The sequence below is a fragment of the Tenrec ecaudatus genome, chromosome 1, assembly GCF_050624435.1.
Source record: "Tenrec ecaudatus isolate mTenEca1 chromosome 1, mTenEca1.hap1, whole genome shotgun sequence".
NCBI classification, from domain to species: Eukaryota; Metazoa; Chordata; class Mammalia; order Afrosoricida; family Tenrecidae; genus Tenrec; species Tenrec ecaudatus.
The window spans coordinates 62,767,123-62,911,301 of NC_134530.1; positions in this window are offsets into that span (position 1 = coordinate 62,767,123).

The following is a 144,179-nucleotide window of genomic DNA, read 5'->3' on the forward strand; positions in this document are numbered from 1 at the left end:
TGGCCCTCTCCTGATAACCTGTCCAAAGTAAATGAGACAAAGGCCCACTGTCACTTCTATGGAACATTCTGGTTGCACTTTCTCCAATCAGCTTTGTTCAGTCTCTCAAAAGTCCATAGAGTACTTAATATACTTTGCCAACAACTCAAAGGCGTCCGTTCTTTGATCAGGTTGAATAAGTGTCACTAGAACTTCTAGACTAAGAAGGAATAGTCTCTCCACTTCTGAGGGAGTATCCGGTGAAAAATCTTATGAATAGCAATGGCAAAACATTGGCAGATAGGGTGCCTGGAGATGAGACTCTCAGATCAAAAGGTGCCAAAACACAGATGAGGAAGAGCTGCCTTCTCAAAATAGAGTTGACCATAACGATATGGATAGAGTAGAGCTTTGGGGCCTGTGTTCATCTGGGTTGACTAGAGAAACAAATCCAGAGACACCCATATGTATGTAAGAGAGAGCTTTGTATCAAAGAGCAATTGTATATTGAGGAAACATCCCAGCCCAGTCCAGATAAAGTCTGATACTAATTAATAAATTCCTCATTACACTCACACAGCACAGGCAAGGATGTCGAGTGCAGGAAGGTTCCAGGCTGGTGGGTGCAAAGTTGTGTGGCTCCAATGACTGTGGAAGCCTCTCAGCGCTGGTGCGGTCTCCATGTGGCTCCTCCAGGTCTGAATGTGTCTCTTCAACAGAATGGTGAAGCCGAGAGAGTGTGGCCTATCTCCGGGGAGAAAGAAAGGAAGTTCCCAGAATCCTTATGAGAAGGCCATGCCCACAAGGAGGCATCATCAGGCTGTGATGCCCATTCTAAAGAAAGGTGACCCAACCCACTGCACAAGTTCTAGAACAGTATCAATATCACATGGAAGTAAGCTTCTACTGAAGGTCATTCAACAACAGTTGCAGCAGTGCATCTACAGAGAGCTGTCAGAAATGCGGAAATATCAGGAAGCTATTTCGCTCTGTCTTATCGGCTATACAAAGGCATTCTACTGTGTGGATTATAACCAAATATAGATAGCATTGAAAAGAATGGGAATTTCAGAACACTTTGTTACGCCCATTCAGAACCTGTACACGGGCCAAAAGACAGTGCTTTGAACAGAACAAGGGAATAGTGCATAGTTGAAAATTAGGAAAAGGGTACTTTAAGGTTATATCCTGTCACCATATTTATTCGATCATATATTGATCAAATAATGTGAGGTGCTGGGCTATATAAAGAAGAACTCAGCATCAGAATTGGCGGAAGGATTATTAGCAATCTGCAGGATGCAGATGATACAACCTGGCTTGCTGAAAGTAAAGAGAACTTGAAGCATGTGCAAACAAAGAACAAGGATCGCAGTCTTCAATATGGATTGCAATTAAATGTAAAGAAAACAAAAGTTCTCACAACGGAGCCAGTAAGCAATACCATAAAGAACAGAAAAGATTAAAGTTGTCAAGGATTTCATGTTACTTGGATCCGCAATCAATGTCTATGGAAAGAGAAGTCAAGAAATCAAATCATGAATTGCACTGGACAAATCTGCTGCACACGACCTCCTTTAAGTGTTGAAGAGCAAGGATGTCACTTCAAAGACTAAGGCGTGTCCTACCCCAGCCATGTTATTTTCAATAGCCTCATATGCATGTGAAAATCGGATATGAACTAAGGAAGACTGAAGAAGAATTGATGCATTTGAATTGTGGTGGTGGCAAAGAATATTGAAAGAACCATCGGCTGCCAGAAGAGCAAATGAGTCTGTGTTGGAAGAAATACCCCTGGAATGAAGCAAGGATGGTGGGACTTCATCTCACATACTTCGGACACGTTATCAGGAGAGACTCGTCCCAGGAAATAGACATCATGCTAGGTAGAGTAGCAGGGCAGCCCCCCCCCCCAAAAAATAAAACAAACAACCTTCAGACTGGATGGATTCACACAGTGGCTGCTCCAAAGTGCTCAGACGTAACCATCGTGAAGGTGGCTCAGAACTAAGCAACGTTTTGTTGGGCTAGCCAGAGGGTCACTAGTAGTAACAATCTACTCGGTGGCACCTAACAAAAACAAGGGTCACGGGATAGCGTCGCTGGTGGTTGACAGATCTTCATGAAAGCAGAGAATAACAGAAAGATGTTTACTTGTGCTTTATTGACTATGCCAAGGCATCTAATTGTGTGGATCATAACAAACTATGACTAACCTTGAGAGGGATAAGAATTCCAGAATACTTCATTGGGCTTATGAGAAACTTGTGCATGGATCAAGTGGCAGGTGTGCAAACAGAACAAAGGAACATTGACTGCATGGTTTACAATCAGGAAAGGTGTGCTCGGAGTTGTATCCTTCACCAGTCTTATTCCATCGGTATGCTGAGAAGAATAAAGAAGCTGAATTACATGAAGAAGAATGTATCATCATCATCGGGATTAGAGGAAGGCTTATTAACAACCTGTGATATGCAGATGACCCAACCTTGCTTGCTGAAAGTGAGGTGGCCTCGAAACCCTTGCTCATGGAGATCAAGGACTACAACTCTCAGTGAGGATTGCAACTGAATGTCAAGAAGACCAAGTTCCTCACAACTGAACCAACAGGCATCATCATGATTAATAGAGGAAAGGTTGACGTTGTCAAGGATTTCATTTAGTTTGGCTCCACAGTGCTCACAGCGGATCCACAGTTCAGCAGTCAAAAGATCAACAGACAAGTTGTATTAGGGAGATCTGCTGCACGAGACCTCTTTAGAGTATTTTAAAGAAAGGATTTAACCTTGAGGTCTAAGGCACATCATATTTGAATTGCCTCCCATGCACGTAAAAGTTGACTATTGACTAAGGAAGACCAAAAAGAATTGGTGCATTTGAATTGTGGTGCTGGAGAAGAAAATTTTAAGTATCATGGACTGCTAAAAGGACAAACCAATCTGTCTTATAAGGAGTATGGCTGTAATGCTTCTGAGATGTAAGAAAAGCGACATTTCGTATTATGTACTTTGGACATTTTGTCAGGAGAGACCAGTGCCTGGAGAAGGATTATGCTTGGCAAAACAGAGGGGGTTGGAAAACGAGGAAGACTGTCAAGGACATGAGTTGGCACAGTGGCTGCAACATGGGCTCAGGCACAGGAACAACTGTGAGGAAGGTGCAGGACCGGGCAGCGCCTCGTTCTGCTGTGTGTAGGGTACTAGGGTGGGAACCAACTCAATGGCACTTAGCAACATCACGGACAAGTTTCCTCGGGGGTTGGTTGTGGAGCTAAAGAAGACGAAATCCTTCACGATTTCAGTCTTTCTTCCATTTATCTAGATGCTTTCTCTTGGTTCTGTGTTGAAGAGTTTTGCTCTCCTTACGTTGAGCTATAATGCATGCCAAGATCGTCTTTGATTCTCATCAATAAGTGCTTTGAGTCCTCGTCGCTTTCAGCAAGCAAGGTCATATCAGCTACATATCCCAGGTTGTTAATGAGTCTTCCTCCAACCCCGATGTGGATTCTTAGTACAGCCCAACCTCTCCGATTATTTATTCATAACTTGTTCAGAGTGAATCAGTATGGTGAGAGGATCCAGTCTGAGTGCTTCAGCAATGCCTTTAGAGCAACTTCGACTTTTGCATCCAGTACCATCCGCTCTCGGTCATCTGCTGCCTCCTGGAATGGTGGCATGCAGACCTGCGGATCTGCATAGTCTTTCCATCATCTTCTGGTGCTTCCTGCACAGTATTAATAAGTGAGGTAATAATGGGGTTGTTTACTTACCTATAGTGAGAGTGAGTACTTTACATTTATCCCACCATATCAAGGATTCCGTGTCTAAATATTGCTGACCGCTCTCTCTCCCAATCCCATGGTATCTTCCTACAGAATCAAGTCTCTTTTCAGATTTACAATCCCTAACAAGCATAAAGATGTGGTGAACCTATGTGAACAATTTCACAACAGATTAGAAAATCAGTAGGCGTAAGCCAGTGCTTACTTTGTTTATTGGGTAATACAATCCTTTTCCTGGATTATTCTATTTTTTTTACCCCTAGAATCCTTCAATATTGCAATTTGAAACTAAGTGAGCTTTTTTTCCCCTTACAGTTCTTTCTGCCTGAGAAATTCCAAGTGTGTTCTTCCCTTTTGGCTCTGACTCCGGCTCTGGGCACATCGCCTTATGATAACGTGTCCTTGAACCTCTCATTGAAATGTCCTCTTTGGTACTTCATCATGTATATTTACCTTCAGCTTTAGTACTTACTCTATGTTCAAGAGCAAGTTTCAGATTGCTCTTACTAATGCAATTGGGGATCCCGTAGAACAGCGGTTCTCAACCTGTGGGTCACAACCCCTTTGGGGGTCAAATGAGCCTTTCAAAGGGGTCACCCAATTCATAACAGTAGCAAAATTACAGTTATGATGTAGTAATGAAAATAATTGTATGGTTGGGGGGAGTCGCCACAATACGAGGAACTGTATTAAAGGGTCATAACTCTAGGAAGGTCGTTAACCACTGTCTTAGAACAAAGGAGCATGTTTGCAACTTCCTTCCTTATTACCTGCACCCCGCTTCACCTTTTGCTATTTGGGATTTCTTTCAGTTCACAACAAAGTCACCTGTGTAGATTAAATGAGTAAATAAACCAACAAATATGATTAGATTTCACCCAAGTCCATTGGTGAGTCTAGGCAAATTCACACAGAGAAATCTCAGCAGTTGATTTTGATGTAACTGCCAAGTTAGGAACCTCTTCCCTAGCAGTTGATGAGGCTCAGAAATAGAGACAAGAGAGAAATAAAAAAGAAAGATTCCTAAAATAACTAGCCTGAAAATACTCTTAATCTTTATGTGCTCCCAATTTTATTTCATCCCAGATCCTTGATCAAATAAGTACAAGATCTGCTTCCTTTCTTGTCCCTCAACCACCTATTCTCCACAGAGCTCTGAGGGATCTTTTGAAGACATGAATCAGAGTGTGGTATGGCCCTGCTTAGCCCACCCAAATGGATTCCATCACAATTAGGAGAAAAAAATATCACTTCCCATGACCTGCAGTGCCCCCACTGAACTGGCCCCTGCCTGTCTCTTCAAGTTCATCAGACACCGCTCCCTCCCTTTCTCATGACATTCCAGCCACACCAGCCTGGCTACTCCAGGAACCTGCCATTCGTTCCTTCTTTCACGGACCACTTAACTGGAGCATTTCACTTGAAAGGTTCTGCCCCCAGTTCTTCACACGGTTGGCTCTTTCCTGTCAATCTGCTACCAGCTCCGATGTCGCCTTCTCAAACAGACCCCCCTTGACCTACCAAAGTAGCAAGCTCTCTACAATAGCAAGACCCTGTTCCACTGCCTTCTACGTCACTAGTCCGTCCCTGAAATTATGTTATTCATTTAAACTATAAACCTATCTACTACTACCTGCCTCCCACGGATTCAAATGGCAAGCTCCAGGAGACCAGTGCACTTATGTCTCATTCCTAGGGTTATATGCCTAGCAGATAGTAGAGACCCAATAACATGCTTGCTGAGCGAATCATTTCTTATTGGCTACTATGATCGACTTTAAAACAATTCACTCAGTAATACTTTCAGGAACTTGCAGCAACAAGTGGAACCATTTCATATTTAAATTGCAAAGGAAAAAGAAATGTAATTTTGCTATTTTCAAAGATTATACTTTGTTAGCCAATATTTCTAAGTAGAAGTCCTAATGATGTTACACTTTAATTATAGACAAAGTTTAACTATAATTAGCACATCAATTATATGCAAAGGAAATTGCCAATATCTCTGAATATATTTTGTTCCTTTAAGCAGGTAAAACATCTCTCTAACCGGCACTTTTGTTTATAGGACGATTTGTTTATCAATGTCTTAATTCATAAACAGTAGAAAAAGAAATACCAGTCTTGCACCAGCTGAATTAGCAAGCATCCTAAATCACAGGAAAGCCATTCATTTAGTGGTGGAATATCGCTGAGCATATGACAAGTGTAGGATAAATTAGCCACGAGCCTGAATTGTACTTGGGAAACACAGAGCAGTTCTGAGCCCGTTGTCTTATTCTTGAAAACATCTCGCACCTTCTTTGGATATTGTCGGTATTGTTGCGATTGACTTCTTCGACCACAGACTAAAGGGGCATCTTTTGCACACAAAGCACAAAGTTCAGAACAAGGCAGGAGGGAGCAGAGCAGGTGGAACGGGAATGGGTGAACCCAGAGAAAAGCGCTGCTCCTTAAGGAGATTCTCACTACAATGCGTGAAACACAGCAGGTGTACATAGTTGAATGCAAAATGAAAGTGCTCTATAAACTTTCACCTCCATGACAATTAAACAAACAAAACCATCAAAATGTTGTTGGCTGACCAGGGCTCAAGTAGAAAGCAAAAATTTTGAGAATGATGATGGCAACAAATGTATAAATGTGCTTGACACAGTGGCTGGATGGATGGATGGATTGTGATAAGAGCCGTAAGAGCCCCCAATAAAATGATTTTTTTTTTTTAATGTTGGTTGAGCCAGAGGATGTCCCTAATCCGGCTCCCTCCATGACTGGGGTCATTTGACTTTTATGGCCCGACAATGTCGGTCTGAATTTCTGGTTAAGGCCCAAGCCCAGCCTCTGAGTCTTTACTTCCCCTTTAATTCCTTCACTTGATGTTCAAGCTCTCGGCTCTTTGGGAGCAGGCTGGTCTGGTGAGGAAGGACCATGCTGAAGGAGAACTCACCACCCAAGCAGGAGCAGGCCTGGCGGATCTGATTTGTAAATGATGGAGGAAGTCTGAGGGTGAGATTCCCCAGGGGGCCTCCCTGTCTGGGAAGCGGCAAAGCCCAAACAGAACCGGGAGAGGTGCTTCTGGATGCGTGCACCTCTGCAGACTCAGAGGACTGAGAGGTATTTAGAGTGAACCGGAACTAACCTGCAACATCAGGTGCATTCTGCCTTCAAAAATAGCTGCCAGTTAGAAAGGGTTATTTACATATTGATTTCATGCTAACTTTGTAATGGAGCGTGCTGCCTGCCTGCCTGAGACCTAACAACTGTCATCATCATTTTTTCTAAAAATACAGCCAGAGAAAAACACTCGGTGAACCTTGCACCGGAACATGGCTCAGAAAGGCCCCGGGTCTCAGACTTGCTTGGCAGGCCACCATCCAGGGCGAGGACACGGCAGAGTGGGCATTTCTCCGCCAGAGCTGGGTCCCTGCTCTCCAAGCGGCCAGAGACTCCGTTGCTTTTTGTCTTGCCCTCTGAGGAGGGGCGAGGCCTGGAGGGACAGAGCAGCCCCGTGGAGACTCCGCTGGCCCCTTCTCCAAAATCAAAGATGAGGCCATGGGCGCAGGGGGCCGCCCACGCCCCTGAGCCAGCCTGGGTGCATCCCCACCCAGCCGCCTCCTAGCAGCCAGCTCCCAGCCTTCCTCCCGAACCCCCCAGGTTCGTCTCTGCGGATCCCACCGAGCAGATTCCTGGCAGGTTTGTCTCCGCTCTCCGGTACGGTATTAGCAATTTAAATGCCTCTTTGCCAGGCCTGATGGAGCGGATTCGGTTGTGATCCTGGGCATATGGATGGCATATTTGCTGCAAGCTAGGTGAGACGCGTCCCAGAAGGATGCTCGCCAGCCCCGCCGCCTCCTTCCGCACCCGCTCCCGGGGCGGGCGTGTGAGCAGAGAAAGCCGCGCAGCCAGCGGTAATTGCCGTCCACTTTGTTTGGAGCGGGCCCCACTGCTGGGGACAAATCTTTCATTCATGAAGACGAGCTTGTTAGGCCAACTCCGGACTCCAAAGCCACTTAATTAAATGGTGGGAAGTTGCTGGGTCCCGGTGGGAAATTTGCACACAAAGGGGCTGCATCCGAGGGGGCTCCTCCACAAAGCGCTGGCCGCCTCACTCCAAGGCCCGGTCCCGTCCGCCCCGACGCACCCCTGCGCTCAGCGCCCCCTCATTAGAGGGCGTTTGTTAGGGAATGCTTTCCCAGAGATGCGCTGGCGGCCTGCAATCAAGGGCGGCAAGTGCAGGCTGAGAGCCCTCCACGGCCTGATTGCTGAAAGAAGGCCCAAAAGTAAAGAGTGTAAACAGGTGCTTTGAAAAGGCCTCTTTTGAACAATTGTGTAAACATTCCAAGCACTGTTTGAAAACTTTCACAGTGGAACTGTCAGATCGGAGCATTCTTGTCTAATTGCACGGCCACAATGGTTGTTCTGCACGCTTGTCCCAGCTTCCCTCCCAGCTCGGCCAGAGGGGGACGGGGAGCTTCCGATCAAGAAGTCACAGAAGACCTGGTCCGCAGGGTCAACAGCACCTCTGTGCCTCCTTGGCTTCCACAAGAATCCCCTAGGATCAGGGTGGGGTGGCTGGGGGCTCTGCGTGGGTCCATGTGACCGCCCCATAGAGTATTCTAAACTGTAGCCTTGACTCAATCTCACGTGCTTTGGCGTGGTGGCGGAGAGATCAGTCCTGGCAAGGGACATCGTGCCTGGTAAAGTGGGGAAAAGGAATTCACAGCCATCAAGTCAATGTTGACTCACAGCGACCCTAGAGGACGGGATAGAAGAGGCCCAGTAGTTTTCTGAGACTAACTGTGGGCGGGAGCAGAAAGCCTTGTTCTCGCTCAGAGCTTGCTGGTGGTCTGCGCTGTTGAACTTTGGGGTAAAAGCCCGAGCCCTGCCAGGGAATGTCGCAGTGAACTGCAGCAGTGGGCTCAAACATAAGGACAGTGGCTAGGATGGCACAGGCCTGGCAGTGTTTTGTTCTATTGTTGGAACCGAGCGACAACAGTCATTGGAGAAGCGGGTTGGCAGGCCTTTCTCTCCTGAAGTCAAGGGATGGGGTCAAACCACCAACCTTTAGGTTAGCAGCCTAACGTTAACTGTGGCCTCGGGGCTCCTAGGAGCAGGTGAGCTGTGTTCTTTCTTCTGACTGGATCTCTCCAGGACCGAATTGATCATCCTGGATACAAGATACTCGCTAGATTCCAAGAGACGCTTCTGGGTCATTTAAGCTTTGTGTCAACGCACCACATGATCATTCTGAATGCCAAGCACAATTCCTGACCACATTCCCTTCACTGAGGTAAGTCAGGCTTTCTGCTTGCCTTTCCCTCTCCTGTAGACTCCAGTCTAGTCCCCTAGAGCTTCTTCCTCTTTTTCCAGGCTGCTCAAATCCTCATGCTTCACTGAGGTATCAGCCTGATGACGTTACTAGGAGCCGGAAGGGTTTAGCCACATAGACAAACTTCTACGCAATTTCATACTTGGTGGGGACACACAGGCTTTGGCTGACTTTTCATGTAAATTCTTCTCTGAATCAGCATAGGCAGGCAGTCTCCAGGCATTCTCTCTGGACACATTCAGTATATCACCAGCCAGTCTATCTGAGAATAATAAAAGTTATACATTATCAAGGGTTCATGAGGGAGAGAGGCAGGGGGAGGGAGGGAGGAAAATGAGGAGCCGATCCCAAGGGCTCAAGCAGAAAGCAAATGTTTTGAGAATGATGATGGTAACAAATGTACAAATATGCTTGACACAATGGATGTGTGTATGGATTGTGATAAAGAGTTGTATGAGCCCCCAATAAAATTATTTTTAAAACAACAAAAAAGCTTGTACTCCTGGGGTTCATGGGTAGGACATAGTTGGTTTGGGGAGTTGACTTTTTAAATGCTGTTCTTTAAAATCCCGGAGGAGGGTGCAGGGGGCACCTAAATGCTCGACCACAGGAAGTGGCATATCAACAAGACCAAATCTTACAACTATAATAGGAAGGTCTTGTAGAGATGTGGAAAATGGTTCAGGTAATGCAGTGGAGAAAGGCAGGCCCCGAAACCATAGGTACACGCTGTTGGCAAGTAGATGACAAGATGCCTGCGTGCGGCACAAGGTGAAAAGGGACTAGGCTAGAGTCTTTTTTTTTTCAGTGAAAGAAACCAAACTTCTTCTGGGGAGTGGGAATACCAGCATGTTTTACTTCCCAAGCCGACCTTTCATGTTGTCGCATTGTGTTGTCAAGGCAGGGTTTGGGAGTCTGGGAAGCATCCGTGTACATACAAGGTTGAACATAAAAGGCCACCCCAGTAACCTGCAGAGAGATGCACACGGCAGCCTGCAGCAGTGTGCATCCTTAGCAAGGATGTGGATCAGAGCTTCAGAGTAAATTCCTCGGGTCTAAAGAAGGAGCTAAGGCTTGCCTGCTTGCTGGGTCCCCAGGAGGCAGGCACGGAATCACAACTACAAGATAAATCAGAAATGTGCTTGGGAGAAATGGCGGTGTTCAACAGGGTCCGTTGCAGAACAGGGCCTGGGAGAAAAATCACCTCTCTCTAGTTCGGGGAGGTGCCCAGGCACAGTAAGGGCTCAGAGAGTGTCTGAATGTGTCTATTCCAGACCCACTGCCACCGCATCCATTCGATCTCACAGCCACCCTAGGACAGAGTACAACCACCCCACTGGATTTCCAAGGCAGTAAATCGTTTCAGAAGCAGGCTGGGGCATCCTTTTCCTGGAGTGGCTGGTGGGTTCGAACCACTGGCCTTTCTGATAAACGTCTGGCCAACACACTTCCAGGACTCCTTGCCTAGTTCATCCCGCCAAACCCACTACCATCAAGTCGATGCTAATTCATGGCAGCCCGGTAGAAGGCTTCCATGGCTATAAATCTTTATGGGAAGAGATAGTTTCAATGTGCTCCCGAGGAGCAGATGGTAGGTTTTAACCAACCACCTTGGAGTTCACAGTCGAATGCCAACAAGACACCTATCTCATAAGTATATGTAATGTGGCTAAAATTAGGACTGAGTACATGTACTTTGCCAGAACTTATGGTATGCTGGGCATCCAAACTCTTACAATTCAACGAGGAAGCAACATTTAAAAAAAAAATAGCAACAAATCAGTTCATTCTAGAAGAGGGAGTCAAGCAATTTGATGGAGAAAGAAAAATCTTTTCAACAAGCAATGTTGAAAAATGGGATGTCCACATGCAAAAAAAAAAAAAAGAATTTGGATCCCTGCTTCACATCGTATTATCAAAAGTTAACTCAAAATGGATCAGAGGCCTAAGTGTAAGAACTAAAATATTTTGAACTATTAGAAGAAAACATAGGTGGAAAGTTTCGTGACCTTTGGATAGACAATAGTTTCTTATATATAACCCCTAACGCACAATATGGAACCTTAGAGAGCCGGAAGCAGGTGGACTACCTTGTTTTTTCTGGGTCTTGCGATTTCCCACCGTTGACAGTTTTACCACCTTTCTATCATTTAATTTAGTGTAAAATCATTTTGTTTTCCCTCTGTGACTGGTTTCTACCTCACACAGCTCCCAGTTTTCACAGGTTGTCTATTATATCCATACCGGGTGATATTCCTTAATCCTGAAAAATGAATGAAGTACTCATACATGTTACAACAGGGATGCATCTTGAAAATGCCAGGCAACCGGAATAAACTCATCACAAAATACCACATATGATTCTACTTATGTGAAATGTCAGAATAGGTAGAGCCATAGAAACTGAAAGTAGATTCGCAGTTGCTAGGGTCTAGGGCAGTGGCCCTTTCATACAGTTCCTCGTGTGGTGACCTCCAACCTTAAAATTATTTTCGTTGCTACTTCATCACTGTCTTTTTGCTGCTGTTATGAATTGGGCGACCCCTGTGAAAGGGTCGTTCAACCCCCAAAGGGGTCTCAACCAACAGGTTGAGAACTGCTGGTCTAGGTAGAAAAAGGAATGGAGAGTTACTGATATGGGTTTCTTTTGAGGGTAATGAAAATGTTCTAGAATTAGGTAATAGTGATATTTGTATAACTGTGTGAATAGACTGATACCACTATACAATTTTGAAATATATCTTTTTTGGTATGTAAATGATATATCATATTTAATGCATGCGAAAAGTTCTACAAATTCATGATAGGTTTTGTGTGAATTTGACTGGACCACGAGTCTCAGGGGGTTGTCAATTAACAGCTATTAATCCTCCATGATGTGACCTAGTACAATGTAATCCACACCATAAGGGAATCTTCGGTAAGCAGCCAATCTGTTGCAACAATGATAGGGTGGGATGTGACACTCTTACTCAGGTCACAGCCCTAATGCAGCTGAAAGGGAATTTCCTTGGGAGTTTGGCCTGCTTCCAATATAAGTGGACATTGTGGAAACACTTGCTTTCTGAGCTGGGAGGCAAAGGACATTTATGGAGGTCTAGATAAAGACATGTACATATGCAAATATATTTATATATGAGGATGGAGAAATAGATCTATGTGCCTATATTTATAGGTTTAGTATTAAGGTAGCAGAAGGACATTGGGCCTCCACTCAAGTACTCCCTCAATGCAAGAATACTTTCTTCTACTAAATTGACATTCTATTATGCTCACCCTCTTGACACAACCGCTGAAGACAAAGAGGGTGAATAAGCAAATGTGAAGAAAGCTGATGGTGCCCGGCTATCAAAAGATACAGCGTCTGGGGTCTTAAAGGCTTGAAGATAAACAGGCGGCCATCTAGCTCAGAAGCAACAAAGCCGACATGGAAGAACCCACCAGCCTGTGTGATCACAAAGTGCCGAAGGTATCAGTTATCAGGCATCAAAGAACAAAAATCATATCATTGGTGCACACCTCCATGATACGATCACTGAGGACTAACGGGTGCATAAGCAAATGTGGTGAAGGAAGCTGATGGTGCTCAGTTATCAAAAGGTATAGTGTCTGGGGTCTTAAAGGCTTGAAGGTAAACAAGGGGCCATCTAGCTGAGAAGCAACACAGCCCACATGGAAGAAGCACACCGGCCTGTGCGATCACGAGGAGTTGAAGAGATCAGGAATAAGGCATCATCAGAACAAAAAAATATTGCCATAGTGAATGAAGGGGAAAGTGAAGAGTGGAGACTCAAAGCCCATTTGTTGGCCACTGGAGATCCCCTTGTAGAGGGGTCTAGGGAAGGAGACGAGTCAGTCAAGGTGTGATGTACCACCAATGAAAAATACAACTTTCCTCTAGTTTCTAAATGTTTCCTCCCCTCCCCACCCCACCCCCCACTATCATGATCCGAATTCTACCTTGCATGTCTGGCTAGACCAGAGGATGTACACTGGTACAGATAGGAACTGGAAACACAGGGAATCCAGAGTGGATGATACCTTCAGGACCAGGCGTGTGAGTGGCGATACTGGGAGGGTAGAGGGAGAGTGGGTTGGAAAGGGGGAACTGATTACAAGGATCTACATGTGACCTCCTCCCTGGGGAACGGAAAACAGAAAAGTGGGTGAAGGGAGACGTCAGACAGGGCAAGATATGACAAAATAATAATTTATAAATTATCAAGGGCTAATGAAGGAGGGGAGAGCGGGAAGGGAGGGGAAGTATGAGGGCCTGATGCTAAGGGCTTAAGTGGAAAGCAAATGTTTTGAGAATGATGAGGGCAATGAATGTACAGATGTACTTTATGCAATTGATGTATGTATGGATTGTGATAAGAGTTGTATGAGCCCCTAATAAAATGATTAAAACAAACAAAGAAAAAAACTTGCTTTCTTTCTGTTGGGTCTACATCCTACATCTAGTTCATGGGTCTTTGGTTCTTGGACTTGAGCCAATAACTTGCCATATTGTCTGCATATCCTGGGAGTTGTCAGTGGCCTGCCATTGGACCCTGCATTCATTTGCCCCTTCAGCCACCAGCCTGTGATCTTCTACCAATCTTGGAGCCATCAGTCCCAGCAACTACTTGAATCAGAAGAAACTTCCAGCCCAAACCATCTAACTCACAGACTTAGAACCTGCCTGGACTTGGACTTGCCTGCTTCTGCAACCAATGTGGGCCATTTTTAAATATTTCTATAAGTATACACGAGGCAAAACACTAAGGGTGCGCAATAGCACAGGGAGCAGGGAAAGGAAGTCCCAAGGGAATACCAAAAATAGACCTTGGGGCCAGGGAGTGACCCCCATGAGACTCGACTGGAAAACACTCCTAAAGGCCAACAAACAGACCTGGAACTATTTACAGGCTTTTCCTTTTTTTGTCATTGGTTTTTGTTGTTGTTTTGTTTATTTGTTTTGCTCTGTCTTGGTTTTTTGTGCATATCTAGATAAGATAGGCCTATCTAGATAAGATAGGTGGAACAAACAATCTGGAGGAGAAAACAACGGACCAAGGGGTCCAGGGGGACATGGGAGAGGAGGAGACGGGGGGCGGGGGGGGCAGGGAAAGAAGTGGCTGTTAACAAACCCAAGGACAAGGGAACAGCAAGTGATCCAAAATCGGTGGTGAGGAGGGTGTAGGAGGCCTGGTAGGGCTTGATCAATGGCAATATAACTGAGAGGAATTACTGAAACCCAAATAAAAGCTGAGCATGATAGTGGGACAAGAGGAAAGTAAAGGGAAATAGAGGGAAAAACTAGGAGGCAAAGAGCATTTAGAGAGATCGAAATATAGGCATGTACATATGTAAATATATTTGTATATGATGATGGGAAATAGATCTATGTGCATATATTTAAAGATTTAGTATTAAGGTAGCTGATGGACACTAGGACTCCACTGATGTACTCCCTCAATGCAAGAACACTTTGTTCTATTAAACTGGCATTCCATGATGCTTCCCTTCCCAATAGGATCACTGAAGACCAAGCAGGTGCATAAGCAAATGTGGTGAAGAAAGCTGATGGCACCCAGCTATCCAAAGATATGGTGTCTGGGGTCTTAAAGGTTAGAAGATAAACCAGCAGCCATCTAGCTTGGAAGCAACAAAGCCCACATGGAAAACGCACACCAGCCTGTGTGATCACAAGGTGTCGATGGTATCAGGTATCAGGCATCAAAGAACAAAAAATCATATCATTGTGAGTGAGGGGGAGTGCTCATCTTTAGGCAATTGGACATCCCCTCACAGAAGGGTCATTGGGAGGAGACCAGTCAGTCAGGGTGCAGTATAGCACTAATTAAACATACAACTTTCCTCTAGTTCTTCAATGCTTCCTTCCCGCCCCTCGACCCCCACTATCATGATCTCCATTCTACCTTATAAATCCAGCTAGATCAGAGGATGTACACTGGTACAGATAAGACTGGAAACACAGGGAATCCAGGACAGATAAACCTCTCAGGACTAATAATGAGAGTAGCGATACCAGGAGGGTAAGGGGAAGGTGGGGTCGAGAGGGGAACCGGTCACAAGGATCTACATATAACCCCCTCCCTAAGGGGCGGACAAAAGAGGAATGGGTGAAGAGAGATGTTGGACAGTGTAAGACATGACAAAATAATAATAATTTATAAATTATCAAGGTTTAATGGGGGAGGGATACGGGAAGGAAGGGGGAAAATGAGGAACTGATACCAAGGGCTTAAGTAGAAAGAAAATGTTTTGAAAATTATGATGGCAACATATGTACAAATGTGCTTGACATGATGGATATATATATATGAATTGTGATGACAGCACCCAATAAATCGATTTTAAAAAGAAAAGAAGCTGGATTTGCTTATATATGTATACTTATAGAAATTTCTATCTAGGGAACTGTGCTAGTTACATAATCTGTTGTCAATTTGAGACTTAAGAGTGAAGGGGTGGAGTTTAGCCTGTCAATCAGGTTGCACTTTGATGACCTCATTTGGAGGCGTGAGATAAATAGCTCGCTGGAGGCAGGAGACAGACTCACTCCCTGCAAGACATGCTTGCTGACAAAACACATGGAGTTATGCTAGAGCCCTGGAGCTGGAGGAGCCACGTGGAGACCCCTGCCAGTGCTTAGATGCCTCTACTGTCACTGGATCCACAAGACTTTCCACCCACTGGCCTGATATCTTCCTGCACACATTGCATGTGTTTCATGAGTGATGAGGATTTTATAGATCGGTATTGGACATATGGTCTAATATTGGACTTATGGACTTGATCTGGACTGGGCTGGAATGTTTTCTTAATATTCAATTGCTCTTGTATATAAAGCTCTTTCTCATACACATATGAGTCTCCCTGGATTTGTTCCTCTAGTCTACCCAGACTAACACAGGAACCCAACCTAAGACAAAATTATAAACATTTCACACAATACAGCTTCTGGAGCAAGAGCAGGAAGTCCTAGGTGTTACATGGAACCCCACATGCCTATGGTCTCTAGTTTCTGAAGCTTCTCTTTCTTCTTGCCAGTAGTTCACCAAGATGAGCTGTGGCTAGTCCCAGGCTTAAGGAACATATTTAGGGGTTCAGTGTGTCTCTTCTTTTGCAGATATGGGTCACATGAGCACTAGATCTTCTGAGTCTCTAAAATGGGAATTTCAAGGGATTGCAGATCAAGTGACCTGGAAATCCATTGCACACTGGCTTTCCAAAAGTATTGAGTCAGAAGTACAGGACTTGGGCCACAATTCCCAAAGCAAGGCACATGACTTCACACTTATCCTGAGCCAAGATCTCAAATTTCTTTTGTCAGCTAGGGATTATGAGAGCTTCTTCCTCTCAATCTGGCCATCAGAGAGGGCAGCGCCCCTAGACACCAAGCACGAAATACTGGAAGAGGTTGACCCTTTGTTTCCCAGGACAGGTCTGCTAAAGTGACTGGCTTTGGCCAAAGGAGCTGGACCTGAGTTTCAGACTGCTTCCAGGCTATGGGTTCTCCCATGTCCCACCGCACTACTGGATCCTACCTCAGCCTTGCAGCCGATTCGCTGTGTGAGGGTGTTGCTGTGCTTGCACCGGAATTCAATCCAGGTTTTAAATCACTCCATCCACAGGTCAATCTGGGCTGACCTCAGTGGTTGGTACTCGGTGATCAGAGCATAGTCTGGGTTTCAGATTATCCCAACAGTAAAGTAATCTCTCCTGAGTTATCAGAGTCTATGACAGGGCCTTAAGCTCTCTCTGACCTCACCTCCTACCATTTTCCCTTTTCCTCCTTCCACTGGCCATACTGGCCTCCCATTGGTCCCATCCTACTTCAGGTTCAGGATCTTTGCACGTGTTCTTGCTTCTTATGAGGGGCGATCCCAGGGCTGGCATGGGGCTTCATTGTGTTGTTCGCTCAAATGTAACCTCCTCACAGAACTCTTCCCAGATCGTGCTGTATGTTCATTCTTTGGACTCGGCTGTTAATCTGAAGGTTTGTGGCTTGAACGCACCAAGCGGTGCCACGGAAGAAAGGCCTGGAGCTTCTATTAGGATTATGGCCAAGGAAATTCGATAGAGCAGTTGGACTTTGTAACACCTGGGGTCACTAGCAGTCAGAATCAATTCAATAGCAGCAGGTACGGTTTGGGGCATCTGCTGTCCCATATCCTGCTTCATTTTTCCCGTCTCTGTGCAGCCCCTCCAGAATGGAAGCTCCACGAGGACTAGACTTTGCTCAATGATGCATTGCTAGCACTGAAAAGAACACGTGGAACCTAGCTGACACTTGGGACATATCTGTGGAATGAACAGATAACTATTTTATCTTATTTGAATCCCGTAGCAGCCTTGTGAAAAAGCCAAAATGATGGGAAAGTTAAGCCATAATGACAGTAAATGACTTGACAAAGTGAGTCAGGGTGATCTCAGGGTTCTCTTCACAACCCAAAGCCACCCTTTCTACTCTGTGGAATAAAGACATCCTCTGTGATGGCTTATGGCAGAGCAGCAGAGTGAGGGGCGCCACGCCAGGCAATAGGGCAGGAGAGGCCAGGAGCTAGGATGACGGAGCTCAGAGCTCTCTTGGCATCTTGCACCTATCTAGGAGGCTCTGAGCATACTTTCCATCAACAGCCAAGCCCTCAACTACAGGCTGTTGTGGATATACCTGGGACCCTGCTATACCTTGATGGTTGTTAAATACATCAAAGAGAAGGAGTCTCCCAAAAGTCCTGGCCACGAAGGTAGGACACGCAAGTTCTAGTCTTATGCAGTCCCGCCTCCGTGCTTACAGCAATACGGCGAGACTGCCTGGCCTATCTCAGCAAGATGATGAAACGCAGGTGAAACGTGCTTTGTAAATGATCGTGTTGCACAAACGAGAGGCCCTGCTTTCATCTGGAGAGATGTGGTAGAAAGGGTTTGGGGTTCTTAATTACTGCCGGAGGCCCAGTTCTTGTCATTATAGCTACCATCTGTCTGTCAATTTGTCATAACGTGAGGCTTTCAAATGCCTATGATGCTGGTACTTATGCCACTAGGATTTCAAAAACCAGCAGGGTCAACCATGTTGGACAGGTTTCAGTGGAACTTCCAGACTAAGACAGAGTAGGAAGAAAGGCTGGTGATCAACTCTGAAAATCAGTCAACGGAAGCCGTATGAAACACAGACCATGGTCTGATGCAGTGTTGGAAGACAGCTCCCTCTGGGTTGGAGGGCACTACACAACAGCTACAGTAGACTCCAGCATACCAGTGATCACGGAGATGGCACAGGACCAGGCAGTCGTTGTTCTGTCACAGATGCAGTCACCATGACAACTGAGCCATCCAACAGGAATTAACACCATCCTTTAGAAACAATGATGGGAACTCCTAATACCTCTGAGCCTCTATTCCCTCAGCCATTAACCGGGACTGAAAGACCTCACCTCACAGAAATACTTTAGCAACTTGAGCATTGTCCACTGAAGATAAATCTGATGCGTGATAGTCTGGTGTACTCTGTGCGCATGACCAATCTAGGACATGACAATGGGAGAGAAGGAAATTGAACAACCAAGATTGAAAACACTCATTGTGCCTCTGTGTTCTTATCTATACAGGAGGCATAATCGTCAAATCCTTTGCATTGGGTTGTTGCAGAATGCAATGCATACGAAGGACTTAGACTCCTGCCTGGCGCCTGGCAAGCTCTCAGTAGAGGCAAGCTATTAACATTGTGGCTATTGACTGTGCAATGCAGTAAAGTGTTTAATTTGGGTCTTCTAGCCATCACCTTTGTTACACCCACCAAATGACCTTTTTTCTGATGGGTTTAGGTACTTCGGTATGAAGGGTGTGTGTAAGAGGAGACAGTGTTCGGATTATATAACTCAGCTGGGAGTGATTGTTAACAGGATAAGTCATAATTGCCATTCTGCTGGGTATAAAATGAGCCATCTCAGCAGCAGCAGCAGCAGCAGGAGGAGGAGAAGGAGGAGGAGGAGGAGGAGGAAGCGGAAGAGGAGGAGAAGGGATTTCACTACCAGAAAAGAAAAGTCAGGAGTGGAGTGGGTGAGTCCTTTAGACATTGTGCAGTGAGCCTCCTGCATCTAGAAGACAGCTGTGACAACCGAGGAGCGACAGAGCAGTGCCAGCTGCAGAACCAAGATCCAGATCATGAGACAAAGCAGTGAACTTTCCCGTCCACAAAACAAGTGAAGCAGAGTGCTTTGGGGAAGGAATCTGCCTTGTGGAGTGGGTTGCCTTTGGGCACTTCATCGGGAGAGCTGGATTTGCTGACCCATGGAGCTCAAGCTGAATGCCTTTAGGTTGAGGCTTGTAGAGGAATGGCATGCCCTTTGAACATTTATTGGCAAGCCTAAAGAGCTTTGTAATATTGCTCAAGCTGAGCAGGGGCCAGGCCAGGAGACTGAGGGCCAGCGAGAGGACTGCCGACTGGTACAGCAGAGAAGAAACCGTCTTGAATGACAATTGTGTCCTGAGCATTTCCCATCTCAATTGTAACCTATTAACTTCCTTAACAAAGCCTATGATCATGAGCATTGTCTGGGAGTTCTATGTGGCCATTGCCACGAATGGCTGAACTCACCCGCAGAGAGAAGTGGCATGCCGTGAAGACATAGGTGGTTGTAGGAGAAAGATGACCAAAGGATGGGGCATTTCTGGCCTCTGCCTTGTGACAATCAGCCTCGGAGGCTATAGGAGGTCAGATGTGGCAGCTACCCCAATTTCCTCAACTGTTAATGTCATGTAATGTCATGTATCAGCTGCTGCTGCTAGGCACCGGCAAGTCAATTCCAACTCAAAACAGCCCGTGTGACAGAACTGCCCCTTGGCTGCAATTTGTATGTGAGAAGATCTTGGGGTCTTTCTCCCACAGAGCCACCGGGTAGGTTTGAAATGCTGACATGTCTGTTAGCAGTGGAGCACTTGCCTGTGCCAGCAGAGCTCCTTGGATCAGCACTCCATCCTGTAAAAAACGAAAGAGCAACTATGAAGGGTTGGCACACAGACTGCTGCTAGGACTATGTCAATTGCCCATTCTACTTCCCTCTTCTGAGGTCTGTTTGGGGGAACAATTCACTTGACATAAGCTGGCAAGGCTCACTTCTTGCAAGACATCCCCAAGGAGAAGTCACATAGAGATACTCTGATGCAGTCCTGGGTGCTGAAGCAGCCATGTGGAGACCCCTGCCAGTGCTGAGATGCTTATGCATTCACTGATTTGGCTTTCCTCCTTCAGTTGGTGTCATAGTGTGTGTTTTGTGAGATGGAGGAGGACTTTGTGGATTGGTGTCGGACATATGGGTTAATGTTTGACTTGTGGATTTGGGCAGCACTGGGTTGGGATGTTTTCTTGATATGCACTTAACCTCTATATAAAACTCTCTCTTACACACATGAGTTTCTGTGAATATTTTTCTCTAAAGTACCCAGACTATCACAAATATATAAAAATCAAATTGACTACATCTGCGGGAAGAGATGAAGGAAAACTTTAATATCAGCAGCTACAACCAGGTCAGGGGCCCACTGTGGGACAATGATCAATTGTTCATCTGTAAGTTCAGGTTGAAGTTGAAGAAAATTAAAGCAAGTCCATGAGAACCAAAATACGTCCTTGAGTACATCTCACCTGAATTTTGAGAACTTCTCAGGAGCAGATTTGATGGATTAAACACTAATGAAAGAAGACCTGATGAACTGTGGAATGACATCATGCACATCATACATGAAGAAAGTAAAGGGTCATTAAAAAGACAGGAAAGAACAGATCAAAGTGGGTGTCACAGAGACTCTGAAACTTGCTCTTAATCATAGAGTAGCTAAGGTAAATGGAAGAAATGATGAGGTAAGAGCTGAACAGAGTATTCCAAAGGGCAGCTTGAGAAGACAGAGTAAAATATTATTATAATGAAATGTGCAGACCTAGAGCATGGAAACCAAATGAGAGAACACACTCACATATCATAAGCTGAAAGAACTCAAGAAAAAAATTTACGACTTGAGTTGCAAAATTTAAAGACTCTATGGGTAAATTATTGAATGATGCAGGAAGCATCAAAAGATGATGGAAAGAAGACACGGAGTCACTGCACCAAGAAGAAGTCGTCAGCATCCCACTACTTCAGGAGGTAGCATCTGAGCAAGAACCAACGGGACTAAAGAAAGAAATTCAAGCTGCACTGAAGGCAGTGGCCAAACACAAGGCTCCAAGAATTGGTGGAACACCAGTAGAAATGTTTCAACAAACTGATGAAGCACTGGAAACACTCACACATCTGTGCCAGGAAATTTGGAAGACAGCTTCTTGGCCAACTGACTGGAAGAGATCCATATTTATACCCATTCCAAAGAAAAGTGACCTAACAGAATGCTCAAATTATAGAACATATCATTAATATAATTAGAAAGTAAAATCTTGGTGAATATCATACAGTTGTAGCAGTGCATTGGCAGGGTTCAGGCCTGATTCAGAAGAGACTTGAAACAAGGGATATCATTGTTGGCATGAGATGGTTCTTGGCTGAAAGCAGAGACAACCATAGAGATATGCTTGCTTGACTATGCAGAGGCATGCAACTGTGTAGATCATAACTAATGATGGATAGCCTTGAGAAGAAGGAGAATTACAGAACACTTCACTGTGCTCATGTGGAACCTGTATCAAGAGGTAGTTGTGCAAGCAAAGGAAGGGGATATTAGATGGTTTAAAATCAGTAAAGGTGTGCATCAGGGTTGTATCCTCTCGCCATACTTATTCAATCTGTGTGCTCAGCAGATCATCAGAGAAGCTGAGTTATATGAAGAAGAACTCAGTATCAGGACTGGAGGAAGGCTCACAACCTTGCTTGCTGAAAGTGAGGAGGACTTGAAGCACTTGTCTGCTGCACACCAAGGATTGCAGCCTTCAGTGTGGATTACGACTCAATAGAAAGAAACCCAAATTCCTCACAACAGAACCTCTAGGTATCATTCTGATAAACAGAGAAAAGATTGAAGTTGTCAAGGATTTTGTCTTGCTTGGCTCCACGGTCAACGCTCGTGGAAGCAGTGGTCAAGAGCCCAAAGGACACATTGCGCTGGGTGGATCTGCTGCACAAGACCTCTTTTAAAGTGTTCAAAAGCAAGGGTGTCACTTTGGTAACTGTGATGTGCCTCACCCACGCACACCTCCTGTGCAGGTGAAGGTTGGACACAGAATAAAGAGTTCAAAGAAGAAGTGATGCATTTGAATTATGCTGCTGGCAAAGAATATTGAAAGTACCATCCAAAAGACTGTCAAAAGAACCCATAAATCTGTCTTGGAAGAAGTACAGCCAGAATGCACTTTAGAGACATGGATGGCGAGGCTTTGTCTTGGGTACTTTGGACATGTTGTCAGGAGAGATCAGCCCTTGGAGAAGGCCATCCTGCTTGGTAAAGTAGTAAAGGGGCAGAGAAAAAGAGGAAGGACTTCGGCATGATGGATTGACACGGGGGTTACAACAATGGCCTTAAACATAACAATTATGAAGATGGCCCAGGACCGGGCAGTGTTTCATTCACCTGTGCCCACGGTCACCATGAGTCTGAGCTGACTCGAAGGCACCTCTCAACAACAATGAATGAGATGTCCAACCCAGAAACTCCAGTGACTCGTAGAGGAGAGGATCAATCTCTGCTCCACAGCTTGCTATTCGCTAAAGAAGAGGAACGGATACATTCCCTGTGTACCGGAAGGCAGAGCTAGGACCAGGTTACGGACTGGATGTCAATGTTTAGAAAGTACTTTCTACCAAAAGCAATTTCCTGGAAATGTCATCACCTTAGGAAGGCGGGTGCTCCCTGAACCTGGATGTGATCACGTGGAGGTTTCTGCTAGAGAAATGAATACATGGGAACGTTGCTTTTGAACTCTCCCAAGCTTGAGACTCCATGACTCTGAGATGACGTGTGTTGTTATTATTAGGTGCCATCGGTTGCCCGGTCCAGCACCATCCTAACGAGCCTTACTAGTCGCAGCCACTGTGGTAGTCCATCTTGTTCTGGTTTTCCTCTTTCTCTGACTCTCTACTTTACCCAGCATGATGGCCTTTTCTAGACACGCGTCCCTCCTGATGGCATGTCCAAAGCACACGCTATGAAGTCTCAGAGTCTTGCTTCTAAGGCGTGTTTTGATTATGCTTCTTCTAAGGCAGATTTGGTCCGTCTGACAGCTTGCGATACACTCTCCTCCAACACCAAATTCAGACGCATCAATTCTTCCTTACTCTTTCTTTCACTTGCACACACACACACGAGGTGATTGACAATACTATGGTTTGGGTCAGGGGCACCTTAATCTTCAAAGTGACATCTTTGCTTTGCCCAATGTAATGCATTGTCTGATTTTTTTTAACTTCTGCTTCCATGAATGTTGATTGTGGATCAAAGTAAAATAAAATCTTGGACAACTTTAATCTCTTCTCTGTTTGCCAGGATATTGCTTAGTAGCCCAGTTGTGGGAATATAGGTTTTATTTATTCTGTTTTTATTAAGATTTAATCCATACTGAAGGCTGTAGTCTTTGATCTTCATCAGTGAGTGCTTCAAGTCATCTTGACTTTCAGTAAGTCAGTTTGTGTCATCTGCTTATCACAGGTTGCTAATGAGCCTTCCTCCAATCTGATGCTGCATTCTTCTTCATGTAGTCAGCTCCGAAATTAGTTTTCCAGCATATGGATTCAACAAATACAGCAAAAGGATACAGCTCTGACAAATATCTTTCTTCATCTTAAACTATCCAGTTTCCATTTTTCTGTTCTAGTGACTGTCTCTTAGTCTATTTCTAGGACCCTTGGTGGCATAATGACTATGACTTGGGCTGTTAACTGCAAGGTCAGAAGTTCAAAATCCCAACCTCTCCTCAAGAGAAAGACAGGTCTTTCTACTCCCATAAAGAGTTACCATCTCAGAAACTGACAGAGCCAGTTCGATCCTGTCCTGCAGGGTAGCTGTGAGTCAGTATGGACTCAGCAGCTTGCGTTTTTGGTTTATATGACCACAATGAAGAGTTACAGGATTCCAATTTTTTGCCATGTTACTCATAATTGGGTATGATTCACACAATAAAATAAAATACAGGTAAACATCTTTCTGGTACTTTTTTTGCAGTCAGATCTATGTAGCATCTGCATGATATTCCTTGTTCCATATTCTTCTCTAAATCCAACTCGAATTTCTGACCTTTCGTTGTACTGCTGTAACATTTTAAAATCATTCAGCAAAAATATACTTGCATTTGATATTATTGATATTCTATTGGAATGAGTACAAATACATATCCATTCCAATAATCAGCCATGTAGCTGCTTTCCAAATTTCTTACCAAAAATGAGGTAGCATTTCTGGTGTTGCATCCCTCTGTCGAAACATCTCAATTGGTATCATCGATTTCTGGACCATTGATTTTTGCCAGTACCTTCAATGCAACTTGGATGTCTTCCTTCAATGCCATGGGTTCTTGATCACATATCGCTTCCGGATATGGTTGAATTTTGTCCCATTCTTTTTGGCACACTGGCTTTGTGTATTCCTTACACTATATTTTGATGTCTCCTGCATCAGTCAACTTTTTGTCCATAGAATCCTTCAATGTTGTAACGAAGCTTGAACTTGACCTTCCGTTCCTTCAACTTCACAAGTGCTAAGTGATCTCTTCTCTTTTGGTTTTCTAACTCCTGGTCTTTGCACGTGTTATGACAACAATTTACTCTGTCTTCTTGAGTTGCTCTTTGAAGTTTTCTATCATCTCTTTTACTTCATCATTTGCTTTAACTGCTCTGTGCTCCAAAGCAAAATTCAGTCCCTTGTGACATCCATTTTGCCCTCTTCTTTCTTTCTGTCTGTCTTTTTAATGAGCTTTCACTTTCTACATATGTGCTGCCCTTGATGTCATCCCACAACTTGTCTGGTCTTTGGTCATTAGTGTTCAAACCTCCCAGTCTTCTTGGCCCGGTTGCTAAATGCTCAGGGTTGGACCTTGGCTCTCATGGATTAACTCTTCACTTCAACTTGAACTTACACATCAGCAACTGAGGGTGTGTTCCACAATCGATTTTGGTCTTATTTGGGCTGATGGCATTGAGCTTCTCCCTCATCTCTTTCCACAGATATAATAGATTTGACTTCTGTATATTCTGCCATGCAAGGTCCATGAATATATGTTGTTGAAAAAAAGATATTTCCAATAAAGAGGTCGTTGGTCTTACAGAATTCTATCATGCAATCGCTGGCACCAGTTCTATCACCAGGGTCATATTTTCAAAGTACGAATCTTTCTTCTTTGTTTTCAACTTTGTCATTCCAATCGCCAGTCATTAACAGTGCATCTTGATCACAGGTTGGACCCGTTGCAGACTGCAGCAGGTAAATATCTTATCTTTGGCACTAGTAGTTGGTGTGTAAACTTCAGTAATAGTCATATAGACTGGTCTTACATCTAGACACATGGATATTATTCTATCACTGACAATGTTATACTGCAAGATAGATTTTGGAATGCTTTCTAGAATGAATGAAATGCTGTTCCTCTTCGATTTGTCATTGCCAGCATTGTGAAATATGATTGATTCAAAAGGGCCAAGTCCGGTCCATTTCAGCTCACTAATATGTAGGATGTGGATCTTCGTGGGTCTCATTTCATTTTTAACAATTTCTGCTTTTCCTAGCTTAATACTTCACACACTCCATGTTGACGCTGTTTCTTCTCTCGTGTTGGGTTGTGTCCTGTTGGCAAATGAAGATGCTGAGAGTTGCGCTCTCTCCACGGCATTGAGGTCAAGTCTGCTTTGAGGAGGCAGCTCTTCCCCAGTCACAATTTGAGAACTGTCCAACTTGGGCCCCACTTCTAGACCTATATGAAACAATGCACTGCTGCTAGTCAGAAGTTTTCATGGGGAATTTTTATTTTTTAGAGGTAGACCACAAATCCGACTCTCTGATTAGTAGTCTTAGTCTAAAGGCTCCAGTGGAAACGCTCCAGAATGGGGGAGCCTGCTGGAATTGGGATCACGGGTGGTATCGCTTCCAGGGTCACAGTAAGATGCAAGTTACCCCAGGATGACAAAGTGGCAGAGAGGGGGCGGGTCATGTGTGTGGGCATGTGAATTGCCTAGATATCAAAGAATAGAGCCGTGGTGGCCTGGATCTCAGATTACGATCGCATGAGCAGAAGACAAGCGTGTTCAACAGCTACCTTTGGCTTCTCCCGCTGCACCTGCCAAGGGAATTTAAAGACTTTTTGTTTTCTCCCTTCGATCTTGATATCACAGCCTCTTTTCTTCGTGCAGTTTTATCTAACCAACCAACTTTACCAAGCAACCCATACATCGTCCCTTGACCACGTGATGCTGTGCCACGCAGCCTGCCACATTCACTCAACAGATGCTTCTGGGGCACCTGTTTTCTGCCGCACAGAGTTCTGGATTCTGCAGATATTGTGTCATAAAATATGGTCTCTGCTCACAAGAAACTTACTAGGAAGGCTCTGCAAGCTGGTGGCTCTTTGCCTTAGTTTCAGAGGGATTTAGGAAACAGTGAGTCCAGTGTTGCCCAATAGAACTTTCTGCAGTGATGGCGCGGGTCTACACTCTCCATTGTCCAGGCGGGTAGCTATCAACCACAAGTAGTCATTGAGCACACGAAATGTGACTAGGGCAATTGAGAAACTGAATTTTGCATTTTATTTAATTTATACTATGGCTAGGGACTATCCTATGAGGGTCCCTAAGTGATGGAAATGATTAAATGTGTGGCTACTAAGTGAATGGCTGGCAGTTCAAACTCACCCAGAGGAGCCTCAGTATAAAGGCCTGGAGATCTGCTTCTGAAAGGCCACAGTCCTGGAAATGCTATGGCATCCATGCAGTTCTACTGTGACACATGTAGCATCTCCATGAGTGACAGTCTATGGCAAATGGTTCGGGGGTTACCACAGTGGACAGTAGAGATAGAGGAGGGGTGGTGCTTCTCAGCAAGGCAAGAAGAGACGTGTAAACAAGAGCATGATCCACTGAGGGCCCTATAAGGAAGGAAGAGTGTGTGCATGGCGCTGGAGAGTTGATGGGCTAGAGACTAGTCAACAGCCAGCACGAAAGACCTGTGTGCCCAATTTAAACCTTTGAACGTCATTATCCTAAACCAGCGGTTCTCAACCTGTGGGTCAGGACCCCTTTGGGGGTCGAACGACCCTTTCACAGGGGTAGCCCGATTCATAACAGCAGCAAAATTACATTTATGAAGTAGCAACGAAAATAATTTTATGGGTGGGGGTCACCACAACATGAGAGACTGTATTAAAGTGCCGCAACATTAGGAAAGTTGAGGCCACTGTCCCAAACACTCTAAGGAATTACATCTGTGTTCTAGAAATATCATTCTGACAGCAGTGTAAGAATGTGGGAGAAAGACTGGAGGCCAGGGGACAACTTGGGGCACTGCTTCAAGCCTGAACAAGTGGGAAAGAAAACAAGGACTATGACACGATTTTGAGAAGTTCCAGTCTTTGCTCAGGGGCTGGACTTGCTGATGAGGGAAAGCCCAAGAAGAAGACTTAACTAGAAGAACTCACCTGGCTAGTCCCTAGCCCTAGATTTCTACATGCCATGATACAGAATGCCAAGGGAACAGGTTTAGCAGCTAAGCCATTCAGAACAATGCCAAGGTTAAAGTGTAGCTGAAGAAGACTTGGAGAAGACTAATCTAATAAAGCCCAGCAAGCAGATTAAAGAGAAAATCAAACCAAAGAACCCAACTCAGTGCCATCGGGTCAATTCTGACTCACAGAGACCCTACGGGACAAAGCAGAACTGTCCCTGTGGATTTCGGAGACTGTTAATATTTATGGGAACAGAAAGCCTCATCTTTCTGCTGCAAAGTGGCTGGTGGGTTCAAACTGCCAACCTTGCAGTTAGCAGTCCAAATTATAATTCCTATGTCACCAGGGCTCCTTTGAACAGAAAATCAGAGGGGCAAAAAGAACTAAAGAGGGAGTTTCTAGAGAGAAGTGGCCCAGGGGGCTAAGCCCCATAGCTTTACCCGTTGGTGTCTAGTTGAATCCAATTCATGGTGATCCCATGTGTTATAGTGTAGAACTGCCCCACAGAGGTTTCTGGGTTCTGTTAAAAATGAATCAACACGAGGTCTTGGTTTACAGGGTATATTTTTGATACCTTCAGGGGATGAATTCAGATGTTTTACGCGAGCAAGGACTGACCCAGTATTAACGCCGCTGTGCTCGGCCTCAGCTGACCGTCGGGCGCTGCCCGCGGCGCAGGATGGAGGGCGGGCTCCAGCCACGGGCCCACCCGCCACGGGCCCACCCGCCCCTCCCCCTCGGGCAGAAAGAACCTGGCGCAGGTTCCGTCATTTACACACGTTCTGATTAAAAGCGAGTAATACCGGGGGAAAAAAAATGAATCAAAACTCAAAGGAATTAGAACATGAGGTTTATTCTGAGCAGCCAGTTACTCTATATGCACATAGAAAGACCATTTTTATTTGAGAAAAAGCAAACAGTTTGAAGAAGCTAGGACAATGACATTTACAGAGAGAAGAGGAAGAAGAAATATACAAGATCAACCAATGACCAATCTTGACCAGATGGATTGAACACTGTCCTCCCCTTTGTACCATGATCAGTGCCGATCATGATATCAGAGCATAGGCTCTGGTCCTCCATTGACTGTAATGCTTGAGATTCAAATTTAGTAAGTCTGGCATCAAACAAGAAAGAAAAGATTAGCAACTTTGGGTAAAAGAAAAGCCCCTGGCAAAATTGATTTGGGTCAGGAATTTCTTTACAGGGAATATTTGGTTTTATGGGCACGAAAACCTTAAAACTCATCCTAAGATGTCTTGTTTTAAGTTTTCTTCTGACAGCTTTCTTTATGGAAGCAGATCGCCAGGCCTTTCTTACATGGTATCTCTGGGTGTGGTAGAACTTAAGATCTCTCTCTCCGGGCTAGAGTTACGCCTCGGTCCTTGGCTCCGCACGAGGAAGAATTCACGCTGAAGCCTGGCTCGTGATCCAAGTGAATTTATTGAGAGTTAAAAGAAGCTTCAGGTTTTACGCGACACCCATAGGATTCCTTTTGACCATGCGGCCTGGCAGAGACTGCTCTGGGTCACGCAAAGATCTCTCTCTCAAGTTTTTCTCCAAAAAAGACCTGTCTCAAGTTCTTTCTCAAGTTTTCTCCCCAGTCCAGTTGTTTCTCTCACTCTCTCCCCCTGGCTCCTGCCTTTTCAAGAATTCCAGGGGGAGGCGTGGTGGATGACCCCAGATCAACCCCAGGTCCAGGTGGGCCAATCCAGGATTAGTGTCCACCCCTGCCCACCGGTGGGAAAACCTAGGCCTTTGTGCCATGCTTGGCTCTCCTGGGCATGCGTCAATGGACATCCCATCCCTGCCTATCTGCCTAACAGAACCACCAACCTTAGGTTAGAAGCCAATCAGAAACCATTTGCATCATCAAGGGACCTAGTCCAAGCACCATACCAATCCAACCTCACTGCCATCGAGTGAAGGATGACTCAGAGTGACCCCCCAACCTGTGTGTTAGTATTTAAGGGAGTAGAAAGCCCGGTTTTCTCCTATGGAGCTGCTTGGTGGCTTTGAACTGCATTATAAAGGCACGAAAAAGACAATGGTGAGTCTGGCAATTAGGAGACCTGATGGGGTTACAGGACAAGACACACAAACCTAGACCAAACGGAGTCATAGCGACCCTAGAGGACAGAGTAGAACTGCCCCTGTGGGTTTCTGAACCGGTAAAGCTATGAAGAGGAGCACCGCACAGGGGGTCGCTGTGAGTCAGCATGGACCCCAAGGCAGTGAACTTGGGTTTGGTCATGTATTTCCTGGAGTAGGAAAGTCCTTCTCCCATGGAGCAGCTAATGGCTTCCAAGTGCTGACCTTGCGATTAGCAGCCCATCTCCTGGTGCCTGAGCAGAACCTGGGAACTGAACAACCACTTGAACTTGGCAATTCACACCTCTTCCTCCCCAGGCTAGCTTCTTCACAGACGATTTTTAAACATGTCAGAACTTTGAACCGTTTGGGAGGCATACATCCCATTGCCAGTCTCATGGAAGCTACATCTTTTCTCTAGAAAAATATGATCACAAATAAAAAGTTATATTTCTTTTCAGAGAGTTCAGAGACCCCCAGAAGTTCACCCACAGAACTCCAGGTGAAATCCAAATCCTTTAATTAATTTATTTATTATTTGTAGGTTCTTACTGCAGACCCTCAAATCCTAACCAAGGCTTCAGCTTCCAGGGAATCTAAACCTAGAAACCCTCAGCTCCTCCACCCCTGAGTCCTCCCCACTTTCTCCCCCCTTCCCCCAGTCTCAGTGCAAGCTTGGCTCATTCGCATTTCCAGGCTTATTGTCCGGCTGCCTGTCAATCAAATCCAAGCCATTATACAAATTAGCATCTCTAAAGCTCTCCTCAGCAGCCTTTTCCTTGAGATGTGTAACAAATGTTCCCAGGGTCCTCAGCCTTGGGGACAAAGAGGTCACAAATGCAGTTACAATACTGGGGAAATTGCTTGCCACTTAATCCACCGCCTGTGGGGTTAGAGGTGGGCCTTATTCCCGAGCATCTGAGGGCTGGTGGCCCAGGGCCAACGTGTCACTTTCTCCCTTCCCATCCAACTTCTTTTCGTCCTGGCTTGCAGACACCCCCGGCCCACTATTCCTGGACACACTTGTTGTTAGCTGCTGTCACGTCAGCCTCCAACCCAGGACAACATCCCACCCCTCCCCACAATGGAATGACACACTGCCTGGATCTGTTGCAACCCCATATTTACTTTGAATTGGATCATTGTAATCCATAAGGTTGTCATTGGCTGATTTTATAAAGCAGATCTCCTGGCCTTCCCCACCCTTCTTCATCCAGAAGCTCCAGCGACAACCATTCGATAGCAAGCAATGCACACGCCTGTCCTGACATGGTGACTGTGCAATGGTCGTGAATTCAACTCCAGTCTCCCATATGAGAGGTGAAAATGCCACCACCACCCCTCCCCACCATTGCCTCTCTGAAGTACCCAGGGCTAGCTGCAGTTCAAGGCACACAGCTGCATCCCAGTTTAGATCCCCCACCCCCATGTGGTTTGAGCCATTGACCCCATAGACAGAATGTGAAATGGATGTGATATTTCAAGAGGAGAAATGGGGCCATGGACTGGAAGGGGAGATGATCATTCTGCCTCCCTACTTGGGCTTTGAAATCAGCCTAACAGGGGGTGCAGCAGGGGTCTCAACCCTAGCAGTGGTTGGGGGGGATGGCGCAGGTCCAGGCACTGTTTACTTCTGTTCCACAGAGGGTCGCTGGGCGCCGGAGCTGCTTCCACAGCAACCGACAACAGCAACAAATTGGGAAACCCTTACAGGGTTTTGTCACATAAAATACTGCCACTCCTAACACTGATAATAATAGCAGCTCCAGCAGCAGCAGCCTCCCATTTGCTACTGTTCTCGTGGCAAATTCCCCAAACAAAGGCAACAGCCCCTGGCAGGACTCAAGTGAACGGAGATGGCGTGAGCACTCACTTGGCGCCCATTCCTGAGAGCTCCAGAAACCAAGCCACCGCAAGCAAATCCCCGTGCAAATCCGGAACACAGATCTGTGGGGCTAAGACTTGCAGCGTGGTACTCAGGACTGGATGGGGTCCTGCAGACGGCGGGCGCAGGCTGTTTCTGAGCCGCAGCCAGCCCGACATTGGCCCTTTAGATTTCACAGACACCCTCTCTGAGTACAAACACACTCACACACACGGGCTCCCACGCCATCAGCAGGCAGAAGCGGGTGGGAATGTGCAATCACACCTCACTTTCGGAGGCACTGAGATCTTTCCTGGTTTGGGAACTGCAACAGTCTGTGTGGTGAGAGGGTAGGAGGTTTCCAGGCAGCCCAGGTGGGGTTGGCGCTCTGGCATGGTTCTGCGCAATTTCCCCGTGCCAGGTTCTTTCTGGAGGCCTCCCACTCAGCCTGCGGAAGGCCCTCCACAGAGCATAACAAGTCTGCGGCTCTTGTTTGTAGTGTCACCAACACAGTATATAGATTTGTTCACGTTTGTCAGAGCACACAGATGATTTATATTTCATACCCCATTACTCTTCCCAGAGGCACGGGGAGGGACCCAAAAGAGGAATTTATTGACTTTATTTTAGATAGATGGATGTGCAGATGGATGGAAGCAAACATGGATGGATGGATGGATGGATGGATGGATGGATGGATGGATGGATGGATTGATGGATGGATGATAGATGGGTGAATGGATAAATAGATGATAGAGAAATGGATGGGTGGATGGGTGGATGGATGGATGGATGGATGGATGGATGGATGGATGGACACATGGCTGGCTGGCTGATTGCTATGGAGTTAATGCCAAATCAGGACAAAGCATTGCTTGATCCTACATTGTCTTCACTACTGCCAGCATGTTTGACCCCATTTTTCTAGCTAGTATGCAAATCCACCCCACCCAGGGTCTTCCTCACTTGGCTGGCCCTCAATTTCATCAAACATGATACCCTCCTGCAGCAGTGGATCCCGCTTGATGAAATGTCTCAAGCAAGCAAGTTGAACCATATTCTGCTGTGATGCATAGGATTGGCATCAACTCATCTGGGGGAGTCATCACTTACCTGTCAGTTTGTCACTCTGTGGTGGCTTGGGTGTGGCTGTGATGCTGGAAACTGTCACCCATATTTTAAATGCCAATAGTCTTATCCGAGATGCATAAGTTTCATTTAAGTTTACAGACTAAACACAGACTAGGATGAAGGCTGTCCACTTCTGAGGAATTAGCCAGCGGAGACCTTACGGTGAAGCATTGTCATATATAGTGCCAAAATATTACTGGGAAAGAGCTGCCTGCTAGAGCGGAGATAGAGTAAAGCTTTGGGAGCCTTCATGAACTGATAGGACACAACTCCCAATGGGGAGAAACAGCTACACGCAGGAAATGCATCAAGCATGAATCTAGGAAAATTAGAAGTTGTCAACCTTTAAATAGAGCACCTAAGAATCAAACTCCTAGACCCGAGTGAGCTGAAATGACCTGGTTTAAAATGGACCGTTTTGAATCAGTCTGGCATATGGTTTACTTCGCTGGGAAAGGCAAGGGGGAAGGAGGAACAGCATTGCATTCACCCTCGAAAAGAGCATTTCAAGGTCAATGTGGAAGAGCAATGCTGTCAGTGCGTCCAATAACACACACAAAAAGTCAGTCGATTCAACTATTGTTCAAAGTTATGCACCAACCACTAAAGCTGGTGATGAAGAAGCTGAAGGATGTCATCAACCTCGAGTCTGAGACTGAGCAGACATGCAACCCTGATGCATTGGGATTTATTGGCAATTGGAATGTGAAAGTTGGGGCCATCGTTGGAAAATATGACCTTGGTGATAGAAACAAAGCATCGTAGAATTTTGAAAGATCGATGATATGTTCACGGGGAACGTTAGGTTTCTGCGGGTACCTCGGTTCTTATTTCTCAACGCTGAAAGAATTCACACAGCAGAAGCACGTTTATAATCCAAGTGACTTTTATGAGGAAAAGGAAGTTTCGGATATTACAGCCTCAAGAAGCATACGCTGTTTCTGGAAAGCATATAAGGCTGTGCGGAAACTGAGCAGGAGTTCGCGAGCGAACCCGAAAAACCACATGCAAAGAATTCAGGAACAGGAGCACAAAAACCCGCTTGCGGAACCAGGAAATCCCAGGGGCCAAGAGAGTCCAGCCAGAGAGGTCCCTGGGCGGGTACACTGGCTCGTGCCCATCGGTTTGCCGGCATAATCTCGCCCTCCACTTGCAGGAAGGGGAGGCGTGGTTGGTTGTATTAGCCGACCTTATTGGCTGAGTTTAGGCACACCTGGGTGTTGTCATATGGCTGGTGACTAAGGTAGGCATGCCCAGGTTGATTTTACCTGGACCTAAGGGGCTGGTGTCTGAGAATTTTCAGTTCTGAATTTTCCCATAAGTGTCTAATAGGTGCCTGATTCCTTTCCAACCCCATTATTGTGGCATGGATAGTTAATTTTCATTTAGCACAGGCATTCAGGAAGACCCCCCCCCACTTTCTCCCTAATATACTGACCTGTCACAAATACCTTTAACAATACCATAAATGGCAACTGTATACATGAACTTTGCCAGATGGAATACACAAGAATCAGACTGACAATATCTATTGGAAGAGACTATGGAGACACTCAGTATTAGCAGCCAAAACAAGGCCAGTGGCTCACTGTGCCACAGACCACACCAACTGCACATATGAAAGTTCAGGATGAAGATACACAAAATGAAAATAAATCCACAGGAGACAAAATACAGCCTTGAATATATTCTGAATTTCAAGAACATTTCAAGGGAAGATTTAATTCATTGAACACTAATGACAGAAGACCCGTTGTGAGATGGCATCAGGAAAATCATCTATGAAGGTCATCAAAAGGTCATTAAAAAGAGTGGAAAGAAAGAAAGAAACCAAAGTGGATGTCAAGGAGAGACCCTGCAGCTTGCACTTGAACATACACTAACTAGCCAAAGCAAATGGAGGAAGTGAGCAAGGAAAAGGAACGCATAAAGAACGTCAAGGGGCAGCTCGAGGAGGCAACAGATTATTAAATGGACAGAAGAGGAGCCTGTTTAGTGGGAAAGACTGGGTCTAGAGGGTAAGCACAAGGCGTTCTCCACGTGGAGGTGTAGGGCTGAGGTGAAATGCCCCAGGTAGCAGTCTACACCATGCTAGTCAGGCAATGGCTGGAAGGCTTATTAGGTGGAGCCGTATAACATATTGTAAAAATTGCAGGTCAAGAGCAGTAATTTCATCTGGTCAACCACTATTAACTTCTATTTTGTGAACGCTGTCTGTTACTTTACTCGCTGATTACTTTCCTATGATTACTCCTTCCTGGATTTGGTCTTCCATGCCACGGTCCCTAAAGTGTGAACTGCTGTGCTTGCAGGTAAGGAACCAATACATTTTCTCTCTCTCTCTTCTCCTCTGCCTAAGTTCTGAACCAATTTTCAAAAGACAACAGAGTTACAGAAGGCGGATCCTGAAGAGGTGTCAATGGTTTCCTACTGCTGAACCCCAGGGCTGGGCAGATGAACTCACCCAGTCCCGGGAGGACCAGAGAAGCTCCGAGCTGGTCTTCATCAGCGCAGGTCCTCTGTGCACAAGGAACTCCCAAAAGAAGAGAGGAGGCAGCCGAGCCACAAGCCAGATTCTGCCCCTGAACTCATCCAGGAGGCTAGCCACTCCTCCCTGAGGACAAAGTGAGTAATAGCCAAGGGAGACCAAGAGTGCCACTCGAATTGACGTCCTTCCATGTGGAAACAAAGCCAGGGGAAAGGAGGTTCCCCTTCCAACAGCGAAAGGCTTAAAAACACTGACAATCTGTATGTTTGCAGGAGACTTCATTAAAAGTAGTGCAAATGGATTTATATCTTAGCAAAGCTGACACACTATCGTTGGGTATTAGAAAACCTTTCTTAACAGATTCCCACGATGCTCAATTGTCTCTTTTCCTCTCTGTCCTTTTACCTCCCCTACTCCCTCCCATTACCTCTCAGAAACAAAACCCCTCCCCTTCCCAATTTAATGTGCAACCCCCACCCTCAATTTCAGTCCAGAATTTTCTTTGCATGGTTTCCTGATTTCTAGAAGATATTGCTCTTTCTGCCATAAATTCACTGCCACAGAATCAATGCTGACTCATAGCAAACCCTGTGGGTTTCCGAGATAGTAACTGTTAATGGGAGTAGAAAGTCCAGTCTTTGTCCTGAGGAGCTGTTGGTGGTTTTGAACTGCTGACCATTGGATTGCAGCCCATTGAGTAACCACTATGCTAACAGGGCTCCTTCCATCATGTAGAAGAAGCAATTTCAAGAGTGCATAAACAATCCTTCTAAGTTCTGAAAATCCCAACCTCTTCTTACCCTCCTCCACCCCATCCCCACCCAAATTAATAACCTAAGAAATAATATTCAATGGTGCTATCATTTGAGAGTTGTAAACTTTTCTGGGGGTGGGAAGGGGGGAAGAGTCTTTCCTCATACCCAATTATTCAAACACTAATCCCAACAAAATCTACCAGGAAGGACTACTTTAAAAATACACCACCACAACCAAAATTAATATTAATACATTAAGCTTTATAGCAGAGATAGAAATTTAGCTATCATTGGAATCACTGATTTCCACCTTCCCTCTCTCCCTCAAATCAATAAAAAGCAAGGAGAGGTAAAGAGAGTTCACCAAATGCTTTCTCCTTAAAGAAAAGAGTCCCTTACAGTAATCCGGAATAAAGCATACACATGACAAACCTGGGAGAGATGTGAATTCAAGGAAAAGTACATTTTGATACCACCCTAAAAGCACACGAGTACTTTACACACGGGACTAGTAAACATTTCTATGAGATGAACATCTCTAATCCTAGATCCTCCAAGAAAACTCATTGCCATCAAGTTGATTCTGACTTGTAGGGCAGAATAGAACAACCTCTTTGACTTTCTTCGACTTTAAATCCTTGCAGGAGTAGGCAATCTTATCTTTCTTTCATGGAACAGCTGATGAGTTTGAACCACTGATCTTGTGGCTAGCAGCTCAACACACAACCCACGACACCACCCAGAGCTCCTTAATCCCCAATCCTAGGATAGTAAAATCTGGGCCTGGATGGGTTCTAAAGTCAACCAGTCGGTTTCCCCTGCTTGTTAAAACCCAGAGTTCAAGAGGCTTGCCCCAAGGCTACACGGGGTCGGTGCGGGTAGGGGAGACTTGAACCCCAAACTTATCTCCCAACCCTGTGTTTCCCCCCTTTTATCCCTGATGTCAGGTTCTGTTCTAAAAACCACCCTAACATCGAACTTCCCTCATATTCTGTGATTATGAAATTCTAGCCACTATAATAAAAGCAGCCCTAGAAATAAAGCCCCATAAAGTATGTGCAGTAGATGGACTTGAACTCTGTATTACAGTCCTCTCTCCAATCCAAAAAAAGCCCAGAGTCTCTTGGGTTAATGTGTTTGGCTTCTACCCAGGAGGTTGGAGGTTCAATCCACCTGGCAGTGCCATGGAAGAAAAGCCAATTTTCGACTTCTCAACCAGCCATTGAAAACGCCCTGTGGAGCACAGTTCCACTCTGACACGCATGGCGTCTCCATGAACTGGAATCCAGTTAGTGACAACTGGTTGAATTTCACAAGCCACCTACTCTCCTTACTAGTCCCCACCCCCACCCCCACACTCCTAGCTATCTCCACCTGGAGGGTGCACAAAGAACCCCTAGGTTAGGGCAGGCCTTTCTACCTCCTGATGGCCTGCACAGCTTCAGCAGGCTCACCAGCTGCCTCTCATCACATCACCCTGCTTTAAGCTGCTCTCGGGAGCGTGGTTTACACTTCTCTAGTGAAATGTTCACACTTGCTTAATGAAGAGGAAGACCTCCAGTCCTATTATAGCTGCTCCCGGGAAGATCAGGGCGATTTCTGACACTGCACGGAGCTAATCTGCTTACTTAACTCCTTATTAGACCATGCGAAAGGAAAACACAGCGGAACATACATGGCACACGCTTCTCTCGTTGTTTTAATTGATGTCAAATTCTAATGTCCTTGAAATCAATTTTAACTTCCCCTTTGAGCCCATTTTTAGACTTGCTTTCAGAAACACAGGCGGTATGGGGCAGAAATGAGACCGGGAAGCTAACGACAAGTCTATCATGCTAGTAGAATGAGTGACCCCAATGCCAAAAGATATAGTCCATTCAACGTGGGAGTCCGCCTCAGGGATTTGTTTGTTTCCTGTCCAAGGAGAGGAGATAAAGGCAGAGCAAGGAGGTGGCGTTTCACCCCAGGTGATCCCTCCACAGATTGGCAATGGAACAGCCTGTATTGGAACCCCAGAATCCTGGTCCCCAACTGGTGCTATTGAATTCTCATCCCTACTTGGTGTCCCCAGACCAACCGGGCTTCTGCTGGCTGCTGTCATGACTTGGGAGGAGGGCTAAGGGGTGAGGGAGGATGTCACTGAGTTGCTAAAGAGATAGAGAGTTACCTGGGGAGAACCAACACCTTCGCTTTGCTGAGGCATAAACTTCACAGCGGGGAAACCATTATTTCTGTGACAAAGCTTTGTTCCGTTGACATTATCTCTTAATTATCTGCATAAGAATGCATTTGTCAAGTTTCCTGAGATGGGGTTGATAACAATAAAGCTGCATTTCTGCACAATATTTTAATTCTGAAGGCAGAGCAGCACAACACACACGGGGAAACCGTGGGCGGCCCCGCGCTGCTCATCGTCCATGCGATGCTGCTGGCTGTACGGGCAGTCCGACCCCACGTGCGCGCCGAGCTGGTGACCTGCCCGGACAAAGGATTCTGGGGGCTCCAAGGTTCTTTCTGTGAAGGCAATGCCTTGGCTCAAAGTGCTACCCATCTTGGGAAGGCATCCTTCACTGTCACATGCAAAATCGAAAAGCCACTGCCAGTCTCAGACTCCCCTGGTCATTCGCTGTACTACACCCTGAGGGTGGGTGATCATCACAAAGTGTTTGAATCTAAGCCACTTCTTTCTCCAAGACCAGGGCAACCAAATCCCAGCCCCCTTGGCCCCGTCTTTTCCCAATTACCTAATGGCTTACAGGACCGCCTCATCCCGCCAGGGTGATTTTTCCCTGTCCATCACTGGGTGGGTAGAGTCCCCTGGGAGGAGCCCTGGTGGTGTAGAGGGCTATATGCTCTGGGCTGCTAACCACAAGGTCAGCAGTTCGAAACCACCAGGCACTCCCCCCCCCCACCCCGGGAAAGAGGAGGCTTTCTACTCCCATAAAGATTTACATTTTCCGAAGTCCCCAGGGGGTAAGATCGACTGCTGTCCTAAAGGGCCCCTGTGAGTCAGAATCCACCGGATGGCAGTGAAGGAGTGAGTCACCCTGGGCAATATCCACCTGCTTCCAGAGCCCAGGCAGGGTTTCTCCAGCATCTCCTGGCCGTGGTGTGCATGCAGCTTGGTTTAGCACATCCTCAGACATCTTTGATCCTTTAGTTCTGTCATGAAATTCAGAAGAAGCTCTTTAAGGGGCTTAGTCAGATAATAACTCAAAGATCCCATTCAAAGGACTTGAGGGTTCTCACACCAACCTTTGTTTGTTATCACCTGCTGTTGAGATGGACTCTGACTGACTGACAGTAAGTAACATTGTGACCTGCAAGATCAGGCCATTGTGATGCCTAGGGTCTTCCTTGGCTGAGTTTTTCTTTGTTTTTTTTAGAAGTAGATGCTTAGGCCGTTCTTACTCGTCCACCTGAGTCTGGAAGCTCCACAGAAACGCTCTTAGCGTCATGACATCATGCAATCTGCCACTGGCAGACAGTGGGGGCTGTGTATGAGCCTGATCTCACCCTTGGATGGCAAAAATGCTACCTCTGAACCATGAATCCCTTCCACCTGCAACCATAGCACCAGTACTACTCTGACATTCTAGAATTCCCAGGCTGGGGCTGCAGAATAGTAGGCCAGCATCATGAACCTTAGAGAATCCCCACAGGGAGGCTGGGAGCAAATGGTCCACACCAGAAAGTGAGAGGAAATATCAGGCAGGTTACACAAGTCTTCCCACATTTACCCCTTCAGGCCTGGGCCAGAGAGAGAATCCCAGGGGATCCCAATACTGATTGTGATGGTGACAGGAATATTGTGGTTGCTATAGGAATGGCCTCTGGTTTCCTTACACCTCCCTGTGTCCACACCCTTGGGTCACTCTTGCTACACCAGCTCTGGGCTTGCCTAGGCTACTTGCTTGGTCAATCGTGACTAGGGTCCCTGTGTTTCTTGATAACTTGTCTTCTCTGTTGTGCTGTTGTTGTTAGCTGCCCTGGAGCTGACCGCGGGCAGAAGAAACAAGTTGTGGATCAGACCACTTGGGTCCACTGTGTTTTCATTTCCCCTGACATAGATTTCCAGGCATTTCTTCCTAGTCTGTCTTAGTCTGGGAGCTCAACTGATCCTTGTTCGGCATCATAGCACTAACAGGCCTCCAATGGCAGACAAGGGTTGGCTGTACCTGAGACTCATTGGCCGGGAATCCAACCTGAGCCTCCCACTTGGAAGGCGAGAAAATTCCAGTACTGATAATCCCTGGGCTTCAAAGGGACCCATTCCTAATCCTGTCTGTATGTCAAATTTGTAAGAAAATTGAAATGGTGCATGTGGTTCTTACTTCGCCTTCCTTTAGGAGCCTGGTAAAATAGTGGGCTATGCACTGAGCTATTGACCACAATCTCTAGGAGAAAGGTGAGCTATCTGCCCTCATAAAGATATAGAGTCTCAAAAACCCAAAAGGGAAGCTCTACCCTGCCATGAGTAGGAATTGATTAGATGACAATTAGTTGAGTGAATTTTACTCCCAGGAACCCTGGTGGTCTTGTGTGTTACTCGTTGGGCTGTTAACCGAAAGGTTGGCAGTTTGAAACCACCAGACACTCCCCAGGAGAGAGGAGACTTTCTACTCCCATGAAATTTTATGGTCTTGGGAAACACACCGGGGCATGCTCCTTCAGCTCTCTCCTGGAGAGTCACTATCAGTCAGAACTGATTTGGATGACTATGAGTTTGGCTTTGGGTTTTGAGTCTCAGAAGGATTTAAAAGTTCCCGGGGCAGGTGATTACGTTGAAGAATTCATTGGGTTGAAGGAGTTGGTTGAGTTGATACAATGTGAGGGCAAATTTCTGTAATATTAAAGAGCAAGTTCGAGTTGTCCCTCAACTGGATATTTGCTACTCTAAGGACGTAACTGTACTGAGCCAGAACAACGCACCTGGTTTTCCCTAGCTCTTCCATGTACCCCAGGGTGGCTGATACAGTCCCCAGCCTGGAACCTGGGCCTCCACATCCTTTGCTGTGGTCTGGGCCTTCTCCTGCAGTGAGGGAGGGCGTGGGGCCACCACACTTGCAGTGCAGTCCTTGGGCCGTGCAGGGGAGGAGAAAGGAAGGAAGGAGACAGGTCTGATGGATGCTGCCCAGAGCCCATTCTTCTTCCTTTTTCTCCTCCCGCAGAGCTGGATCCAAAATAAATGAAGAGACTCATTCTCCCTGAGTTTTCATGGAGCGAATTATCTTCGCGCAAAGTCCCAATTCCGTGGCTGCTCCCATTCGCGGTCCTGTTGGATTCCATGACTATTTTCATTTGTTTTCATCATTATTAGCTTTTAGCAATGAAATGGAGTTAAAATTATTACAGTCTGTAACATGCTTTTTTGTACTAATAATTCAAGTACTTTTGAGTAGGAGCTGAGAGCATTAATTTGTCAATCACTCCGGCTTTGTATCTAGTCTTACTTTAAATAGACTAAACAAAAGAAATGAACACTATATATTTCCCTAAGGGGTAGAACTTGTAAACATTCAGATATGTAAGGCTTTCATGAAATTATAAACCCGTAATTCCAAGGTATATGGCACAAATAACAGGGTATTTCTCAATCAGTGCAGCTGACACACAAAAAACGTCAACTCCGGCTCAGACAACGACATGGGGACAGCCATCTGTGCTCCGAGTCGACTAACCTCGGCAGGAACCAAGGTGAAGGCGAATGAATGCGAACGTTTGGGAAGGTTGAAGGGCAGGTCCTCAAGGACCCCCGAGTCAGGGACCTAGGCATTAAGGGAGCCGTGCGTCGCCTTTGTCAGCTTCATCGCCCACTCGATCGGAAACCGCGTTCCACCAACAGCAACACAATAGGGATCGCGTGCACCACCGCTCAGAAACGCCACATTAATTCTCCCAGGATTGTTTATAGCGAAGAGAAGAGGAAGCAAGATCCCGAGCGTAGGGACCGCCTGTAAATGGGGTACAAGCACTCCGTGAAAGATGATGAAAGAGATCAGCTTGCAGCCTGGAGTGCCTCGATTCCACGGAGCTTCTTCAAGAAAGAAGTGCCCTTTGACCACCGCTCCGATCAGTCCTCCCACACATCCTGCACGACAGGGACCGCAATGGTTTGTGATGGCCACATCAGTTGCTTTGTACTGCCACGTCTTTGGGTAACCTGGAAAACAGCTTATTCTCTTAACAAGGTTAAGGGCAGGCCTTCTGGAACTCTTTCTTCGCATTGCTTCTCGAAAGTCCACCCCCTCCACTGCCCCCCATGGCACCCCTAGGAAAACAAAGAGCTCTCATGACCCAGTTCCATTGTCAGTGGTGCCCCGGCACCCCCAGCGTCAGGGGCACTGTGTATCTGGGGAGAAAGGGACAGTGGGAAGGGCCACGTCCACAGGCTCACCTCCAACTCCTTTCCGAAACGTAATTGCCCCTCCCGCATGTCAGGCTCGCCCCTTCCCATGAAAAGCCTCCCAGGACATACAAGGATTGGTTCGCTCCTGGCTCTCACTCCTACTGCGTAAGACTGCGATTTTGCTCACCTCCTATTTCTGACTAGAATATAGTTTGTCCTTAGTAAGAGGCTGCTCTGCACCTGTTCACTAAACCAGGGAGGGTTTTCAAGTTTGGATTTTTTTCGTTGGCAAAAGAGACCTTGGCAATTGACCAATTGGCGAACCCCAATGACTCTAGAGTCCCTTCCATAGACCCCTTTTCCCCCCACCCCCACCTCCCAGGCTGCTCAAAAAATAGCTTTTGACTGTGGCCTTTAACAATATGTTAATTTATTTAAAACAGATACAGTCCTGAAAGTGACCCACTTAAAATTATTAAAGAGATACTGTGTTTATTTTTGCTGTCCATAAAACAGAAAATGGTTTATGAATATGCAAACCGATCTGATGTAATTAGCATGATTGGCTCCTACTGCACTCCGTTTTATGTGGTTGGAAGAGTAGCTGCAGAAACTAATGAGGTCATGTTAATGTGCCTGTGAAGAGTGCTTCAGCTGTCAGGAGGAAGAGGGGACTGTCTGGGGAGCCTTCCTTTTCCACCCAAGCACCCAAGTGGACAGCCACTGGGAGTGCCCCTCCCTGGGTGCTGGGAACCACCCCGCCTTCTGCATGTGAGGACTCAAGGTGCAATAGAAACACCTCTGTCCATTTGGAGCCATGATGAATAGGCCCTTTAATTACCTAGAAAGTCTTCAACAAGTGCTAATAACTGAAACTCTTCTGGCAGCCAGCACATGTCGCACGGTCTCATTAGGTACGCTAACGCCCTATCCCCTGGCCCTTCTTAATTAAAATAAGAGGCAAAAATGTTAATTGTGCACCAACCACCTCTTGGGATTAATCTGCCCTGATCTTGGGGCCCTGCGATCCCGGAGAGACAGGTTTCTCATCCAAGCAAAGATGCTGACACCCAAGACTCCTCCCTTTGGCGTACTGCCACACACCTGGTAAATCTGACTGGGGGGTGGGGTGGTGGGCGGGAGGTCTGCGGTGGATAGGCAGGGATGCTATTTAATCAGAATGCTCCAAAGCACGGGGCAGAATGCTTCTGAGCTATTGAGCAGGACACATAGACAGCCAATGAAACTTTCCCTCGACATCTTCTTCTAAAGCTTGTGCATATGAACTTGACTCCATGGTCGCTCTAAAATTACACCTCTCCTCTTTGCACCCCGTCTCTCCAACACACACACACACACACACACACACACACTGTGCAATAGAAACAGAGGACACCCTGACATCTCAAATGCTAAAAGGTAAAAAATGAGGTTTGGGTGCTAACCAGACTCAGTTGGGTTCAGTGGAAAGGGACCACCCTGGACAGACCTGGCACTGACCCATTCTGAAGACACTTAAAGTAAGAGAAAAGGAAATGATGCTCTTCCTTCCGTACCGGGCAACAACCTTGACCCTTGCCTTTGGAGAATCAGCTAGTCCATCTCTGACAGCCTCCCCAGTTGCCAGGATCTCAAAGGAAAACATTTCTCAAGTGCCTACTAGGTGCCCGGCACTTTTCTGGAGGAGGAAGTTTGGAACCCATTTTACAAATGAGGAAACTGAGTCCTAGGCAGGGTCCATAACTTGCCCATACCAACGAGCTATTAAATGCCAAAGGCAGATTTCAAATCCAAGCCGGACTTACTTAAAGATCCATCATTTTGCACTACAGTGTCAAAGGATCAAGGCTTAAAAAAAAAAAAAGTATCAAGGCCTGGAGCTAGTTCATTCTGGTTGGACCCCTAGCTGAGATTTTTTTTCCATCCCACTGGATTAGAATTATGATTCAGTATATCTCAAATTCACAGCACGAGTAACTTGGATGAACAGGTTCAAAGCACTGGTTAAAAGCAAACTCATGGCTACCAGGTGGATTCTGATTCACAGAGATTCTACATGGGACAGAGTAGAAATGCCCCTCAGGTTGCCAAGACTGTACATTGTGCAGATCAGACAGCCTCATCGTTCTCCGATGGAGCAGTTGATGTGTTTGAACTGCTGATCTTGCAGCTCAATGCTTAACTCACAGCACCACTAGGGCTCCTTAAGCTCTGCTTAGGATGCAGGAAAAAGGAGAGACACAAATGTGGGTCCCACCCTGTGAGATCTTAAATTTGGGGTGTTTACAGAAAATAATAGTTTTTGGTCAAAAAGCCTTCGCACTTGAAATGTGGTATGAAGGAGATCGTGGGGAAGGGCAGCATATCGTGCCCAATTAGCCCCATGGACATCAATCAATAGAAGAAACAGAAAGTGGATCCTCATTAGCTTGGTCTCTCAGCCCTTTCAGCTGCAAACTCAAACTCAACCTGCTCGCCACTTCCCAAACACGGTGTACACTTTCACCTCTCCAGGCCTTGGCCCCTGCTGTCCCCTATGGCTGATGTCCTCCACTCACAGCACCCCATCTGCCTCCCTCTGACTACATTCCTACAAGTTCAGGTGCAGTCAGCCCGCCTCAATTATGTGGCATTATCATCATACTAGATAGTAGTTGCTTGCTCAGTACGTGTGTCTCCTTGGCAAGACCGCGTCATCTTCAAGGCAGGGAGCATGGATTTGCATCTATGGCACTTAGCCCTTGCCAGGTACATGGAAAGAGGGCTTTTACATTTCTCTAAATGAGTGGATACAGAAATAACGAAATGGGAGGACATGCAGCCCCTTTCTTCCAAACTGCCCTAACTGTGGAGGGCCAGCCTCTTTCCTGTGCCCACATGGAAAGGGTCCGTGTCATCCACAAAAGCAGAAGTCCAGGGGACAGGAGGGGTGCCCAAAGTCCTGATCCAAACCAAAATCTCCTGCCCATGAAGCTTGTCCAGCCTCTCAGAGTGCCCTTCCTCTGCTGGCACCACATGCCTCTCGTTGATAAAAATGACCGTTGTCCAGTGCGCACATGTGCTGGACACAGCAGGTGTATGTATGGATTGTGATCAGAGTGGTATGAACCCCCAATAAAATGATTTAAGGAAACAAACTTAACTGTTGTCATTTTACAGCTATGTGGTGATTGTGTGGACCATCCGCTGGACCGTGAGGTCTGAGAGGACAGGCTTCATCTGGCCTTGCCTCTTTAATCCGCATTTTGTATCCACACCCAGCCCAGTGCGTGGCACTGAAGAGGTGCTCTGTAAATGCCTGCTGAATGTGCGGCTGAGTGGTTTGACTTTGGCGGAGTCTCACCTTTGGAGCTTCCTTCTTTCCATCTCTGCAGTAAGGGCAGCAAGTAAAGGCGTTAAGTCTGCAGAAAACCCAGATTAAAATGCAAATAAACCACTCAAGCAAACACACCAAACACACACACTGCTTTGAATCAATTGTGTTTCAGCGTGATCCTATAGGGTCAGGTAGAAATGATCCATAGGGTTTTGAGGTTGTAAATCTTTATAGGCTCAGACAGCCCTCATCTTTCTCCCAACAGAGTGGCAAGTGGGTTTGAACTACCGTCCTTGCGGTTAGCAGCCCCTTGCTTAACCCACTACACCGATTGGCCTCCTCAAGCAAGAAATACACCAATACAAGAACAAATAATGGTATCCTAGCCTATAAAAGACAGGGGGCGGGAAGGGGTAGAAATGAAGTTCTGGTATGTGTTGGTGCTTCAAACAGTGCTTGGATAAACAAAAGAAAAAGAGCACAGAGTTTGTCCATGTAAATTTTAAAAACTGTCTCATATGCTGTGACATGGATGAACTTTGAAAACACTGAAAAAGCCGAACACAAAAAGACACCTTTTTTGTGGTTCCCCTGGTATGAAATATCTTGGATAGGCGAATTCATAAGAGTCGGGGGGGAAAGGGACTTTTTAGTCATTACCAGTAGCTGGGGGCAGGAAGAATGGAAATTATTACTCAAAGGACACTGTGTTTGTGATAAGGGTGATGAGAAATATGGAAATGTATAGTGATGATGGTTGTACAACATGCAATTAGTCTAGAATTGTAACCTGGGAAAAAATGGTGTAAAAGGCAAATGTTGCTTTATACATTTAACCACAATACATTTTTGTAAAGAGTTGGTATGGCTGGGGGAGGGGAATAGGAATAGATGACCCAGGAAGGGGCCCAGCTGGTGGGAACAGTGAGGTCCATTGAAAACCAGGGAGCAGCATCAGGACACACAGGGACAACGGGGTGAGGAATCGAGACAGCAGAAGGTGCAGTGTGGTGAAATGAGGCTGTTGGCTTAGCCTTTGGAAAAAAACAGCTGGAGAGATTTCCTCCCTCACTTTTTACTCAAGAACGCTGTTCCCTCTGTCCAGGTTGATTGACATTCCTGGGTCAACTGTGAACAACTTGGTTTTGATACTTACTGTCTGATCCTGGGCTATAGCTTATTCTGGGATGGACATGCAGAGGAGGTAAGTTGGATGCTACTGTGCAAAGGAAGTATCTGAGATCTACCAAGAGAGGATTGGTCAGTTTATGGCCCTGGTGTGAGTGCCATGCCTGAGTTCTGACCAGGCATTTGGGTATTTAACCAGACAGCCCCACTGAGATTTTTGAAATGGAAAGAAGCAGGAAAAGAAGCAGTAGGAAGAAGCCGAGGACCAAAGGAATGAGGTAAGAAGCAGCAGCAGAGAGAGCAGGTCAGTAATCCCCTGATAGCGCTGTAACCCAGGCTGTGAGACTAGGCACAAAGAGGCCTGGGAGGAGGCTGGAAGGCTGCCTCTATGCTTCTTGACCGAGTTCTACCCTACGGACTCTGATCCACCGTGAGTATGCTCTGTGAGGTCGGTGGGGCCATGAAAATGGGTTCTTGAGCCCAGAAAATGAAGTAGAACGTTATGGTAAGGGTGGTTGGTGTTATAATTGATTAAAATACATAAAAGTTAGGGAGTGGAAGTATAGTTAACCTTCAGCTCACAGGGAGCGACCTTGGGCTGCTCTTGATTTGCATGATCCCCTGCGACATTAGCAAGGTTTGACACTACTGTGACAGCTCCCACCATTTTACAGGCATTGAGAGCAGAGTCTTGTTCAATAAACCTTTGATGATGCCCCAGGTATTGTGCAGGTCCCTGTGGAGAAAAAGAATGAGTCAGGTGTAAATTCAAAATATAGAAAGGAGACATCATAAAGGACATTCAATGCTGCGAGGGTTCAAAGAAGGCAAGGACATGTTTGGTGGAGGTCGGGGAACCTGGACAAACTTCTGGGGTGCTTTGGTACATGATGATTGGTGAAAGATCAGGGGCAACAGGGTTCCTCCACAGGTAGATGTGGAGGAAGCAAAAGGTGGCCCAGGAAGATGAAATCCTGAGCAAAATGTGTGCTCCACCTTTGGACAGTTTAGGGTTCAAACAGAGGGAACGACATAGTCAGATTTCAGTGTTAGCAAAAATGCTAGCTAAAGCAGTGTGACATCCGAGGTCCCAAATAACTGCTTCTTCAGTCCCAGGTCTCTGTTCTCCACGGTCCTGAGGGCATCAGATGCAGCATCTCAGTGCTTTCAGGCACTCACACACGCTCACCCTGATGCCTGCAATCTTCTTCCCGACCTTCTTGACAGGCCTTTTATAAAGGTTGCCTTTTATAGCTTGCTGTAGTGTCACTAGCTTGGTGTGTTGTGACTTTCTTTACAGGAGCAGCTTACCTTTATCATGGCACTCGGAACATGGTGCTGGAGTCATCTGTCACAGTCGGTCTTCCCCACCAAACGCAGACCTTAGGGCCTGGGACCCAGTCATTTCTCGATCCCTAGCTGCCATTCACTAGATGCGCCTCTGACCACATGCTAAGAAAGAATTGGAGAAGATGAAGCCAGAACCAGGGAGATCCATTTAGTTACATGATTCTCACAATAGCGTTAGCAGGAGATTGTGATACTTGAGCTACTGCTTTGGCAGTATCAAGGAGATGGAGAAAGATGGTAAACGACACCCCCCCCCACCCCTGCCCAAGACTTGAGAGAAGACAGATGCCTTCCACAATCTGAGCATGTCTTTCTACCCAGGGATCTAGCTTGACCTTAACTTAGCTGCCCTAATTATGGGACAGGAAGCACAAAAACTGCACCCTTGGTCTGAGGTTCAGCTGGGGAAACTTCGAAGTTAGCACAGTCCTTTGCTCAGCTCCAGGGAAGCTCTCTGCGGATCGCCACGTCATCTCCTTAAGGTATCTCCTTAGAGCCAAAGATGGACCCTGCTGTGGCCCTTCTGTGGAATCAGATTGCTCATCGGGCTGCAGGAATCAGCCTGGCCAAGCTCTGCATCTGTACGTTTCACTGGAAAGGGAGGTCAGGGAAAGACCAGTGATTGGAGGACAAGCCATTCCCTACTCACAGGACCCAAGCTAGACCAGACAAAAGAGATAAACTAGAGTCTGTGCATGGGCCCCCTGCTTCTTGTCTTCCCCCTCTCTCCAACGCCTTGCATGCTGGCTCAAGCACACACAACGTAGACAGTCTATAAGCAAACTATTGACTGATGCAGGAAGCATCAAAAGAACATGCAGTCACTGGACCAACAAGGACTAGTCCACATCGGACCATTTCGGGAGGCACCATATGAGCAAGAGCCAATGGTGCCGAAGGAAGAAGTTCAAACTCTACTGAGTGCATAGCTCCCCAGCCCCCCCACCAAAAAAAGCTCCAAGAATTGATGGAGTGCCCATTAAAATGTTTCAGAAAACTGAAAAAGCACTGAAAGCACTAACTCGTCTATGCCAGGAAATTTGGAAGACAGCCTCTTGGCCAACTGACCGGAGAGATCCATATTTGTACCCATTCCAAAGAAAGGTGAATCAACAGAAAGCTCAACTATAAAATTATAACACTGGTATCGCATACAAGTAAAATTTTGCTTAAGATCATCTCACAATGGTTGCAACAGTACATTGACAGGGAACTGCCAGAAGTGAACTGGCTGGGTTCAGAAAAGGGCAAAGAACACGAGTTATCATTGTTGCTGTCAGGTGGATGTTGGCGAAAAGCATAAAATACTAGAAAGGCCAGTGTTTCATTGACTGTGCAAAGGTATTCAACTATGCACACCATAATGAACTGTGGATGACCTTGGAAAGAACAGGAATTCCAGAACACTTCACTGTGCTCATGAGGAACTTGTACATGGATCAAGAGGCGCATGGAGCAACAGCGCAAGGGAATACTGCATGGGTTAACGTCAGGAAAGGTGTATGTCAGGGTCGTATCCTCTTACACTTGTTCAACCTGTATGCTGAGAAAATCAACATAGAAGCTGGCTTATATGAAGAAGAGTGTGGCATCAGGATTGGAGGAAGGCTTATAAACCACCTGCAGTGTCAGATGACACAGCCTCGCTGGCTGACCGTGAGGAGGACTTGCAGCACCTGCTGATGAAGATCAAGGGCTGCAGCCTGCAGCAGAGATTACAACCCAATGCCAGGACGACCCAAATCCTACAAGTGGATCAATAGGTAACATGATAAATAGAGAAAAGATTGACATTGTCAAGAGTCTTGACAATGAATGCTCATGGAAGCAGTCTCAAGAGATCAAAAATGTATCGCATTAGGTAAGTCTGCTGCACAGACCTCTTTAGAGTCTTGAAGAGCAAGGCTGTGAGGATTATGGTGCACCTGACTCAAGCCATGGTGTTCTCCCTTGCCATATGCATGTGACAGTTGGCCACTGCATAAGGAAGACCATGGACAATACAAACGGATGTGTTTGCATTGTGGGCCTGGAGACGAATATGGGAAGTGCCATGGGCTGCCAAGAGGACAAACTGATCTGTATAGAAGCAAGGATGCAAGACTTCATCATACGGTCAGGAGAGGCCAGTCCCTAGAGAAGGACCTCATGTTTGGTACAGTGGAAGGGCAGTGCAAAAGAGGAAGGTCCTCGGCAAGATGGATGGACACAGTGGCTGCTTCAGTGAACTCAGGCATAGAAACAATTGTGAGATGGCACAGGACCAGGCAGTGTTTTGCTCTGTTGTGCAGTGGGTCACCGGCTCAATGACATCCAACGGCAACATGGAACATCAGTGGCTTATTTTCTCAAAAAGAAGCAGCTTTTCCGCAGAAAGGCTGCAGTGGGTTTAGATGGGAAGCTAGCTTTGCAGAGCCCCCTGATGCTATATTGATACAGTGGTCAGTGTCAACCGGCCATTCTGAAATGGGGGTACCCCTGATCCTCCTCCCTCCCTCCCTCTGCTCTCACTCCCCTCCTTAATGCTGACCACACAATGAGCTCCTGCGACTGCACGAAGAAGAGAGAAGGCTGGAGGTTATTGGGGATCACATCATTTCAGTCTGTATTTAACTCCTGAGAACACAGTCACTCCTCCCAGTGGAAAACCCAACTTGAGAAGAAACTCACTACCGATCAAGTTTATTCTGACTCGGCGACCCTACAGGACAGGTTAGAACTGCCCCTGTGAGTTTCTGAGAATGTAACTCGGTGTGGGAGTAGAAAGCCCGGTCCCTCTCCCGAGGAGCAGCTCGTGGTTTGGAACTGTTGACCTTGAAGTTAGTATTCCAACGTGTAATCACTGCACCACCAGGGCTCAGCATGGCTGCACAGACACGGGGACAACAGAAACTGAGTACTCATTAGCCCTCAGGACTCTTTCCAGCTTATAGAGCACTTTCACATCCCTTATTTTGTCCGTCTCTCAGAACTATCTCTAATACAGGTATAATTATTCTAACCTCGCCCAGAGGGACTCTGAGGCCCGTAGACGTCTTCAGGAGGAACTGGTCGAGAATATCGTCTAGAGCTTTTTCTCCTGCCCCAGCCTCGGAGCATCTCACCATTCTCGGGTCACGAAGTAAAATAGTTCTCCAAGACCAGCACATTCGGCCTGGCTCTGGACGGTGAACCAGGCCATTGCCCTTTGAGCAGGACACAGGGAATCTGGAGAACAAGGACAATGACTTTGTGCTGAAGAAAGGCGAGCATGGGGCAGATGGAGATGACCTCTACGCAGTGTGGTCAGAAAGTTCCAAAGGGTCAGAATCTAAAGTTACAGCCACTAAAGAGACTGGGGCAAAAAACCACGCTCAGTGAACCTTAGCTATTTGAATTACGTGTTCCTCTGAAAGCTTGTCAGGGTCCCCTTTAAAACCAGCACGGAAATGTTTGCCTTATGAGGGAGAGGGTCAACTTTTACTCTAAGTGATCATCCTAAAAACAAAGTCATAGAATCCGAAGGGCCCACCAGAGAAGAAACTTAAGATATCAAACACTACCATCTCCTTCGGTGTAAAACATATCCAAATAATTTAGATTTAATGGCAAGTAGCAACTTGTAAAACAACCTGGAATATTCCACGAACATCTTTAACCTTTGAGGTTGACAAGTGGTCAGATAGCTATGCCCTTTAATATAACATTCCTCAGTGCCCTAATCAATGGCATAATTCTGAGCCTGATGACCCAAGAAGGCATTTCTGACATTCCAAACTCGTTCCCTCTGCAAACACCTATGGAATGCTTATACTAGTTCAGGCTCTGGGCTGGGCACTAGACACAGGGTGAACTAAGCAGCACAGTCCTGCCCTCAACCTGCAGATAATAGCGGTACGCACAATGACGTTACAATATCAGGTAGGGAAATAAATGGTAGCTGCTAGGAGCTCTGGTGGCGTTGTGGTTACATGTTGGGCTGCTGAGTTAGTTAAAGTTTATTGTGCCAACCTGGCCAATAAACACATGTGGGGTTAATTGAAGGTCGACGAGATAAATGACTCAGTGAACCTCGCCTTTCTAGTTCTCAGGTCGGACCAGGATGCAGCTGCCTTAGCCAGTTCCCTGTTCAGCTGGCAAGGCTCACTTCCTGCAAGGCATTCCCAAGAAGAAGCCACATGGACCTACCCCGATGCAGCCCTGGGTGCTGGAGCAACTGTGTGGAGACCCCTGCCAGCGCTGAGATGCTTACACACTCACTCACTCAGCTTTCCTCCTGCAGTCGGCATCCTTGGGTGTGTTTTGTGAGACGGAGGAGGACTTTGTGGATTGGTGTCAGACATATGGCTTAATGTTGGACTTGTGGGCTTGGGCAGTCCTGGGGTGGGATGTTTTCTTGATGTGCACTTACCCTTTATATAAAACTCTCTCTTATCCATATGAGTTTCTGTGGATTTGTTTCTTTAAAGTGTCCAGACTAACACAGCTGCCAACTGCAAAGTGCGAAGTTTGAAGCTCTGCAGGAGGAAGACAAAGCTTTCTACTTCTGTAAAGAGTTACAGTCTGAGAAACTCACAGGAGCAGCAATACCCTGTCTTGTCAGGTCTCTGTGCGTTGGAATTGACTCCATGGTAGTGAGCTTGGTTTGGGATTCGATTATGAGATTAACAAGAAGTATGCCTGACTAATAACAAGAAGTATGCCTGACCTATCCAGTAGGCTCCCTGGGGTGGTTAACTTCTCAGCTGAGACCTAAGGGGCGAACAGGAGCTACTAAGTATGACAGTCAAAGGCTAGAACTGGGGTGCCATGCAGGGACAACAAGGTGAAGAAGAGAAAGAGGTTGCATTCCAAGCAGGGGCAGCAGCTTGTGCGCAGACCTGCAGCCCAGCAGCCCAGGACACGGAAGAAAAGGAGCGCAGAGAACAGCTTCAAGGTCGGTCAGGAGAGGCACAGCGGGGGTTTTAAGAGAAGGGCTGGAAAGGCAGGAAGGACCGGGCCTCGCAAAGCCTTATCTTACACACGATGCCCCAGAAGGTGAACTTCATCACAAACGCAGAGCTCTGAGCAAACTGGAAAGCACCCTTCAGAGGGTGCAGCGGAGATCGGGATCTGTCCTCAAGCGCCCCTGGAGTCCTGGAGAGAGAAAATGAGCAACGGGAATGCCCTGCCCAAGTTGCATGGCCTCAAACATAAAATATTAATATTCATTTGCGGGTCAGTGCCCAGGAGACAGGTGTGTGTCTCTGCATGGGACTGCATCTCAAAGAAGGAAGAGCTGGTGACACGATTGAGAGTGCAGGAGTCAAAGGGAGCGGCGGCGGCTCAAATGCTGGCTCTGCAAACCATTCGCTGCCTGACTTTGGCCACATTGTCTAATGTCCCTGTGCCGGCCTCGGTGTCCTTATCTGAACAGTCAAGATAATCACCCCTTCACACTTCCAGGACAGGTAGCATTCTGACCACAGAGCCTGGCACGCGAATGGGTTTTTTAATGCGCACTCTCCTACACTGCGCATGTAAAATCCAGTGGAGCAGTCAGATTTGAAAAAGAGGCAAGTCATACCAGTGATAGCTTGAGAGCCCTCCTTGACCCTGCCTCATATCCAGGCCCTAGTTTCGACTCCATGATCAGAGGGCAGAGAGTGGGCAGAGAAAGTGGGTAGAGTCTCCATGCCTCGGAGGTGCTGAGAGGAGGTGATTGGGACCCAAGGGCAGGGGAGAACCTCGGCCTGGCAGGTCCGCGAAGAAATTCAGACTGCGAGGTTGTGGGGAGAGGCGGGCACGGGGTGTTTTAGAAGCTGCTGTGACAAACTGCCACACGCGTGGTGACTCACAGCACCAGAAATGCATTCTCCTGTCCTCCTGGAGACCAGAAGTCTGAGGTGTCGGTGGGTGTGGGTTCTTTACTGCTTCTTGCAATTTCCGGTGGCTTCTGACACTCTTGGCCTTGGACCTCCTGTGGCTGCATTCCTCCAAGCCCTGCCTCCATTGCCACCCGCAGGTCTCTCTTCCTCTGTCCCTCCTCTGTGTGTTTCTCATAAGGACACATGTAATTGGGTTTACCCGGGATGATCTCAGTTTGAAATCCTTAACAGAGCGGTCAAGATTCTCTTTCCCACCTAAAACGATGTGCCTTGTTCTGCGGGTTCAAATGTGGACCTATCTGGGAGGTCACCACCCACCCCTGGCCGTGGGTGTGGAAGACAGATTCCAACTGCCGGTCGGTTTCTGTTTACTCATGTTGTTCATCCCCAAAGGTGTGTGCCCTGAGACGGGCCAAGAAGCCTTCCCCCTTCTCGCCCCCCTTCCAAGGTTCCTTTTGTCCAACTCCGCAGTGTCTGTCCTCTAGTCCCTTCTCTTGCAGCAAGGATCTGGTGACGGGACACTGAGCTGTCCACACCCCCAGTGTCCCCAGCAATGGCCCCAGGAGCTGCACGCACGACCTGGCCCTGGACACGTGCACATCACTGCACGAAGCCGCGAGGAGATTTCAGGGCTCTGCTCTCCCAGAAGGGCAGGCCAGGGTCTCCTCATCTGTGGGGCAAGAAAGAGACACAATAGAGGAAATATTAATTCAAGCCAAAGGTTCATGCTTTCTTTTTTATGTACGAATTATGCAACCTAATTGTTTTACAGTGATTAATATTATTTCACAGGCCTAACAAATGCCATTTACAATGCAAATCTCCTCAAGGCTGCAGAAAGGTAACGGTAATCAGGAAGGGGATGAAGGTTGTGAGGATGGAGCAAGGCCCAGCAAGGAGCAAGGGAGAAGGGGTCACCCTGCCATCATCGCCACACCTACCCTCCCTTCCTGAGGCCTCCCTCCTGCCCAAGAGAGGCACATGACTAGGTGCGGGGAAGATGGGAAATGGGAAAATAACAACATGGGGAAATGTGTCAAAAGGACCCATCTGTTCTAATCCACCCATCATTAATAACGTCTCCCCCACCCCATCCAGGAGGAAGAAGCAGGAGGCCTCCTACTGTGCCGTACCCCCTCCCCCGCTCCATCCCCTGGTGCCATCTCAGCCGCTGATCTAATGCGCTGATGTCTTTGCTTTCCTACAAGTGTGATTAGCGCACGCTTTGCGCTGCACACCCGGTTTGAGTCACTCGGAAAGACGGACCCCCTCGCCAGCTAGCCCCTCCCAGGGTCCCCGTGAAACGGTGCTCTCTCTCCCCCGAGAGGCTCCTGACACAGAAAGGAGAAGCACCCAAGTCAACTTCTGCTGCAAGCGCACAGAATGCATCCTGCAGAGACAGCCTCCGTCGCTCACGAGGCCACGTCTCCTTCCAGCTTTGCTCCCACTGCTTCCAGTGGGCTGTGTGGAAAGCCATGTAAAAATCCAATCGGTGTGAAATTTTCTAGAGAGTAAAAAGGGGGGGGGGGAGAGAAACAAAACCAAATTATAGTATGGCATATACATAGCTGAATAGTTAATTCGTTAGAGCAACAATGTCCCTGCAAAGTTGCCACTGGTTTCCTTAGTAACGTGCTAAAGTCTATAGGAAAACATTTTGGGGTAATAAAATGTTCCCATTTGAATTTTGAATAAACTTTCGCACGAGGTAAGGAAATGATATTCTAAAAATAACAGATTAAGCAATCAATTAACTTATTGGGGCATTCCGCAGGCACTGTTCAGTACACAAGGACCGCGCTTCCTGAAGCTACGGCCAGCGGCCAGCCGTGTGTCTGCCTGAGACGGCCACGCGGATGGTGAAGAAATGCTTGAGATGGTTTCCTGTTCCATATGCAGCGGGATATAGAAAAGGGTGTCTGGGTGGTGCTAACAGTGAAGGGCTGGGCTATCAGTCGCAAGTCTATCTGGAGGTGGCTCAGAAGAAAGGCCCGTCAACCACTTGCAAAAGATCACAGTTCCTGAGAAGCCGGGGGAGCACAGGCTACCTCAAAACACCAGGGGTCGCCATAGATGAGAGCCAACTCCAGGGCTACTGGTGTGAGCTTTGCTGTAATGTATAGAAACAGCTGAACTGGACATTCAGAAACAAAGCCCATGCACTCTTGAAGAATTTTCAGTCATCCCCAAAGCATTGAATGCCCTGGTGCATGATGGAGTTCGACAGCCCAGACTTCCAAATCAGAATGTTCTAGGGGCGAGGTTTTTTAAACCTTACAGAGCATCAGACTGCTCAGGAGGGCTTGTGCTAACACGGACTGCTGGGCCCCCCTCCTTAGAGCTTCTGAGGCAACAGATCTGGGGTGGAACTTGAGCAGGTGCATTCCTAGCGAGCTCCCAGGCGAGGCTGCTGCCCTGGTTCAGGGACCACACACCTGCCCAGCCAAGGTGGTCTTGGTAGCACCTCGGAGCAATCTGAATTCCAAGGCAATGCTGCTGCTCTGCACTCCTTAGCATTGTTTATGGAAATGTCAAGGAGATGGGTCCCTTCTCTTAGGAAACAGGGACACACAGCAGGGTAAGACAAAACAAGATTGCTGCAGAATTATAGAAATGTCTATTATTAAACCCAAAAAAATATCTTCCAGCCAGGTCTATATCCTTCTGAAAGTAGTATCTCTCCCCCACCTCCACCTTCCCTTCTGAAGAATCCTGTGATCTTTGATTTATGCCACGTCAAACCGGCAGCTGGGGCATCGCCAAGGGACTCAAATTGTGCTCCTTTGAAATGTTGAGTTTGGGGAACAACAACAACAGTCTGAAAGGGCAAGATCAGGGCTCTGGGAGAATGTTTTCAGGTTTTCCAGGGATATCCTCTTAGCTCAACCCTTTCTACATTGGCACATTGTCAGGATGGGGGAGAAACAAGCAAACAAACTCCTTGCAGGGTCTCCTGGCCTGTTTCTCACTGATGCAGGCTTTGATTTTCTTCATTCATCTCCCTAATAAGCTCCTGTGATTATTCTGTAACTTTTGAGACAATCTCATAAGATCACCCCTCTGGGCCCAACCCATCATCACCTTCTGAGCTGACCCCTTTGCCTCGAACTTCCCGGGCCCAGCAGAACCCCTTGGACGCCACCGGACCACTTTATGAAGGCACCCTAAGGAGACGAAGACAAGCGTATCCCGGAGAGAAGCGCGTTGCAGCCATGCACGGATCACACAGACATGTTCACACAGATTTTGTGTGGACTAAGCCTGTGCGCCTGTGGACAAGAATTCCAGCAGCAGTGCTTTGGACTGACCCGAGCAGGTGGGCACACTTTATCTGGAGACGACAATCAAGAACCTGAGCCCTGCTTAGGATCAGATCAACTTCACTTGGTGTGGCACGGGGACCCTGTTGTTAATTGCCTTTGTCTCCAGTACTTAGTCCCTGGGTGGGCGTTGGAGGTTCAAGCCCATGTAGAGGTGCCTTGGTAGTCTACTTCTGAAAAAGCAGCCACTGAATTCCCCATAGCACAGCGTCCCACTCCAGCCCCAGGGAAGGCCACGAATCACAATCAGCCCCAAGGCACTTGGTGTGATTTGGTGTCCCGGTGCTTAGTGAGCAGCCAGCCTCAGAATGGCTGCTTGGTAAATGTTGACCGGCTGCGGCTCCTCTTGAATTAAGGCCACAGTCAGCAAACACCTTGGTGTTGTTTGGGGCTTTAGTAAATACATGCACAAAGTCACTGGTGACAGGAGAATGCTTAACTTGCAGTCCGTGGCCTTTAGCTCCCGATATGATAATGGAGGTCTCCAGGTAGACAGCTTATGAAGGGGGACGTGCCCTAGCCTGGAGTCAGGACATTCAGCTTCTGCTCCTGAGTGCCCCCCCCCCCACACCCACCCAGAATTTGCCATTGACCTTGGGCACTCTTTTTGCTCCAGGAAGGTCAGCCCTGTGTTCTCTAAGAACCCTTTCTGGCTTTCCTGGTGCAGGAGTTAGCCTTGAACCTGCACTTGTTCTTTGTTTGGGCGGAATTCCCTCCCTCCTTTCTGTTTTCCTCTACCAGATCAATGCCAGTCCCACATGAAGGAAATCCTCAGATTACTGTTTTGTATCTTGGGGGGCGGGAGGGATTCGCTTCCCACAGCTAATTTCTCAACTTGCAAGTCCTTCCTCCAGAAGCTTGCTGTGTCCACATGTCATTTGGCTACTGGCACACGCCCCACTCCAAATATTTGTGCAGCTCCCGAGAACGCCTCATTCAGCTAAGTACCTGCTCGCTCGCGTCAACCTGCTCTCTGGTTCCAACATCCCAGAATACCCAAGTGAGGAAATATGCAAATGCAAAAGTCACCCAGAGAGAATTCATCAGAGGAGGCAGTCACTGGAAGCAGGGAGAGAGGCTTTAAGAAGAAAGATATTATCGCTGCTCGCAGGAGACGGGAATCGGGGTGGGGGAAGGGAAGCTGGGTGGGGGCGGGGGGTGGAGACTGGAAATGCTCACACCTTCCAGCACTAGAGGCGGCTGCTTCAGAGAAAGAAGGGCGGAGCAGATCCGAGAAGCCACCGACCTGGTGTGGAGGTCCTTGCTGTGGGGGCAGGGCTTGTTTTTCCGAACAGACAGAAGAGGGTATAGTATCCGAGAGCTCCCACCAAGTTTCTGTGGCAATAAATGTAGCACTCCTCCTTGCCCATGAACTCCGACCACAAACTCTGGTGATTTGATGTTAAAACGTTGCAAAGTGGTTGAAACATACTAAGCCAACCCCTTTGCCTTTGTGTCCATTCCCACTCCTGGAGAACAGGCCCAAGGGGGGCCAAAGCCGTGCGTGACTGCCATGCCTTTCTCCGGCAGAGCAGCTGGTGCTTAACCACTGCACCACCAGGCCTCCCTTGGACCGTTCTGTTCCCTAACAAAACGGATAAGAACGGATCTCAAGGGGGAACCGATTACAAGAATCTACATGTGACCTCCTCCCTGGGGGACAGACAACAGAAAAGTGGGTGAAGGGAGATGTCAGACAGTATAAGATAGGACAAAATAATAATTTATAAATCATCAAGGGTTCATGAGGGACAGGAGAGCGGGGAGGGAGGGGGGAAATGAGGAGCTGATGCCAGGGGCTTACGTGGAGAGCAAATGTTTCAAGGATGAAGGTAACGAACGTACAAATGTGCTTTACACAACTGCTGTATGTATGGAGTGTGATAAGAGTTGTATGAGCCCCCAACAAAATGATTTTTTTTAAAGAAGGGATCTCAAACGCAAAGCGGCCACAACCACACAGGAGAATGTGCCCAACGGTCTCACCTCTGGTGCTGCGGGCAGGAAGTCTTTCCTCCATATTTCACTTTCCAGTTCCCACCAGTAATCAGTACTGCTCGGCCGCTTATATCCAGCGGGAGAGGGGGAAAGACGGGAAGGGGGAAAGGGTGGGAAGGAAAATGAAAGGAGGGAAGGAGAAGAGGCATGTGAAAGGTTTTTACAGTTCCTTTTATTTTGTTTTTAACAGGACATGAGTTTGAAGGTAAGCAGCCATCTTCCAAAAGCTCCCGATCAAATGCAAATCCAATGCCTAGAACGGGGTGGGAAACCTTCTTTTCTGCCAAGGGATATTGCTAATGTGTGTGGGCCACCGCAGGTCAAACATTCAATTCATTCGCCCCTAACGTGGTACTCACTAGGAGCCAGGATTGACTCAATGCAGTGAGTCTGAGCTTGGGTTAATGTGGTGGTGGCGTAGTGGATTATGCACCTTGGGCTGCTAACTGCAAGGTCAGCTGTTCAAAACCACCAGCCGCTCCTCAGGAGAAAGATAAGGCAATCTACTTTTGAAAAGAGTTCCGGTCTTGGAAACCCACAGGAGCTGTTCTAGCCTGTCCTGCAGGGTCATTGTGCGGTAGACCTGACTCAAGGTCAGCGAGTTTGTTTTGAGTGGATGTGCTGACTGCAGCTGCCTCTCGTTGGTGATGTCAGCCGGTATTGATGATTTCACAGGCGTTACATGGCCTGTGGGCCGGATGTTCAACTATCATCTTCAAACACTTGACCAAGGGCCAAGAATCTTGTGTCATCCCCTTTTGCGGTCTGGGAGCTTAGTTCTGATTCAGGCGCAGAATGTCTATCAAATGTTTCCCGAGTTGTGCCAAAACCAGAAAGGAGGTCTCCGAAGAAACAGGACCTCGGTAAGCTAGGAAAGATTATGCTTTGAAAGAGTAAGGTGTTTGGGGGCAGGGCCCACTCTAGAGGCTGATGCACGATGGAAGTCCCAGTAGATGCCCATAGGGGAACAACAGGAGGGTCTGAAGCACTGGTCTGTGGGGCTGGGGCTGAAGATGGAGGTGTATGTAGTGTGCAATCCAAAGTCTGAGGAGGCCCAAGGGCTAAGCTGCCCCGTTGCACTGCGTTGTTGCCTTGAGCCAGCCCTGTCTTCCAGCTTCGTGGTTCCAGAGCCTTGGAGATTTCTGGCAGGCTTTGATTTCAAAGGTAGTCCATTCAGAGATACCTCGTGCAAAATGGGAGTTTAAACAAGGAAAGCCTGAGAAGCTTCTTCAAAGCTGTCTGGGTCTCCTCCGCTTGGATGGGTGGCCTGATTCTGAGTGCAAAAGAAAGGCTTGGGGCAAGGTCAAGTTTGAGTGGGATCCCACAGTCCAATTCAAGAGTCGAAGGGAGACTCAGAGAGCCTGACCTTCGGAGCTGCGGCACAGACTGGTAGGAGGACTTAGGCATGGCACTGGGGCATCTGGGAATGACCTCTGTCAAGTACATGTGAGGGGGGGAAATACCTCCTGGATTTTCTCCTTTTTGGACAAGCTGCTTGCACATATAATTACACTTATTCATTTAATAAATATTTATTGAGTGCCAACCATGTGTTTGGAGCTGGAAATTGGTAATGAATAAAGTCAAACACCCTGTTCTCCTTGGATATGTGCACTGGAAGGGAAAGCTTTTACTATCTAGCACAGCAGCTGCATTTTACAGATCAAGCGATCTTAGCCTCTCCTGCCCCTCCCCCTCAGATGGAAATAATGTGACCCGGAGCGTGCCGCTGGTGCATGTTCATGGCTTTAAATATATATGCGATGAGGTTTTACACCTTGTGTCTGGCGTTTTCTCAGCCGGCACTGTGCTCACCCTCCTCCATTCGTGAAAATTCTACTTAGCCTCCCAGGCTTGGTTCAACTATCACCTAGTCTCTACACCTCTGTTGGACCATATATCACAGTCTGTCTTGACTTTTAGTGAGTAGACCCGAGTCTCTTCCACCTGAGAGCAGGCAGGACAACATCTCATTCATCACTGCGTCATTAGCACCTTGTACAGCTCGGGGAATAGCATTTATGGTGGAGCTACCAAAACCTGGGCACTGCGCTAACCACTTTCTACACACTCATGGTGAATCCTCACCAAACTCTTGGGTGGATATTACTTTGCCTAATTTAAAGATAAACAGAGGCACTGAGAGGTCAAATAACCTGCCTGAAGTCACAAAGCCAAGTGGAGAAGCCAAGACTCGCTCTGTTCTAACTCCGAAGTCTGCTTTCCTTATACAATGGAAGTCCGATACACTCCAAGTGGTCAAGGATTATGCCTGCCTTATCCATTACAGTATCTCTGGTACCAGTACCATAGGGTCTAACACTGTTGGTCACTAACTATTGGTCACTCAGACCAACCTAAATTCAATGTAGGAGACCATGGGTGTGGTAGATATATAATCATTTGTCAATTTGAGGATTGAGTGTAGGGGTGGAGTCTAGCTTCTCAATCAGATCATGGCTAATGAGGCTTCGGTGTGGTCTTGGTCTTCTGAGAATTCTGGGAAATCCGGTACTTCCTCCTTGGAGGCAGGAGACACTTCTCTCTTTGACACACCCTGGGAGACATAGCAGCTGACAAGACACATGGACCCACCCTGATACAGCCAAGTGTGCAGAGTCATGCAGGGATCCCTGCCAGGACTGAGATGTTTCCAGTGCCACTGGACCCAAAGACTTCTTACCCATAGGCCTGTGATCATCTACATTCGGCATCATTGTGTGTGCTTCGTGAGTCCGAAGAGGACTTTATAGATGGCTATCGGACATATGAGCTAATATTGGACTTATGGATTTGATCCAGACTGGGCTGGGGTGTTTTCTTAATGTGCAATTGCTCTTATATATAAATCTCTTATACACATGCGTGTCCAGGGATTTGTTTCTCTTGTGTACCCACACTAACACAATGGGGAATACAGTCACACTGGGAATTCATCCAGCTCTCACCTACAACTGGGCCCCAAATCCCAGACATTGTGGAATCTGGCCATCCCACAGGGCACTGGTGCAGACACTCCTGGGTATCAATTCAATAGTGGTGCCACTATGATAACCTAAAGCTCTTCATTGGCTATTAGCTACAAAGTTGGAGATTCAAGTTCACCCAGAAGCAATTGTGAAGAAAGGGCTACTCCCCCCACCCCGCCACAGCCATTGAAAACCCTGTGGAGCACAATTCTACTCTGACACACACGGTCACCATGAATCTGAGGTGACTTGAGGACAGTTGATTGGATAACAACGGTCAAGGGCAGACATTAAAGTGGACTTGCAATACATTTCAACAACAACAACAAACCCTCAATCAAGCCAAAGCCCACCCCCCATCCCCCTGCCATTGAATGGGATTTCTGAGCAGTGTTTCTGAGGCTGTTAGTCTTTGGGGTCAGATAGCCTCATTTTTCTCCCCCAGAGCAGCTGACAGATTTGAAGTTAGGAGTTTTGAGATTAGTCGTTCCACACTTACCAGACAGGGCCACCAAGGCCTTCCTATATTAACCCCCAAAAGGATAGGAGTCTTGTGATGTAAGGGGTTCTATATTGGGCTGCTAAGCTCAAGGGCAGCAGTTCAAAATCACGAGTCGCTCTGTGGGAGAAAGATGAGATTCTTTACTCCAACACAGAGTTACCGTCTCAGAACCCCCGAGACACTTTCTACTTGTTAATGAGTTGGAGTTGACTCAATGGCAGTGAGTTTTTTGAGTAAGGATGGGCTGTAATCCTTTCATTTGTACTAACAACACCACGACAGCAGCTCCGGCCCCCGGAGAGAGATTATAAAGCATCACAGGTAGATAAGAAAACAAGCCAGGCCAGGAAGAGGCTGGGAAGCTAGTGAGGTGACCATGATCTAGGAAGGGACAGGGTTGGGTTTTCTGCGATAATTCCAGTGAGAAGGTGCAGAGGCAGTTTTCAGGGGGACCTGACACAAGGTGCAGAGGTGAGTGAGACTGAGGGGGTCTCGAAGGCTTAGACCCTACTTGGTATTCTTAATTCCCAAACCAAGTATCGGAGGTGACTGGTTTCCTCCACACTCCCTGCCCTGCTCCCTCTTCCAGCTCCCTCCAGCCCCCATCTCTTTGTGTGCTGTCAGGCTCCACCACTAGATCCAGCTCAGTGGCTCCCCACTTCCGTTCCCATCATGGAATGACCATGTGGGGAACAGCTCTGAGGACATTCCTTCTACTGGATGCCCCTCCCTCCCTGCCTGCCTTCCCTCTCAGTATTTAGAACAATGAGGAGGAAAATGCAGCCCTCTCCATGCCCCTCTTTCTTTGCCGGCAAGTGGCAAACTAGGTAGCCCATGAGCAGTCCACCAGGCCTTGCCTTCTGAAAAGCTCAGAGCTGACGGGTGTTTGTGTTTCACTCTAGGCTGCAAGTCCCTTAGCGAAGCCAGGACGAGGGCTGTGCTCATGCTCGTGCTCCCACGGACTCTAACACGGTGTCAGCCAAGGTTTGTGGAAACGCAGAGAAATACTCAACCCAAGGTTCGTGGAAACACAATGAAAAACCCACGCACCTCGCCCCATCCCCACCCCATGATTTCCACTTTCCCTTTTGATCCCCCCCCCCACCTAAAACTGTCTTCTTATATTATGTGTGGTTGTGTTTTGTTGTTTTTTTTATTGTGACCTACCTTGAGTTCTTTTTGTAGGCAGGCAGGGAATAATGAATAAATAAGCAAATAAATGAATAACGGACTCCCTCCCCCCGGTGGGGGGGGGCTTGTGCAAGGTTTGTCAGTTCTGCCTCCAGAAACTCCACCCTAGCACAAACCCAGCTCGGAAACAGCAGTTTGGGAGCTCAGCGGGATTCTCTCTCTCTCTCTCTCTCTCTCTCTCTTTCTCTCTCTCTCTCTCTCTCAAACCTAGATAAGCTTGGGCGCCTCCAGTAAATTCCCCTTTGATTGGTATGTTTCATCAGTTGAACTCTAATTGGTGCAAACAGGTAATTTGGAGATTACAAGATTTATTCTTCTATAACAGTGATTACTGATTGCTAATGATAGTGCTGATTTTTAGGTGTTTAAAACCTTGACAGTTACAATCCGCATGCGGTTTACTCCAGTGTCTTAGAGACTGCCTCCCATGGGTCCCTGAGGACAGGGGCTGTGTCCTCCTGAGCTCAGCCCAGACCCCGTGGAAGGGGGTGAACCAGTGCTTATTAATATTAATAACACTACAACCACAGGCCGTTAAAACCTTCACCCAGGATACCGGGCCACACAATCTGCTTGCAGCTCCATGCGTTTCCAAAAGGTGTACATTCTCTCACCACTGCCGAACTCGATGGGTTATTAGGATTATTAGCTCCAGCAATAATTGGCCTTAAAGGCACATCATAAAAGACACAGCCATAAACTCTCCTCCCTGACATTTGGAGAGAGCCTGTTTGGAAGCACTCGGAGGAACTTGGGCAGACTAAGTAGCTGCCTTCCTGCCACCCCAGGGAAAAGAGCTAAACAAGGCTGCCCTGGCCGGGCGCCAGCTCAGGAGCCGGGCACCGCCTTTGGGCGCTTTCCCTTGTTATCCCATGTTAACAGGCCAGGCACTAACATGTCAAAACACCAGCCTGTGAAGTGAATGGAAAGTGGCAGTGCCCAGACAGGAAAGTTGCCTCCACCCAGGCAGCCGTGAGCACAGGGTGTAGGTGCCCGGTCTTACCAGGGTGCAGCTTGGCACACAAGCACCCAAGCCCATAAGAGAGCAGAAGTGATAAGCTCAGGCCAGCTAATTTAGAAATGTGGGCCAATCACCAGCAGGCGGGGCATGTACTCAGCCCTCCACTCCCCTGGCCGCAGAACCTATTCTGTTTTCCTTTCTGCTAAGACGTACAGCATAGAACAGCTGAATATGCCACCTCCCATATCCAGTCTCTAAGCCTTTTCACAAGGTTCCTGAGTGGTTCGAACCAGCACCATGGGGGCAAGGAAGAAAGGTCTGGTGATCTGCTTCCATAAAGATTTTTAAAACTCCCAATGCATGGCCGCTGGGCTCACTTTGGTTCAGAGAGACCCTGGAGGACAGAAGAGAACAGGTTCCCGAGGCCAGAATGGCTTCCAGGAGCAGAAAGCCTCATGTTTTAGAGAACCCGATGGAGTCCTTCTACTCAGCGACCCGTGGCGTCGCTGTGAGTCAGAAAGGGCTCCAGGGCGTCGGTTTGAGTTTTCACTCTTGTTTTGTTGTTCTAAGACCGCCCAAGCTGTTCACCATGGCTGCGATGCTTTGCCCCTCGCCGGAAAGACTTTCTTGCTGGTCAAGGACCAGTCCCGTTCTCCCTTCCTGTCCTCTTCCATACCAGATGACGGCCCATGAAATTCCACTGGCTCTCTAAAGTAGAGGTGGCATCTTAACAGAGCGGGGGCAGCTCTCTGAGTCCATGTGTCCTCATGGCTGTATGAGCTCAAGTCCTAGAAAACCATGCCTCCAAGACTCCGGTGTCCTCCGACCTCTTGGTTGGGTGCAATTTGGCTCCGTTCAAAGCCTTCCTCTGCATTTGTAGACTCTGCAACATTAGGGCTGACATGCCTCCCCATTCATCTCATGGGTGGAGAACCAAAGCCTCAGATGGGTGACACAAGGACTTTCAGAGAACAGTCGTGTCTGACAAGCAGAAGACATCTTATTAGAAAGGTCTACTGATGCGTACTCTGTCACCTCCCAAATTTTAAAAATGTGCCTAGATATTTTGCTCTCAGCAAAAATAACAGCAGATCTTCAGGCTTAGGCTGCTTGAGATGGAAACATAACCAGTGTCCTTCCATAGCCCACGTTCAAGGACATGGGCAATAATGTTTACACGGCTCTTTACAGCACTCAAAGTGCCTTCAAACATACAGTTGGATCCCTATTGGCGGTCATCAAGGGAGCAGTTACTCCCCTTGAACCTGAGGAAACGTTGGTGAAATGACATGTACAGCTAGTAGCAGCTAGAAGAGTTGGGTCTTGAACCTCGATCTTTGGAGTTCAGGTCCAGTGCTTGTGCCCCTTCGAGCTCTACTCCGTGAATCAAGTTTCAGCCCCTCCATCTAGCCTGCAGTTCTGGAGACCTGCACGTTGAATCAGGTTGGTGGTGCGAATGGTTCATGTGCTCCAGTGCTAGCCAGAAGGCCGGTGGTTCAAGTTTACTCACAGGCCCCGAAAGAAGGACCTGGCCGTGTACACCCCACCCCACCCAATCAGCCATTGAAAAGTTTATGGAGCACAATTCTCTCCGACCCTCACAGAGTCCTGATGTGTTGGCATGGACTCCACAGCAACTGGGATGCTGTCCCCTCCTCGTGTAACCCTGGAAGACTGTCCCTCTTCTACTTTTGAAGGTCTCTAAGTGCCTGCTTTGTGACGCTTCCCGGGGTACCAGCTGGGAAGAGAGGACTACCTCCGGATTGCCTGGGACCTCTGGTTCATACCTTGGCCACTTAGGGTGAATTCTACTTTGCTACAATTCATTGGTGGTTTTTTTTCCGCCCCCTAAAACAGATTGTTCTTGCTAGAGGCCCTCCAATCACCATCCCCATGAAGGCCCAGCATGATTCCTCTCCATTGAGATTAGAGAGAACCATGGCCCATTTGCCACCTCAGACTTAGTTCTTTCCAAGGAAGGAGAAAGGGATGAGGTTACAGACTAAACTTTTCAGTTGCGGAGAAACTCCCTTAGCATTAGCTGCAGGGAGCCTCGGGATTGGGAACCAAAAGTAGTCAGTCTAGATACCATTAGTTGGGGTGGTTTTTAATATAAAACCAACGCTGGTAGAATGCTGAAACTCACCAAGTAGGCCGATCACGTGGTCGTTTTCTAAAACCAAGTAGACATTGGACAATGTCTGAAACCCCCAGACCAGGGTGAAGAGGCAAAGGGCGAGGCCAGATCACGGTCACCTTCTGTCTCTCTTCGAGGAGTTCCAGTCCTAACTGCTCCCGGTGACTTCGGTGAACGTGTTCTAGTCTCTCTCCCTTCCTCACCCCAAAGCATTTTGAAAGCATCAAACCAAAAAAGGGAGGCGTGGAGGTGAACAATGACCACATATCACCACCCCCTAGACAATTTCTTAGGCCTTTGGATGCTTTTGGTATTAAAAATTGCAGTTAAAGTGTGTTTTTGCCGTGACGCCCCCCTCCCCCCAGACACACACACACACACACACACAGATACAATCACCAGCACTCCAACACCCACTTTGAGCAATCCCATTTGCATGCACACCCAGAGTCTTGCTTAGAGGTATCATGAGTCATCACTTCGCGTTCATTATCAGCCATCTCCAATTATCCCAAGAGAAGCTTGGCTGTGGTCTGACAGCAGGCTAGGCTCAACCTTAAGGTGAGCACTCTGTGTCCGTGGATGTCAAGGGGGAGCCCAGGAGAATTTCCCAGGTGAGCAGCTTGGCCCAGGCCCAGTGAGCATGCTCCCCAGCTTTGCTGCCGTGTGACCTTGGGTATTCCAGAGCTAAGCTGCCAAGAACAGACGCCAATCTCTGCCATCCTGCTAGCATGGAGGACTGAAGAGGGCAGAGGGCCAGGTGACTTCATGACTCTCTGCCATCTTTCCTGACACTGCCCTTTTCTGTGACATCATAATTATGGAGGTGGGTGAGCCCCTGCAGCTTATTCCAATTTCAGAGCCGGGTTATCAGCTGCATGTCCTCCTGCTCATCTCCTCCTTCCCTCTAGCATCCACAAGCCAGGGCTAGGGAGTGATCCCTATCCAAATACCACACTTCCCAGAGAAAACAGGCAGTAGGCCAACAGCTCACAAAGGCACCTTGAAGTACGAAGTGTGTCTTTCCTACATCGGGAGAGTAGCCCAGCCAGGATAAGGGCATGCCTTGGCAGAGAAGAGGCCCTCAGATTGTAGATGCTTTATCTCTCTGAGCATCAAACAGCACCGACAGGCACAGGTTCCAAACTCCAGACTCCACGAATAACTGAGCCAACTCCCTTGAGGCCATGACAAACCCTCTTAAGCTCAGGTGAGCTCACCAGGTGAGACTGCCAACGGAATCATCCAGGCAGCACATCCTGAAGTTGTCGGGAGCCCTCTGTACGGAGCTCTGGCTCGGCATTCCCACCTCAGAGCATGTTTCCTTATACCCACAGTAAAAAGTGGGGGCTTGTTCCAGGGACCAACCAGAGACCCTTCTGCTCTGTCCCCTCAACAGGCCACAGCCCCTCCCCACGGATGACATTCTGCATGCTGGCAAGAGCACAAGAGGGCACAAGATGCCCTTCCCAACCTAGTTCCCCCTCTTCCCACTGCAACCCTTTGGCTGACTATTCACCTCTAGCAGCAGTTTGGCCACTGCAGGGGTCCCAGAGGTGCCGAGAGGCCACTATATTAGTGTGCCAGACTGCCATAGCAAGCTAGCAACTGGCTAGCCAAGATATAGCTTCATTCTCACGGTTCTGGAGCCTAGACGTCTGAAATCAAGGTGTAGGTAGAGTCCTGCCCCCTCTGGAGGCCCTAGGGCAGAGGCCTCCTTAGCCACTTCCTGACTTCTGGTGGCCACCAGCATCTCTGGCCTCCCGTGGTTTAGCACTGCATCACTCTGTAGCAATCTGCATGGATCTAAATCACTTGGCACGAATCCTCCATCCCCACATGGCCTTCTTATAAGGACATCAGTCATTGCATTCAGAACCCACACAGATTCAGTTTGACCCCATGTGACCTCATTCCATCGGTGAAGACCACCTTTCTAAAACAAAAGTCACATTCTGAGGCTCCAGGTGGGCAGCGTTATTGGAGGACACTATTTAATCCAGTTCAGTCACCTTGCCTGGGTAGCCTACACCAACTGCTGGTCCCTATGTTGAGTGGACTTAACCCAGCACTTTCAGTCCTCTCCGAAGCAAGCCCAGAGTCCCCAGTGTACATCTGACATACAGCAGCTGGCTTGCCTGTGAACTCAGTGATTGTGGAACTAAGAATCTTCCTAGCAGATGGTAAGATTTCCTCTGTAATGACACCACCATTTTGAAGCATTTCTACACCCATCTCACCATTCTATCTTCCCAACCCTGCGGTGAGGTGGGGAGAGCAAATGTCAGGCGGTTGCCATTGAATCGACTATGACTCATGGGGACCCCGTGTGGGTCAGAGCAGAACGTGCTCCCTGGGATTTTCAATGGTGAGTTTTCTGGAACTAGATCACGAAGTCTTTCTGCCAAAGTGAACTCCAACCTCCAACTTTTCAGTTAACAGCCCATCCCGTTAATCATTTGCACCCACAATGGCATTACCCTCAAAATACAGAAGAAGGAACTGAATTTCACAGATGAAATAACTTACTCCAGGCCACTGAGCCGGTGAGATGTACAGCTGATATGACGACCAGGTTCTCTTCATTGTCCAATATATATGGACATCACCCGGACCACCTCACATCGGACTGCTAGGTGAGCATTTGGAAACCATCAGCTGCTCCTCTGGAGAAGGACGGGGCTGTCTACTCCTGTAGAGAGTCACAGTCTCAGAAACCCACAGGGGCAGCTCTGCCCTGTCTCACAGGGTGGCTGTGAGTCAGCATCCACTCTATGGCAGTGAGTTGGGTTGCTTTTGGGCTTGGGAGAGAGAAGGCGGATTATCTAGAAGGATCTCCAACAATGTAGGGCTTTACATGTTCAAGTGAGTCATCAACTACTCAATACTGAAATCATGTCTATAATATCCACTGGGGAGCTAAGAACAAATAAGATCTGCTCTCTGTTCTCATGGAGCTTCCAATTCCATAGGAAGAGCTAAAAATATGAGCAAGTGTGTATGATAACATGCCACACACATTTGGACGGAGCACCGTAGAGTGGGGGAACAAAACAGGGGGTGGTCATTGCCAACAGGTGAAAGGAGATTGGGAAGGACGTCAAGGGGCAGATAACATCTAGAGCTGGTCTTTAAAAAGAAGTTGGTGACCTTAGGTCAGTTATTTTAAAAAGCCAGACGTAACAGTATAATCGTCTGCTAAACAAGAACCACAATCAGAGTGGCTTAGAAGAACAGAGATCTATTGTCCAGCAGTTCCGAAGGATGAGCCTGAATTTGGGGTCAGAATCTATGCTATGTTGCACTTCTAGTGCCGAATGGTGACTGGTGATCCCGGGTGTTTCCAAATTGTGGTAGTCACCCAATTTGGTGTCAATTTAAGGATTGAGAGTGTAGGGGTGGAGTTTAGGCTGTCAATCTGGAAATAGCAAATGAGACTTCTGTGGGCATGGCCTTCTCTTGAGAATTCTGGGAAATCTGCTACTTCCTCCTTGGCAGAAGACACCTCTCTCTGCTACTCCCTGGGAGACATTGCAGAAGATAAGCCACATGGACACAACCAGACCTCAGAAGCCGGAGAAGCCACAGAGAGACCCCTGCCAGCACTGAGATGCTTACAACGCCACTGGATCCAAAGACTTTCTACCCACTGGCCTGTGATCTTCTGCATTCGGCGTCATTGCATGTGTCTCATGAGTCTGAAAAGGATTTTATAGATTGATATTGGAAATATGGGCTAATATCAGACTTATGGACTTGATCTGGACTGGGCTGGGATGTTTTCTCCATGTTCAATTGCTCTTGTATATAAATCTCCTTATATGCATATGTGTGTGCATGGATTTGTTCTCTAGTCTATCTAGACTAACACACTGTGGTACCTTGGGAGTGGGGTACTGGAGAAACAACTAAAAACAGAAAGTAGATGTTTGTTTGACTTCTGCCTCATAGTAGTGTTTCTTCTTTGGCTAGCCAGAAGTCAGATAGATCCTTGCAGTTTACTGAGCTGTTTTCTAGAAAGAATATGAGAGGTTAAAGCTTTGATTAGTTTGTTTGGTTGTTGGTTTTGGTTGTTCCTTTGTGAAATGGCAAAAAATGAATGTGATTAAGGTATACTTGGGCCTCAGGGGTAGAAATCACCTTTTGAATGTCTCAGAAACCATGCTGCTTAAGGAAAATGGCTGACAGAAAGCATGGATCTGTTTTGATGCCTTCCGAGACCTGATCCCATATTTTTGTATAAATAGAATAGTTTAGATAAGGGTTTAGATAAGCTAAATAAGGATTTAACTTGACTGTTTTAAGAATTGAGTTTAGTATCTGATTCTATGTTGTTTATACTGATTTCTTATGCTTATTATTGTAGATATAAAGGATAGAAATGATTTGGGGAAGTATGAAACTAGAGAGCTTGTAAGCCCACTTGCCTCAAGCCATTAATTTGATATTTAGATAGGGTTAGGCCATGCCTGGAAAGAAGTCTCTGAGAAGATAAGCCCCACCCAGTACTTTGGAATACTCAGGATATTTGCATTCCAAAAGACTAGCCTGGGGACAAGATTGAAGATTGGGGGAAAAAAGGAACTCTTTGGATTTGAAGTTTGAACTCTAATGGTCTTTGTCAGAAGCTGGAAAAAATCTGGAACCATGAAGAAACCCTCCTCTCTGGGACTGAATGTCAAAGGGAGCCAGTGGGCAGACTGAGACGCTTGCTAGGTGACTACCTGGATCTTCTTTTTCAGTGGAAATGGGAGAAATGCAACAATAAAGAAAGGGGTTGAGTCTGGCCACTGACACCTGTGGAATTGGTTCACAGACACTAGAGGAGGAGATGAGAGTGGGTTGACTGGTCTGAAGTTCATGACCTAGCACAAGGGGGCTAGGGTTATTGAGAATTTGTGATGGGACTATGGTCTAAGGCAAGGCAACCAATAAACACCCTGGTGAGGCTGAGAGGCAGCCCACATTAAGTTGACCAGAATCAGACCAGATGAAGAGATTTTTGAACCTGTGAACTGGTGCATATTGCTGTTGATTTTATGGATGGCCTATCCTGATTTGAATTTGCTTATGGATGCGGATTTCACAAAGTTCCAACTGGAATGAAGATTCTTATGTCAAAGAATATGATTGTTTCCTCAGAACATTGGGTTGATGGAAGTGGGCAATATAGAAATTGGATACCCAAAATTGGGGAATAAAGGCATGAAGTGGTTGGCTTACAAACTTTCACAGTTTGGGGAATATATATTCATAGAATTATAGGATTAAGGTGTGCTAGCTAGCATCAGGGATGGGCTGTCTATTGACGCATGCCCAGGAGAGCCAGCATAGGACAAAGCTGGATTTTTCCCGCTGGTGGGCACAGATGGGCGTTACACCTGGAGCAGCCCACCTGGGTCAGGTGATTGCAATTCAGCCAATGGGATCGACCTGGGGTCGTTCACCATGCCTCCCCTGGGAATTCTTAAAAAGGCAGGAACCGAGAGGGAGAGGGGCTTGTCCTGTCTTGGCTTGTCTGGTCTGGTTTTTGTTTCGGAGAAAACTTGGGAGAGAGATCTTTGCGGGACCCTGAGCAGTCTTCTGCCCGGCCGCATGGTCAAAGTAATCCTGTGGGTGCCGTGTAAAACCTGAAGCTTCTTTTAACTCTCATTAAATTCACTTGGATCACGAGCCTGGCTTCAGCGTGAATTCATTCTCATGTGGCGCCAAGGACCGAGGTTGGAATCTAGCCCTGAGAAAGAAACCTTACAGGTGTTAGTGTTACTTAACGGCAATTGTTAGGCATAAAATAATTTTTGTTTTGCTCATTTATAAAATGTTATGTTTAAATGAGTGTGGCACATATTGAATTATGTCCTTTTTAGTTTTATTCTATTTGGTACAGATATGATTTTATTATCGTTTGAAAATGATATATGGCTAAAGCATTAAATTGACAAGGGGTGGTCTGTGGTAGTCACCTAACCTGGTGTCAATTTAAGGGTTAAGAGTGTAGGGGAGGAGTCTAGGCTGTCAGGCTGGGGATAGCCAATGAGACTTCTGTGGGCATGGCCTTCTGAAAGTTCTGGGAAATTTGGAAGGAAGATCTCTCTCTCTCTCTCTCTCTCTCTCTCTCTCTGACTCCCTGGGAGACATTGCAGAAGACAAGCCACATGGACACAACCAGACCTCAGAAGCTGGAGAAGCCACAGAGAGACCCCTGCCAGCACTGAGATGTTTCCAATGACATTGGATCCAAAGACTTTCTACCCACTGGCCTGTGATCTTCTGCATTCAGTGTCATTGCATGTGTTTCATGAGTCTGAAGAGGACTTTATAGATTGATATTGGAAATGTGGGCTAATATCGGACTTATGGACTTGATCTGGACTGGGCTGGGATGCTTTCTCCATGTTCAATTGCTCTTGTATATAAATCTCTTTCCTATACACATATGTGTGTCCATGGATTTGTTTCTCTAGTCTCCCCAGACTAACATACTAGTCAAGCACTGCCCCTGGTTTCCGATGGCCTTCTCCCCTCCCCTCCCCTAGCCTCCCCTCCTTTGTCTTCTCTTTGTCTTCTCCTTCCCTCTTCCACTCTCCCCTCCCTTTTTCCTTTTCTTCTTCCCACTCTCTTCTCCCCTCCCCTCCCCTCTCTTCCATTCCCATCCTCCCCTCCTTTCCTCCCCTCCCATCTCCTCTCTTTAATCCAGGCAACGGTTATATTGGACTAGGATTTACCCTATTCAAGTATGACTTCAAGTTCACTTAACTGGCAACATCTTCAAAAAACCTCATTTCCAAACAGGATCACCTTCTCAGGTGTGGAGGAGGTGAGGGTGTGGACTAGAACATCAACACACCTTTCTGAGGGTCACCATCCTATCCATAACTTGCAGTGTGGAGATGATTGTCAAAATGTGAAATCAGTTGGAGGTACAGGGAATCCAGGGTGGATGATACCTTCAGGACCAAGGGTGTGAGGGACGATGCTGGGAGAGTGGAGGGTGAGTGGGTTGGAAAGGGGGAACTGATTACAAGGATCCACATGTGACCTCTTCCCTGGGAGAGGGACAGCAGAGAAGGGGGGAAGGGAGACTCCGGATAGGGCAAGATATGACAAAATAACGATGTATAAATTACCAAGGGCACATGAGGGAGGGGGGAATGGGGAGGGAGGGGGGAAAAAAAGAGAGGACCTGATGCAAGGGCCTTAAGTGGAGAGCAAATGCCTTGAGAATGACTGGGGCAGGGAATGTATGGATGTGCTTTATACAATTGATATATGCATATGTATGGATTGTGGTAAGAGTTGTATGAGTCCCTAATAAAATGTAAAAGAAGAAAAGAGAAAAAATGATTAGGGCAAAGACTGTACAGATGTGCTTTATACAATTGATGTATGTATATGTATGAACTGTGAAAAGAATTGTATCAGCCCCAATAAATTGTTAAAATAAATTAATTAATTAATTTTAAAAAATGTGAAATCAACTCTTTCTCTAACAATGAACTGTTCTCCATAGTACATTTCCAAAATGTGATCATCGTATAAGAAAATGTCCCCAGAAGAACTTAAAGCTGAAATCTGGGGGGCGGGGGGGGGGTGGAGGCTACTGGAGGCTTCGGTGTGCTCTCAAACATAAAACACAAGTTCACGGTGGCAGAGGGGGGAGAGGGTGTGCACACAGAGTGAGAGGAAATGTCAATCCCCAAAGTCAGAGAAGCAAATAGGGTCAAACGTTAATCGATGGAATCCAACAGGGAAGGCGAATAGCTGCTGTGATTCTTCTGTTTGGGGAAGGTGGGGAGGAGTGGGGGTGGTAATCAAAATAGAGTTTTGAAAAGCACTAGAGAGGAATGAGGACAGAAGTTAGTAATTTAAGAAATACGTAGGACTGGAAATTTATTGGATTAAGATGTCTCTAGATATCCTTGTCACCCAGAACCCCACCCCTCTGAAAAAAAATGGAAAGGGGGTGGATAGAGCAAGTGATGGTTACTGGGAAAAATGAAACCTTGAAAACACGGCGCCTGGAGTTCACCATGCAGGCTGGGGAGAAGACAAAGGAGAGTGTCACAGCAGAAGGAGCCTCATGAGCCAGAGCCCAGTGCCCAGCCAGCCAGAGAGCCACTGTGTGGGCACGGCTGGTGCCTGTGAACTGGAGCTCAAGCTGAAGCCCACAGGGTCTGCAAGAGCCAGATCACAGCAGTAGAACTCGCCAGCGACACCGAGGCACTTAAAGCCCATTTGAGAGCCAATCAGGAGTCACTGAAGGGTTTCCAGCAGCTGCAGCAGGGTCACTGTGGTCCACGCTGTGGAGGATGACAGCAGTGTGGGGAGCCGATGAGAGCCCGGGGGCCAGGATCATATGTGAGGGGTACCGCAAATAATTGATCATGAATCATAGTTAAAGACCAAAGAGGATTTACTTATTTTAATAAATTGGAGTGGATTCAAGGTTATGCTTAAAATAGCACCACATCCTCCTCTTGCATTCTAATGGCTTTATTTGTACCACCAGGTAGACTCTGGAACGAGGAGTGGGTCCAGGCTGTCCTCATTGTGCATCGTGGCCAAGGGAAAGCTAGGAGTCATTGGATTTGATGGGCAAAAGAATAGAGAGGCGTGAGCAGCTGGAACCCTGCAAGAAAGCAGGAGAGAAAGGCTAAGGTTTAACACATGTGCTTTCGATTCCTTGACTAGATAATAAACACGCGGCTGCTTTCGTTGGAACAGGGACAGAAAACCCACAGTCCTGCCCTTTTCCCGACAAGCCTCTGCAGCCCCAGAAAGGGCTCCCAGTGCAGGTTAAAAGCCTAGACCAGCGGTTCTCAACCTGTGAGTCATGAACCCTTTGGGGGGAGGCCAAACGATCCTTTCACAGGGGTTATCTAATTCATAACAGTAGCAAAATTACAGTTATGAAATAGTAATGAAAATTTTATGGTGGGGGCTTCACCACCACATGAGGAACTGTATTAAAGGGGCGCGGCAGAGGAAGGTAGAGAACCCCTGGCCTAGACCAAGAGAAGAGACCAAGGGTAACAGTGAACACCTTGAGGGAATGAGCTCTTCAGAAAGATTGCGCTTCTGACTCGGATGTGGGTGGAAAGAGTAAGACAGCGCTGCCAGGCGAAAGTCCCGGAAAGGGAGGGTGTGGGTGAAAGACAAAGACTCCTGTCTTGAGCATGGTAAGGTGGGACACAGACGCAGACAGTGGGATCAAGGATGCTGGCGCTCAGGAGAGAGGTGCTAACTGGAGACCTAGACTAAGGAATTCTGGTAGCGTAGTGGAGCCTGAGTTGCATTGTTAAAGACAAGGTCGGCAGCTTGAAACCACCAGCTGCTCCACGGGACAAAGACGAGGCTTTCTGCTGCTGGAGGAACCCACAGGGCAGTTCTACTCTGACCTCTGAGGCCACTTGGAGCTGGATTTGACGGCAGAGGGTTTGCTTGCTTTGGATTGTTTGTTTGAAGTCTAGGGGAAAGAGAAAATCATTCAGGGGAGAGACCAACAACAAAAAGATGGTATGACCAGAAAGGAAGAGAGGAAAGAATCTAGGATAGGATCCCGGCTAACAAGAGCATCGAATAGTTTGTTAGAGAGGCAAGGAGCTAAGGGAGGAGACAGAGGGCAAGGGACCCTGCACATTCGCTATTGCTCTAAAGCACTGTGATTCAACTCAGTCTCGGACCCATCTCAAAGAGTCATTGTCAAGGGCTAAGAAACTACCTGCCCCTTGCAAGTGAACTCAGCTAGGGGTTTTCTCATTCATGCTTAACAGATGCCCTGAAGCACAAGTGCTTAATACATATTTGTGGAATGGGTGACTTAATGAATGAATCTTTAAGAATTATTTGGAGAACGCATTATGATAGCTGTAAGAGCCGAACTATTAAGCGGATCAGAGCACATGTGAGGATCGTTTAGAATGTTCCTTCGAAGAAGCAGCATACCAGACTGCTGGCTCCCAGAACACCCAAGAGCCTTGTCCTGCCCCCACTCACCCCCACCCCCAGGCAAGACCAGAGGAGCACTAGAAAGGAAAGGTAGCCAGTCCAGGTGAGGGTCGTGGCTCAGGAGTATAGGTGGACAAAACTGCATGGGCTGGAGCCCAAGAGCCAAGAAAATGCCAAACTCACAGCGTGGGATCCGTTCTGCCTTGTATCATCCTAGAGGACAGAGAACTGCTCCTGGGGCTTTCCAAGGTTCTGACTCTCGACAGGCGCGGAAAGGTTCACCTTTCGCCCTTGGAGAGGCTGGTGAGTTCCAGCTGCTGACCGTGGGGTTAGTGGCCCAATGGCCCATCCACTATGCCACCGGGGCTCCTAAGGAGCCCAAAGGAAATGGAAATGCTTGAAGAAATGCCTAAAACAAGAAAAACAGAAGCCTGGACTTATGGTTCTTGACTGCGTTACTGAAATGCGGTTTGAGAAGGGAGGCATTTCCAGCCCTGCTGGGAATGGTAGTCAACGTGGACCCAGAAGTAGAGAAACCAGTCACTCTCTCAGCGCTTCTCCTGCCCTCTAAGCCAACCTGAGCTGTGGCAAGGTTTCCTTCTCCCAGAGGAGCAGATGAAGCAGCAGAGGCTAGGACCACAGAGGGCAAAGCTCCCTGGTGGGAACCGCACTAGGAGGGGCTTCTAAAAGTTCATGGGGAAATGGAACGAAGAGATCATAGAATTTTTTTTCCCCACAAACTTTTTGAAGCCCTCTCAGACAAAATCTACCTTGGGGGAGCCTCTTGTGCTCAAGACAAGAAAAGCAACCGAGCAAGATCCACTATCCGAAGGTCATTTGCTCCTTAAAGAGGAAATCACCAGTTTACCTTTTATGCTATCGCAAATAAATAATGATAGAAACTTGGCTAGATAGAACTCTGTCCCTCGTTAGCTAAAGCATGACCTGCAGTCCAGAATTCCACAAATGAAGCCGTGTGTCAGGACATCTAAGCAGGCTTTGCTCCTGCTCTATCAGGAAGCCAGAACAGAGGACCCACGGGAGCTACGATCCTCGTCTTTTCTGTCTGCTACGGCCTCACTCTGACACCGCAGATCAGTCCCCAGACCCCACGTCTCCCAGACTTCTGGGCGCGTGTGCTGAAAGTTGTCCTTTCCAGCACAACTTCCAAATGGTCTCAGCATGAATCGGAGCATTCTGATCACACATTTCTTGGCTTCTTTTCAGTGTTTTATCACTTCGCTTGATTTTAGAAAGTGTCCACCCCCCCTCCCTCCCCGACAGCCCCCATTGCCTGGGTAAGATCAAACTCGGAGACAGCTGAGAACTCACAACAGAGTGCCCTGCAAGTTCTTGAAGAACGGAAGCTGCACAAATGAACGGACAATGTTTAGAACAAAAAAGACGAGAAAAAGGAGAGGGGACAAAAAGACAGCCTGAAAGCCCACAGAGGTTTCAAAACGTGGCTTTCTCTGTGACCATGAATGTCCTCATTTTCCTCTTTTAATTGATCTGCATGTTCTCCTTCACTGAATGATTGCAATTTTGTAATTTTTAGATAATAAAAAAATATCATACAAGCAATTTTTACTTAATATATCGTACAGCGATTTTTACTTAAAACAAGCAATTTTTGCTTTAAGCCAGACTTAAATATCCTAATGGAAGATGTCTTTGGATATACTTGTGAGAGATAGCAGACAGCAGGGTACTGCCCCAAACTAAATGTGAAAAATAAAACAGCCACCTTCCGTGCTATGTGAATGCGACGTTGTTACTGTGACTCACAGTGACCCTATAGGAGGGAGGGGGCCAGCCGCATTGGGTTTCCTGGGCTGCCATTGCCATGTGAACAAGTAGCCAGGTCTTTTCTCCCACGGAGCCATGGGGGGCACCAAACTGCCCCTTGGTTAGGAGCCAAGCACTTAACCGCTGCCCCACTGGGGGTTCTGTGATACTTACATGATCTGGTGTCAATTGGGACTTGGAAGGATTAAGAATGAAGGGTGGAGTCTAGTCTGTCAATTGGGTTATCGCCAATGAGGCCTCTGTGTGGGCATGGCCTTCCCTTCAGGATTCTGGGAATTCCTGGATTTTTCTCTTTGGAGGCGGGAAAGACTCTCTCTCTCTCTCTCTCTCCTCACTCCCTAAGAGACACTCTACTGACAAGACACATGGCGCTACACCCTGGGAGATGGAGAAGCCACCTGGATCTACCCTGACGCAACCAGACCTCTGCAGCCAGAGAAGCCACGTAGAGATCCCTGCCAGCACTGAGATGCTTACAATGCCCCTGGATTCAGATCACTGGCCTGTGATCTTCCTGCATTTGGCGTCATTGCATGTGCTTCGTGAGTCTGAAGAGGAATTTAGATACCAATCTATCGGACATACGGGCTAATATCAGACTTAAGGACTTGATCTGGACTGTGCTGGGATGTTTTCTCAATGTTCAATTGCTCTTGTATATAAACCTCGTTCTTTCTTTTTTAAAATAAAGACAAGTGTTCAGATTTATTTGGAAATTCACAGTTTTTAATGGCACTACAGCTCTGTAATTACATATTGTAAGTCTTCTCCCCACAACACTGGGTGCTGCACACAGATAGGGTAACGTCCCACTATCCCTCTGCTCAGAACTGGGTCTCCTTCAATGGGCTTCTATACAATCCAGCCCTCTTGCTCTGAATGGCTAACTGTGCAGACTAGAGGGAAAAAAATTAAACCATCTACAACATACTGTTAACCTAACATCAAAGCAGCAACTTGAACAAACAAAAATGATGTTAAATAAGTCACATTACAAAGGTAGGTAATTGACAAGTTCATCAAGTTATTACTAAAAGTGCTCAATCAGCTATAACTTAAATCCCACCACACACAATGGCTGATTCTCTGCCCTTCAGAAAAGAAACATGTCCTGCCTGCACTCGTTGCTGCACAATCACACACGACTAAGACAGCATTTTATTTAGTCGATTATCTTTTAAAGGCGGGGGGGGGGAGACAAAATGCAGACTGACACATTGACATCATATATACATAGGTATACATATACCTATATAAATAGCTATATATACCTATATATGTGTGTATACATGTATATTATATATATATATATCTGCACGTGTGGTCCCAACAAAACAAACATCAAGGAATAATAGTCCTTTTAGATTTGACCAATTAGAAAAGGCTTTTCAAACTCACGAGCTGATTCTGTGTCTGTGTACATAGGCAGTGATTATATCACATGAGATTCAGACTCATGTCACAAAGCTTCACATTTTGTACTGGCAGTATTAGACACAATGACCTGAATGTTTGGGGGTTTAGTGTTTATTGTGAATCTTTAAAATGTCATATAGCTGAAGAAGATCATTACAAGTGGCTAAATGTCTCTTATGTAATGGTATTAAAGATTTGTTTGCAATTACTAGTAATTTAAACCACTTTCTTATACACATGAGGGTCTATAGATTTATTTCTCTAGTCTACCCAGACTAACACAGGTTCCAGTATATATTTGTTTTATACTGGAAGACAGTGCACTGTAAGTGCAACAACAACAACAACAAAAAGCAATTCGTGGGTCTGGGAATTGAGCTGCTGAGTTCGTATCCTGGTTCCGTGACTTAGTTATAAGCGCTTCGACCTCAGCCAAGTCTCTTAACCTTTCAAAGTCTCTGCTTCCTCAGCTATTCAATGAGGGGCAACACAACCCACTTCATGGGATTCTTATGAGAAGTCAATGTGATTATTCACGTAAAGGCCTCAGCTTGTATCCCAACATACAGGACCTGCGCGGCAGCTGTTTAATCAGTATTGTCATCGTTAATATCACAGCATGGAGCTGCTTGTGTCCATTATTTCTTGTGATTCTCACATCAACTGTGTGGTACGCAGTGCAGTGGTGATGGCCTCCTGTGTTAGTCTGGGTAGACTAGAGAACCAAATCCACGGACACATGTGTATAAGAATGAGATTTACATACAAGAGCAATGAACATGGAGAAAGCATCCCATCCCAGTCCAGATCAAGCCCCTAAATCTGATATTAGCCCATACTTCTGATATCAATCTATAAGGTCCTTTTCACTCACGAAACACATGCAATGATGCCGAATGTAGAAGATCACAGGCCAGTGGGTAGAAAGTGTTTGGATCCAGTGTCATTGGAAACATCTCAGCGCTGGCAGGGTCTCTCTGTACCTTCTTTGGCTTCCGAGGTCTGGATGCATCCATGTGGCTTGTCTTCTGCAGTGTCTCCCAGGGAGTAGCATACAGAGAGAGAGCGGTGTCTTCTGCCTCCAAGGAGGAAGTACCAGATTTCCCAGAATACTCAGGAGAAGGCCATGCCCACAGAAGTCTCATTGGCTAGCTCCAGATTGATAGCCTAGACTCCACCACCACACTCTTAATCCTTAAATAGACACCAGATTACCTGACTGCCACACCTCCCTTTAGAGACAAGTGAAGTGAGGTGTAGAACATCTATAGGGACAAAGATCACATCGAAAAGAAGTCTCACTGCCACTGAGTCGATTCCTACCCATAGCAACCCTACAGGATAAGATAGAACTGTCCTTGTGCATTTCCCAGACTGTCATTCATCTTCATCGGAGAGAGAGGTGGTTCCAAACTGCTCACCTGATGGGTTCGCAGCCCAATGCGTAACCATTCCATCAAGGATAACATCGGAAACAAAGCCACTTTTAACCCAGCATTCTGGTCCCTAAGAAACTTACCCATCTTCCCTCCTTTGAGACTGGTTACTGCTCTCTACTTTTAGCAAAGGACCCCTGGTAATGTAGTGGGTTACATGTTGGGCTGCTCATCACAAGGTCAGCAGTTCAAAACTACCAGCTGTTCCAAGGGAGAAAGAGGAGACTCTCTCTCTCATTAAGATTTACAATCTCCGAAATCTACAGGAGCAGGCAGAATGGACCTGATAGAATGAATGAAACCCTCATTAAACCAAGAAACACTGGCATAGAGATGGCAAGAGGCCAGGATGGGGCAGATCCAGAAATCAGAGCCTGGTAACTGCCCCATCTTCAGAGCTGAATGCCACAGAAGCAGAAAGAATAACCACGGTCTCCCCAGAAATTGTCTGCAGTGATTATAAAAGAAAAGGTGAACTTGAAAATCCATGCTCCACCTCCCGTCCAGACGGACCAGCGAAGCCCTGCCGGTATGAACTGCTGCAGATGTGGGAGCTCAATCCATTCCTCCAGACTTTGGGAAAGAGAAAAGGCTGAGACGAAACTCATGTAAAGTTGACTGTTTAAATTCATTTCAAGGATGGCTACACATTCTCTGAAAAGAGAGCGATTAGGTACTTCCAGCATTGTGTTTCAAGATAGATCTTGAAATGTTCCTTTTGACGATGAGCAAAATGTCATTCCTCTTTCATTTGTCATTTCTAGCACAGTAGACCGAATGAATGTCCAATTCAGAATGGCCCAGACAGCCCATTTCAGCTCAGTAAGGCCTAGGATAGCAATCTGTGTGCATTCTATTTCATTTTTTACAATTTCCAATTTTCCTAGATTCATACTTTGCACAGTGCACACTCTGATTATTAATTGGCACTTGCAGCTGTGTCTGCTCGTTTTGAACCTGCCGCATCAGCAAAGGAAGGTCCTGAGAGCTTTGCTCGGTCTGGATTACTAGGGTCTACCCTACTTTGAGGAGGCCGCTCTTTCCCAGTGGGATTCCTGGCGTCTCCCAACTTGAGGGGCTCATCTTCCGCCATTACATCAGACAACGTTCCGCCGCCATTCACAGGTGTCCCTGGACAGGTTTTTCTGAAGCAGGTCACCAGGACCTTCTTGCCACCTGTCTAGGTCTGGAAGGGTCGCTGAAACCTGTCCACCACAGGTGACCCTGCTGCTGTTTGAAATCTCAATAGCACAGCGTCCAGCCTCCCAGCACCCTGTCACCGACACAGCACGACCCACTAACTGACACGCAGTGAGAAACAACAGTTCAGGATCCTGAAAGGCAACCCTGTCAGTGCTGGATGCTGTGGGAGACTAGACCGTGGAGGAGGTTTGACATGGTCAAGGATTTCCTTTTACTTAGATCTGCCACCAACCTCCACAGAACCAGCAATCAAGGAATCCAGCAGGGTTTTCGCATGGGAAATCTGCTGCGAAGAGCCCTTTTAAAGGGTTAAAAAGCACAAAGTGCCGCCCTGAGGACAAAGGTGCACCTGACTCACGCCGGGACACTTTCGATCACTGCACATGCACATGGAGAGTGGACGGGTCAAGACCATTGAAGAAGAGCTGGCGCACTTCAGCGCCGGCATTGACTAAGACCCTTGACTAGACTGTGGCATGCCAGAACATTGAAAAAATATCTGTCTTAGGAGAAGTGCGGTGCGAATGCTCCTTAGAAGGGAGGCTGGAACGGCTTCCTCGCACGGAATTTGGCCATGTTATCGGGTGAGACCGGTCCTCGGAGGAGGACGCTGTGTTTGGGAAAGTGGGGCGTCAGAGAAAAAGAGGAAGACTCCGATGGATTGGCACACCGGCTGCAGCCATGGGCTCAAAGATGGCAATGACGTCGAGGACGGTGCCTGTGAGTCAGAATCCACCCATCACACCTCACAGCAACAGGCACGTGTAACAGGCGAAATGTGCTAGAACGTTAGAAGATGTGTAGCTATCGAGATAACCACCGTGGAGAGGACTCAAACCAGGGGGGACAAGGGAGCACAGGAAGTACAACTGAGGAGAGCATGAATTAAGTACCTCTAGAGGCTGAAACTTTTGTACTGCCGATGACACCCAGGGAGGTCCTTAGGGTCTTCCAAAACGATGTCCATGGGTAACTCTGGCAGATCCAGCCCTCGGTGTGCAAACCCTCCTACAGAGCCTCAAGCACTAAAGGGAGACACAGTCTCCTGATGTAAGAATGGGATGGATGGAGAGGCTATAAATTTATTTGGATTTACGATCTGGCTCTCTCGCTTACCTCCTTCTGTGCCAAGCCATCCAGGGACAGTCCGGATTAATCATCTGTAGCCAAAGTCCATTACTGCAAGGTGCGTGCTCTCACTCGAGCGCGTTCAACAAGACCCCGGGTGTCAGCGCAGTCGCGCTCAGGAGAGGAACTGCTCACAAGGCACTGGCGAGTTGGCCTCTCCTGTATTTCTGTGCTGCCTTCAACTGGAATGTAAATAAATGCTTCCAGGATCAGGCTACGTAGAGACGGTGCACTGACTCCCTGTATGGCTGGGCAGCTGTCAACCCAGGCAGTGAGGATTCTGGGGTGGGATGTAGCCCTAGCTATCCTGGGGCTCTAAACAGCCCCAGAAAGCAGCAGGACAAGTGGGAAGCGGGATTTGGAGAAAGACTGGTTCCAATTCTGGTGCCACTTAAGCAGGACGGGCGAGCAAGCAAGTGTCAGAGTCTCTGAAGAATGAAAGGACCCCTGGGGACGCTGAGTGCTTGTGGCCCTGAGCTGCTACAACAGCTCCCTCATCCCCACCTCCTTGTGTTCATGCTCTTGGGCGATCGCCTCCTCTTCACTGTGGGATGGACCTAGTGGCTTCTGTCTACAGAGTAGAAGACAGCAACGGTGATCAGGTTAGAGAGGCCGAGCCTTGTGTCCCACTTGCTCGCCGTTTCTGACTCTTCTCCCTCGAGGCTCTGATGGAACAAGTGGCCCGGCCGGGCTCTGCCCTACAGACTAAGGGCGGCCACTGGCCAACAGTCAGGGAAGAATTGAGACCTTGGCTTAGCCCAGCAGCCAGTGAGGAACTAAATCAAGCCAAGAGCCATGGGAGTGAGCTTGGAAGCAGGATGACTGTGGCCCAGCCAACTCAGCAACACCTCGACTGTGTTCCTGCAAGCCAGTGTACACAGCTAAGCTGCATCCAGATTCCTGACTCCCTACAGCGGTGAGATAAGAGCGCACCACCTTCGACCACAAGGCTTCGGGGTAATTTGCTGAGTCGAAATAGATGAAGTTTGAAAAAGTATCAATGATGAAAAATACAACTTTCCTCTAGTTCCTAAATGTTTCCTCCCCCTTCACTATCATGATCCCAATTCTACCTTGCAAGTCTGGCTAGACCAGAGGATGTACACTGGTACAGATAGGAACCGGAAACACAGGGAATCCAGGGCGGATGATCCCTTCAGGACCAGCGGTGTGAGTGGCAATACTGGGAGGGTAGAGGGAGGGTGGGTTGGAAAGGGGGAACCAATTACAAGGATCTGCATGTGACCTCCTCCCTGGGGGATGGACAACAGAAAAGTGGGTGAAGGGAGACATCGGACAGGGCAAGATATGACAAAATAATAGTTTATAAATTATCAAGGGTTCATGAGGGAGGGGGAAGCGAGGAGGGAGGGGAAAAAATGAGGAGCTGATGCCAGGGGCTTAAGTGGAGAGCAAATGTTTTGAGAATGATGAGGGCAATGAATGTACAGATGTGCTTTACACAATTGATGTGTGTATGGATTGTGATAAGAGTTGTATGAGTCCCTAATAAAACGACTTTTAAAAAGTGATCTTGAGGATGAAACGAGCCAGTCAGGAGGTGGTGGCCATGGTCAGGAGAAGGCAATCGGTTAATTACCTCGCAGCCTGTCTGTGGAAACGATGGTCGCATCTGTCTTGTGGGATGGAGGGAGGGAAGGGAATGGCATTTTCTAGGAAATCATGAACTAAGCAGAAACTAAAACGAGAAATGCAGCCAAATGCCAACTGTTTTGTGACATGGGATCAGCTCCCTTCGCCATAGTCCCAAAATATTTCATTTGCACTGCAATGACAGCCCAGCCCGGCCACCACATGTCACCTCGCTGTCCCCGCGCCCTTCCCTACCCTCAAAGGCGGGAACTGGGCTTTCATTTTCTTTCTTTTTTTCCGGTGCCAGAAGCTATACTCTTATTTAACATTTCAAGGATTAGTCTATCTATAGTTACAAGGTCAATATCAGCCCTTCCAGTGGAAGCAGTGGACTTGGTTTAATTCCCCCTTCAGAGACAAAGGAAGGGCAATTCCAGGACGCTCACAAACTTTCATTTTCTTAATCTGTCACCATGCCAAAGCCCAAACTTTTCAAGCCACGCCAGTGAGGCCTGTTAGTAATCATTCTTCTGCTCCCTTTAAAACGGAAGTTGGGTCTTCCCATTCCTTTCCACTGAGGAGCCCCGGTGGCATAGCGGGCACGTGCTGTGCCGCCACCACAAGGCCAGCCATTCAAGCCTGCCCGCCGGTCCACGCAGTGAAGACGAGGCCGTCTGCGCCTGTGGGCACTGACAGTCTCAGGCTTGATGACAGTGGCTTCTTTTCCGACTGAAATCTTCTTGCCTTGCAGGGCTAGCTCACCGGTGTCTTCTATGCAGTCTCTTGGCCTTCTAGACACCCCTCCCCCAAATATTTACTCCTCCTAGGCGTCTCTTAACTACTTTTACCTCAGATCGGCACTGGCGTTATTCGGCTCTTTATTGGGCACAGTGGCTGCAACAGTGGACTCAAACCTAACAACTCTGAGGATGGCACAGGACGCGGCCGCGTTGCTTTCCAAACGCAGGTAGCAACAGTTAGCACCAGAATAATCCCTGTGCAATAGCCACCGCCCCCTCTAGGTGGCAGCCTCCAGTGGCCTAGGGACAGTCTTTATTGACCCTCTAGAGCAGTGGTTCTCAACCTTCCTCATACCGCCACCCTTTCATACAGTTCCTCATGTTGTGGTGACCCCTAACCATAACATGATTTTCATTGCTACTTCATCACTGTCATTTTGCTACTGTTATGAATCGTCATGTAAATATCTGATATGCAGGATGGGTTTTCATTGTTACAAATTGAACATAATTAAAGCATAGTGATTCATCACAAACACAATATGTAATTATGTATTGTGAAATATTTATTTCTAATGACAAATCAATGAAATTTTGTCTTGAAGCATGGTGTAGCATGGGTAACAGTCTTCACGCAGGGTACTCACATGTGGGCATATCTGCATGTGGGCAGACCCACCTGGAGACGGATAGAGGGGCGGTGTGTCAGTTCCTGAGACCATCGGAAAGATGTGTTTTCTGATGGTCTTAGGCAACCCCTGTGAAAGGGTCGTTCGACCCCCAAAGAGGTCGTGACCCACAGGTTGAGAACTGCAGCTCTAGGACTATAGTGCCCATCTCAGGTTTATAGTAGGGTCTCAGAACCAATGCCTGAAGACATTGTGTAAATCAATTCTCTGAGATTTGATTTTTTAGATGTGAGAGACAAAACAAAGGGGACAAACGCAGAGGACAGATCTCCTATTGCCATGAATTTCTGCAAAGCCACCAAAACCAAAAAGCCACTGCCACCGAGTCAATTCCGACTCATAGCAACTCTGTCGGGCAGAGCAGAACTGTGCCCCAGGGTTTCCAAGACTGTAATCATGGGAGCAGATGGCCTCGTCGTCCTCCCTCAGTGTAGCTGGTGCCTTTGAGCACCGACCTTGACATTGGCAACCCAGCACTTAACTCACTGCACTACCAGGACTCCTTGAAAAGCCACCAGGGGCCATAAATTCCACCCAATCCAACAAAGTGTTCTGAATGTGCAGGATTTTGCTGGCACCATGCCCGGGATGAAGAAAACGGCCCTCTTAGCAGTGCACCCACCATGCCAGGGCGGCTCGGAACAGAATAACCCCATAGAGAAGGGGGCAGGCTTCACCCAAAGCATCATTTTAAAAACGTGTCATCAATATGCACTTTGGAATGCACGCCCAAAGTAAAAGGAAAATGCATTGCCAAAGGACAAGCTCCTCTGCCCTCCTCCAGCCCTCCAGCCGGAGGACCCAGGCCGGGCAGGAATTGCACGTCCGCACAGAGCTCAGCTCTGGGCTGGCAGGAACAGGCGCAGTGATGGGTTTGCCCTTGGTGATTTGCTACATTCCTTCTTGAGCACCGGGGGGCGGGGGAAGGGGGGCGCGACCAAAGATGCCATCAACAGGTGTGGAATCAAGGCTGCCAGAGAGGCCTATCCAACCGCATTAAGGCCATTGATGAAGATGAAGTGGGGTAGTAGCTCCTTGAACTCAGGAGTGAGAGCATGTCCGTTGCCTGGCAACCCCTCCTCCCTGAAGATATTCTCAGCTCTAGGCAGGCCAAGCCCACAGGCGGGATAGGACTAGACTAGGCTCCCTCGGCCCCCAAGCCACCAGTTCCTGAACACGGGATTCGGGTCTGCCCTGGACACCCTGAGTGAGCTGCAGGAAGACCTGGGGCGGGGTGTGGGAGTAGGGATGTGGGGAAGTGTGACTGCTTCAGGTGCAATCACATCAAAGGTGGGTCAGCATCTATAGCAGTGATTGGTCAGAATAACCTGTCACAGGCAGGTGATTGGTCATTCCTGGCCTGCTGGGTGGTGGTTGGTCAGCACTTCCCTCCGTGGCCTGATTAGTCAGTGCTGCCCAGGGGCAGGCCTGTGAATGAAATGCAAGTAAACACGTTTGCAAAGGAGGCTCAGGTATGGCTTGGGTGAGGTACGAGGGAAGCGTTCACGTATAGTTTCAGAAAAGACAGCGGGCTGCTCCTATCTGCTTCTGTATCCAACCTGTCTCAGCATCGCACATCACATAGGACCAGAAGCACAGCTCACTGCCATCGAGCCCAGGCTGGCCTTCGAGGACAGGGTAGACCTTTCCCCCTTTAGCCCCTACCCCCGACCCCAATGAATTTCTGAGACTGTAACCTTTACAAGAGTAGAAAAGCCGTGTCTCTTTCGCTGGGAGTGGCTGGGGGTTTCCAGTGGCTTCTTCTATGGTTTCTGTGCAATTAGCAGCCAGATGTGTAACCTCTCTGCCACCAGCTCCCTGACGCACCGTCTAGTCCAGGAAACCTCAGTGTACACGCCCGAGAGGGAGACGGGAAGGGAAAGTAACTTCTTATTGTGACAAGCAGCCCCGGTGGCACAACCAGGGTCAGATGATCCAGCTCGTCCTCCTTGACAAGTCCGCTCACCTCGCGTATCGGGTAATCCAGAGTCTCTCCCCTTTACGGAGCTAGCCCTTCATTTACTAAACAGATACTTGAGGAATACCTATTTGGGGCTGACGCGGAGAAGCTCTGGGGATAGAGCGATGAATGACATGCAACGTCAGCTCTCCAAGAGCACAGAGCCCAGTGGAGGCGACAAAGGCATCACCGGGCAAACATTATTCATTATGAGAGAAAGCCAGACTCACCGTGCTCGTTCTAATAAGTGTTCGTGAGCACTTCCGCGCGCTGGGTGTGGAGCACTTAATTACACTCACTTCAGCTCACAACCGCCCTCGGGGGCTGGTAATCCTCTCACTCCCATTTCCCAGGTAAGTTACCTTGGCACCGGACGGAGGAACCAAGATTCCCATGTTCCTACAGCTAGCAAATGGCGGAGCTAGGGTTTGAACCCAAGCAGTCTGACTTCAAAGCCTACCCTGGCATTCTGCTCTTGCCACTTAGATATAATCAAGCCCAGCGCACGTTCGGCTTTGTCTTAGAAAGGCTCGCCATGCTGCTTCTTCTTTCCAGTGGGAGGTTTTTGTTTGAACAGTTTTGTGGACATAGAATTCACATGGCATACAATTCATGTGAACGGGGGTTGTGCAGCCACATGCTGTCGGAGTGACAAAGAATGAGCAGAGCAGAAGAGATTAGAATCGGAGACGAGAGGCCATTTAAGCCAGGGGCGCTCCTGTATCGGAAAAGTCCACATCACGTCTGCATCCAGGGCTTTGGGGTGTTAACAATTAAACAGGAGCTCAAAGTCACAAGTCTTGGTCTACTATAAATATCTGCACCCGTGAGATCAGTGGTGCAGATCCTGGTGTTCACAAGATCATCCCAAGAGGAAAAGCCAGCGAGCCATCGTGCACTTCAGATGGGAGGGTCCAATAGCAGGGCAGTTTCAGGCCATTCGACAAATGTCTTCCTTTCTCAGTCCTTAAATGGGAGGCAAGTTTCTACCCCGATGTAACGTCAACAACCGCAGTGCGCTCCCCTCTGTGACGGGGAGTCAGAGGGGCGGATGGAGGGTGGTCCAGACAGAAGATTTTCTAGCAGCATGGCGTGGGTTCTGATCACAGTTCTCTTGCTTACAGGCCGGGAGATCTTGAGCAAGTTCCTTAAGTCGTCTTCATTTCAGCTCTCATCGCCACCACCACCACCATCCCCTTCACCACAATCACCGCCATCCCCATCACCACCCCCATCACGGGTATCCATACAATCATCCAGCCACACACTGTGCCGGGGGACTCAGGCTTTTCAGAGAGTGAGCTGCTCTGACACTTGCTAATTGATACGCACACCCTGCTTTTGGCTGACACGCTGCACTCATCCCTTAAAATCGGAATCCAGCCCATAGTGTACCTGGGAAAATTAAATTTTACTTTGTGAATTTTTAAAGACACACTTCTGGTCAATTGTAGGGAGTCTGGGTTGAGGGGAAGGGAGGAAAAATCAAAATGCCCATCATCCTACCACCCAGACGCAACCACCGTTCACTTCCTTCCAGACCCTTTCTATATACATTTTTAACACAGCTGAGATCATACTGTATAATCAATTTTGTATCTTGCTTTTCAGAAATGTGAATTTAAAAGTCAAGCACCCAAGAACCCCAGCTATCTCATCAACACTTCAGATGCTGCGGAAATGCATCGGAATTTTTAAAAAATTGATTCCACAAATCCTGCTCCCTCCCCACCACCCTTTTTCTCCTGACCACGTGGGATTTGCAGCAGAATACACACAATACAGACACATCCCCTGAAGTGTAATAGATTTGAATTGCACACAAGTTGGTGAATGAATGTCTAAATAATTAGGAGGTTAATTAATCTAAACTATAGATTAGAGAGAAATCTGAAGCTACTGATTCAGCTGAGAAGACGGCGAGGCTGTCTTGCTGATGAGACCAGAGGGGCCGAGATACGGAGACAATGGAAGATGATAGTGGACACAGTTACTGGGACAGGTGTCAGACCCCTAGGGAGCTACTGACTTGACTGTGCAGTTCCTGTGGTCACGAGGCCTCCAGGCATCTCGAACAGGAACATAGCAGAGTGGTTCAATAGGTAGGAGCTAAAGCCAGGGGATAGAGGTTCCAATTCAGGCTTGGCTGTTCATTAGCCGTGGGACCTTGCAGAAAGTATTTCGTCTTTCCAGACCTTCATTTTCTCATCCATGGGCAGGCATGATATTAATAGTGCCCATGTCACTGTGGTATTGTGATGATGAATTAAACATGCCAAGCTTGCTGTGTGTGGCTGGGTTCTCTAGAGAAACAAAGCCAGTGACGCTTGTGTGTATACACATAGAGAAAGAGATTCATTTTGAGCAATGGCTGACACCAGCCACTGTAGAAGGGAAAGTCCTGTGAAGTCCAAGTCCATGGGTCACGTGTTAGCCGAAGGTTTCTCCTGGCTTCTTTGGCTGCAGGGGATGATGAACCGGAAGGGAAAAGACCACAGGCTGGTGAATGTTGAGCTGAATGAGTCCGAGGTCAGCAGTTCACTGATGACTCTTACGATCAGCAAGCGATATGACGGGAGGTCAGCAAAGCAGAGATAGGATCCAAATTCAGAAGCATACTAGCTTCCCCACAAGGTCAATCTATACTAAGAATCGGCCACACCACAGATGAAACCCCCCATCCATTGTATCAAGGCTGTGGTCAAATTAAGGGGGGCTTTTCTCCCCACAACTGGTTGGCTGCTTCACAAAGAAAACTGACATGGAGTTGACCTCACTAAGTTAGATTGAAGTCGGCAAACTTGAGACGGAAGAGTCCATGCTGTCCTCCAACCATTAAAAACTTATTTGAGAGACATAAATACATGTTTACAAATACGTGAAATCACCATGACCTGAATAATACACTTTATATTTTTATAAATGAAACTATGATAGTTTTATCTTCACTTTCCATTTACTTCAGAGCCACATGTATGTACTAAAAGAGCCACGTAGGGCCCCCGAGTTGCATCATATCATGAGGGAAACCTGGCCCACCCAGGGGGACGTGAAACCCGATGCTCACGCTTTGAAAACACAGTAGGATCTTAGCAAAGTTGCGCTCCTAGTGGGGGGAAAGCAGGTAGAGCAGGTTCTCGAATGTTCTGACTGTGACCCAGAGCCTGCAAGCAGACATGTTCTACCTGACACCATCGAGTTGGTTCCAACTCACAGCGCCCCACCGGGTGGGGTAGACCTCCCCCAGGGGATCGCCCAGGTTTTCATCTTGATGAAAGGAGACCAGCACGTCTGCGTCTACGGAGCAGCTAGCACAAACGGAAAGGTCGCTCGCTGCTTAACCACCGTGCGGTTGTAGCTGTTACACGTGTGCATGTCTCATTAACCACTCGTGGTCCTCACCCATGCAGGGCAGTCACACTCGCTTGTGTATGCTAGTGCCCATTTTCTTAATGCTTACTGCCACCCGCTCAATGGATTTCAGGACTCACTGCAGGATCTCAGGCGACAGCTGGAAAATCTCTGGCCTCCAGGAGAGCAAATGAGCTGAGGTGTGATAGAAGCCGGGGCCCAGCTCTCAGCTCTGCACTTACAGCCTTAGGGAGGAGTCCTTCGACGGACCATTCGGTCAACACAGCTGGCTGTTACTCAAAAGGGTCCAGTCCATCTCGGGAAGCCTCAGAAGAAAGGCCTGGTGACTAAGTACAACAATTACTATCTTCATTTTATAGATGAGAAAACAGAAAAGCAGATGTAAAATAAATAAATAAACTTTCCTGTGATTAAAAAAAAAAAAGAAAGAGGTGGTTACCAGGGAGCCGATTACAACTCATGGCCACCCAGTTATGTGTCAGAGTAGAACTGTGCTCCGTAGGGTGATTTTTGTGCGAGTGGATCACCAGGCCTTTCTTCCGAGGCACCCAGGGATGGGATTTGAACCCCTAACCTTTCAGAGTGAGCAGATGAATGCTTAATCATTTAACCCATCTAGGGACTCCCAGCATAGAAAATAGGACACAGGACTTAGCACTTAGTAGGTACTCGCTAAGCTGTAGCCTCTGTAACGTGTCTGCATTTGCTACGCAAATAGGACTTGGAGAACCCTGCCTCCATTACCAATACCTTCGGGACCTCCAATGCAATTACCAGGAGGATCTGTCTCCGAACTTGGTGTGGAAGCAGCTTCCGAGGTCTGTGATACCCCTGCTTAACAAGCCCTGCTCTTTGGATTTGATTTTTTAAAGTACTTCCTCTATTTTAATTCAGACCCCAGGGACCTGGAGAGTACGTCGGTGCTTTTTCCCCAATAAAAGTCAGACCAGCAATAAGCATATTGCATTTGAAATGGTGAAGCTGGGCTTGCCTTCCAAGGACACTGCATTAGGACTTGGCTCACGCCCAGCCTGGGTTAGAGAGTCAGCTTCCCTGGAGGAAACCCCGCAAGTCTGGCCACAGTCTCTCCGGCTGCTTGGCTGAAAGAAGCTGTGGCTGAAGCCAGCTCTGTTATAGCCGGGTCAGGTAGGCACCTGCTGGAGAGAGGCATCCAGCACGCGAGTGGCAAGGCTGGGGCACGCACAGTCCCACTCAAATCCAATCCTGGAAACCCTGACCAGGAGGGCGTTGGCCACCTGAGGGCTCTCCTTTCCTCAACAGGCTTCCCAGGCATTTTACATCTGGGGAAGGACCCTTGGACATTTGTTGAACTATACTTACAAAAAAGACAGTGATAGCTCAGTGGGAAAATTCCCCCCTTCCATGCAAGAAACCCTGCTTCAATTCCTGGCCGGGATACCACAAGCACTCCCAGAACCTGCCTCTCAATGGAAGTTTGTGTGTGTGGCTGTGATTCGGAGCAGGGGTCCATGGCTCGCTCAGACTCACACAGATAAGGGAGAAAGGCGGGCATTGAAAACCCTATGGATCACGACAGTCTAATCCCAGTGGGCATGGGATTGCCATCAACTGGGGTCCACTTGGCAGCAGCTACCAACAGCATACTTAATACAATTTTCGAAAAATTCAGTTGTCAACGTTTTAATGATATCTAGCTATTGTTCTGTCCTTGTTGGGAGCAAAAGAGAAAGAAGGAAACCAAAAATTCAAAGAAGAAACTAGTCCACACGACTGAAAGTCCACATGACCCGCAGCCTCATCTAGTCTGAGACCAGAAGAACTAGCTGGTGCCCAGCTACCCCTCTCCTCTGCTCTGATCCTAGGCACAAGCGAAGGGCCTGGGGAGAATGGAATAAAAATATAGACCAAAACTCACATTCTCACACAAAGGCTAGACTTACTCTGGACTCCAGACGCTTCTGGAAGAATCCCCGAGGCTATCACCCTAAGATATGCTTTGAACTTAGAACTGAAGTCGTTTTTGGAATAGAAGGAAGACCCCCGCGGTCAGCTTTCAGCCCAGTGTTGGATTAACCAATAATGGAGGTAAAGGCGGGCTTACTTGTGGTTACTTACTAGTCGTCTGTAGTGAACAATTCTGGGTATGGCTGCCATCTGTCTCCTCCCCCTGCCCCAGCCCCAGAGAACCTTTCCTACAGAATCCAAGCCTCCTTTCCCATTTACAATCCCAGACAAGGATGGAGTGCCTGTCGAGCAAGCTAAGCCATGGCTTACCTGGATTTACTAATCTATAGTGAATACTTTTGTATTTTTTTTCTCGGTCTGAACAGTTGCACACATTTTTTTTAACCTCATGTGGTGAAACCTAGGTGACATTTCTCACTACAGATTAGTAAATTAAGCACCAGTCAGCCTGTGCCTACCTGGCTTGTTGGGTAAGCTACACCTGTTTCAGTCAAATCACTGATTAGCTTGTAAAATAAACAATATCAGCATGAGTGCTGTGCTGCTTTAAATGGTCAACTACATGAGGCCAAACAAGTAACATTTATCCTACAACAAAGATAAGATGGTGAAGAGGGCCAGGGAAGCTAGATTAACGGAAACAGAACAAGCCGAATGTAAATCCTGAGAGGGCTGAGCATGGTGAAAAATGTAGCCCATGTCATGGTCCGTTGGCAGCAAAATGATTACATGGGAACCTGATTTGCTGTGTAAGCTTTCCTCTAAATAAAGCACAAGAAAATTGTTTTGGTTTTGAAGTAGGACTAATATTTGGGGATTAAAATATATCTATATAACCAAAATGATTAGTACCTAGCTCCTGAAATAAGCCAGCAGAAACAAATCATTTAATAAAGATTTTAAAAGAGAGTTTTGAAAATATATGCCACATTTACTATGTGGCAGACAGCTCACGTCATGTCCTAGGCCCCATGAGAAGGCTCCTGGCATGATGGCCCCTACTTCAAGAGTTAAACAAAACAGGCACAATGGTCCCAGTGACCTGCCAAATTCCCATCGCTAGAAGTGACAGACCTGAGATGTGAATCCAGCCTGCCTGACTCTGGAGCCCGTGCTTAAAGTACAGCCTCTAGACAATGGCATGGGCAGGTGACTCTTACTGTGCTTGGCATGATTCTAAACACATTACCTATAATAGCTCATTTCATCCCCGCCCCCAAATCTATGAGGTAGATATTATTGTTACACCCATTGCCCAGAACAATCTGAGGTTGGCAGCTAGGAGGACCGATGTGCCCAGGATAACATCTTCTGGAAGATGCCTGGTGTGCAGAACTGTGAATGACCCTTCACTCTGAAATCGCGGGAAAGGCAACCCGTCTGAGAGGAAGAACGGTTTTGTTGGTGGACTGGGCCCTCCGTTGCTGATCCATCCTTCAAACACACATCTTCTGCCGACTTACTGCATGCTAAGCATCTGGCTGAGCTTGGAGGAGTCCGCAAACGCACATGCCATGCCCTCAATCTAGGGACAACCCGGCGTGTAACTTCCCAATTTGTACGCTCTTGCTGAGGGTCAGTCAGACGTGGTGTGAAGGGCTTCTCATACACAGGATCACTCTCTAGCTCCTCCTACCGATACTGACTGAGGTTGATATTGTTGTCGTGGTTGTTGTTGTTAGGTGCTGCCCCGATGATTCCAACTCATAGCAACCTAACGCTCGGCAGAACAAAACACTGCCCAGTCCTGAGCCCTCCTCACAATTGTTACATCCGAGCCCGTTGCTGGAGCCGCTGTATCACTCCATCTCGCTGAGGGCCTTCCTCGTTTTCAATGCCCTTCCGTTTGCCAAGCGTGAAGCCTTTGTCCAGAGTCTCGCCCCTCCTGGTCACAGGGCTTGCGTCAGGGGCACCTTAATCCTCAGAGGGATTCCTAGTTTGTAATCAGAAGTCGAATGCGAGTGAAACCAGGATGCGAACCTAGGTTTGCCTGACTCTAGAGTCCCTGGGTTGTACAGTTAACCCATCCGGCTGCTGATTGAAAGGTGGGACATTCAAGTCTACCTAGAACAGCCTCCTAAGAAAGGCCTGAGGATCTGCTTCGGAAAATTCAGCCTCTGAAAAGCCTTTGGGGCCCAGTTCTACTCCGACCCACATAGGGTCGCCATCAGTGGGAAGTAGCTTTGAGAGCAATTGTTGTGCTGTTTGGTGCCTGCCTCGTAAGCTCATGTTCTTTAACACATTAAAGGACCTGCCATCCCTACTTCAGGCTGCCGAACTCTGTGGCTACTACTCCAAACTTCAGTTCTCCCAGCCTCCATTGTGCAGTTGTCGCTAGGTGAAGTCTTGTTGGGATGACGAGCATGGCAGGAGGAAGCTCTGCCCAGTCCTGCCCCATTTTCATAACGGTTGTTATGTCTGAGCCCCTTGTTGCAGCCACTGTGTCTAGCCATCGCATGGAGGGCCTTCCTCTTTCTCACCGACCCTCTGCTGTACTAAGCATGAGGTCCTTCTCCATGATCTGGTCCCTCCCAATGACATGTCCAAAGGAGCTGAGATGAAGTCTCACCACCCTGGCGTCTAAGTCGCACTATGGCTGTGCCTCCTGCACGATGGATTTATTAGTTCTTCTGGACGTTTCTGGCAGTTTGTGGTACATGCTAGATTCTTCACCCACACCATAATTCAAACGCATCAGTTCCTCTCCATTTTCTTTGTTCGTTGTCCAGGAGATTAAAAACAGCATGACTTAGACCAGGAACACTTTAGTCCTCAAAATGACATTTTTGCTTTTGACACTTTATACGGACATTTTGTATCAAATTGCCAGTGCAGTGTTGTGGTTGTGTGGCAGCACCCTTTGATTTTTTGACTGCTGCTTTCATGGATGTTGATCGTATGATAGTTGACCCATCAGGCAAATTAGTCAGTCTCCAGCTCCAGACATAGACGGTGATTCATCTAAACTACTGGGTGTACTCGAGTACCAGCCAACCCGAATATAAGCCGAGACACCTGATTTTACCACAAAAAAACTGGGAAAACTTGCTGATTCAAGTATAAGCTTAGGATGGGAAATGTAACAGCTAATGATAAATTTCAGAATAAAAATAGATACCAATAAAATTACATTAATTGAGGCATCAGTAGGTTAAACGTTTTTGAATATTTATTTCAAAGAAAAACAGTAAACTAGCTCTGTAAGTTGAAAAGAGGGTCGACAAACAATATGGTGTCAACAATAACCATACTCGCTGTGTTACTGCGTTGCTGCATTACTACACACGCTGCCTTACCGCATGTACACAACGCAGCTGGTACAGTTTGAGGCCTAACGCAGGATGATGATATTCCAGAATGTGATGACATGACTGCTTGCCAGAGCAGCCTGTGTTAGGGTCATAATATACACACCGCGCTGTGTACGCACTGTGTTACGGCATGCGCTGCGTTACCGCACATGTATGGGAAGTGCTAACGCAACACATGCAGTAACAGTGTGTGCACACGCAGAGTGTATGTGATGAGCCCTAACAGGCTGCTCTAGGCAAGCACAGTCAACACTGGGTCCAGATAAGGGTTAATAAGAAAAGAAAATACAGCAAATTAAGTACTGTAAATAACCGTACTGTATATCCAGGACCAGAGATATACCGGTACTTGCATTCAGCAATGCTTGGGCAGAGCAAGGGGGCGTGACCAAGCACGGGTAAGACTGTAAAGGCTACGTCATTGGTCAGAGCCCTGGGGAAGAGCGGGAGAAGAGCCACTGCATCCGACGTTCATCTGACAAGGATGCGGTGCACCCCAGGTACCAGCACACAGAGGTGGCAGGTTCTTGCCCAGTACGGCACGGACAATACAGAGGCTGCGAGTGTGCAGGAGAAAAGAGGAGCAGTGACATCAGCAGTCCTCGGACCACCTACAGAGGCTGCAGGCGCCCGCAGATGAGCCGGAGAATACCCGCAATGCACCAGAGAAAAGGTAAGTGGGACCCTCACTCCAGTGTAAGCCAAGGAGAGCTTTATCAGCATTAAAAAAATGCGCTGCAAAACTTGGCTTATACATGAGTATATACGGTAATCCAATTATTTCTCTTTCTATAATGAATGGTTTAGATACAGATTTAATTTAACCACCCCATGGTTCACACTCACAGGGATAGGCCCAGAGAGATCTAATCAGAGAATAGTTCCGATTCTTCTCCTCTGACATGGCGAGAAAGGGTCATCTTTCTTCCTGTGGACTTAAGTAAGAAAGCCTGAGCCTCAGCTAGCTGTTGGCAGCCATGTTGGATGGTGAAGCGAGCCAGTCAGAGGGTGGGGGTGATGATTAGAAACTAGGGAGGTAGGAGAATCTCTGAAATGAGAACCCTGGAAAACGCTGGAAGCTTGCAGGTCCTACCGCTCCATTTCTAATTTATGTGAGCCAATGGTTGCTCTTTAATGTTTAACTTAGTTTTCTTACTTGTAAATGAGAATATCCTAGGTGATAGGTAGTGTGTTTGGGAAAGATTGAAATTGATGAGGCTCACAGTTTTCCCATGATATTCCTGGTCTATTCACCAAGGAAGCATGGCAAAGCTACCAACGGATTCATAGACTAAATGATGTATAGTTTTGGTTTCTAGTGTTCTTTAAAAGTCTGCACTTCAAAACACAATGCAAACGCAATTAAAGAACATCCAGCCCACCAATGAGCATCTTTGCTACCCATTGAACAATGAAGGAGCTGGTGTTATTGTGAGGTGCCACTGAGTTCATTCAGACTCAAGGCAACCCTGTGAACAGCAAAACAAAGCACCACCAGGACTGCTTCATCCTCACAACTCTTCCATGTTTCAGTCCATTGTTGCAGCCACAGTGCCAATCCACCTCTTCAAGGGCCTCTCTTTGTTGCTGTGCCTCCACCTTGGCAAGCATGATGTCCTTCTCCAGGGAACGGTCTCTCCTGATAACATGTCCAAAGTACTTGAGACCAAGTCTTGCCATCCGCACCTCTAAGGGGCATTCTGGCCTTACTTGTTCCCAGGCAGATCAGTTTGCTCTGGGGCAGTCCATGGCACGTTCACAGTCCTTTGTCAAGACCACAGTTCAAATGCATTGATGTTTCTCCAGTCTTCCTTATCCAATGTCCAACTTTCACATGCATATGAGGCAATTGAAAATACCATGGCTTGGGTCAAGCACGCCTTAGTCCACAAAGGAGCATCCTTCTTTTCAATACTCTAAGTCTACTTAATGTAATGAGTCATCTGACCTCTTAACTGCTGCTTCCATGAGCATTGGCTGTAGATCCAAGCAAGATGAGATCCTTGACAACTTCCGTCTTTTCTCTAGTTATCTGCCGCTGCCTGTTCCAGTGGTGAGGATTTTGGTGTCCTTACATTGAGTTGTCATCCACACTGAAGGCTGCCATCCTCAGCCTTTATCGGTGTGCTTCAATTCCTCCTCACTTCCATCAAGCAAAGTTGTGTCATCTGCATAGCTCGGGTTATTAATCAGCCTTTCCTCTAATCCTGTGCCACATTCTACCTGATATAAGCCAGCTTCTCTGATGATTTGCTCAGCATAGAGATTGAATAAGTATGGTGAGGGGATACAAGCCCGACACACATCTTTTAAAATTTTAAATTGGGTAGTATTTCCTTGTCCTGTTCTAACAACTGCCTCTTGATGTATATACAAGCTCCTCATGAGGACAATGAAGTGTTCTGGGATGCCTATTCTTCTTAAAGCTATCCATAGCTTGTTATGACCCAAAGAGTTGAATACCTTCTGCATAGTCAATAAAACACCAGTGAACGTCTTTCTGGTATTCTCTGCTTTGAGCCAAGATCCATCTGACATCAGCAATAATAACCCTTGTTCCATGTCCTCTTCTGAATCTGGTCTGAACCTCTGGAAGTTCCCTGTCAATGAACTATTGAAATCATCGTTGGATGATCTTCAGCAAAATTTCACTTGCATCAATGATATTTTCTATAATTTGAGCATTCTGTTGGGTCACCTTTCTTTGGAATGTGTACAAATACGTATCTCTTGAAGGCAATTGGTCAAGTAGCTGTCTTGAAAATTTCCTGGAATATGAGGGGGTACCCCCCCAAAAAATTGGATTTTTTTTCAAAATGATGTTTTGTTTTGTTTTACAAAACAACCTTATCACCTCCAAAGTACTCTCCATCACACTTAACACATTTGTCAAATCTGTGATTCCATTCTTGGAAACATTTTCAAACTCATCTGTTTGGATGGCTGACAGCACCTCCCTTGTTTTTTCGTCACCTCTTCTACTTTATCAATTCTCTGTCCTTTAATGTTCCTCTTCATTCACAGACACAAAAAGAAGTTTCACAGAGTGAGGTCAGATGAATAAGGTACATGGGACAAGAGAGGTAAGCTTTTTTTTTTTGCCAAAACTTGACGCACTGAGATGGCTGTGTGAGCAGATGCATTGTCATGGTGCCAAAACCAGTCCCCCATCTCCCACAAATCAGGCCTTTTTTTTGTCACACACTGCTATGAAATTTTTTCAGAATCTCTAAAAGGAAAGCTTGATTAGCAGTCTGACCTGGTGGAATGAACTCCAAATGCACTGTGAGTCAACATTTTAGTCTGTTCCAGAAGTCGGTGGACGTCCAAACAAGGTTTGTCATTGATCAACATTTCACCTGTTTTGAAAGGAGAAAACCACTCATACATTTGAGCTTTTCCCACAGTGGTGTCCTTGTAAACTGTGCTCAACATCACAACAATTTCTGCAGCAATTTTTCCAAGGAGGAAACAAAATTTCACAGCCACATGCTATTCTATTAAATTGGCCATCACACACACACACACACACACACACACACAACAAGGTTCAAGCAAAATTGCTTTGACAAAAAATTCACTGTGACCAGAGAGAACCTTCCCAGGAGATGCCACTGGGTGCACTAATGCAGAGCCAGTTGCTCAGTGCTCGCCTAGGGGGAAATGCGTACTATGAAAGTTCAGCCCCACGCAATTCCAGATTGGGGTGTGTACTCCCTTGTAGGTGTGTGAGTGCTTCCTGTGCTTCATGAGTGTGTTGAAACATTTCAGGTTCCATCAATTCCTGGAAGCTGGTTTTTGGGTGAGGCTTTCAGGGCAGCTTGGACTTCTTTCATAGCCTCCGTTCTTACTCATACACTCCCTCTTGGAATGGTTGAATGGTAGCTATTTATTTTGGCACAGAGACTGTGTATTCTTTTGGGGCTTCCTGCGTATTTTGCCTATAGCATCTTTCAACTCAAGGCTTGAATTTCTTCTTCAGTTCTTTCAGTTTCAGATATGCTGAGCATCCTCTTCCTTTGGGCTTTCTAACTCTAGGTCTTTGCACATTGTATTATAGTTTTTACTCCGTCTTCTCCAGCTGCCATTTTCTCTTCAACCCTTTTTCAGCTGTTTCTTCTCATCCTGAGTCATGCCCTTCAGCAAAGGAAGCCTTTATTCTGCCTTTGACAAGTGGACTCGACTTGAAAAGGCAGCTCTTCCTCAGTCACATTTCGAGCGCCTTCCGACCTGAAGGGCTCATATTCTGGCACTCTCTCTGAGAGTCTGCTGCTTCTTGTCATGAGGTTCTCAGTAATTGATGATGTTTCGATGCTCTCCATAGGGTTCCGAGGGACCACTTCCTCTTAAACGGACAGCCTATTCTTTCTTCACTCTTAATCTGAAAGCTCCCCCAAACCTGGTCACGTTGGGTGACCCTGGTGGGACTTCAAACACCAATGATGTCGCTTCCAGAATCCCAACAACACACACATGGCCTCCACAGCACAGCAAATGGACAGACAGAAGGTAGAAATGAAGGCGTATATAGCCCCATATTTTTATAAGTTAGAAAAAGATAAAGAATACTTGTACTAAAAACAAGAAAAGAAACCGTCTAAGGCAATTAGCAGATATTCCTTAAACTAAAAGAGAAAGAAATCATAAAACACATAGCTATATACCAACTCGGTGGTGCCTTATGTTTCTCTAGTACTTGGGTCAGGAATAAAAGGGAGGATAATCTCAAGGTTAGAAAAAGTGTTAAAACTCATTCTTATGTGACGACCTGATGGCTTAAGTACAAAAAGATATCCCTTCTCTGGGGAGATATTGAGCAGTAAGTGCTACAATGTTTTATATTTGCATACCATTTGATTCCCCCACCCCTTTCTTTTCTTAAAATTTAGTCTAAAGAGATCGTACAAATAGTATGCCCAAACCCTTGAGATATTCATTACAATTTTGAGGGAGTAATAATGAAAGTTAGAAAATTAAAAGCCTCCTCAAGAGCGGACAATAGGTGAGAGGTTAAATAAATTGTGGTAATTTCAGATAATGGAATAGATGCAGTCATTAAAAATAATATTACAATCCTATAAAAAATCATGATAGCTTTCATGGTTATAAAAGTAAGTTACCAATGGCATCTTGGCATTTGGTAAACTGGCCCCTGCTCCCAGCCACTGGGACCCGGGGGATATGTTCTGCCTCGGATTCTGACACTCGGGTCCTCATATTAAGAAAGCATCCAGTTTTAAGTGTGACCTGAGTTTGTTGAGTAAACGTTGTACTGCGAGTACACGCAGTCGGAGCCTTGTGAGAAAGGGCCTGGGCACTGCTCCCTTATCAAGAGCACAACCCCGGGAACCGTCTCGTGGCGGGTCTTCCTCCTTGTCGCTGATTGGCTGCATTCCCAAGCACGAGCTTTATTTCTAGGGACTCGTCTTCCAACGCAGGTGAGGTCTCACCATCTTAGCTTCCAGGGAGCATTCTGTCTGTACTTCTTCCAAGACAGGTTTGTTTGTTTGTTTTGCAGTTCACAGTACTTTCAAATTTCTTTGTGTAATCTAGGGTTGCTATGCATGCAAGTGGAATCGCTGGCACACAGCACCCACTCCTATCCGCTGATTCTGAGAATCAAGTACCATAATAAATCCAAGCGATACTGCAATCCTGCTCTCTTTCATCCAGGCTTGCTCTTAGTGTTTTGATTTTTACATACAGACATACATGTAAAAGATGTTTATATACATACTTTTTCTTTACATACTTTGATTTTTTTTTTAATTCTCAAAAAAAAATAACCCTTTCCGTAAGGACTGTTATTATTTCCACTATACAGATGGGAAAATGGAATCACAGAGAGGTGAGATGGTGCAGAGGTTACATGTTGGGTTGCTAACCACAAGATTGATAGTTTGACATGAGCAGCCACTGTGCTGGGGCAAGTTGAGATTTTCTACTCCCGTGAAAGACTGACAGTCTCGGAAAAACATAGACAGTTCTAGTCTGTGCTACAGGGTCGCTATGAGTTGGAATTGACTCAATGGCAGTGAGAGGGTGCTTTTTCTTGCCAGCGCCAGGACCCAGACACAGAACTCAGGCTGCCACATCTGTGCATCTCTTTGACCTTGCTAACCAGAAGCCATCAGGGATGTAAAGATGGCGCCGACCCAGGCAGCAGCCCATGCTGCCATCACAGGAGTCAGTGCTGACACCTAGCTGACCCTCTAGGCAGGAACGGGAGTAGTACACCTCACCTTCTCTTGAAGAGTGGCTGATGGTTTCAAACTGATGACCTTGAGCATCACAGCCCAATTTGTAGCCACCACACCACCAGGGCTCCCCACTACATCACCAGTGAGTCAGCACCAACTCAACCGCAGCCAACGGCAGCAGTAATGTTCTGAGCTTCCCAGGAGTGACCTTGGTCTTCTAGCAGATTCAGGCATAGGACTTCTGGCTCTAAGTTCCAGACTTTTCCTTTGCAGAGCTGCTTTTTAGATGAATAAAGCTGATAACTTTACGACCGAGGCCAGGGCAAACGACCACTCACTCTTAGACAGCCTGTCAGGGAAAGCTTTGCTCTGATTGTGAGCCCAATCCCTGTGGGGACCATCATTGTTTGAGATGTTTAATAGACACGATTGTCAGGTCCAGCTCCCAGGTTCTGCACGATAACTTGGCAAATACAAAACAGGGAGCGGGCAGTGGCTTAGCAGGAACAGCCAATGAGAAAATCCCCAAGGGGGACTTTGCTGATGTGAGACTAAGTGATTCAGTATCCGAGATGTAGGCTCCCAAGTGCTTACGGGCTGACTCCACCCACATTGTTCAGTGTTCCTGAGAAGGGATGTGAAATCCTGATGACACCTGTGCCCTGTGCTCATGTCAGAGGGGACACAGCCAGCTGGGCTCCTTATGGAAGACTGCAGTTTGATGGGCAGAGGACAGGTGATGTCATAAGAACGATGGGGAAGGTTCTGAATTGGGGCTCAGGGCTCATAAGAAAAGAAACAGAGTTCAAGGGCTCTGATCACTGATGTCAAGACTTGGCGAGGCTATAATGGGAAAGAATAAGAAAGCTGGTCCCCCACCCCACCCCCAGGGTCTAGGGCCAAGAAGTTGAAGCAAGAGGAAGAGATGGGGGAAAGGAAAGATGAAACTCCACTGCGGTCGTTTTGGAGTCAGGCAGGCTGGATCTGAATGGACACTTAGCTGTGTGACCTATGGAGAGTTACTGAGCTTCTCTGTGCCCTGACTTCCTTGCCTGTAACACAGGATGATCCTAGCCCCAACCTCACAGACTTTTGAGGGTTCAGTGAGATGCTCCATGCCAAGTGCTCAGCCCAGGGGACCTAGAAAACCCAACCAAACCAGTGGCCGGCGAGTGCATTTTTAGTCGTGGGCCCTGGGGCTGCACTGGGCTCTCAGGTTCTCACAGCGGAGGCAACCCTTGGGAAGCAGGTCGCCCAGCTTTTCTTCTGAGGTCCCTCTGGGAGAGGTCAGACTGCCTGTCTTGCGATCCACAGCCAAACACTTAACCATCTGGGCCGCCCAGGGACTCCTGGGCATGCAGAAATGCTCTATAAAATGTCAGCTGTCATCATTATCAGGAGCCCTGGTGGTGCGGTGATTAAGCGCTCATCTGCTAACTGAAAGGTCAGTGGTCTGCACCCACTGGAAGAAAGGGGGGCTGGTCTGCTTCCAGAAAGAGGACCGCCAGGGAGCTGTGTGACTGCTCTGCCCAGCGGGATCGGCTCTCACACTGTGACCACGTGCTATTGTTCTCACAGGGGCTGCTTCATCTGCCATCTGGTACGTGCTGCCTTAGGGGGCAGCAAGCACCCCTGCTTAGGACACGCTCAAGCCAGGGTTCAAAGGTTTCGTTAGCACTTGGGGAAGATGCTGTGAAGTAGATTTGGGCGCTGAGGTGCAGAGAGGGCTGGAAACTCTCCAAGGGCTCTTGAATCTGCCTCTTTCTGCTATAGCCGGAAGTACCCTTCCCAGCAGCACACCCCCACTCCTGCGACGTGGGGAGCAGTCTCATGGGCGTGGAGGAGCACGTCCAAGCCCATCACTGGGAGCAGCCTGGCCTGGATTCAGCAGAGACAAGCAGGGGCTACTCATTCACTGGCTGTGACCTCCAAGGTGAGGGGAACCAAGTGTGCCGGAAGGGTCACGTGCTGCCCACACAAGGTGTGACAACTGGCTCATAAACACCTTTAGGAGCAAACGCGGACAGCAAGTGTCACGCCAAGTGGTCTGGTGGCCTGTGTGCTGCAGGCCTTGCTGGCGTGGGCTTCCCAGGATCCATGCGCAGCTTGGGAAAGCTCGGGTTTAATAGGAGCTCATGCTGAAGCGGCTGGCTCTGGAGATTTGGGAGAGGAGGTGGGGCTGATGGGGATGGGCTGCTAGATGAGGGGTACTAGGGAGTCCACATGGCTCTGAACAAGCCATCCTTCGACCAGGCAGGGGCGAGACCAAGGAGCTGGGAGACAGAAGGAAGCTAAGCTAGGTGTTCGAGGAAGGAGAGGCTCTCAGGAGGCCCGGATCACAGGCAGCCCTCTCCGGGCTCATGTGGAAAGTGTGCCACGAAGCCATGGACGTGATGGGTCAGTTGTGTCCCCTTCCAAAGAGTCACATTGATGTCCCAACCCCTGCCACATTACTTGAAGATCTTATTTGGAAATGCACTCAGGACAGATCTAACCAGTTAAGATGAGGGCATTAGGGAGCCCTGGCCTAAGAAGCTGAAAAGACATGCAGAGGGAAAAAGGCTCTGTGAAGGTGGAGCAGAGATTGGAGTGGTGCTGCCCCAAGCCAAGGAGCACTGGGGGCCCCCAAGAGCTAGAAAGACTCTCTGTGAGAGGATTACAAGAAGCCTAGTCCTGCTACCCCCTCAATTTCAGACCCCTAGTGTCCGGAGCGGTGATAATGATTTCTATTATTTTAAGGGGCCTGGTTTGTAGTGTCTTGCCATAGACATTGCAGGAGATGAATCTATTCACAACGCGTAGAGGAACACTATGTCCCCACGTCATCAGGGCAGCCTGAGTAAAGTGCTGGCCCGGGACAATCTCAGGGCCACCCACAGGGGGCTGCACCCACAGTGAGAAGCGACTCTGGCAGCAATGACATTTCCGCTCATTAATAAATTAATTAACTGGTGAATCAAGGAAATGGTATTTGCTGATGACGTATTACACGTCTGACTGTATTCTACTCTGTACTCAGAGGTTTCAAAACCAACAAGGGCAGCAGCAGTGGACGTTAGAGAAGAAGTAGGCCGGCAGAAGTTGTTCCTGAGCACGTGTAAAGCTTCCGGAAGCAATGTGAGTGATGATGTTGAGCAAAAGGCGGAGAATTCTCAAATGAGAGACAAAGATCAGAGCCAGGGAAAGATGGGTTAATTACTCCTCATGGAGTTCACGAAACACTGTGGTTGGCTGGGAAACACGAGGTGTGTGCGTATGTGCATTCCTTTAGGGAGTTAGTAAACCACAGAGCCAGGGACTGGATCTAGACCATCAGAGGGCAAACCCTATGCACCAGGACCCAGCACTGTGCGCCACCTTTAAGGAATGTGCAGACCGCAGGCCTTAGAAGGATGAGAAAATGACATACACACCACGCTTATTGACACACGTTATTTCTATGTTCATGGGACATGTCTAGACATGCTCACAGGGGGCTGGGGTGAGGCTGAGATAGTTAAAGTTTATTGTGCCAACCTGCCCGATAAACACATGTGGGGTTAAATGAAGGGCAGAGAGATAAATGGCTCAGTGAATGTCACCTTTCTAGTTCTCGGGTCTCTCGCTTTCTGATGGTTGGATCAGGGTGCAGCTGCCTTAGCCAGTTCCCTGCTTCAGCTGGCAAGGCTCACTTCCTGCAAGACATCCCCAAGGAGAAGCCGCATGGATCTATCCCGATGCAGCCCTGGGTGCTGGAACAACCCTGTGAAGACCCCTGCCAGCACTGAGTTACTTACACACTCACTGATTTGGCTTTCCTCCTGCCGTCAGCATCATTGCATGTGTTTTGTGAGATGGAGGAGGACTTTGTGGATTAGTGTCGGACATATGGGTTAAGGTTGGACTTGTGGGCTTGGACAGCACTGGGTTGGGATGTTTTCTTGATGTGCACTTACTTTTCCTATAAAACTCTCTTATACATAGGAGTTTCTGTGGATTTGTTTCTCTAATGTACCCAGACTAACACGGGGACTTCTAGGCATCTTCAGGAGTTGAGCCTTTGGCCAAAGCAGGAACCTGGGCTTTGGGCTTGGTGGAATCCCAGGAGGCACCTGGCTCCTAGGCCAAACCCATGATGTTCTCAGCCCTCAATGCCCCCCCTGAAGATAAAACTAGAGCAGTGCTCCCCAGCCTGATCTCCTTATGATAAGGACACAGTACAGGCATTACTAAACAACTTGGTTAAAGAAGGAAGCGTCTAACTCCCATGTCTGTTGGAACTTCTCTGCTTCAGAAGGTCCATCGTGAGCCAGTCCAAGACAAAACCAAGGACCAAACATTGCAGATTCTTTATTTTTCCAACAACCGCTAAGCCCCCAAGTAGCTCTGGGAAATTTTTATATCACACTGGACTAGAATATTTTTTACCTCTGTCTTCTGGTCTACTACACTACACTACACTACACTACACTACAACACATACACATACACACACACACACACACACACACACACTTAAACGCACACTTAAACCCACACATGAGAGAATCCATCTCATCTCTAATGGCTTAGTTGTTTTTCAAGTACAGAGGGAATTTATAAACAATTCCTTAGAAGCTAAAGGAGAAAGGGGGGGGGGTAGGAATTTTTTCTCCTGCTCAGAATAGATTATAAAAGAATTCTCCTTCAGAGTAAAGCTTTCTCTTCCCCTGGGATACGATTATGATTTCTCTCCCCTTTTCTCTCAGCGGTTTCATGTGCATTAAACACCCAATGTGGAAATCATTGGTGATGCTGACTGATCTGCTTCTCCTTCCAGGCACAGCAAGGGGCCGCTCTTCCTGGCTTCTTGTGGTTGGATCCCACCAGGTGTATTTCTGGACAGTGAGTTGTCAGCAGCTAAACCAGAACATTTAACTGCTTCGCTGCCAGTGCTGGGCCTCCAGAGCTCTCGTTCCTGTGACATGGTGACTGGCGAGGCTGCTCCTCCGTGCAGACAAGTCCCCTATGGAGAGACGTGAATGCATCAATCCTCCTCCAGTCTTCCTTTTTCCATGCTTAACTTCTGCATGCATAGGAGGTGGGTAGAAACACCACGTCACACCTTAGCCCTCAAAGTAAGATCCTTTCTTTTCAATATGCTAAAGAGGTCAAGTGCAACAAATTTACCTAATGCAATCAGTCTTGTGATCGCTAGACGGCTGCTTCCGTGAACATTGATTGTGGATCCAAGTAAGACAAAATCCTCAACAACTTCAAACTTTTCTCTGTTTATTATGATCTTACCTACTGGCCCCGTGGTGAGGAATCTGGTCTTCCTTACACTGAGTGGTAAACTTCACTGAAGGCTGCAGCCCTTGATCTTCATCAGCAGGTGCTGCAAGTCCTCCTCACGGTCAGCCAGCGAGGCTGTGTCATCTGCACACTGCAGGTGGTTAATAAGCCTTCCTCCAATCCTGATGCCACACTCTTCTCAATATAAGCCAGCTTCTATGTTGATTTTCTCAGCATACAGATTGAACAAGTGTAAGAGGATACGACCCCGACATACACCTTTCCTGACGTTAACCCATGCAATATTCCTTTGCTCTGTTCCCACAACTGTCTCTTGATCCATGTACAAGTCCCTCATGAGCACAATGAAGTGTTCAGGAATTCCCCTACTTCTCAAGGTCATCCATAGTTTGTTATGATCCGCACAGTCTTGACATAGACAATAGAACACAAGTAAACATCTTTCTGGTATTCTCTGCTTTAAGCCAAGATCCATCTGACATCAGCAACGATATCCCTTGTTCCACATCCTCTTCTGAATCCAGCCTGAACTTCTGTCAGGTCCCTGTCAGTGTACTGCTGCAAAATTGGTGGATGATCTTAAGCAAAACTTTACTCGTGTACTATATCAATGATATCATTCTGTCGTGTGAGCCTTCTGTTGGGTCACCTTTCTTTGGAATGGCACAAATATAGATCTCTTCCAGTCAGTCGACCAAGTAGCTGTCTTCCAAATTTCCTGGCATAGACAGTGCTTCTTCGGCTTTCTGAAACATTTCAATGGGTATCCCATCAAGTCCTGGAGCCTGGTCTGCCAGTCTGTCATGCTGTGGTGGCACATGTGTCGCTGTGCTGCTAGAAGGTACGTCGCCGGTGTCTCCAGTGGCAGCAGGGTCACCCAAAGTGAACAGGTTTCAGCGGAGCTTCGGATGAACCAGACAATGCAGAAGGACACGGCTCCCACTCGGGGGAAGAAGCCTCCGAAAACCTTATGCAGAGCCTGGAAGCATTTTCAAATACCGCAAGCTTCAACAAAGGAAGCAGAACATTGTTGATGCTAGGTCAGCTCAAGTATGACTCATGTGGCCCCATGTCTATAGGGTAGAACTGCCCCCACAGGCTTTCCTATAGGGTTGTAATGGTGGTATCATGCTTACGGGCTAGGCTGCTCACCTCAAGGTCAGCAGTTTGAAACCACCAGCCCATCCCTCCTTGGGAGAAAGTCAAGACTTTGGACTCCCATGAAGAGCTGCGGCCTCAAATGAGGAGCCGATGCCAGGGGCTTAGGTGGAGAGCAAAGGTTTTGAGAATGAGGAGGGCAATGGATGTACCAATGTGCTTTACACAATTGATGTACGTATGGATTGTGATCAGAGTTGTATGAGCCCCTAATAAAATGACTTTTAAAAAAATGAGTTGCCGTCTCAGAAACCCACGGGGGCAGTTCTACCCTGTCCTATAGGGTCGCTAGGAGTCAAAATGGATTCAACGGCAGTGAGTTTGCATTTGGGGGTTCATCTTCATGAAAGCATATCACCAGATCTTCCTCCCACAGAGCCACGGGGTGGGTTTGACGAGCCAAACCTTTGGGTTAGCCGCCAAGCGGTTCACCATCGTGCTGCTGGGGATTCTCAAAGGTGGCCCCAGGGGACACCATTTCTTGGACCCAGGAAGTGTCTTTGTTCTGAAGTGTCCACTCCCACGACCTGGCTTACAAAGAAGACTGTGCTTCCGGGGAGGGGGGGGACGGGGAGGAAACTGGCTTAGCCTTTGCATTAAACATCAGGCTGCTTCCTCTACCGCGTGGCAGGTTTTCATCTCCTCTGAATAATTTTTTAGCAACTTGAGAAACTGCAATCCAAACATATAGTATTTTTGGCTGGAAATTAAAACGCGTCACTTTTAAAACATAAGCAGCATGCCCTGAATGTTTATGGTGAAAGGCTCACTCCTGGCCAGACTGCAAAGCTCACATTGCTAAGAGAGAGGCAAACCCTGGAGTATGCTAGCAGTTTGCATCCCAGCTCGTCCTTCCTGCACGGCACACCGACTGCCAATCGTTTCTTCTCTGGCACACCAACTGCCAGCCTTGACGACTCCCTCCAGATCAGACCGCGACGGGCTCGAATGTCCCCTTGCCGTCAGGGGACAATGGTGTGGATAGACAGACAGGTTTCTGCCCACTCCCTTGCCTGGAGTGCTGCCAAGGTGTCTCCAACTCATTGCAAGGCAGCAGGACGGAGCAGAGCAAGACACGCCCATCTTTAGGGGAGCAGGTCACAGAGGAGGGGCTGCTAGGGTCAAACCACTGACTTCTTCGCTGAGCAGCCAAGCCCATGCTCATGTATCACCAGGGCTCCTGGCTTTGCCCTGATGAGAAACCAAGCCCTGCTGTCAGTTCAAAGTCATGTCTGTTGCCCTGATGGCTCCAGCCAGGGCCTCCATTTGAAAATGAAAATTCCTTTCCATTCCTTCATTGATACCTGCATTTGCAAGGTGCACCTTTCTGGAAAAGGTGCTGTGGAGATGCACATACAAAGACACACACGCACACACACATACACCCCACTATCCCTTTCTCTTAAGAGCCTCTGCTTAACTTTGGAGGCATCTGGTAAGGGCAATGTGAGCAGCCCTAGAGCATAAAAGAGCTGCAGCGTATGCTGGAAGCATAGGAAGGAGCTCATCTAGCCGGAAGGCACGGGGCCCATGAAAGGAAAGGGCAAGAGAATAAACATTTTGGGTCCCTTGTTAGGAACCTTATCTTACTCCACTTCTACCACCCTCTCAAGAGATGGGAATCCACCGATCAGATGAAGAAACTGAGCCTCAGAAAGATGAAAGGGTATGTCCAAGGTCAAGCAATGTTTGGAGGCCCCAGATCACCAAAGCAGTTCAGCTCTGGGCTACTACCCAAAAAAGTCCACCCAGAGGTAGCAAGGAAGAAAGACCTGGAGATTTGCTTCCAAAAGGCCACAGCTATGCAAACTGTATAGGGCATTGTTCAACTCTGAAACTCGTGTGTAGCCTCATGTCGGCATGGACTCAATGGAGGCTGGTTGGAAAGAACCGTCAGTTGGAAGAAATAACTTCCACAGGCATTCCAGAGTCGTCCTCTACACTCTGCCTGGTTGCATTGGCAGTGGTTCGCCTCTAAGACACAATTTATTTATCTGTACAATGGAGATAAAACTATAAGAACTCAACTCATGATGCTGCTTTGAAGAATATATATCACAAAAATCAATTTCTTACCCAGGCATACATAAGCACCCAACAACTGTTAGTCAGAATTAGTGAGCATCTACCACATTGCAGGCACGTACTCAGCCCTTCACACCCAACCATCTTGTCTTCCTTTTCGGGAGGAGAGGGAAGCTCCGGCACATTAAGTAGTTTGCCCAAGACCACTGAACAGGTAAGCAACAAGACCGGGACTGAGGTCTGTCTAACGCAAATATCAGTGCTCTTTTCCACCATCATTCAAAAGATCAAAGGTCCCGTAGGAAACACGTGGTGCTCATCAGCCCATTACAGGATGTGACAGTTCATGTAGGTGTCATCTTGTCCAGGCTATGAGTCTTGGTGGTTTCTCAGACACTGGAGTAGTTGCTCTTTCTTAATGTAATATAATCTAATCACCTTCCAACATGTGATTGGAGGTGGTCATCTAATCAGTTGAAACAGTATATAAATGAGTGTTCTGTTAGAACCTGCTTTCTCTTGACCCTGTATTTATTTTGGGAGGTGGCCAGCCTCCCACTTCACCTATGGATTTGGGACTTGCCAGGACCCACAATTAAAGAGTCATTTCCTTGAAGTAGATATATAGATATATATATAGAGAGAACTTTACTTCAAATATATATATAGAGAGAGCTTTACTTCAAGATATATTTAAATACATACATATATACACAGGGAGAGAGAGAGAGAAGAAACTTTTTTCTCTATATTCCCAAAAAATCTTCAACTTTTTGGTTCCCACCGTTGCTTGACCTAAGAGTACCCGTGCATCTTTCTGACACTCTGTCACTACACCTGATGGAGGGATTTCCATCTCATGAGGGAAGCCGTCTCCCTGATTGTGTTCTTCGAGAGAACCCGGATGAAGGCATGCATTGTGTAGTGCTTGAGAGCGTGGTCATGCATCACCTAGGCAGTCCCACATTTTGCTTGTGGCCTTTCTGTGCTCCATTTCCTCATCTGTAGCACAGGATGATGGTAGGATCTGCCTAGAAAGGCTGGGCTAGTGAATATGAAACAAGATAGGATCTATGAGGCGCTGGTCAACATGGGGGGGCCCAGCAAGAACTCTCCATGCGTGTGACCACTGATGGTGGTGGAGGTGGTGGGGCATCATCGACACACCCGTCTGTGTATGACACTCCCATGAAAGCTACCACAAAAACAAAACCAGAGGCAGCACTTACTCCTGGCCTACTGTCTTGGCAGCACACACTTCTGGCTCAACAAAGAATGCTCAGGATGCATCAAGTGAAGCAACTGTGGAGGCTGGTGACCCCTCGCAGAACTGGTGTGCTCAGAAACTGCCTTCGCAAGGCATTACTTCCTTACATGACTTCTTAAAGTGTTGGTTGGTGACAAAAGCCGGAATTCTCTTATCAAAATGAAATCTGTAGAATACAATTTTCCACTCAAACAATGTGGTTTATACAAAGCGCCACCCTTTCAAGTCAGATGAGGAAATCTAAAACTGTTCTATAATGGATATATTGTTTGCACACAAAGAGCTGGATGAATCCATGCTTCACGCCAGGCTTCATTTTGCATCTTTAGCAAAAGATGGGAAACTCTTTTCTCCAGTGGAAATCCCAAGGGAGTTATCAGCACCACCTCGACTGTCGACTGCCCCCTTTGCTCTCCCAGAGTGTCAGAACAACCCCCCTTCCCCTCCCCGAACCCCCCAAGGTCCCTGGGAGACATGTACCGCCTTTGGTCTCTTTCATTAAGCAGGTGCTCCCCTTGGTCGCTCCCCTTGGTGCTGAACTCAGGTCCATAGAAAGTGTTGCGCATCCACTATGCGCCTGGTCCTGGAGGGGTACAGAGTTGGATAAGACCTACTCTTGCCCCCAAAGCACTTACAGCTCACTAAGTGTGGGGACCATCAAATTCAAGAGGGGAAAGCCATGTTTTACTGCTGTAAGACAATCATTCACTCAACCAACACTCTTTTACAGAGTGCCTCTACTATGTGCCATGGAGTCCCTGAGTGGTGTAAGTGGCTAATATGCTCAGCTGATAATTGAAATGTTGGAAGTTCAAGTCCAACCAGAGGCATGTTGGACGACATACCCAGCAATCTACTTCTGGGGGGAAAATCAGCCCCTTGAAACCTCAGGGAGCCCTATTCTACTCTGATACACCTGAGGTCTCCGTGAGTTAAAGGCAACTCTATGGAAGTTGGGGGTTATTCCAATCAGGCACGGAGCTAAAGAGAGAAGAATAAGATAGTTCACCCCTTCCTCAGGAAGATCAAAAGCTGGCCACTTGAGGAGCTCAACGGCATGAGAGTGCATCTAATCGGGAAACATGGAAGAGTTTTCTGACGAGTCTTAAAATGGTAACATATCAACACATGGAGAGTCAGGGCCCAGGACTTAAAGCCACAAGCCAAGGACTTAGCGGTGGGTTTTTATCAGTTGATTTGCTGCCTACTATTGAGTTTGTAACCATTACAGATGATTCTTGGCATTGGCATGATGGGCTTCCTGCCTCCCCTCCCTCCCCCCCCCCCGCCCCGCCACTTCCTGCTAGCTCTTCAGCTTCCCTATGAGAATTCCTTTTTGTCTGAACCTTTGGCTGGAGAGGGGAAATACAGCCCTCCAAGGAAATAACGGACCCTGCCATCCCTCTCTCTGCCCAGGCTCAATCCTTCTGGAAAGGCCTCTCTGGGTCAGTGACATTTGAAGGACTTCAACCAGACGAAGAACAGGAAGAAGTGATTGCCAGGGAGAAGAAACTGCAGAAGCCAAATGACCTGAAGCAGGAATATATTTGGTGAGTTCAAGGAAGAGCCAGAGTAGAATATGAAGGGCAGCAAGAGGACAGAGAGGTGGGCCAGGGCTAGCTCACGAAAGTTCATGGCAAAGGGTTTGGGCTTATTCTGATGCAACAGAAAACTGTCGCAAGCAGTGGAGTGGGATGTTATTATACAGCCTTTAAAGTAGCCCCTTGACTGCTGGCTGGACAATGGGCACTGGAGAGGTAAGGTCCGAAGGAAGCAAACAACATCTGAGTGACTCCTGGGTTTGTGGGTGGAGCGAGTCCGCAGGGCTATTCAATTAGTAACTGTCCCTACTGCTATTACTGGAACAGCTCAGAAAACGTCACAACTCGGAGAGGCAAAACCACACCCAAATAACAACAAAGCAGTGCTTCGCTTTGAGCGTTTGAAGGTCAGCATGAGGTGCAGAAGGCCAGCCAGGAAGCAACAGGAAGTAGAGAGTCATTAAGTGGTCCCAGACTTGGATACACAGAAAAGGACCAGAGACAGACATTTTGAAGGCTTTAGCACATAGCTGGCATGTAAAGCCAAAGAGTGGATTGAGGTTTCTTAAGGGAGAAACAAGGCCAATGGTAGGTCCATGGTAGAATCCCTTGTGGGAGCCCTGGGCTCGATTTCTAGCTGATGCAGTGTAGAGTCAGCCATATCCCTGCCTCTGGAAGCCCACATCTGCTAGGATGCTGAGCAAGTGTCAGTGGAGCTTCTGTCAGTGGAGCTTCCAGACTAAGATGGATAGGAAGAAAACCCTCTGGTCTACTTCTGAAAATCAGTCCATGAAAGCTCTCCGGACCACAACAGGCCAAGCTGCAATTGATCCTGGGCAGCAAGGCACCGAGTCATTCCACTGTGTTCAGAGTCGCCACGAGCTAGGGGTCAGCCGGACAACGGCCAGCAGCAGAGAGTAGAAGAGCCTCCAAGAACTGAGCCTTGGGGTATTTGGAACTTTTGAGATTAGGGCTCTTTAGAAAAGGTCTCAGTAGGTAGCATCATGGTTTATGCATTGGCCTGCTAATCCCAAATCAGCAGTTTGAAGCCACCAGCTGCTTCAAAGGGAAAAGGAGGCTCTCTATGCCCATAAAGAAAGAGTTCCACCCTTGAAACCCACAGCGGCAGTTCTGCTCGGTCTTATTGGGGGGCTGTACTGGGAATTGACCTGATGGCAGCGTGTGAGCCCTTTGGAACAAGAAAAGTCCTAAAGGTGCCACGTCCCTGCCTATTAGTATCCCCCACTGCACCATAGACTAACCTCCAAGGGGAAAAACCAAACCCGGAAACTATTGTTTGTTTGTTTGGTTTTTTTCCTCTTTTAAACCTAATTTGAATATTGCATATACATATTTAAAACATTGCTGCCGCCTGCAATGCCGCCCCCAACCCCCCCCCCCCCCGCAAAAAAAAATTACTACCTCCTCCAACATCTCTTTGATTTGGCAGGCGGGTTGGGTGGGGTGGGAGTTGATTAACACCACATTGCTTTGAGCAAAGTCTTGGGGGAGGGGGCAGGCATCAGAAAATGCCACCCTGCAGATGCCTGACTGGGGTGGGGGGAACTCTGACTTCACGGCTCCCGGGAGGGGCAGAGACTCACTTCTGACGGAGGGAAAGTATTACAAAAATATCTATGTAGCACATACCGATTTAGGTCTATAATCTTATGAGCCAGACTGTAATGAATACAGTTATAATTAGCTGCAGATGAGGAACGCGCGGTCGTGTTTGCTAGGGTGCACTTTAGGGCCCCGGTCCAATCGTCACTTTTTACAAGCTGCGCGATTGCATCGCCTTCTACAGACTCGCTCAGAAACAGAGGCGGCTGCGCTATTGATGACAGCGCGCAGCCACTTGCTTATCCCTCTACTACGCCCTGCGGGGTGTGGAAGGGAAGGAGGGGAAAAAACCCAGGATATCCAGAAAGCACTATCCCATCCTCATGGAATTGCTCCCCAAATAGCAGCAACCGTGTCTAACCCATGCCAGTCAGCCTCTGGCGTTTTCTCCCAACTAGAGCTATAGGTTTGGACCAAATGGACGTGACTTGGCAGGGGTTTCTGTGGCTGGGTCACCTTAGGAAAATCACGCCCCTCTCTGAGGCCTGGTTTTACATTTCTGAAGTGAGAGGTTGGACCTGAATATCGTCTAGAAGTTTTCCAATCTCACTATCCTGAGAGTCTATGATTCTATCAAAAGGAAACCAAGGGAGATGCCCACCAGGGAAGCTTCTGCAGGGCCTACTCATGCTGCCAAGGAGCCTAGTTCTGCCATACACCTTCACCATGAATTCAGTGTGGTGGGGACGAATGCACTGGTAAGTGGTTTAACAATTCATTGTGGTGGGGATTCATGTACTGGTCAGTGTTTAACAAGTGGTTCTCCAGAGTGTGTGTGTGTTGGGGGGCAGGGGGTCCTATTGGTAGTATTTACCAATGTCTGTGGTGTCAATAGTCCCACCCTAGCCAATTTCAACCTACCAGCATGCTGTAACTGGGCAGAGTTGGGAAGAGCTGTACACAAGTGCTTCTAACAAGCTAGCATTTCTATCGACTATAACAGACTACAGTAGTGTTATGTGCTGGGAATGACTGGCAAGTCACTTCCACTCTCCACAGCACCACTCCCCTGGTCCAAAGAACTTAAGCGGAACCTATGCCCAAGGGCAAGCATCACTATTGAATGTAGGCACAACAGTGACTTTCAACCCCTAGGTACCCACTTGTAATGTGGCTCTTGAGAAGTGACTGTGGCCTCAGCATGAAGGGTACAGGTTGAGCCCAAGAGATAGGGTCCAAATTCTTACCCTGTCACTTGCCGTCTGTGTAGCCTTTGTCACATGTCTGTGCTCTGGTCTGAGCAACTGTAAAGTGGGGAGAGTCCAGGGGTCTGCTTCAGAGATTCACTATGCAGATGAATGGAGTTAAACAGACAGAATGTACCAGGCACATGAGACACACTTAATAGATGTTAGCTGTTGCTAAACTGGGCAGGTGAAGAGATTCATTCAAGCCAAAAATAAGACCAGAAGCAGGAAAAGCAGCCTTGGCACACACTGTCATGGTGTAGTTCAATTTCCACTGGAGTCGGGCATTCGTGTTGGGTGAGGTGGGCCCAGGAAAACCCTCAACGAGATGGGCTGACACACGAGCTGCTACAATGCATTCAGACACATCAGTGATCACAAGATGGCACAGCCCGGGTGGCATTTCATCCTGTGATACACAAGGCATTGCCATGAGGCCGAAGCAACTCAACAGTGATGGACAACAGCAACAGCATTTGACTCACTGCCACGAAGCCATTGCCAACCCATGGCAACCCTATTATAGGGCTTCCAAGATGAAATTTTAGTGGAGCAGATAACCTCAATTTTCTCCCAAGGAGCAATTGGTGGGTTTGAACCTCCAACCTTGTGAGTAGCAGTCCTACGTTTACCCAACAGCATCTCAGGGGCTCCTAATTAGCCACAGCACCAGAATTCCTTCCCACTGTACAAGCCTTGGACCCACCCTGACAAAGAAATTTCTAAGTCGCCAATGTGAAGGTCAATTTGATCTGTCAGTCCAGAAACTCTGCCTTGTGGATTCCGGCTGATCTCTCTGCAAACTGACAGATAAGAGTGATAAATCTAAAGAGGAAACCTTGGTTACTAGACCAGTTTCATCTCCCTTTTCAAACCCTTGTCTGGCCACTAACTGGATCCACAGTGTGACCTACAGTGCTCCCTGTCTCTCCTGCCCACCGTTCTAGGATGCGTCCTTTCCCCACTGATGGTTAGACCCAGGGTACCAAACCTGCCTGTCTGCAGGGGACCCATTCTCAGGTAACATCGCAGCACACGTGCAGTGCAGGTGCCCAGCTCAGCCCCTCATGAGCTTTGGTGAGGAACGGGGGTGGGGTGGGGGGGGGGGAGAGGAAAGAAGAGGTTGGAAGAGCTGCAGAAGGTGGAACAGGAATGGCCTTTTCTGGCACATCTCTCAGTTGCCACGTGCTCTGTTAGGTGCTCCCAACAACCTTGAGGAACATTCCACCGAGGAGGACATCCGAGACCCCGGATTGTCACCCTTCCAATGGTGAAGGCAGAGCAGCTCGGATTCAAACCCAGATGGCTCTAAGCCCCTCCATCAGGACTCTGCCTACTGCTCACGCACAAACACAAATACAAACAAGACGGCCAGGCATCCTCATCAAACCTGGGCGGCCCTGCATTTAGTGGCCAGGTGACACAGAAATGGGTACCTCCATTAACCATATCCACTAACGTTCCATTGGGGGGACGGGACACAAAATCCCCTCCATATTCTTGGTCCCTGTAGGTTCTGTTTGTTCGAAGCACTCTGGTCAGGTATGGGTTCTGAGTTGGACTGCCAACCACAAGGTGATCCATTCGAATCCACCTGCTGCTCCGTGGGAGAAGGATGAAGCGTACAGACTTACAGCCTCCGGAACCTACAGGGGCCGTTCTATCCTGTCCTATAGGGCCACTAAGAGTAAAACTGCCGCTGTGGATTTCCAAAGCCGAAAATCTGTAAAGGGAGCAGAAAACCTCATCGTTGTCCCGGCCCCCACCCAACCGGAGTCCTGGTGGTTTAGAACTGCCGACTTTATGATTAGCGGCCCAACGCTAACCCCCCGCTGTACCACCAGGGGTCCTTGGGAGAGAAGCAAGGCATTGAACAGCTCACTGTGCCAGGAGCAGTGACAGGTGGCTTACCTGCCTTATTTCGTTACATTCTCACCCTTTGCTGAGCATGGCACCGCTCGCTTTGTGTCTATTACACGTCTGGTTGATTCTCCCCACAACCGTGGGAAGCATATGGCGGGGTGATTGCTGCCATTCTACAGGCGAGGAAGCTGAGACACCCCCATGCCAGGTTTGGAGCCCAAGCTGCCTGGCTCCACAGTCTCGGGCTCCATGGAGCTACAGGTAACCCCGTCCTCACTGGAGGTGGGGGAGAGAGAAAGGGGGCTCTGCTTGTTCACCTATTTCAAGGGTCCCTCCTTCCCTGTCCTCTGATTAAAACAGAGCCGATTCTGACACAGGGGGACCCTAAGTGTTCCACAGTAGAAGTGTAGCTTTCTGGGATGTAATTTTTATGGACGCAATTAGCCAGGCCTTTCTTCTGTGAACCGCTGGGCAGGTTCAAGCCACCAGCTTTTCAGTTAGTAGTTAGCCAAACTGTGTACATCATCCAGAGTCCTTAGTCTCATAAGCAACCAGGTTTTTGTTGTTGTTGTTAAGTACAATGCCATCCTTGACAACCTTGGGGGTCGAGAGAGAGAGAGAGAGAGAGAGAGAGAGAGAGAGAGAGAGAGAGAGAGAGAGAGAGAGAGAGAGAGAGAGAGAGAGAGAGAGAGAAGGAAACCTCACTGCTTTCCACTTGATTCTGAGTTATACCGACCCTATGAGACAGACCAGAACTCTTCCTGGAGCTCTTTACAGGAGCAGAAATCCCCATCTTGCTCCCTTGGAGTGGCTTGTAGTCCTGAACTGCTGAACTTGCAGTTAAAAATCCAATATGTAACCTACTACGCCACCGGAGCCCCATACCTGGGGGGCAACAGCTTATTCATCAGAAGAGGACAAACCTCCATTGGCGGCCGAGGCCAGGGGGTCACTCATCAGAATCGTCAGCGGTTGGCGGCCGCCTTGCCCCACTGAGACCTGAGCTCCACGTCTGCTTGCAGGAGCCTGGTTTCTCTGGGAGCCCATGCGCAGAGGCTGAGACCCAGCAGGGGTCCGGAGGAGTCTCTCTGGCTTCTGGTCCCCACTCTTCTGCTGGCAACTCACATCGCCCCTGACAAGCAAGGCCTGGGTTCCCGCGTGTGCGAGCAGGAGGGTCTGCTTCCGGCTGCGAAATGTCGACGATTCTCCCTGAACACCTTAGCCTCCGCCGCTGCGGGACTTGGCAGTGCTGCGCGAAGCTAGGTGTCCTCACGAGCTGTGCGTGGACCAGATCCTAGTCACGAAATGAAACGGCACCGCGTGAAAGCACAGAGCAGTGGCGTCCTGGGAGTAGCCACCCCCTGCTTCATCCTGAGCTTGCAGGTCTTTGCAGAAGTCGGAAGACAGGGATGGAAAAGAGGAGGCAAAGCAGGCGAGGAGGGGGTGAACATGGTGGGGCGGCAGGCGGTGGGGGTGAGGGGAAGAATGCAAGTGTTGAAAGTAGGCGCTTGGAAGTCAGAAGTCGTGTATTTGATTCTCTGCTCTCCCACACACGGGCAGCGTGACCTGGGCGGGGGCACTTGATTTTCTCATCTGCAAAATGGGAACCCAATGCCTATCTCCAAGCACGCAGGACCCTCTAAGAGGGGGGCGGGGCGGTGCAGGGGGAGAAGTCTCACCTCCCCTGTGGGAGATCCCAGGTCCATTCCCAGCCTCAAGCCCAGTCTCAGTCCTCTCTGCCAGTGGAGCCTTACTGGTGTTGATAGGAGATTGAAACATCTTAGTGGAACATCCAGACTAGATGAGACTGGGAAGAAAGGCCTGGTGATCTGTTTTGAAGAAAGCAGCCAAGGAGAGGCCCATGAGTCACAACGGGTCTGCTCTGTGAGCTTATGGGACGGCAGTGGTGCATTCCACTGTGTGTCCCAAGAGTGGGGGTGGGAAGACAAGTCCATGGCCGTCCACAGAGATGGACAAACTACAAGGTCTAAGCAAATGGGGAGGGAGGGAGGGGGACGAAGAAGACTGTGAGGCAGTGGGAGCGCTGATTGAACTGCCTGCTGAGCATGACCAGGCACTTCCTCTCCATAAGCAGAGGGCCAGACAGGCTCGCCATGGAAAGGGCGGTGAGACCTCTGGAGGCAGGTGAGAGCAGCTCTCTCTGCCTCTTTCTCCAGTTTGGGGACACAAAGGGAAGAGGCGCCGGTGGGTCCTCTCTGGGTTGCCAGCAGATTTCGTGGCTGCCACTCAGATTGCTGTGAGATGTGCCCCAAAGCTATCGGCACCCACCCAGAGAAGAGTGTGCCCCCCCCACACACGCACATGCATCCCTGTGCAGAAAGACACACGCACAGACACTCCGGTGCACACAGGACAAACACTTGCCTGCAGCCCCACTCCCATAGTCACATGCATACTCAATGAGGCCTATGTGGCCAAGGTCAGCCCACCTGCCTGTGAGAATCAAGAGCAGTGACCCTTTATCACCTGGGGTTGATGATCTCAGCCTTATTTCCCTGCTACCCCCTTCGCCCCGCCCCCCTCCATCCGCCCTGATGTGGCCTGAGGCCCTGCTACGCTCCACCAAAGTCCTGCCACTCCTTTCTTGCGTGGCCCCTGGCATAGTTTATTATCATGAGGGAACGTGAGCAACTCGGTCCTCTGATTCCCCTCCTCAGCCGTTGGCTCCTTCAGAGTTTGGGGGAGCAAGTCTGCCGGCTCCTCCTGCCCCCTCACCCAGCTTGGCATAGAGTAAACAGATCGTGAGGGCATGAATGAGCACAGAACAATGGGCTCCCTCAAAACTCAAGGACTCCTCACCTCAACTGGGGGAGGGGAACACCTGGCAGGATGCCCTAGCCCAGCCTCCCCCTGTGCCCAGCCCCTCCTCCCAGTGGCCCTGCTCTTTGGCCTCCCTCCCTAGCCAGGTGGCATCCACTTCCGGAAGTCCTTCCCCAGCAGTGACAGTGCTTTTCTTCTGCGAGGGCAGGCCAGGATCCCTCCCTGGCATCCTCCAGCCTGGCACCCCATAGGGGCCAGTGATCCCATTTTCTGCCAACCTCTGCTCTTTCCCTCCACCCCTTTGCACTCTCCACTCAGCATCAGATTCCCTTCTAAACGATTTGCATCCCCTCCTCCATTCACGTTCTCTAAAGCACAGAAAGGGCACCACTGTCCTTGTCCACCCCCAGAGCCAGCCTGGGCCAGGCTACTCCCACCACCCAGGCTCCCCGCCAGGCCCATGCCTTGGGAGACACCACCCCCATCCATTGTTGGATCCCAGGCAGGCCCAGGAGCAGGGGCGCATCCTGCATCCTCGCCCTGTTTCAATCAGTGGCCACCATGGTGCTCAGGAACAGACAGAGGCGGCAGCCTGGCTTCCCAGGCCTGAGTGGGGCCAAGGGGTTGATTAGCATATTGTTGTGGGGAAAGGAGTCTGGAGTGGCCTGGTTTTCTAGTGGCACTAAATAGCATTTCCTGAAGCTCCCTGCCCCACCAGCCAGAGGCCTTGGAGAGCCCAAGAAATAAAAGCCCCAGGCTCCTCCGCCCAGTTCTTGCCCCTCCTCTCCTCTCCTCTCCTCTCCTCTCCTCTCCTCTCCTCTCTCCTCTCCTCTCCTCTCCCCCAGGCCCCAATTCCCTCCTTCCCTCCCCCTTTCATCCAGCTCACCACCACTCTCCTTGGCTCCCCTTTCCCGGTCTCGCTGGTTTTTCTGTTTCCTCTCCTTTTCCTCACCATGCTCCTCTCTCTATTTTCTCTCCTCCATTCCCTTCTCAGCCCTGCTCCCCTTCTCCCCTTCCCTCTTCCCCTTTCTACCTTTTAAACACTGCACGCTGCATGCAGCAAAGTCACCCAGGCTCTGCCTGATCCAGGGCCCTCCCCTCCCAAAGCTTCTGTCTAGGGGCGCCTCCACCGGACCAGAGCTTTGCTCTGCCTGGAAAGCCACTAGAATGACAAATCTTTGGACAAATTACTGATTTCTCATCTAATTTACATCCAATTAGTGTGAGTGAAATGAATCATGTGGTCAGCCCCTCAGGGGAAACATTGAGATAACAAATGCCCGGGGCTTCTTTCCTGGGGAAATGACAGGCCCTGGGGGAAGTCCATGATTTACCCCAGGGTCAGAGGCCCCCTCCCTTCCCCCAGGCAGGTTACCCAACCCATAGATCAATGCCACCCCCCTCCTCCCCCACCGCCTGGACTAGTTTGAGTGAGTTCAGGCTGGTAAGGGAGGACTTGGGCCAGGACCAGGTCTTGGGGTGACCCCTCTCCCACCTAGAGATCCACTTCCTGACCTCTTGCAATGCTGGGTGGGGTATCAGAGCAGGTGTACCTGCTGGACTCAGGCCTGCATCCCCCAGAGCCCCCTCCACCAAAAGGCAGAGGTGGCCGAGGGCGCTGACAGCTGGCCTCTGCCACTACTCAGTCTGTGCTTTGTGGAATCTCAAATCTTAACCTGAGAGAAGCGGGAAGAACCACAGCTACCTCCCCTATCCACGGTGAGAAACTGAGGCCCAGAGAAGGTTTGCTGAGGATGAAGGAAATAGGAAACAGCAGTGAGGTCTAAACACTGGCAGTGGAATGTCGGAACACACACCTGTTCTCTGCTATGCACATTTTGCAGAGGGGGAAACTGAGGCTCCGAAGGGGTAAGTCACAGTCCGAGGTCACAGCACATTTGGGCAGAGTAGGTACCTGCCCACGTCATGTTTGCCCCCTTTCCTTTGTATTCACTCCTTCAGTGCTGGGTTAGGGCATCTCAGATACCAGGCAGGGAGGAGAGCCCAGGACCAGGTGGCGATGGTGGGCGATAGTGCGCAAGGTCGTCTCCGCTGCAGAGGAAAGCATGGCCCATTTGAACCTGGCTGTGGCCGGGTCACCATGGCCTTCATGGCTGGAGAGGAGCAGATGGAATTCAGAATCTTTTCTCCACAACAAGAAAGATGACTCTGGAATTGCAGGACATGGGAAGACGGGGTGCAGGTGGGTGGTAGGGGGAGGGGGGAGCGTGCAGGGCAGGGAGGGGGCGGGGGGCATGGGTGTCTTGTCTGAACAGTACTGGAGCTGCATGTTTGGGATGAGTCGGGTCTTCCTGTGTATACTTGTTTCTAGTCTGCTATTTAAAACCTGGCATATGGATGGGATCTCAGCTTCCAGTACTGGCAGTTCTCAACATTCACAGCGACTAAATAAAAAGGGAATTTTAAAAACCAAATGCAGTTTTACCCCATAACGAGGCAAAGAGAGAACTACTGAGAAGTTAACAACTCCTTAACTTGGTGGGCCCGGCCAACCTTCCAAAAGTGAGGGCTTCTCCAAAGCAGAGCCACCGCCATTTTCTGAGGAGTTCCTTGCTGGGCTTCTAACCACAAGGTCATCAGTTTGAAACCACCAGCCACTCTGAGGGAGAAAGACAGGGCTTTGTACTCCCATCAAGAGTCACAGCCTCGGGAAACTCCAAGGGACAGTCCTGCAGTGTGAGTCGGCACCAACTCCACGTGGTGAGATTGGGTTTTCAAGATCGGCCAAGGAGCCCGCTCAGGGTCCTGGCTGTTGCTTTGGGCTGACAACCTTGAGTAAGTAGCAGGAGAAGGATGAGGCTTTCTGCTCCCAGAGAGATGTGTAGCTTTAGGAACCCAAAGGAGCCATTCTAGTCCATCCTGTGGCATTACTGGAACTTCAAATTAACTCCATGCCGTGAGGCCTGGAGTCCTTGGGTGGCGAAATAGCTAACGTAATGTTGTTATTTTGGGTTGGAGGTTTGAGTCCACCCAGAGTCACCTCGTAAGAAACCCTTGGCAGTCTACTTCCGGAAAACCAGTCAGTGGCGCATAGGACTTGCCAGGCGCCAACATCAACTCAGTGGTAACTGGATTGACTTTACAGAGGTACACACACACACACACACACACACACACATCAGGGGCTCCAGAGCTAACGGAAACCCCATGTGTTACAGTGTGGATCACCAGACCACTCTTCTGGGGTGCCACGAGGTGGCTCGGGAGTTGAGCGCAGCCATCTGTACCACCACGGTCATTTTGGTTTCAGGCACCGTTGGCAGGGGCTGCCAAGTCAGGTCTGCCCCAAGGCAACCCGATGTACAACAGAAGGAAACAGCCACCCCCTTCCCCTCTTTGCTGACAAAGTTCTGCGGCGATGCATAAGGTTTGCAGTGACGTGTCTGAAATAGGCAGCTGATTCATTCTTCACGGTCTCTTCTTAGTCTGGAAGCTCTGTCGAAACCCGCTCACCTCGGATGACGCTACTGGTATTTGAAATACCGGTGGCATCGCTTCCGGCCTCGCAGCAACGTACAAGCCACCACTGTGCGACAAACAGACAGACAAGTGGTGATGACTTAAGGTCGACCTGGCATTTTGTGCTGGGTGTGGGGGTAGGGGGTGGTTGAACCCTAGGACTGGGCAACGTGGGGTCACAACCAAGCAGCAAGAGTATGAAGCTTCCCGCGGCCGCGCTCTCCTTGGTTGTCCTTCAGAACATTGCTTACCCTCGTTGACCTTTAGCCTGCTTGGTAGAATAAGAGGACTGAAATAGGACTTACCCTGCAGTGATAGTGTTAGCATTCTGGGAACGGAGCTCAAATTTGCAAAGCATGTAGCCTGATGCCCGCCACTTAGCAAGTGTGCAAAACAAAACAAACAAACAAAACACTCGGAGCTGCTATTGGCATGGTGTTGCATTGCCATTTCATCGCCATGGGGGTGGTCATCCTAGTTTCTCAACTTCTGAGATTGGAAGCAGGAGCTGATGACACTGTGTGGGTGGCCCCCAGGAAGGAGACGAGAGGAAGTGAGGACAGGGGAGAGTCTGGAGAAAGGAGGGGACTCCAGGAGGCTTGTGATGGAGGTCCCTGCAGGCCAGAATGGGGAGCAGCCAGGCCACTTCTCCCCTAGGTGCCCAGAACAGCAGCAATTATGACGTTCTGACTACGAGCCTAGAGGAGCCCTGGTGGAATAGTGTGTTCCGTGTTGCGCTGCTAACCTGAAGGTGGGTGGTTGGAACCCATGAGCTCTGCTCCCCTGGAGAAGGATGGAGCAATCTGCTTCTGCCAGGATGTACAGCCTTGGGAACCCTAGGGAGCAGCTCTACTCTGTCCTACCAGTTGCCGTGAGGCAGGCTGGGCTTTCCAACAATACCTGGGACTGTGCTCAATGCTTGGCACGGCTCAGGTAGACAATCTAGTCCGCTGCAAGCCTCACCCTGGCTCATAGCAGGAGCAGAGGTCATCTGACACCCACTCAGGACTCCTGGTCCCACACAGCCCTGCCCAGACAATCAGGCCAAGCTGGCAGGGCAACTGGCCACAGCCCGGTCCCACCCCTGGGGAAGTGTGGGCAGGCCGTCTGGGGACTGGGAAAAGCAACAGGACGGAGTGATAACGAGGAAGCCACACTGCGTGTGACCTTGATCTCCTGACCTGAAGGACAGGAGGGTCCTGGAATCTGCATCACAACACTGTTCTTGGGGATCCCTCTGTGCACCCAGGACTGCCTGGCACATGGTGCTGGATTCTGTGGTGGCCACTGTCGGAGCAGAGGACTGGGCTTGTCGGCTGCTTAGGAAGCCAAGGCCAAAATGTGTCCAGAGTTGGGTATCGAGAACAGGATTGCGTAGCTGGGCGGGGAAGGACCCTGGCCCCTATGACACCCTGGGTCATTGCTGACTCAATTGTCCAGGAGCACATATCAGATGCCCTGGATTCTCAGAGGCCGCTTTCCAGTCTCCCATTCCTCCAGAGTCTCCCTAAGGGAGGGGGAGGAACTTGGTCCTGACTCTGAGATTTGCCCCCCGGCCCTGAGGACGCGTCTGCTGCGAGCTCCTGCTCCAGAGCCTGCCACGGCCAAGACTTATGGCTGCCTCGTCTCTCCCCCTCGCTGGGTCTGGCTACATCACTTATCTCCCGGACGCTGACCTGCCAGCAGCTGCAGGAGGCTCTCTCCGGTAAGATTTGATTAATGAGGTTCAGCAGCAACAAATCAGTCTTATGCAGCAGTCCTCCCCTCTCTGGGACGCACTCCGGCAACGCCCGCTGCATACAAACTGCCCGCTGGTGTGAGGCTGCCTCCCGGGCCTGCCTGTCAGCACCCAGCTCTGCACCCCAAGCTCCAGGGAGCTCAACCCTCCCCAAGGATGCTTCCTGCCCTTGACCCTGCCAAGACCTGCCTGCTTTTCCCCCCTTCTCTTCTAAGATAAGACCATTAGTATAACAACATCCACAATAACAGCTACGAGCTCGACTACTCGCTGTGTGCAAGGCACTTTGCTAAATGCTTCACATGATTTTTAATCCATCCTCTCCACAACCTGGGGGTGGAGGGGGCAGTTATTTTTGCAGATGGGGAAACTGAGGTGCGGGCAGCTTGTTAAGTTGCCCAAAGTCATCGAGTTAGAAAGGAGCTGGAATTTCAACCTTGGAATTCGGGCCTTTGGACAATGAAACTTGCAAGAGGTGGAAACCTGCCAAAGAAGGAAAATGGGCGTGTCTTCCTCCTGAAAAGAGGGACAGCAGAGTGGAAAGGCTGCACCCTGGCAAAGGAGGAAAACTTGCTAGACTGGGAGAAACTGGGCAGTCCCCTCGAGTTCCAGCTCTCACAGGTCTCATTGTACTTGCTGTCACATGTTGGGTAATGTTTATAATCTTTGGAAATGTGATGAAACTCATAGCCTGTTCTCCTTGGAAAACTGCATCTATCTGCACACACTGCATACAATTTCCGAAAACACAGAGAGTCCACCATCAGCCCCACCTGGGGGCCTGGGAAGCCCTGTTCTCACTGACTGGGAGACCCAGGCACCCCCATTTTTCTCTCTCTTGTAAGGAGAGAGGGAGGGGACTCCAGGCCTCGGGGTCTGTCCTGTTCCCTGCTCTCTGTGTCCAATGAACAAAAGTCGAGACTTGCCTCCCACCTCATGGGCTTCACTCCCATCTGGAAAGTTGGAGTCACTGGAAGACAGACTGCTTTCCTCCGAGTTTCCAACAGCTAGGAGTGCATCACCCCACCCCACCCCACCCCACCCCTTTCCCTACCCCGACCGTCTTATTGGAACTGTTTGTTTCTCAAGCACTTACAGGAAGCCCGTGGCACCGCGCACTGTCCACTCCACTGCAGCATAATCTGCGTATCACTCAAGCGCATGTCCCTCCAGCCACCAGAGACCCCGGGTCTCTTTCAGGGAGCCTTCCTGAAGTGGGTACCCCGCTGAGTTGCTCCCTCCCTCTGCTTGCCCCAGATCAGCCCATCTCCATCTGCACCTTACCCTCCACGCTGAAAGGGCTGGGGGGTCTCCCCCTTCCCTTCCCCTCTTTACCTTCCCCAAAGCCCACACATCCCAGAAGCATTTGTCAGGGATTTGCCAATAGTCACTTTTTCATCTGCTGGGGCAAGAGTCATCTTTGCATATAGATGTTTGGTAATAGATGCTGCATTGATTATGTAAAGTTCTTTTGGGAACCGCTTGGCCGTTTCTGGGTCCTCCCCAACCACTTCCACCTCCAACATAGATCTCTGTTCTCTCTGGGTTGGGAGGGTGTAGCTACCAGGACCTGGAGAAGGGAGCACAGCCCCAAGTGGCCTTGTGTGTGGCAGGACAAGCGGCCCCGGCCATCAGGGAGGACTTGCATGGTACCTGCCTCCCTACGTTGCAAGGGCTGGCAGATCTCCTGGTTGGGAATCATGGCTCACCCACCCCCTGAAGGCACGGCAGTCCTGCAATTCTTCTGACCATAAGTACAGAACCCCCTTTTGTTTTTGCCCTTTCTAGGGTACAAAGCAAAGTTCCTTCCTCCATTGGCTCCCTCTGTCTTCACGATGCCCTTGAGCAGGGGCGGGCATGGAGTGGGAGGGGGGTGGTGGGTGTGGGGCTGTGTCTCTGTGGGGAGGTAGGAGGGTGTAGGTGAATCAGCGCGTGAGGGTGTGATGGGGCAAGAGAGTGTGTCTGTGGGTGTCTGGAGCATATGCTTTGGTGGGTGTTCAAACGTGAGACTCAGGCCTGCTTCTTCCTGTCACGGACCATACTATGCTAATCCTCAGAGCCCAGAGCCTGTGCGTCAAGTCGCCGAGGACTAAAGACCAGATCAGTCAGTATATTCAGCATGTTTCCCCTCCCCCCAGCCTATTTGAGGACATTGATGACTAAGTGGTAGAACTCTCACCTCCCACACAAGAGACCCTGGTTCAGTTCTGAGCCCACGCGCCTCACATGCAGCGACCAACTCTCAGTGGTGACGTGTGTGTTGCTATGGTGCTGAGTAGGTGTGGATGGAGCTTCCAGACTAAGATGGACTAGGAAAAGGCTGGTGGGTGACCTCTGAAATCAGCCCGCCCAAACCCTGCAGATTCCATCTGCAGCTCCTCCAGAGGCTGGCATAGAACTGCACCCACACCATTTCCTTCCCCTGTACCTGAGGTCACCAGGGGTCCAACTGGCATAAAACAAACCCCTTCACAAACACGCTCAGACTCCTCATAACCAGCCTCCTCTGCACTCGCAGGTGGTACCACAGCCAGTGGTCAAGTCACTCAGAAAAGCAGGCCCCGGTGTTTTAGAGATGTGGGAGGTGAACATAGAAAGGTGGATGTGGAATTAGGCCAATAGAACCAGGTGGCAGAGGGGAAGGGAGGGAGGAGCCGGGGATCCACGTCCCTCAGGACCCCACAACCCCTGTCACTGTATCATGGGAAATTTGAGGGCTACTGAGGCAGTTCGGCAATACAGAGCCAGTGTCCCAGCGCTCTGTCTGGAGGCATGGTGACAGGTTCTGGAGACTCCCCCGCTCGCTGGCCAGTCCCTAAGGTCTTGCACGGTTGGTTTTGGGGTCCCCCATCACCATGGCCTCTGAGACACAGAGCACTCTGCCTTCACAGTGTATTTGTTGGGCCCCAGTGAAGCCGATTCACCCTGAACATGGCCCCTAAAGCGTGCATCACTTGGAGTCTATCCTCAGGCTGTGAGAGACAGACCAAGTTCAGTCAAGTTGGTGGGGTGCCCAGTATGCCAAAGCCGGATTCCCTTCCTGCTACCCCCAGGCCCATATACCCTGCAGCAAGGCCGGAGCCTTCCCGGAGCTTTTCCCACCTGAACTTGGCCTCCCCGTGTGCCAATTAGAGTTTCTCAGCCCATCCCACCAGAAGCACATTTTCCAGCCTGTTCTTCCACCAGGCCGGGCTCCAAATGCCTCTTGTGGTTGTTTCCCGAAATCAAATCCAACCTCAAAGCATGAAGATTTGCCATTATTAAAGATGAGCAAAAGCATATGCCCCAGGCTCTGGAGAGAATTTCTAATGAGGATTCCAAAGATCACAGCCGACTCCTGAGCGCTTGGAATCTGATGGGCCCTTAGCAGTCTGGAGCCTCTAATTATACTCCCCGCGCATCCCAGCCTGCCATGCCGTTGCCCGGGCTCTCCCCTCAGCAGTCCTCGGTGTGATGCAGGGACGGTTTTTAAAGTCAGTGTCTAAAGAGAAACGCCAGGCGTAGCCATAATTACCCTTCCAGGTCCTTTAGGAGGGAGATGGATCCTTTGTCTCTTGGGGAGTCCAACAGAACCCGGGTTTCCTTCAGTGTTGGAACAAATGGCTTTCCTTTAGGTTAAGCGTCAGATGAGGTCATTCATTGGCTTGATTCATGGGCATGTTACTTGCACGTCTTTAAACACTGGAATCACCCTCGGGGGGGGGGGGGCAGCAAAAGAGATACAGAGAACCCAAGAGTCACTGGGGAGACAGCGGAGCCCTCCCTTGTCTCCTGCTTACGTACGCTGGGGCAAAGCTCCTTGAGTGGAATTGGAGGCAGAGCCTTCTTCTCTAGTCTCTGTACACACTCTCTGCTGTGCTGTTCCACCATGTGCATAGAAATGGTTAAAGCTCTGCATGTTAAGCTCAGTCTCCCAGGAAGGCTCCTGCCCTGCGTTACACTATTGTGATGGTTATCAACTTGGCTGGGCCAGGATTCTCAGTTGTTTGGCAATTAAGTCCTAGTAACGCCCTCTCCACACTCACCCCTCTTATCCCACCCCCCACCCCCCATGTAATCAACTCTATAATGGGATCTGCTATGAGCAGCCAACCAGTTATAAGAAGATTATAACTGGTTCTGACTCATTGTGAGATGCAAACATCCTTACTCATCCCTGATGCAATTGAAAGTAAGCTTCTCCGGAGTTGCTACCTGCTTCCAATATAAGTAGATGCTGTGAGAACATTTGCTTTGCTTTTTTTAAATAAATCATTTTATTGGGGCTCATACAACTCTTATCACAATCCATACATACATCAATTGAGTAAAGCACCCTTATACATTCATTTCCCTTATCATTCTCAAAATTCGCCTTCCACTTGGGTTCCTGGAATCAGCTCATTTTCCTTTTTTCCCTCCCCCTCCCTCCCCGCTACCCCCTCCCTCACGAAGCCTTAATAACTTATAAATTATTACTCTATCCTATCTCATACTGCCCAGCGTCTCCCCTCACCCACTTTCCTGTTGCCCATCCCCCAGAGAGGAGGTTACATGTAGATCCCCGAGATCGGTTCCCCCTTTCTACACCCCCTTCCCTCCCAGTGTTGCCACTCTCACCACTGGTCCTGAGGGGTTCATCCGTCCTAGATGCTCTGTGTTTCCAGATCCCTACTGCACCACGGTGCATCCTCTGGTCTAACCAGGTCCGCAAGGTAGAATTGGGATCATGATAATTGGGGGGGATGAAGCGTTCAAGAACTAGAGGAAGGTTTTGAGTTTCATTGTTGCTACACTGAATCCTGAGTGACTCATCTCCCCACTACCCCTCTGCAAGGGATGTCCAGCTGTTTACAGATGGGCATTGGGTCCCCATCACGCACTCCCCTCATTCACGATGATGTGATTTTTCCCCCTGCCTTTGTTGTTTGAAACCTAGTCCCCTCGGCCCTTCATGATCACACATGTTGGTATGCTGCTTCCATGTGGACTTTGTTGCTTCTGGGCTAGATGGCCGCTTCTTTACTTTCAAGCCTTTAAGTCCCCAGACGCTATATCTCTCAATAGCCGGGCACCATCAGCCTTCTTCACCACACTTACTTATGCACATATTTGTCTTCAGTATTTATGTGAGGAAGGTGATCACACAATGATGGTTTTTGTTCTTTGGTGTCTGCTACCTGGTCCCTTCAACACCTTGTATTCATTTAGGCTTATGTGCTTCTTCTCTGTGGGCTTTGTTGCTTCTGAGCTAGATGGCCGTTTGTTTGCCTTCAAGCCTTTAAGACCCCAGATGCTATGTATTTTTGATAGTTGGGCACCATCAGCTTTCTTCATCACATTTGCTTATGCACACGTCTGTCTTCAGTGATCATGTCGGGAAGGTGGGTATCATGGAATGACCGTTTAGCTGAGCTAGGTGCTATTGTATTGCTTTGCTTTTTGCTGAGTCTGGATCCTACATCTGGCTCATTGGCCTCTGGTTCTTTGGACTTGAGCCAATCATCTTCTATAAGGTCTGTCAATCCTGGGTGTTGTCAGCAGCCTGCTATCTGACTGCTGTCGTTGGATTCATTCACCTCTGCAGCCACCAGCCTGTTGTCTTCCTACTGGTCTACACAAATTAAGAAAAACTGTGTTGCTCAGCTGCCCTCATCTTCATTTCTTCATCTGTAAAAAATAGGATAATAATACTCACATAAGATTTGACATGAAGCCCATGACATATTAGTAGCCTGGAGTCTCAGCTTAGACCTCATGTAGCTGAAATCCAAGCAAGTCACACAGGGATTAGAAGCAAGTTTCCAGAGTCAGCGCCCCTGGTCCAGCACCCAGCTCCTGCACCAGCTGTGTAACTCTGAGACAATTACTTCTTGTCTCTGATTTAAATTGCTGTCAGGAAAATGAGGGTGGCTGGGCGATGGAAGGGGATACTTTTCATTAACAACTTAGCACAGTGCCCGGCACTTAGTCAATGCTCAAGACATCTTCCCTATTAATTATGAGCCATTGTTCATTATGCTAAAGGTCTGACAGGCAAGTCAGGAAGGGGCTGTTTGCATATGGTTTTGCCTAAAAGTATCGAGAAGAAGACAAGCGATTTGTCTCAGGTGTGCATCTCAGGCTGTTGCCGGGTCTGAGTCCTGTTGGCAGAGTGGACAGCAGGCAGAATGGTGAGGAAGGGCCCACTTTCAGCACCCAGGCTACCACCTGTGGCACAGGAAGGTTTAATGAAGTGGAGTCTCAAAGGAAAACAAGATAGCTATTCTTTTTATCTGGTGGCCCAGTGGTTTAAACACTCAGCCACTAACCTCAAAGTCAGCTGTTTGAATCCACCATTCACTCGTTCCAGGGGAGAGAGGTAGCAGTCTCCTTCTGTAAAGATTAAAGCCTTGGAAACTTTACGGGGCAGTTCTCCTCTGCTCCATTACAAGAGCTGGAATCGACTCAATGGCAATGGGTTTGGATTTTGTTATTGTTGTTGTTTGCCTGTTTGTTTAACTCACTTGTTTTATTTTGTATTAAACATGGGGGTCCACACACTGCCATTGAGTTGATTCTGACTCATAACAACTCAACATAGGGTTTCTGTAGCTGGAAATCTTCATGGGAGCAGATAGCCTCATCTTTCACCAGTGGGGTGGCTGGTGGGCTTGAACTGGTGTCCTTGTGATTAGCCGTCCACCCCTTACCCAACAGCACCACCTTTGAGCATGGAGCAGTGATGATTTAATGGGAGATTTCTTAACTTCCATGTGGGAGACCCAGATTCAATTCCTGGCCAATGTCCCTCATGCTGCCATCTGTGTGTCAGTGGAGGCTTGCATGTTGTGATGACATTGAACAGGCCTCAGTAGAGCTTCCAGATTAAGACATACCAAGGAGAAAGGCCTGGTTATCTACTTCTGGAAACCAGTCAGTGAAAACCCTATGAACCGCAACGGTCCATGGGGTCACCCTAAACCAGGAACTGGTTCAACAGCAGCTAACAACAACAACACCTCATGAGTTGCTATTAGTTCTGGGTTTGTGTTGTCTGGTGTTGCAGATTCAGTGGTGAGCAGGAGACATGACCCTGTCCTCGTGGAGTCCACAGTCTCCTGGTACATCAGGGTCTAAGCACTGGGCACATCAGAGCTCTTAGGGTGACCCAACAACAGTGGTGGAGTGACACGAACAAGCCCCAAGTGGATCAAGGCTACAGAGACCCATGGAGGAACTTGGAGAAGGAAAACATCAGCGAAAGTTTGAGGCTACACCAGCCATCCCATGGCAGTGTCCAGACACGGAGGAGAATGATCGCAAAAAGACAGAGTTAGGCGATAGGAGCATGAGAGAGTGAGTTGGGGCTGTTAGGAGTGAGGGGACACCGCCCATATGTCAGTGTGTTGAATTGTGCTGGTTCCCATGTTGTGTTGGGCTGCGTGGTCTCGAGAAACAAAACTAGTGACACCCACCATTGTCTGAGAAGGAACTTTAAATCCAGAAGTCATTTTATGTCAAGAAGGCCTCCCAGCCCAGTCCAACTCAAGGCCATAGATTGGATGCGAGCCGGACCCTCTTTGGGCTCCCAGAGCTACAGGAGGGTGTGCAGAAAGGTGACTCGGAAGCGGGGAGATCACAGGACTTTGGGAGCAGTCACATGGATCCAGGGTTGGTGGGAACATGGCAGGGCACCCACAGCTCTCCGGGTCGACAGCCTACACGGGGTGCCCCCTGCAGGCTGACACAGCCTCAGCAAAGAGGAAGGCAGAGGGTCCAAAGAGAGGTGTTCCCAGGGTTTCTCTTATAAAAAGGCCACACCCCCAAGAAAAAAACCATCAGGCTCTGACCTGATTGACAGGTTAGGCTCTACCCATACACCTTCACACGGAGTCAAGTTAATAAAATCTGACTGCCAACTTGCCACATATCTGTGTGTCCTGTGTGCGGCCTCTCCACAGGCGCACGCTCCCTTGCCCTCTGACCAGTGGCATCCTTCAGGAAACCCAGAACCCATGGGCACACAGTGCCCTGTCTGACGCCGTTGTGTCAGAGGAGAATGGTACTCCATAGGACAGCAGTTCTCAACCTGTAGGTCGCAACCCCTTTGGGGGTGGAAAGACCCTTTCAAAGGGGTCGCCTAAGCCCATCGGAAAACACATATTTCTGGTGGCCTTAGAAACCGAGACAACACTCCTCTCTCCATCTCCAGGCGGGTCTGCCCACATACAAGTACCCGGTATGAAGACTGTTACCCATGCTACACCATGCTTCAAGACAAAAATTCCATTGATTTGTCATTAGAAATAAATATTTCACAATATGTCATTAAATATTGTTTTTGTGATGAATCACTATGCCTGAATTTGTAACAATGAAAAGACATCCTGCATATCAGGTATTTAAATGGCAATTCATAACAATAGCAAAATGACAGTGATGAAGTAGCAATGAAAATAATTTCATGGTTGGGGTCCCCACCACATGAGGACCTGTATGAAAGGGTCACAGCGTGAGGAAGGTGGAGTACCCCTGCCACAGGGGTTTTCAAGGAAATGACCTTTTGGCAGAAGTAGATAACCAGGTCTTTCTTCCAAGTCGCCTCTAGATGACTCGAACTGCCAGCTTTTGGATTAGTAATCGCTCCCGTGCGTGGTTTATAAGTACTGCCCATGGACTACACACATGAACTAACTAAATCATCCCCAAAGACTCCAACCCTGTAGGCCCGAGCCCCAGTTTGTCCCGAAGTGCTCTGAGAGCTTCAGTCCCCAGTGATGGCTAAGCGGGCCCTGGGCAGCCCCAGGACAAGAGACTGGGCTGCCATCTTCGCCGGTGCTGTCCATCCCCGTGCAGCCTAGAGCGCCTGGTCCACTCAAGCCTGCAGCTGTCTCCCCACCTCCCATTGATCAGCAGCCTTTGTTATCTCAACTACTTTGAGAGAGCTCTCTTTTCTCCCCTGATGCTAATCTCTCTCCATAAATCATACCCTCTAATCTTTTCATCACCTTGCTCTGATTAAAGCAGCCTGGGGGGCTGGGAGCCACAGTCCCCCTACAACGAAAATGCTTTGATGTCCAAAGTCGGTCCCCCAGGAGGCTGTGGCACGGGCTGGGGTGGGCAGGCTGGCGTCCCACTCGGCCAGCCACCACAGGACGCGTGGGCAGGCCGTCCCGAGGAGCGTGGCTGCCACCGCAGAGCCGTTGGGGTGGCGTTGTCCTGGGCTGCTCACACGGCCCGCACCTCGAGGATTCACAGAGCCTCCGTGAATATTTCTCACTACATACTGGATGTCATTAATCTATTGAGAATCAATTAGCCCAAATGTTGTTATGACAGCTACAGAAAAATGATATTTTTAGCTTTGCTTAATGCCGCTCTGTCTCTTTGCAGAATTATTGAGAGCCTTAAAACTGATCTCGTGGCGACAGGGGCCTCTGGGCAAGCCGGGGAACGATTGATCTGGAATTCGAATCGTGGGGCGTGTGCAGGGCTTTCCTCCGTAGAGGCGGAGCTCGGCACAGATAACTTCCACGTGTAAGGCAAGGTACTGATCCAGAGCGAGCCTCAGTTTCTGCATCTGTAAAAAGGTGCTCTTCTATCTCCCACTCCCTCGGGGGCATGTGGATCAGTGTCCTAGGGCGGCAGCAACAGACCACCACCTCCTAGGTGTCCCTCAATGACAGAAACGTGCTGTCCAGAGCTCAAGAGGCTGGCAGCCCGAAGACAAGGGCTGGCAAGACCGCCTGCTCTCCAGGGTCTCCCAAAAGGGCCTGTGTAAGCTTCTTAGCTTCTGAATGCCCCAAGCAGTTCTTGGCAGGTAGGTGAAGCTTCATGCGGTTGTTTTTCCTGTCTGCCTCTCTGTGTCTGTCTCTTTGGAAGGGTCCCATCATTCAGATTAGTTTAGGACCCAGCCTACTCCAGTATGAGCCCATGTTACCTCAATGTCATAATGTCTTCAAAACAAGGTCATGCGCACAGGTATGAGAGTCCCTTGGTATTAAGATGTCACTATATTGGGGGAGGGCTGGAATTCAACCCACAACAGTATGAAAAGCACTTAGTGAGGTGTGTGACAGCCTAGGGGGTGCTCCTCCTGAGTGGTACCATTGTCACTGCTGGCTACTTAGTAGCAAAGAGGGCGGGGAGAGCCAGAACAAGGCTGCTTCCAGTCAAACCCCAGCTCTGACACTAGCTCTGACACTTCCGTAGGTGACTGACCTGGAACAAGTCACGCGATCCCTCTGTGCCTTCGTTTGAGCAGGCACACTAGTGGCGCAGTGGTTATGAGTTGGGCTGCTAACTGTAAGGTCAGAAGTTCAAAATCACCAGTCGCTCCACCGGAGAAAGATGACGCTTTCTACTCCTGCAGCCTCAGAAACCCACAGGTGCAGTTCTGCCCTGCCTTACGGAGTCGCCCTGAGTCGGAATCCACTAGTGGAAGGGAGTTAGCATGGACCTAAAACAGGATGAGCAACACGTACTTCCCAGCCCCTACTAGACGGATTCCCCGTGGTCATGAGTCGATTCTGATCCGCAGAGACCTCACAGGACAGAGCAGACCTGTCCCTCAGGGCTTCCAGAGCTGTTCATCTTTGCCAAAGCAGACAGCTCGGCTTTCCCCTTCAGCATGGCTGGTGGGTTCCCCTGCGGTGCCTGCAGGGTTTCGTGACCAGGGTTCAATGAATTAATAACAGTTGGATGCTTGGAAGCCCAGCGTGGCGTAACCAAGGGTCAACTCACTTTCTTTTCTTTTTCTTCTTTGTTTTCTTTTGTGAGAGCGTGAGAGTGAGTGAGTGAGTGAGAGTGACTGAGAGTAAGTGAGAGAGTGAGTGAGAGTTAGTGAGAGTGAGTGTGAGAATGAGTGAGAGAGTGAGTGTGAATGAGAGAATGAGTTAGTGAGAGTATGAGAGTGAAAGAGTGAGTGAGAGAGTGAGTGTGAGAGTGAAAGAGTGAGTGAGAGTGAGGGAGTGAGAGTGAGTGTGAGTGAGTGAGAGTGAGTGTTAGTGAGAGTGAATGAGTGAGTGTTAGTGAGAGTGAGTGTGAGTGAGTGTTAGTGAGAGTGAGTGTGAGTGAGTGAGAATGTGTGAGTGAGTGTTAGTGAGAGTGAGTGAGTGTGAGTGAGAGTAGGTGAGTGTGAGTGAGTGAGAGTGTTAGTGAGAGTGAGTGAGTGAGTGTGAGTGAGTGTTAGTGAGAGTGAGAGTGAGTGAGTGAGTGATTGTGAGTGAGTGAGAGTGAGTGTTAGTGAGAGTGAGTGAGTGTTAGTGAGAGTGAGTGATTGTGAGTGAGTGAGAGTGAGTGAGTAGTGAATGAGTGTGAGTGAGTGAGAGTGAGTGATTGTGAGTGAGTGAGAGAGTGATTGTGAGTGACTGTGAGTGTGTGTTAGTGAGAGTGAGTGAGAGTGAGTGTTAGTGAGTGTGAGTGAGAGTGAGTGAGAGTGTTAGTGTGAGTGTGAGAGTGAAAGAGTGAGTGAGAGTGAGTGAGTGAATGAGTGAGAATGAGTGAATGAGTGAGTGAGTGAGCGAGTGAGTGAGAGTGAGTGAGTGAATGAGAATGAGTGAGTGAGTGAATGAGTGAGTGAGTGTGAGTGAGTGAGAGTGAGTGAGAATGAGTGAGTGAGTGTGAGTGAGTGAGTGAGAGTGAGTGAATGAGTGAGTGAGCGAGTGAGTGTGAGTGAGTGAGAGTGAGTGAGAATGAGTGAGTAAGTGAGTGAGAATGAGTGAGTGAGTGAATGAGTGAGTATGAGTGAGTGAGTGTGAGTGAGTGAGTGAGAGTGAGAATGAGTGAGTGAGTGTGAGTGAGTGAGTGAGAGTGAGTGAAAATGAGTGAGTGAGCGAGTGAGTGTGAGTGAGTGAGTGTGAGAGTGAGTGAGTGAGTGAGAATGAGTGAGTGAGTGAATGAGTGAGTGAGAATGAGTGAGTGAGTGTGAGTGAGTGAGAATGAGTGAGTGTGAGTGAGTGAGTGAGAGTGAGTGAGAATGAGTGAGTGAGTGAGTAAGTGAGTGAGAATGAGTGAGTGAATAAGTGAGAGTGAGTGAGAGTCGGGTCAACTCACTTTCTAATATAGGATCACTATTGCTGTCATCTGCTACTGACCATCGTTCGCACTGATCCCCGGCCAGGAATCTTTCTGCCCCAACCCGTGCGTGTCCAAATCTTCTCAGCATTAAAATCCAGCTCAACTCTCCCCGCCACCATTCTGCCAGGCAGACACAGATCCAGCTCCTGGCTCCACTAATCACCGTGCAAGCCTGGACCAGCCATTTGTCTTCTTTGAGTTTTCTCATCAGTAGAAAAAAGGAATGAGAGTTTCCTAACTCCACAAATGAGGGGCTGGCCTTGGGGGCCTCAAAGTTTCTGTCCACCTTGGAAGCTGGCTAAGAAGATCTCGTCTACCAGTGGCTCAGACACGAGCTCTCCTTGGCACAAGTGGTTTGCGCCCATGCACTCACCTAAAGGTGTGACCGTTTGGGCACTGTCACGCGGAAGACAAGCCTGGTGATCGGCTTCTATGAAGATTTCTTTGCCCTGTGGAACCCTTCCACTCTGAACCACGTGGGGGCGCCATGAGCTGGAACCACTCAGGAGCAGAGGGTTTGGTTTGGGCTTAGCTTTTTTTATCTCGGATGATTTCTTCAAGCACGCGGGGTCCTTTGTCCCCATCAAGAACAGTTTTATAGATATTCACGGAAACGAGGAAGCTGTTTCATTGCAGAGAAGAAAAACGTCATCCTTGGCCAGGAGGTTCTGGGATGGAATGGTGGGGAGCGACGCAGCCCCAGGAAGGGCCCTGAAGCCTCTTACCTTACCAGGACAGGTGCGGGTGTCAGAGAGAAACATTGAACGCACCTGAACACCTTTGCTTCTGGCAGAGTCACGCACCACTCTACTCCTCCCAGGGCTTTGTCCGGCTGGGGTTGAACAGCACATGCCAGCTAGCATCTTCTGGCAGGTAAAAGACCAGAGGAGCAGGCTGGAGACCACCCCAGGGCCCCCAGTGTGCTGTGTCCTGGGCTTGCCTTTGCTCTTTGCCTGCGTCCATTCCTGCCTGCCCTTAATGTCTCTGTGTAAATCAACCCTTATTCATGGAGCCTCCCAGGTTCCTTCATTTTGCCTTCAGCCCTTGCCTCTTGTCCCCCCACAGTGCGCTCTCTGGCTGAGGCCTCGACCTTGCCAGAGCCAGCTCCCTGCACCTCACAACCTTGTGTGTGTGGGGGGAGGGGTGGGGTGGGACCATTAACAAGGGAGCCAACTTAACTGAGAACAGAGAACCAAGACCTGGCTCTAGGCTGCTGGGTTCCGCTCCAGCCACCCTCCTTGTCCCTCTACGCCTGTCTTCCTGGGCCAGCCTGTCTTTGACCGCAGGAAGAGCGCTGGCATGGGGGTAGACTGCAAGCCATCCAAAGTCCAATGCCAAACTTACTGCACCCCTGGGATTCCATCCAACATGCCACAGCGAGTAGAGTTTCTCACTGTAAAAATCTTTGGCAAAGATTTTTACGATTGGACTTTTGGACTCATTTGAATGATCAGCATTGTTCTTGGCCATGATTTCCTCAGTAAACACTGTGGATGAGTGAGGATCCTTGAGGAAAGGTCTAATCTGTGAATTGGCTTCAAAGTAAAGCCATGCTTATGAATTTAGCAATTAACTAATAAAGTCAGCCTAATGCTTTACAAAGCTAAACATCTATTCTTTTAAAAATTATTTATTAATCCTGCTGTTTTCTTTTCATATTTTGTATTTAGTTTATTGTTTTTACACCCCTCCCAGAATTCAAGTATTTCCACAGGTTCCAAGCATGGATACAGACTTACACCTACTTGCCCACAAATGGCAGAGACCAGTCTATACTTTTTACAGAGACTCTCCTGAAGAATTAGTGATAAGGAGTTACCAGTGCCCACGTATGCTTGCGCTTGAATGTAATTATTAAAAGCACTACTTTTATTCTCAAGGGTGGTGACCTTATGGCAAAGGGGAGTCCCTGTGTCACGCAAATGTTAAGCCCTTGACTCGAGAGGCTGGGCTGTGCAAACCCACCCAGAAGTGGGTCTGACCATCCGCTTCTCAAAGGCCAGAGTCATGAAAGTCCTAGGAATCCAGCTCTCTTCTCACACACACGGGGTTGCTCTGAGTCAGAACCAACTCAAGACCACTGGTGTGATAAGGGAAGGAAGCACCATAGAAAGACACACAGGCCCAGGCTTACCTCTGAATCCCCTGCAAGACAGAAATGCACGTTCCCCTTTGCATGTCCCCTTGTGGTACAGGGAGCTTGCCCCCCATGCCCACCCCACTACCTCCGGAGATGCCCTAGGGACCACATGCCTCAGAGTCCAGAATGAATGGCCCCTGGTACCAGAGATAGCAAGTCGTTTTCTCACATTCCCCGCCCCCTCCCCTGCCTAAGACCCGCTTGGCAAACTCCTCATTTCCTGCTGCCGGAATGACATCTTTCTTAGAAGACTGACAATGGACAGTTTCATTTCCTTTGATGAAAACCTCGCTCCCATCTGTAAGGGTGTGCTCTGACCCTCCGACCCCAATAATAGAATCACAAAATAGTTCCATATTGATACATGTCCCAGAATCTTAATCTACATATCTCTAAATCTTAAATCTTTTCTGGAACAAGACAGAATATCAATTAATCAACCTATCAATTTCTCTTTTAGCACCTATCAGATTATAATATGATTGGCTGTCCCCGTGGGCCCCCCTCACTGGACTGGGGGCTCTTGGAGAGTGAGGATTCATCGCTGTGTCCCCTATGCCAATGCCTGGCACACAGAAATGCTTGCTGAAGGACGAGGGAATGAAAAAGATGGCAGAGGGTTTCTGTTAGACTGTGAGCTTCTTCAGGTAAGGACTGAGCTTGTTCATTTCTGCCCTAGCCTAGCAGCCCACAGCAGAGGCTCATTGGAGGGCGGAGTCCCATGGAATATTCAACTGGATGGGTGGGCGACTGGATGGAAGGACAGATGGTTGGGTAGATGGATGGTTGAATGTATATATGGACAGATGATGGTATCTAGGATAAATAACTGCTTTGATTCCTGTAATAAATTGGATTGTGATTGTGCCGCACACGCACACATCTACAGGATACGGTTAGGTCATAATTCCCATACCTTGGATTTGATCTTGCTTTAAGAAGTAGGGTCTTTCTTTGAAAATATTTTCAGTTAAGCCATACCAAAGTAATGTGGGCCCTGGTCCTCCCTTATAAATTGGAGGCCTTTCCATGGATTCCAACATTTGGCGGTCCTCTGTGACAGGGTAGTACTGTCCCATAGGGTTTCCTAGGCTGTAGTCCGTATGGGAGAAGGTTCCCAAGCCTGTTCTCCTAGGGGGCTTCTGGTGTGGTCAAACCTTTTGGTTAGCAGCCAAGGGCTTAACTCTTATGCTCACAGGAGCGTAAGGAGTGTCTTATAAGGAGTGTCTTGTAAAGGTGAGAACAGGCATGGAGAGAGACACGCACAGGGGAACAAGGTTATATGAGGGTCCATCTGTAAGCCATGGAAAGCAAAGAGATGCCTGGGGTTAACTCCAACCAACAGAGACAAGGAAAGGTCTTTCTCTAGAGAGAAGAGTAGAGGAGAGAGTGAGCATAGCCCCATTGACACCTTGAATTCAGACTTCTACCCTCCAGAACTATGAAAAAAAAGGTTTTTTTAAAGCTACCCACTTTGTGATATTCTGTTATGTTCTCGCTGCCCTCAAGTCAATGCCAACTCATAGTAACCCCATAGAACAGGGTAGAGCTGCCCCTGTGAGTTTCCGAGACTGTGACTCTTGACAGGAATAGAAAGCCCCATCTTTCTCCCACCACGGGGCCACATGGATTTCAATTGCTGACCTTGCAGTTAGCAGCCCAACACGTAACCTCTACGCCACCAGGGCTCCTCCGACAGCAACCCTGGGAAAGTAAAATGCCCACTAATCATTTCCCAGCTCCAATTCCCACGAGTCCTAACTGCCCCAGGAGTCCCTATCTTAGATTCCCAAGAGAAGTGTATGTGGCCTTACAATAAGGCCCTGTCAGTTTTGCCAACAGTTTGAGAAGTGTAGCAGTCACATCATCGGTCAACTTGAGCAAAGGGGTGGAGTCTAGCCTGTCAATCAGGTCATAGCCAATGGTGCCTGTATGGGGGCATGGCCTTCTCCTGAGGATTCTGGGAACTCTTGTCCTCCTCCCTGGAGGTGGGACATACACTCTCTCTGTGAGACCTTTCTGTTAACAAGCCACATGGAGCTATGCTGATGGAGCCAGAGCCATGGAGCTGGAGGAGCCACATAAAGACCCACGCTAGTGCAGAGATGCTTCCATTGCCACTAGATCCACAAGACTTTCCACCCACCGGCCTGTGATCTTCCTGCATTCAACGTCATTGCATGTGG